General features: G+C 40.2%; 2 protein-coding genes across 6 annotated transcripts; one reads left to right on the forward strand and one right to left on the reverse strand.

The window, feature by feature from the left end:
• Positions 1–11341: 11341 nt before the first annotated feature.
• LOC126419932 (all trans-polyprenyl-diphosphate synthase PDSS2) lies at positions 11342–34641 on the reverse strand. Its single transcript, XM_050087225.1, has 6 exons — positions 34062–34641; positions 33864–33992; positions 33402–33603; positions 20114–20380; positions 14024–14182; positions 11342–11997 (listed from the first exon to the last, which is right to left on the reverse strand). Exons 1-6 carry the CDS (start codon positions 34394–34396, stop codon positions 11842–11844), a joined length of 1248 nt encoding a protein of 415 aa, XP_049943182.1. The 5' UTR covers positions 34397–34641; the 3' UTR covers positions 11342–11841.
• A 151-nt stretch (positions 34642–34792) lies between these two features.
• LOC126419931 (DNA-(apurinic or apyrimidinic site) endonuclease) lies at positions 34793–96609 on the forward strand. Of its 5 annotated transcripts, none has more exons than XM_050087224.1 (7): positions 34793–34901; positions 42228–42758; positions 54669–54795; positions 73318–73461; positions 73919–74062; positions 87292–87472; positions 95798–96609. In XM_050087224.1, exons 2-7 carry the CDS (start codon positions 42243–42245, stop codon positions 95919–95921), a joined length of 1236 nt encoding a protein of 411 aa, XP_049943181.1. In that variant the 5' UTR covers positions 34793–34901; positions 42228–42242; the 3' UTR covers positions 95922–96609. The 5 variants fall into 5 exon arrangements, with proteins under 5 accessions (XP_049943181.1, XP_049943178.1, XP_049943177.1 ...); XM_050087221.1 differs by lacking the exon at positions 34793–34901 and adding an exon at positions 35297–35434; XM_050087220.1 differs by lacking the exon at positions 34793–34901 and adding an exon at positions 35529–35565.
• Positions 96610–144179: the final 47570 nt, after the last annotated feature.

The following is a 144179-nucleotide window of genomic DNA, read 5'->3' on the forward strand; positions in this document are numbered from 1 at the left end:
CGTGGATAAAAGAGGAGTAGCAACTACACACAAAAATGTGAGTTTCATTGAGGTCCTGCAGCGCCATGGCCAGCCCTGGGTTAATACTGCTGTGAGCCATGTTAACTCTGAGTTGAGCAGGTTACTGCTGACTAAAATGAATTCTCATATGAGTGCAGTGCCCATTGCTACAATTGGGAGATGAGGTTATAATAGACATGGCCTGCACCTGAGTAGGAGAGGGAAAGATAGGTTGGCTGCACTTCTTTCAGGAAATGTAAGGGGGGGGGGGGGGCATCACCACACAGTGCAAAATCCCTGTGGTTACAGGTGTCAGAGGGGCAACTTCTTTAGGTTAGAATCAAGTTTCAGGCACCCTGTTTTGATAGAAGTCACTATAATAGAAGAGCCCCACAAGAATGCACAGAAAAGTAAGGTTAGCTCATCCCACCAAAATATTAGAAGATTGAGTAATAAGGTGGAAGAACTTCTTGCCTGCTTGCAAAATTTAAAGGAAAAGATAGACACCCTGTGCCTGTCTCAGCACCACATAACCACAGGCTTACATAAGTTACATATAAAAGATTACAGTCTAGCAGCTTACTCGTGCAGAACTAATATGGGAAGGGAACGAGTTGTTGCATTTATTAAAGACAAAACATAAGTTCAAAAGCATTGACACAAGTAGACATTGTAGTGATCAGCACATAGAAGTGTGTGCTTGTGAATTAATGCTGAAAAACAATTCATTTTTAATTGTAACAGTATATAGATCCCCACTGGGAAATTTTGAATTATTTATGGGGAACTTGGATTCCTTGTTGCGCTGTCTGTCAGACATCAGCAAGCAGTTAATAGCCTGTGGTGACTTCAATGTACGAGGCTGGTTTGAAAAGCTCTTAGAATCAACACGGGAGGCCAGCGCTAGCGCAACGAGTTGTTCATGTGATATTCATTGGACTGTTGCCTGTAAATACATGCCACATCAGTGGTCTTGGAAGAGAGCTGTGGCGGTGATGTGGCATTGTTGTTGTTCCCGAGTAGTGATTTGCGAAGATGGAAAAAATTGAGATTCGAGCATGATTATGTACTTAGTAAAGAAAGGTATGAAAGCAAAGGACATTGATGTTGATTTCCAGAATACACTGGGGGACTCTGCTTCTTCATATTCAACTGTTGCCAAGTGGACAAATGAAGTTAAATTTGGTATGGAGAACTTAGATGATGATCCTGATCAGTGGTCGGTCAAGATATGTCATTACTCCAGAAATCACTGCAAAAGTGCACAAAATGATAATGGAGGATCACCAGTTGAAAGTATGTGAAATTGCTCACCCTTGGCAGATATCATCTGAAAGGGTATGTCACATTTTAATTGAAAAATTATCTGCAAGATGGGTGCTGAGACTCTTGATGCTGGATCAAAAATGCATGAGAATGGACTTCTTCGAACAATGTTTGGCCCGTTTTAGGAGAAACGAACAAGATTTTTTTGCACCGGTTTGTGAGCATGGGTGAAACTTGGGTACCCCAGAGACAAAACAAGTCAAAGCTGTGAAAACATGCTGAAACTAAAGAAAGCAAAGACAATTCCGTCGGTAGGAAAGGTCGTGGTATTAGTGTTGTGGGATGTGAAGGGATTCTGTTTGTAGATTATCTTCCCACTGGTCAAACAATTACTGGAGAATACTATGCTAACCTCCTGAACAAATGGCAATAAAAGATATGCAAAAAAAGGCCAGGTTTAGCAAGGAAGAAAGTCTTCTTCCATCAAGACAGTATGTGCCCACACACGTGCTGTCGCCATAGCAAAATCACACGAACTGAGGTATGAATTGTTGCCACATCCATCTTACTCACCTGATATGGTTCTGTCAGACTACCATCTCTTCCCAAATCCAAACATTTTTCTTTGTGGACAAAGATTCACTTCAAACAAAGAATTGATAGCTGGAGTTGACACTATTTTGCAGGCCTGGAGGAAACTCATTTTCGAGGTGGGATCAAGGAGCGGTAACATCGTTGGACCAACTGCATTAATCTACAAGGAGGCTACATTGAAAAATAAAAAAGTTTCAGTAATGTAAGTACTTTTTTCTATTCCATCCCGAGAACTTTTCACACCACCGTCATAGATTTTCTAAAGGATTCTGATAAAAAAATTATCTGGAACACTTATTTGGGTCCTACAATTTGCTCTCAGGGTCGGTCCCTAGTTGATAAGGTTTTCTTTGATGAGGCACAAAGCAACAAAATAACTGTTTACTCCATAACAAATGCTTTCTCTGATCATGATGCACAGTTAGTCAGGATAAATGACATGGTGCCTTACAGTGGAAGTCAGTCAGAATCATTAATGACTACAGGGCAAATGTTTTGAAAGAGTAGGTTACAAGAAACAGCCTGAGATGAAATTTATAAAGAACCAAATGCCAATACAAAATTTAATCTATTCCATGATAAATTCATATCATTATTTGAAAATAGCTTTCTGCGTAAGCTAATCAGAAGGGATATTAAACAGCCATGTAAAAAACCATGGATCACTAAGGAGATTAAAGTATCTTGTGAAAGGAAAAGGGAAATTTATCTTTTGGCAAGAATAAGTAGAGACCTTGCAGTATTTGCGCACTACAAAAATTACTAAGAAATATTATTAACAAATCAAGAAACATGCACATAATGTAAGAAATCAGTACGTCTGACAACAGAGCTAAGACAATATGGAAAAGAGTGAAGCAAGAGAAAGGACAACAACCAACCACAGAAGAGGATAACATTACTATTGAATTGAATGGAAGAGTTATAAATGACAAATCACAAGTAGCAAATGTATTTAATAATCATTTCTTAAACATAGTAGAAAATATAGGGGCCAACTGTTCAAGAGAAAGATGACAGCAATATGTTGAAGAAGTAACTCTCATAAAATTACATCATATGAATGTACCACCAACTTCTTGCGAAATTAAGATGGTCATACATTTTCTTAAAAATAAAAGTTCTTCTGGTTTTGATGGTGTTTCCAATAGAGCACTAAAGATTGGTTCCCACATAATAACTCCAGTATTGTCCGAAATACGCACTGCATCACTAACTCAAGGCGTTTTTCCAAAGAGACTAAAATATGTCGTCGTTAAACCCCTCTTTAAGAAAGGTGATAAGAGAAATGTCAGTAACTACCGACCTGCTGACATCATTTTCCAAAATTTTTGAGAAGGTGATGTATTCTAGAATAGTATCTCTCCTTGGCAACAATAGTATTCTCAGTAAATCATAGTTTGGGTTTCAGAAGGGTTGCTCTACTGAGAATGCCATTTACATGTTCACACACCAGATAGTACAAGTATTAAATAACAAAATAGCACCGGTAGGTATTTTCTGTGCCCCATCCAAGGCATTTGATTGTGTGACTCATAGTATACTCCTAGATAAATTGAAGTTTTATGGGATTGGTGGTATAGCCATCCAATGGATCATGTCATATCTAACCCAAAGAATGCAGAAAGTTGTACTCAGTAGAAATTCAACCAACAGAATCCAGGGACATAATTCTGACTGGGGAGAAATCACATATGGAGTTCCTCAAGGCTCAGTCTTAGATCCACTACTGTTTCTCATATATGTAAATAATCTACCGTCTCATGTACAACAAGGAGAATTAGTTCATTTTGCAGATGACATCAGTATTGCAATCACTCCCAGTATACACACAGAAATAAAAGAAATGGTGAACAAAGTTCTCAAAAGTATCATTGGTTGGTTTTCTGCAAGTGGTCTCACCCTGAATTTCACAAAGACACAACATACTCAGTTCTGGACTTCAAGGGGTACTGAACCAGTGCTAAGTGTAACACATGGTGATAAAATAATACATAGAGTGGAAAATTCAAAATTCTTCGGTATCCATATTGATGAGAATTTAAATTGGAAAAAAACACATTTTGGAATTTCTAAAACAACTTAGTTCAGCCAAATTTGCAATTAGAATCATATCAAATGTTGGGGAGAGAGAAATCAGAAAGTTGAGATCTACATCTACATGATTACTCTGCAATTCACATTTAAGTGCTTGGCAGAGGGTTCATCGAACAACAATCATACTATCTCTCTACCATTCCACTCCCGAACAGCACGAGGGAAAAACAAACACTTAAACCTTTCTGTTCGAGCTCTGATTTCTCTTACTTTATTTTGATGATCATCCCTACTTATGTAGGTTGGGCTCAACAAAATATTTTCGCATTCGGAAGAGAAAGTTGGTGACTGAAATTTCGTAAATAGATCTTGCCGTGAAGAAAAACATCTTTGCTTTAATGACTTCCATCCCAACTCGTGTATCATATCTGCCACACTCTCTCCCTTATTCCGTGATAATACAAAACGAGCTGCCCTTTTTTGCACCCTTTCGATGTCCTCTGTCAATCCCACCAGGTAAGGACCCACACTGCGCAGCAATATTCTAACAGAAGACGAACGAGTGTAGTATAAGCTGTCTCTTTAGATCTTCTAAGTGTCCTGCCAATGAAATGCAACCTTTGGCTCGCCTTCCCCACAATATTATCTATGTGGTCTTTCCAACTGAAGATGTTTGTTATTTTAACACCCAGGTACTTAGTTGAATTGACAGCCTTGAGAATTGTACTATTTATCGAGTAATCGAATTCCGACGGATTTCTTTTGGAACTCATGTGGATCACCTCACACTTTTTGTTATTTAGTGTCAACTGCCACCTGCCACACCATACAGCAATCTTTTCTAAATCGCTTTGCAACTGATACTGGTCTTCAGATGACCTTACTAGACGGTAAATTACAGCATCATCTGCGAACAACCTAAGAGAACTGCTCAGATTGTCACCCAGGTCATTTATATAGATCAGGAACAGCAGAGGTTCCAGGACGCTTCCCTGGGGAACACCTGATATCACTTCAGTTTTACTCGATGATTTGCTGTCTATTACTACGAACTGCGACCTTCCTGACAGGAAATCACGAATCCAGTCGCACAACTGAGACGATACCCCATAGGCCTGCAGCTTGATTAGAAGTCGCTTGTGAGGAACGGTGTCAAAAGCTTTCCGGAAATCTAGAAATACGGAATCAACTTGAGATCCCCTGTCGATAGCAGCCATTACTTCGTGCGAATAAAGAGCTAGCTGCGTTGCACAAGAATGATGTTTTCTGAAACCATGCTGATTACGTATCAATAGATCGTTCACTTCGAGGTGATTCATAATGTTTGAATACAGTATATGCTCCAAAACCCTACTGCAAACGGACGTCAATGATATAGGTCTGTAGTTCGATGGATTACTCCTACTACCCTTCTTAAACACTGGTGCGACCTGCGCAATTTTCCAATCTGTAGGTACAGATCTATTGGTGAGCAAGCGGTTGTATATGATTGCTAAGTAGGGAGCTATTGCATCAGCATAATCTGAAAGGAACCCAATCGGTATACAATCTGGACCTGAAGACTTGCCCGTATCAAGCGATTTGAGTTGCTTCACAACCCCTAAGGTATCTACTTCTAAGAAACTCATGCTAGCAGCTGTTTGTGTTTCAAATTCTGGAATATTCCATTCGTCTTCCCTGGTGAAGGAATTTCGGGAAACTGCGTTCAATAACTCCGCTTTAGCGGCACAGTCGTCGGTAACAGTACCATTGCCACCGTGCAGCGAAGGCATTAACTGCATATTGCCGCTTGTGTACTTTACATACGACCAGAATTTCTTCGGATTTTCTACCAAATTTCGAGACAGTGATTCGTTGTGAAACCTATTAAAGGCATCTCGCATTGAAGTCCGTGCCAAATTTCGCACGTCTGTAAATTTTAGCCAATCTTCTGAACTTCGCATGCTTTTGCCGTTGCCTCTGCAACAGCGTTTGGACCTGTTTTGTGTACCACAGGGGATCTGTTCCATCTCTTACCAATTTATGAGGTATGAATCTCTCAATTGCTGTTTCTACTATATCTTTGAATTTGAGCCACATCTCGTCTACATTTGCATAGTCAGTTCGGAAGGAATGGAGATTGTCTCTTAGGAAGGCTTCTAGTGACACTTTATCAAAATTATTTTGCGTTTGTTTCTGGTGGATTTGGAAGAAACGGTATTGAGCCTAGCTACAACGACCTTGTGATCACTAATCCCTGTATCAGTCATGATGCTCTCTATTAGCTCTGGATTGTTTGCGGCTAAAAGGTCAAGTGTGTTTTCGCAACCATTTACAATTCGCGTGGGTTCGTGGACTAACTGCTCGAAATAATTTTCGGAGAAAGCATTTAGGACAATCTCGGAAGGTGTTTTCTGCCTACCACCGGTTTTGAACAAGTATTTTTGCCAACATATCGAGGGAAGGTTGAAGTCCCCACCAACTATAACCGTATGAGTGGGGTATTTTTTTTGTTACGAGACTCAAATTTTCTCTGAACTGTTCAGCAACTATATCATCGGAATCTGGGGGTCGGTAGAAAGAGCCAATTATTAATTTAGTTCGGCTGTTAAGTATAACCTCCACCCATACCAATTCGCACAGAGTACCTACTTCGACTTCACTACAAGATAAACCTCTACTGACAGACACAAACACTCCACCACCAATTCTGCCTAATCTATCTTTCCTGAACACCGTCTGAGACTTCGTAAAAATTTCTGCAGAACTTATTTCAGGCTTTAGCCAGCTCTCTGTACCTATAAAGATTTCAGCTTCAGTGCTTTCTATTAGCGCTTGAAGCTCAGGGACTTTCCCAACACAACTACAATTCCGACTGTTCCTTGATCCAAGCACGTCCTGTATTCGCCATGCACCCTTTGAGATTGCAGCCCACTCCGTACTTTCACGAGGCCATCTAACCTAAAAAACTGCCCAGTCCACGCCACACAGCCTCCACTACCCATGTAGCTACCAGCTGAGTGTAGTGAACTCCTGACCTATTCAGCGGAATCCGAAACCCCACCACCCTATGGCACAAGTCAAGGAATCTGCAGCCAACACGGTCGCAAAACCGTCTGAGCCTCTGATTCAGACCCTCCACCTGGCTCTGCACCAAAGGTCCGCAGTGGGTTCTGTCAACGATGCTGCAGATGGTGAGCTCTGCCTTCATCTCGTAAGCAAGACCGCAGCCTTCACCAAATCAGATAGCCGCTGGAATCCAGAGAGAATTTCCTCAGATCCAAAGCGACACACATCATTAGTGCTGACATGTGCCACCTTCTGCAGCTGGCTGCACCCTGTGCTCTTCATGGCATCCGGAATGACCCTTTCCACATCAGGAATGACTCCACCCGGAATGCACATGGAGTGCACACTGGATTAACATTGGAGCATATTTTCATTCAGTACTGTCATATGGAATACTGTTCTGGGGTAACTCATCTTTAAGAAAGAAGGTCTTCGTTGCCCAAACGTGCTGTAAGAAAATATGTGGTGCTCACCCGCGATCATCATATAGACATTTGTTTAAGGAGTTGAGCATTCTGACCACTGCTTTACAGCATATTTATCCCCTCATGAAGTTTTCTTCAAAGCTAAGTTGTACAGAATACTAGTAAATAATCCTTTCTACACAGTAGACAAATTTTTTGAAACTGAAAATACTGTCTTTCAACACTGTATCTAGCGGATGGCCTTATGTAATCCAAACTAAATTGTATTTAGTAATTAATGTTAAAAATGTAAGTTATCTTGATGTTGTCTATTGCTTTATGAGCTGAACGACAATAAAATTTGATTGATTGATTGATTTGTTGTAAATAATCCACTACAGTTTAAATGAACAATGAGGTACATAATTACAGCACTAGAAGAAGAAATGACATTCATTACTCAACATTAAGGTTGCCTTTAGCACAGAAAAGGGTGTACAATGCTGCAACAAAAATTTTTGACCACTTACCCAGTGATATAAAATATCTAACAGACACCAAGGTAAAATTTGAAAATAAATTGAAAAAGTTTTTCCTTGACAACTCCTTGTACTGCATAGAAGAATTTCTATGTTTGTAATGTATAAAAGGTGGTGGGTAGGAATTACTAACTCGATCTTTATATCTTGTTTTCATTTCGGGAAAGGGGGGGGGGGGGCAGTTGAATGTAAAATGACTCGTTCCACATCGTGACGATTTATCATGCAAAATGAACTATGTAACATGAAAGTAACTAGCTATATCAGGTATCACTTCGATTACAGATATCAAGTGTACAATCTGTATTACTGAAGGTTTAGTGGAGGAAAATAAGCAGAAGAAACTTCTTAAAGGAACTTCTCCACATCCAGAAAACAATGAAAGCCAGATATCCATAAATAAATGAAAAAGAAAAAAACAATATAATTCTCAGCACTTAATGCTGCTTAGTCTAGGAGCCCAAAACGTTTAGGAAAGCAGCATGTGGCATATTCGTGTGGTGTGGTATTAAAACAAATTGCTGTCATAATTTTCATTATAAGCATAACATAGAGAATACGTCATTTGGCAGTTGATAATTCTCAGCCACCTAACTGGGATGGCTGATTTGACTGCAAACATAAACTGAGTTGAGTGTGATGAAAAGATACACAATGCAGATCATTGACCACGAGATTGGATGGTTTTCTACATGGAGGAAAGTTTCAATAACTCATTGGTTTTAAAGCTATTTGCATTGCCTGCTTAGGTAGTGCTGTCAACAATGTAATGATTGATTAGACTACCACACTGCTGTACTGGGCGTGTTCATTTCGGAAGTTGTTGAAACTACCCCTTTGTTATGCCTGAAATGTGCCTATGACTGCTTCCTAAGATTGGAAGGATTTATATTTAACAATACATTTGAAATGATAAAAGTCACTATCAAAATGTAGTTCATTAATTCATGGGACAAGCAAATGGCCCCTAATCCAACTCATATGCAGATTCACAGCACTCACTCCATCATCAAAATTATGTTCTGAAGAGTTACACTGACTAACTGACTGATACTTAATATAAAGTCTTCCAATATCTAATAATATCAACGGTCACTTTGTTAAAAATATAAATGTGACATAAAGTCGTGCAGGAGACAGGCGACCATTATTATAATAATCAGTAGTTCTGCATTCAGGCTGACAGGGTCTTAATGGTACAAGTCAAACACCAGCCATAGAATGATTAAATCGCTCATACGATGCGTTTTGGTATTTATCCATCATCAGGTATCCAGGAGCGATTTCTGCATGTAGGTTTCATGGTGTTTCAAGTTGTATGTGAAACAAACGTTCGCTACATTGTTAATGTTTGAACACTCATGTGGCCCTAACAGTGGCAACAGACGCAATATCCCGAGATATTATTCCCGTTATAACTTCCGATTTCTTACAAATATATTGACAAAACTTTTTCCACAATTATAGAAGCACTTCCTCCATATCCCAAATTAGCATAACCATTCTGTTACTGGGGCCACACGCCAACCATCATCATTGGCTGCTCGTATCAGACTGAGCCGCTTCTTCCACTTCTGCCCAATTCCACACCCACCTTATTCACCTGATCTTGCACTTCCAAATTTTCACATTTTCTGCTCTCTATTGAACAACCTTCAAGGAACTCCCTTTCCAGATGAAAATGGACTCCAAACATGGCACAACAAGTTCTTCACCTCAAAACCAAGTGATTTCTACAGTAACGGAATCAAAACGTTGGCAGAGTGTCATAAATAATGGAGGAGGAATGGTGATAAAGGTCTCTTTTATGAGTATCTGTTGTGTTTATTAAACTTACGAAAAAATGCTACAAACTTATGCACAAACCTAATACTTTTAAACTTTTTCACATTGATTACAACTGGCCTCCATGAATTCATATAGGAGCAGTTACTGTATCCACTGGTTACTAACTGCACTAATATTCTTTCAAACTAATCTTAACAAATTGAAAAGAAATATATTGAACTGTTAACTACTATAGTCGAGTTGGCATAAGTTGAGCCCTGACAGCCAACAATGCTGTTGCCAGCTTCCAACTACAAAGTGGCAATAGCAGTCTATAGTGCTCCAACAACACTGAGGCATTGCTATAGAGGCATTTACAAAATTGCATAACATGCCTGGTTGCAGTAGACGTCCGAAGCTGCTGTCCCCAGCCCACTGCAACTGTCAAGGAACTCATTACTGCAACTTTACTATGCTTTAAGATTAACATTTACAGAAGGCAAATTTCTGAGTTGATTTTCGTGCTAATCTAAGATCACTTGATGTGTGCAACCAGTTCTAAGAGGACAATGGGGATGTAGTGAAAAACATTTGAAGGCTTCATTAAGAAGCTGAGTTTAACTTACAGGATCAGTAGAAAACTGAATTAGTAGAATAATTTGTGACTTTTAAGTAATTGTTGAACAAGTGACAATAAACACTTTTCTTATCAAAATAGAGGTGTTTTATAACAACAATAGTGATCCATTAGATTTTGGAGGTGCAGCCAAAAAAATTATATTTCTGTTATTTTGACCTTTCAGCATTTTCATCTGTTCTTTTTAAATACAGGGCCATATCAATGTGTATGTGGTCATAATAGAGGGAAACATTCCACATGGGAAAAATATATCTAAAAACAAAGATGATGTGACTTACCAAACGAAAGCACTGGCAGGTCGATAGACACACAAACAAACACAAACACACACACAAAATTCAAGCTTTCGCAACCAACGGTTGCTTCATCAGGAAAGAGGGAAGGAGAGGGAAAGACGAAAGGATGTGGGTTTTAAGGGAGAGGGTAAGGAGTCATTCCAATCCCGGGAGCAGAAAGACTTACCTTAGGGGGAAAAAAGGACCCCCTAAGGTAAGTCTTTCTGCTCCCGGGATTGGAATGACTCCTTACCCTCTCCCTTAAAACCCACATCCTTTCGTCTTTCCCTCTCCTTCCCTCTTTCCTGATGAAGCAACTGTTGGTTGCGAAAGCTTGAATTTTGTGTGTATGTATGTGTGTCTATCGACCTGCCAGCACTTTCGTTTGGTAAGTCACATCATCTTTGTTTTTAGATGTATGTGGTCATAGATACACAGAGGGCAGAGGATGTTCAGTGGGAAAGAAATGAGTATGCAGAAGCCCTTTTCTTAGTATTCTCTCTCGTGAGAACAGTGAAGCAAGTAATACTTAACTCCAATCGCAAAGTGTTGTCAGTATCGCCAGAAGTGGAAATCTTCACTACACCCATCCAGTTGCAATACTGAAATTTCTGCCTCTCATTCCTATTCTTCTCATTTACTTAACTACTAGTAGACATGAAAGGGCACACTCATGACGACTCTTTCAGAGCAGTTTGAACACACACACACACACGGATAATTTGGTGGTAACTGTACAAACAAAAAGTATATATATTAAAGAAACAACTGTTTTTAAAATATATATATAAAATTTTTTTTTATTGCTGTAAAACAGGTTCCTCATACTGACTCACTTAATTGAGCACTGTATGTGTAAGTCTCTTAGTATTGCAGAATTTAAGTACTTTCATCTTCAAGTTTTCACAATGGAGGTGAGCCACCAACAACTGACTGACATACTTCACATTACAGGAATTATTTTCATAATTTACACTGCCAGTTTTCAGTTACTTCTTCACTTTAAATTGAAATAATAGATGTTAAAATCTGATCTATTATTATTTGTGTCTTACATATTTTATCAGGTTTTTTGTCTTATTTGCATGAAGATAGATAATACACATGTAGGGGTGCCTAACACATTTGAAAAAAATCACAAACTGCAAGGCTCCATGAAGAAGTACTCCTCCAGGAATAACACAAGAACAGACCCAATTTTGCCTCTTAACATTAATGAGTCTCCATCCTGATTTTTCCACTGATTTACTTTTTTTCCACAGTACATACACTTACAGTTCACCCATAGCAACTATAATGTTTGACAGTGCAGTACGAGCATCACTTTCATCAAACACTTTTAGAACTTCCATTGCTTTCTGGGAGTGCTTTTTTTGAAGTTGTTTTGTACGTTTGATTCCAGGTCCTTTTTGGACAATGCTGTGTACCTGCAAGATAAAATAAACACACAAATTTAAATAAAAAAGCTTTGGAAGACCAAGAATTAATACTTGTGGAGCGTTTATAATAAACTGCTTGTTTTGGAGAGTGCAGTATGTTCAGCTGACGGATGACTGGGAGAGAGGTGAAGCTTGGTTTAATGATGGCTATCAATATCTGATTCAGGAATATAAGGAACTTAATTGAGTGATGCATGAAATGTATTTGCAATTTGAGAATATGAGTATACATCAGCTGTACCTTTTTACTAGAAACACATGAAAATTTGTGCCAATTCGGGACTGAAACCTGGATTTCCTATTTATCGCGAGCAGTTGCCATAACCAATTCAGCATATCTGAGCATGCCGCCAGGACTGATCCAGACTCCCTTATGTCCTGTTGTCTCGTTCCATACTGCTTGTATATTATATGATTACCGCATAGGGAGAAACAATGTTTTGCTCATCAGTTTGCATTTGCTTTCCCATCAAATACAGTTATTGCAGTGTCTGTACTACTTTGTGCCTGTGTAGTTTGATTCAAATGTCCTTCAGATATGTTTGAAGGATCAAATACAGCTGCCTATTTGCAGTCATATTAAAAACATAAAATTTGCAAATACAATTATACAACAGGTGTACCATTTACTAGAAACACAATGAAACACTGAACCGGGACTTGAACCCGGGTTTCAATATTGACACCTGGATTATTTTCCTGACTGCAGAATTTCTAACAGTATTTGGGAAAGTCTGAGGTCCTCTGCATATTTTCATGTATCTGGTTACTCCATAATCATCTAATATCAATATGGTTCATTAGACAAAACTTTTTTTTTGATTATCTTTCCCTTTTTTAATGGCTCTTCTCAGAATGTGTACTTTAAAAGATAGCATGCAAATTGTAATTGTGTAACTTTTTCAATGAAAAATATGAATGTTAATTTTTCATTTATGATAAAATTAATTGCAATGAGGAAAAAACATTTCAGAGGGTAATAAACTTACCTTTTTTTCAAATATAATACTCCATCTCTGTATCACGTTGTTGGGAAACCTTGTTTCCCTCAACTGCAAATATGAGTTTACAAAAGGCAGCTAGATATCTATTAGCCATACCCAGCTGGGATCAGGTCATTTTAAGAACACAAAACTTAAGTTCAAACAATGGAAATTATAGGTTAGAGTGTCAACAATGTAAGGAAAAGATAGATTGCTACTTACCATGAAGATATGTTCTGTTGCAGACAGGCACCACTAAAAGACACTTACACATTATCTTTCGACCACAGCCTTCTTCAGAAAAAGAAACCAGATGTTCATTCACACAAGCAAGCATACTTCATACACACATGACTACCATCTTCAGCAGCTCGGACCAGAATGCAACTGTCACATAGAATGGAAGCAGCAATCTGGAAGAGGCAGAGGCAGGGAAGGGGAATGTACAGGTGAATGGAGAGAAAACTGGTCAGGGACTGGATTGCCAACAGGTGCAGCTTTGGGAGGCTGTGGGGCCTGGGAGGTGGAGTGGAGGGGAGGGGGGAGCAGGAAATGAGAAAGTAAAGGAGCAGGAAAGATTGGTGGGCGCACTGACAGAGGATGGCATACAAACAGGGTGGGAGATGAGAATGGAGAGGTGGTGATAGGACAGAGGGTGTGGTAACTGTATGTTACAGTAGGTTGAGGCTGAGAGATGATGGTCATGTGTGCGTGAGGTGCACTTGCTTGTGTGAATGAATGTATGTTTTCTGTTTCTGATGAAGGCTGTGGTCAAAAGCTAATGTTCAAGTGCCTTTTAGTTGTGCCTATCTGCAACATAACATGTCATCTTTACAGTAAGCACAAAACTTAAGTTCAAATCATGAACTTACACAGCATAATCTCAAGAAATTGAAACAAAGGTGAATGGTATGTCACATCATTGTCCATCACTCATTTCCAGTATATGTACTTCTAATGTGTTGAATGTTTGACTGTACATTTGTAATTCAGTCATACTCTAATAATTTTCTCTCTTTCTCCAGACTTACCTTGGTGTAATCAACATTCAGCACCGATTCATGCCCTTTCTCTATTTCCTTGTAAAGTGTCGCATCATGTTCTAAGTGAAACAATATAGGTGCTGATGTCAAGTTAAAGGGCGAATCTGGTGTATAATGTGATGCAAAAGGTTCAAGATCAAGGCATGCCTGCATAAAACAAAAGAATATGAATAAATTACATCAAATTGCTTCTGCAGTATTGGTTTGCAATGTACTGCACACAAGTAGAAGAAACTTTTAGTGACATTCTGCTAAATACATTAATGCTGCACCAGATTCCATAATTTCATGAGGTGATGTAAATTTAAATATCATTTTGTATCAATATGAGACTGGAAATTCCTGGGTGGAATACAAATGAGGAACATTCTAAAAAAACTCAACAAACACCTTTTTTTTTCCAGAATGCGTTTGACGGATTCTGGTTCTTTAATAAGAGCATAGCTTAATGGGCAAAAGAAAATATGACAAAACTGAATATCTGCAATTGTAAAGGGAACCTGATTATAGCAAGTTACCACAAAACTCGACATGTCCATTTTTTAAGATTCCACAAAACTCAACTAATCCTTGTATTGTACTGCGTGGTTCAAACTTAGAAATGAAATTTAAAAGTTAAATTTAATAACCTTTAAACTCATGCTTACTGTCAGGCAATCGCACAATATTCTACAAGATACACCAATTCTTTGCTAAGCACTTGTTGGGCAACAAAGCAATTGATCTTTAAAGACCAGTAATTTTTACCTATTTGGCAGGAGAGTGAATTATGCACAAGTTGCAATGCCTATAACTCAGAAATGGCTACTCCAAATGAAAATTGTCATACAAAAAATTATAGACTATAAATTTTTGTGTAAAAAGAGCATGTACATTTTAAAATTCACTCACTCCTTTGGAAATATGCAAATAAAAATATGAAAGAATTCATAGCACTGAAGGAGAAACACAGATGAAATTGTGGATATATTGAGTTTTGTAAAAATGTGTAATTTCTAAGATTTTTTTTTCCCTCAATAAAGGAGCTCAGTGATGAACTTCAGTTATTTCTTTATCAATTCACAGCTACATGGATGGCCAGAATTATACTTTTGAAATTTTTTGAATCAACGATATTGAGTACAACCAAAAAATACCTATCCAGTAATGTTCTGTAAATGGTATTTGTTGAGCTTTGTTAAAATGGTCCTCAAATAGTTCAAGGGTTAGAGCTAACCATTCACCACACAGCTGAAGTATTGATCATTCAACAGGTGTATAAAGCAGGTTGAAAATGTTGTTGATCTTTTGACAATGTCCTTTGAAGCTAACAGGTGCGAGGATATTGCCCATAAGGGCAATATTGTTTTCAATCTTATTTCTGTTGATCACACATCATCTCACCTACATTGCTGGCTATTAAAATAGCAACGCATGAAAGCGGCATGCAGCAAACATCACATTGGCTTGAAGTGCAAGTATGCTTGGATATTCAGATGATTAGCATTTTAGTGTTAACTGCACAAATTACATAGGGATAATGCCATCTACTTTCTGTATATAAAAGAAGATTGTACAGCTAGTTTCTCATTCAGAAATCACTGCTGAAATTTAGTTGTCTGTCAGATAATGTGTTATTCCTCATGTGCATGGCCTATTGAGGCTGCAGTTTATCATTCTGTGATATTGCTGCTTGCTTTAATCAGGATCCCATGATTCATGAGAATATGGAATCAACGGGATCATACATCCGTGTCATGTGCATTGGATCAGAAAATGGGCTTATTTGTAGAAATACAGGTATCCACATGGATAGTGTGATGATGTTCAGAGCACCACAGACTCTCAGCATAGCAGTCATTGTGGCAGCAGTATAGAGAGGTGGACACAATAGTGGTGTACCCAATTACAAAACTGAACACAAGAATGGCACCATATCATTTTTTCAGACGAATCCCATTTCCGTGTACAGCATCACACCAGACTTATCCACGTGTGGAGGTTCCGAGGAGAATGAATGTTACCAGGTCATTTCTCTGGCAGAACAAATCTCTGTGAATTCGTCAATGGAAAAATTGACAAGTTCAGGAAAACCCTTGCAGATAGAGATTGGTTCTGCCAGAGAAATGATGGTAATCTATATGAATCAAATAATGAGACAGCCAAGATAAATTCTGAATGTTTCTTTAACGCATTTCTGCAAATATTTAATGATAATATTCCCGTTAGGATATATAAAGTAACAGACAGAGGTTGTAAAAAGAAGGTGTCAAAAAAGAAAAATTCTTGGTACACTGAAACGCTGTCTGATATGAAGGATCATGTAATGATGCTGTTAGATATATACAATAATACTGAGTTAGAAAATGCAAAATCTCTGTATGTAAGATGGAGAAATGGTTATAAAAAAGCAGTTCTTGAAGCTAAAAAGTGGCACAATGCCTAGTAAATTGTGACTTCTAACAATAAACACAGAGCTAATTGGAATCTCATAAATAGTGTTGCCAAAGAATCACATAAGGTCAAAATCAATATCTCTCCACAAGAGTTTAATGATTATTTCGTTAAATCTATCAAGGAAGTTAGCAATGGCATCAGAACTCTTAGAAAAATATCATTATGGGATGCCCTAAAGTAATATTCTCACTTTCTCTGAGGTAACGCCTTGTACTGTATTAAGAATAGTAAGGAACACTAAGTCATCAGATAGTGTTGATATTTATGAGATGTCTCGCAATATGCTGAAAAAAGTCATTGATTCCATTGTTTATCCATTGACTCATTGCATAAATAAATGTTTACCAGAGGGATACTTACCAGAGAAGCTGAAATTATCTAGCGTGGATCCTGTGTATGAAAAGGGTGACAAAGACAACCGTGCGAATTTTAGACCAATATCAATAGTTCCAGTTGTGACCAAAATAGTAGAATACATCATTTACCATCAGCTGCCTGCTCGTTTTGAAAAACTTGGAATATTTAATGTAGCACAATATGGAATTAGAAAAAAATAAATAGATGCAATAGACTCTGTAATTAAATATGTCCTTAAAGTGTTTGAGGAGAAGGGATTTGTTCATGCCACATTCTCTGACCTGAGTAAAGCATTTGACTGTGTAGGATGTGACACACAGAAGCTCCAGTTTTATGGCAGCAGAGAGAACAGCCTAAAAATACTACAGTCTCATTTCCAAAACCGTAGGCAAGTTGTTGTACTGGCACAGAAACGTCTACCGAGAAACAAACTAAGGTGGGAGTTCCGCAAAGATCTGTATTGGGACCACTTTTGTTTTTGGTGTTGATCAAAGACCTACCCTGCTTTATAAGTTCCAAAATAGTGCTATTTGCAGATAACACTACCTTCCTAAAGTACAACCATGATCTAAATAAGTTAAAAGATTCTGCTGACAATACACTCGCCCAAGTGTCATACTGGTTCATGTCAGTCCTTTTAGTGATCCCTGTTATATAAAATTCTTGGGGGTACACCTAGATGACAAATTGTCCTGGGAGCAACACATAAAATACATTAGTGTTAAATTATTCAGAGTAATTTACTTATTAAGATGTCTTATGAAATGTTAAAACATATTATTTTGCACTTTTTCAAAGTACTTTGTCATATAGACTTATTCTCTGGGGAAACTCAAGCCATGTTCAAAACATATTACTTCTGCAGAAGAAAGCAATCAAGAGTCATTACATGTTCTCAGGATAGAACATATTGTTAGCTCGTATTCTCTGAATGTAAAATAGCGACTGTTACAGATCCGTATATATACCAAGTGCTAACCTGTAAAAAAAAAGAATCTATATGAAGTAAAATGGAAAAATAATATTCATGGTCACAACACAAGAACTAATAAGTCTGTTCATATGTCATACCATAGATTATCAAAGTCAATCAATAGCTATGAGCTAGTGGGCCACAAGCTATTTCATAAGCTACCACAAAGACCTTCCAGAGTGTGAATTTAGGAAAACGTTAAATAAGTGGCTTCTTGCCAACCCCTTCTATAAATTAAAAGAATTTTTTGACTGCAACATGGAATTGTAAGGTAACAACTGACATGGTCAAACAGTTTTATTTGCTAATGTAATGGTTATGTTATATGTATAAAAAAAATTGTCTATTGCTGTAAATGACTTTAGCATAAAGTTTGAGCAGTGCGGAATGACATATCTGTCATTCAACCTCAGTTAGACTCAATGCCTAGAAAAGAGAGCCACTGTCATTTGCTAGAGAGGTTCCAAGCTTCTCTTTATTTTTGTGTGGCCTTCCTCGTAAACTTTGTCAAGTGTTGTGTCAACTGACATTCAGAAATGAGTGAGGACGGACCTAAAGCTCTTCACTCTTTTAGGGGATTCTCTCTCTTTAATAATATGTTGCTCACTACGACAATGAGTAAAATAGTGTAGATTTTTGGAATAATCAGTATTTCTGTAAACATGTGCCTTGCAATTTAGCTAGCAATTCAAGAAAATAACTGACTGGACTGGAAACCTTTTTAGCTGAAAAGCAAGTCTAGCAGATTGTGACTGGGACATTCAGGATGCACTGTGAATCTTACCAACTAGCCACTTCACACAGATTAGGGAAGACTGACTATGCTATTGGCCCTCATTAGCAAACAAAAGGGAGCTTGTGGAAACTCCACCAGACACATACTCTCACCTTGCTGACATACCATGTTGTAAAGTGCAGCTGTATATTTGTTGTGATTCAACCCCTCCAAGCACTCATCCCTAAAGGCTTGGAAATTACAGGAGTGATCTCCGTGGTAGACCCCTGCTACTGTACAGGAAGAACTGGTCACCCCATACCAGAGGAAAATATGTGGCTATTGCGAGAAATGTTCACCCAAAGCTCAGAACACTAAACACATCAGGCAGCCCATGAAAATGGCCTAATGCACTACACAATATAAATCCGTGGAAGCCACATTACTGCCAGGAACTGTGTGCTGAATCTGTGATCATCGGACAGAGTATGCTGGTTCATACACTTCCCCGACTTGTTTTTAAATATAAGCTGGAATGATTAAGCTGTGTTTCTTATGGGATGATTTGTAAACTGCCACACTTCCATTACTGGATAAGCGATTCTCCACATGTAACTGATGCAGAAATGCAACATCACACCAAGATAATGATGTCATGCTGTATAATATCGAAACAACTAGTTAGCCATTCCTTCTTTGCAATACAATGAACTCTGACCATGCTGAAAATTCACGTTTGGCCATTTTGTCCACAAATGACAAAATCAAGAATCTCTTATTTATGCAAGATGGTGTTCTGCTACATTTTGCAATTAGTCTAAACACCCAGCATTTTCTCTCTAATGCACTGCAAGTGTTCCTGTTGAACTCGGTTAAGAACATTTGTAAACACTTGGAGACACTGGTAGAAAAAACTGGTGCCTATGTAGAATTCACATTATAAAAACAATCTGCAATATTCTGCTGATCTTAATAAATCTTTTTTCAATAAAGTAGAGCAGTTATTTTGGGAAATATTAGTTATATCCAGTAGGCACTTGCTTTCTGCCCACACTGCAGATGTGGCATTAAAGCAGTTGACAGGAATAGAAAGGAGCTTGAAATCATCATTAAGCTTTTCAACAATGTCTTGGGGAAGGATAGAGAGTGAATATGAATGAAGAGTGTAACAATAGACAGAAATGCATGAGTGTAGATTGATGGAGTGAAATGGGAGGCACTGGGTGGAGGTGGAAAGCCTTGTGTAAATTGAGGCCAGAAAGATTGAAGGATGTGTTGTAAGGACAATTACCCATTCTGTAAGTCAGTGAAGCTAGTCTTCTGTGAGGGGTTCCAGATGGCCCAGCTTATGAAGCAGCCATTGCACTGGAGCATTTTGTATTCACTGGGTGATCAGCTTTGCTCTTCAAATCCCCTTAAGGTACGCTATACCTGTGATGAAACTGAAAGATGATGTACTGGATGGGAGTACAGGAAATGTGACCCATTTGGCAAGGGAGCTGCAGAAAATCCTTATGTCACACACATTTTAAACTATTACCTAACAAGTTTTAAATAACCTCCTTCAGATATCTGTGAAGTTTTCTCTATAACATACCTGCCAAGCAAGTGCAAGGTGTTTGCCAAAGAGGTACCCTTGTTGCTGCAGTTGCGGTCCATGTCCCGCAAGTTTGAGTGTTCCTTGACATGATTTGCCAAGCAAGCTACCAGCAGAAAGCACATTACGTATTGTCCAGTCTTCTTCAGCATCACGATAACCTGGAGAACCTGGAGGCCAAGGTAATGGATTGTTCTGCTTGTCTCGCCTTCCCACAAATTCAGCTTCAGCTAAATCTCTCACAGCACTGCTCATCAACTCAACCAGCTGTCAGAATAAAAGGAATCATTTGTATTACTGTACTATAATATGTGCATCTAGAATCCAGTACTTTTAATAATGCAGCATAGCAGACTATTATGTGTGATTCCAGTAAAGTGACAGCTTAAACTAGAGTTGCTTTCCAGCTTAGACAAATGATGATTAACGGGCTATTAGCAAAGTCACTTCAGTGACATGACTGAACAACTACAAAAACAACCCAAGAGTTTGTATTCAGCAAGGCTGATTTATCACTGCATAGCTTATTAATTCTGTAATTGAACACACACACAAAAAAGTTTGTGTTGCTTAACCCTAGATTACTGAACCCACATAAAATTTATGATTGCAGTAGGGTATAAAACAGAATATTTCATGCATAATTCAGTATGTAACATAACACTGGAGATCCAATAATTGTAATTAACTAATGCATAACCTATAAATTATGACTTCCTTTGAATACATCTGAAGTGGTAGAATTTATGATACTTCAATAGCAATGTAATGTTTTCACCACTTTAGTGTTCTACAGTTAAATAAGATTGCAGAACACAAATGTTTGCCTAACAGGAGGGGGAGTACTTTCTGGTAAGTCAGTTACATGACACAAACAGTCTGTAGATTAACACTCATGAAAAATGCAAAGCTAAAAATACTACATGTGACAGAGATGACCTTTATTTCACAAATTAGGTACATGGCAGTCCACATATGCTTAGCATTACATAACAGTACCCGATATCTAGCTCAATGTAATTCAGAGCTGTGTGAGAACACCTTGCACCATATTCAGAGCCTCTACATACCATGGCACAACAGTCACTGCTGATGCTGTGAACTCTCATACAGACTGTACAAAAAGGGGTTGTTCAGAAACATATCAATGCTCTCTTCGATTTAGCACCACTGTTTTGGAATTCCAGTTAAACTACAGTTGCTCCTATAATCAGCTGAGTGAATCAGCTCAAAGGCTGGGGGAAAACATGAGCAGACCATCTACAGTAGGACCATGGTTAGTAAAGCAGTGTGTTGTTTGAAACAGCTTTACTGTAAAAAAATCTAAGAAGATGTGGATTAAAGGAAGGGCAAACATACAAAGAGCAAGCAAGGACCTCTCCTGCCGCCCCCCCCCCCTCCCCAGTCTCCTCCATGCCAGCTCTAAGGGCAAGGAAAAAAATATAGTGTAGTCAGGTGTTGTTCTATCAAGAAAATGACTTAAAAGTCAGTATTACGCAGGTATTTAGCAAGGTCTGAAATGAATCTTTTTAATGGCTGCTTACAAGTCACCATTCATCTTCCAAAATATTAAAAATATTCCATGCTCTCAAGTCTTGCCTTCCACTCCTCCCCCACAAACTGTCGTATGGGAGTCCTTGTCCGGATATGTTCCTCAGCAATCTCCTTACACACCGTCTGTATGAGAGTCCAAAGAGTATCAAGAATGACTGTTGCACCATGACACTTAGAGACACCAAATGCCACATCGTTCCGTAAGATTATACTCAAGTGTGGTTTCAGTTATCTGAGACTGCAGATGTGTGTGCAAGTTGCGGTTCCGTGTGTGTGTGTGTGTGTGTGTGTGTGTGTGTGTGTGTGTGTGTGTGTGTGTGTGTTGCTTACAAAGGACCTAATGGCCGAAAGTTATAATTGTGTGAATCTTTTTGTTGTGCCCATCGCGACTCAGCATCTCCGCTTTTTGCTGAGTAGCAACTTTCCTTCTCTAATATTGTTACATTCCATCTTGGATTTTCCATTGTTTGATTTTTGCCTAATTTAATTCGACTCCATTCCACTGCCCTTGTTTTGATTTTCTTAATGTTCATCTTGTATCCTTCTTTCAAGACACTATCCATTCTGCTCAACTGCACTTTCAAGACCTTTGTTTCTGACAGAAGTACAATGCCGTCAGAAAATACAATTTTTTTTATCTCTTCTCCCTGAACTTTAATTCCTTCTTCAGATCCTTCTTTGGCTTCCTTTGCTGTTTGCTCAAAGTACAGATGAGAGCAGCCCTGTCTCTCACCCTTCTCAACCACTGCTTCCCTTCTATACCCTTTGGCTCTCATAACTGCTGTCTGGTTTCTTTACAAGTTGTATACAGGGTGTCCCAGGAGGAATGGTGGATGTTCAGGTATATGGCAGGAATGATCTTTCAAAACAATAAAGTGCAGTAAATATGGGCTCTAAAATGCTTACCTTAAAAGCTATGAGCATTTGTTCATTGTCATTAATGAGAAATATGTCTCTCCTACTGAACACATGCTCATAGCTCATACGATATGCATTTTAGAGCCCATGTTTACAAGACTTTTGCTTCTAATGATCGTTTGTGTCATAGCCATGAACATTGACAATTCCTCCTCAGATATTCTGTATAACCTTTCAATATCTTCAGAATTTCAAAGAGTGTATTCCAGTCACGATATAAAAATATTTTAGCAAAGTCTACACAAGCTATAAATGTAGGTTTGCCTTTCTTTAAACTATCTTCTAAGTTAGGACATAAAGTCAGTATCATCTCACATGTTCCAACATTTGTCTGGGACCCAAACAGATCTTCCCCGAGGTAGGCTTCTATTAGTTTTTCCACTCTTTTATAAATAATTTGTGTCAATATTTTGCAACCATGATTAGCTAAACTGATGGTTTGGTAGAATTCATATCTCTCAGTCCCTGTCTTCTTTGGGATTGAAATTATTACACTCTTGCTGCATGTCTGCAGGTATTTTGCCTGCCTCATATATCTTGCACACCAGATGGAATAACTGTCATGGCTGACTCTCCCAAGGATATCACTAATTCTGAAAGAATATCATCTATTCCACGGGCCTTGTTACAATTAGGTCTTTCAGTTCTCTGTCAAATTCTTCTTGCAATATCATATGTCCCATCTCAGCTTCATCTACATCCTCTTCTCTTTCTGTAATATTGCCTTAAAGATAATTTTCCTTGTTCAGTTCCTCTAAATAGCCCTTTCACTTTTCAACTTTCCTTTCTTTGCTTAGGACTGGTTTTCCATCTAAGCTCTTGATATTCATACAGTTGGTCCTCTTTTCTCCACAAGCCTCTTTAATTTTGCCATAGGTGATATGTACGTGGGCTGCCCAGAAAGTAAAAAACATTTTGGTCTAACTAAATAAAAATGAAAGATATTAACACACAACTTTATTTACAAAGTTACAGTAACCTAATATGTTTTTCAGTGAAGTCACCATAACTATCAAGGCACTTGTTATAACATGGGAACAATTTTCAATTCCCGTGTTGTACTCCTCTACCCAAAGATTTGAGCCAGGATGTGACTGCTTGTTTGAGGTCTGCATCATTTGGAAACTGTCTTCCACCAAAAAATTTCTTTAGTTTCAGTAGCAAGTGAAAATCACTTGAGCAAAGTCAGGGCTGTAAGGAGGGTGACCAAAAATTTCTTCATTCTTGAGCTATTTGTGCTGATGCATGAGGCTGCATATTGCCATAAATCAGAAACTCATTTGCCGACAGCAATCTGCATCTCATTTAGGATGGTATGCAAAAATGATGAGTGTGTTTCACAATAGGCCTCTGAACTGATCGTTTCTCCTCTTGGCATGAATTTCACATGGATCAAACCCTTCAAACCCCAAAAAACTGTCATCCCTTTTCTGATGTTGAGATTTTATTTTATTTTATTTTTTTCAGGGTTTTGTGGGAGAGTTTCAGTGATGCCACTCCATAGACTGACATTTGTTCTCTTCTGTCGTATTCAAGTAAAAATTCATGGAGTGCCCCCATCCATTTCATCTTTTGGACATCTGTAAAATTCTTAGGTACCCACTGAGTGCGCATTTTTTGTAGCCAAGATACTATATCGCTATTTCATATAGGACTGATCATGAAATTTGAGGAAAAGAGTCGTGGAACATGCATAAAGTGAAAATTGGAGTTTTCCTGAATTTTGTCTTCAACTTTTGCCTTCAAGCCTATAATAACTGATGATCTTTGTCATGCACACTAGTTCTTCCTTGGTTAAACATAGTGCACAAGTTCCTCTCTGAATACTCATTTGTTGCACTGTCACCATAAACATTCTTTATTCACCTATAAATTTCAGACCTTTTGTGCATTCAGAAACTGAATCACATTGTACACTTTGCATTTGGCAGGACTTCTGATGGGTCCCACCATTTCAAAAAGTTACATGACAAAGAGGCATGACCGTTTAGCAACAAACCTCAGCTTACACTGAGACGGGAGGGGAGGGGGCGATGCATGTCACTGGCATGCTTACAATCGTGGTGTTGCGGGATCAGCACCAAGTGTTGTACATAAATTTTCTTTACTTTATGGGCAACCCTCATATCTTCCTCCTAGTAATACAAATTCAATAGACTTACAATTGTTCAACAACCATTCTTGTATTGCCATATTGTCCTTTCTGTCAATCTCAGTTTTTAGACATTCTTATTCTGTTTCACCAATATTTTCTCCTTACATCAATTAAATTCAATCTCTCTTGTGATATCTGAGGATTTCTACCTGGCCTTGTCCTTTTTGCCTATTTGATCCTCTGCTGCTGCTTTCACTATTTTATCTCTCCAAGCTACCCATTCATCTTCTGCCATATTCCTTTGCCCTTTTTCACTCAATTGTTCCCTACTGCTCTTTTTGGAATCTCAACAACCCTTGGTTCTTTCAACCTATCCAGGTCCCATCTGCTTCATTTTCTACTTTTTGGAAATTTTTCAGTTTTAATCAACAGATCATAGTCAATAAATTATGGTCATAGTCCACATCTGCCACTGGCAACGACTTACAGTTTAAACTTGGTTCCGAAATTTATGTCTTAATAATCAATCTGAAACCTACCAGTGTCTCCTGGTGTTTTCCATGTATACGACCTTCTTAGTGGTGATTAAATGACAATGTGTGCAAAACTCTATCAAGTGTCTTCCTCTTTCATTCCTTTCCCCCAGTCCATATCATCCTGTTTCTCCTTCTCTTCCTCTTCTTACTACTGAATTCCAGTCACCCATCACAATTAAATTTTCCTCTGCCTTCATTATCTGAAATAATTTCTTTTATCTTATCACACTTTCTTTCGATCTCTTCATTATCTGTGAATCTAGTTGGCATATAAACTTGTAGTACTATTGTGGGTGTTGATTTTGTGTCTATTTTGGCCCATGATAATGCACATTCACTATGCTACTCATAGTAGCTTCTTATTTTATTGTTCATTATTAGATCTCTGAGTTTGTATTTATAACCCTGTGCCCATCTGGCCCTCCTGTGACCAAACTTCGCTAATTCCCCACTACATCTAACTTCAACCTATCCATTTCCCTTTTTTTAATTTGAATTAATAGCATTATTTATGAAACAAAACCACACCAATATTTACCTCATCTGAATTACTACATGTAAACACTTTTAAATTTCCACATTTAATGATTTAGTTTCCTTATATAAATGTGCATTATATAGAATATAATGTATAAGAATGCTAGGTTCAAAAAGAATGTCATGCAAATAAATAGTTACTAGATAAAATGACTTGCTTGAACAAAGAGATAAGAGAATATTTTTATTATAGTGCAGCCATGATCAATGTCAGGTGCATACATTTCATTTTGTTGTCGTGGCCATAAGTCCGATGCAGCTCTCTCATTTAGTCTATCCTCTGCTCCTCGATAGCTACACAATTGTTATCTTCAGGATTCGTCTGTAACGCTGCATTTCAAAAGCTTTTATTCTTTGTCTTGTCTGAACTCCATATTGTCCACATTTTACCTCATTACAACGCAACAGTTCAGATAAATAACTTACGACTTCCTAACATGTAAACCGATATTATATGTCAACAAATTTATCTTTTTCAGAAATGCTTTTCTCGCCATTGCCAGCCTGCATTTTATACCCTCTCTACTTCGGCCATTATCAGTTATCTTACTGCCCAAATAGCAAAACTTTTCTACCACTTTGTGTCTTGTTTCCTAATCTAATTCCTTCAGCATCATCTAATATAATTTGACTAAATTCCCTCGCCCTTGTTTTGCTTTTATTGATGTTCATCTTACAATTCCTTTTCAAGACACTATCTATTCTGTTAAACTCTTCTTCCTAATCCTTTGCCATCTCTGACACAATTATAATGTCAATGGCAAACCACAGCGTTTTTATTTCTACTGCCTGATTCTCTTTCTGAATTTCTCCTTGGTTTCCTGCACTGTTTGATGGCTTCCCTTTCATGTCCTTTGAATCTTCTAACCACTGTCTGGTTTCAGTATAAGTTAAACGTAACCACTTACTGCCTACATTTTATTGCTGCTACCTTCAGAATTTCAGTTCTATTCCAGACAGCATTGTCAATAACTTTCTCTAAATCTACAAATCCTATAAAGATAGCTTTCTCTTTCTGCAGCCTATCTTCTAGGATAAATGGTAGGGTCAATATTGCCTCATCTGTCCCTATGTTTCTCCAGAACCCAAACTGACTTCTCTAAGGTTGCCTTCTGCCAAATTTTCCATTCTTCTGTAAATAATTTCAATCAACATTTTGCAACCATGATGTTGACGATGTGGCAGTATTCACACATGTCAACACCTTCCTTGGAATTGAAATTATTACATACTTCCTTAAGTCTGATGGTAATTCACCTTTCTCTTATATTTTGCACTCCAGGCATATAATTTTGTCCTGATTGGCTCTCTCAAGGGTCTCTGTAATTCTAAAGAAATATCATATATTCCAGGGTCCTTGTTACAATATAGGTCTTTCAGTGCTCTGTCAAACTCCTCTCGCAGTATCATATCTCCAATCTCATCTTCACCTACTTCCTCCTCTCTTTGTATAACATTGTCCTCAAGTTCGTTTTCCTCATATAGATCCTCTGTACATTCCCCTTTTTTTGCTAAGTACTCGGATGCCTTCTGAGCTCTTGATACTCATAAAGTTGCTTATTTTTTCTACAAAGGTCTCTCAATTTTCCTATAGTCAGCATCTATCTTTGCCCTAGTTGCACTGCTTTTACAGCCTTGAATTTGCCTTTTAACCATTTCCACTTAGCTATTCTGCACTTTGTGACAATCTCATTTTTTGGACATGTGTATTCCCTCTTATCTGCTTCATTTTTATATGTTTTTCTTTTGTCACTTAAGATCAATTTCTCCAATGTTATCCAGGTATTTCTACTAGGTCTTGTCTTCTTACCCATGCGATCCTCCACAGCGGTAGCATTGTATCTCTCAAAGCTACCCATTCATCTTCTATTGTATTCCTTTTGCTCATTTCAGTCCAACATTCCCTAATGCTCCCTCTGCAACTTTGAACAACCTCTGTTCCTTTCGGTTTACCAGGCCCCACCTCCTTAATTTCCTACCTTTTTCCAAATGTACCGAGCGAGGTGGCTATGCCAGTCTTAAAATATTGGATTCGCATTTGGAAGGTCCATAATTTACTTCCTGTCCGCCATCCTGACTTGGGTTTTCTATAGTTTTTCCAAGTTGCTAAAGTGAATGCTGGGTTGGTTCCTTTGATTAGGCCATGGCTGTCTTCCTGCCCTATCCTATCCCACTTTATTAATGTTTTATATGTGTATATATTATTTCTGTAATGAATGTGTCATGCCCAATACTACTGTACTAAATGGTCTGTGGAAAATAAAATAAAATAAATTCTTCAGTTTTAATCTACTGTTCATAACCAATAGGAGATACAAAATTAGGCAACCAAGTTAAACACTAACTGCACAATGTAAGGAGGCCCTTATGTGGAGAATGCTGAGGGAGACCATTATGTGAGGAATGGAGAGGCCCTTATGTGGAGAATGCTGAGGGTAAAATATTGTAATCAGCTTGTAGTTCATTGGCTGCTGGGGTAAGCCCTACCACCTCCTCCCAGGGCAGCAACCAGCTCATAGTACATAAAAGAAACCACGTAACAGGTTTACAGAAGTGGCACAAAGGTTGATGGGAGAGGCAATACAAAGCCCAGGAACAGCTCTTCGCTCATTTCCTGAATAGATTTATTATTTATTTATTTGTCAATAGGCCATTTAGTACAATATTATTAGACGTGTCAGAAGCAACAGAAATAATATATACACATAAAACATTGACAAAATAGTACAGGATAAGGTGAGGATCAGGCAGGAAAGAAATAGTAGTAGTAGTAGTAGTAACAATAATAATAATAATAATAATAATAATAACTACATGCAACACATGCGTATCAGCATCATTTTCATAATTGGTACTTTATTGCAATGGTATATAAAATTGTTATGTAGCTAAAGTTGAAAACAAGCATAACCATTCTGCAGCTGTCTGAAGGTAGTTGAATTTCACTGACAAAAGAATGTGTTATCACTCAAGCAAAAATTATTACTATGAGGACATACAGCTGTAAACACACAGAAGAGAAAGGATCAATATAAATTTGTGGTATCCAAGAATTAAGTGCTAAGAGCATAGTCTTATCAATTCACGCAGGCTAGGATGTTATTGAATTTAGCATATGTTAAAATGAAGAACTAAGTAAGGAACATGTATTTTTTTGTTTTCTCCAAAATATTTTCTGCTCCAAGATACAGTCCTCCAAAGATTACACCGCGCATACCATTTTGAAGATACGAATTTTGGAAAAAATTTTAAAATGCTGTATCTCTGGAACAGTTCTAGATATTTTGCTGGGGTATTCCTTTTATTTGAAAGATAATTGTTTTATGTTTACAAAGATATCCTCTATTTGGATTTATATGTCAAAGTTCTTTTACTATAGCGTTCTGAACTTTTTTTTATAATTCATGGATTTTTTTTTTTTTTTCAAAATTCTCAATCCATAAAATTTTGATTTTTTTCTGTTGTTTAGTACCATATAGTTCTACATTTCCTGAAAAGAAGAGCTTCCATTTTTTGATTGAACATTTTTTATAAACAATTGAAATTTTTGGCATACATAAACCTGTTTTATTATCACATAACAGGCTCATAAAAATCAAAACCTAGCCTTATTTAACATAATTTTAGTTTTGAAAGATGAGTAAGAGACTCATTATTCAAGCATTTTAAATGATTCCGAAATGTATGTGAAAGGTCCAAAGACTTAAAGGTTTCAATTTATACAACTTCTGCGCCCTCTGTTTTGTACTGAAATCAGGTAGTCAATGAACTACAAATGGGTTCCATTGCTTCAGTATCTTCCTTTGGTATAGAGTGATGCCTTCCTGTTGAACCAATAGGAACTGGAGCACTTAACAATCTTCAAAACATTTGAACAGGAATTCAGCAATGATGGCACTGTTGCTGTCCTTCAGCTGGAAACCTATATCCAACACCTGGTCCATGTGGTAGCATAACATTCACTACAGTTTTGTTGAACTCATAACTGGTGTCTATAATCCATCAGTCACAGTCATACTCACACGCCACAAACACCCTCCTTCTCAGGTTGTGAATCTGAATAATATCCTGTCGTTTCTGAGGTGTTGGCCAAATGAATGAAATTTCTTCTTTCTTGCTCTTTACAGTGTGTGCATTATGAGTGCACTCATCACACTGAGTCAAAAAATGAGTCTTCTGAATTCCTTTCCCAGGAATAGTTTGGACCATTCTTCTTTTTTTGCTCACGGAATTCTTCGATTTTCTCTTTGGACAAAAGAATGAGGGCTGTGGATGCATAAGATTTCATGACTTGTGAAATCCTCAGCATTCTGAATTGCACCTGTATTTGGTATGGAGAGATTATGTTTTGTAGCATGGTCCTTCAGCTGGCTTCCTACACCATCACAAGGCCCCTTCCCATGACCAGCAGCATTGTATACCCAGTCAGTTGGCACAAGCCTCAGTTCAAATAGCTGGTAACAATTTTTAAGGTGACTAGGAACGATGATGAGCTTTGCTGCCCCTGTTTGCAGTTGAAGAATATTGTGTGTTGCTAGCAAAGTGTGTGCTGAGTCTGTCCTGTGTCATCACTTACAGCTGCAACACTTTTGTCTTGTTTTTAAAATATGTCACTCCTGTAAAAGTTGAAACCTGGTCAATACTCCAATGATACCCTTGTACTTCTTGTGAGATAATTACAGATCAGTTCTCAGCAAAACCACAGTGAAGTTCTAAACATAGTTCTTCAGACTGTACACACCCTTTCACTTCTGCAATGTGTTGTTGCAATTTATTCAGATGCTGTTGTGTTACCACTTTCACTAACCATTTACCATGTTCATCAATGAAACTGTCAAGGCAACAGTTTTCTTAATTAGTCTATTTCCCGCCCATGTCGCATATGTAATTTCTGCAGAGAGGTGTCTGCTACGTCTTCCAGGCCAAGCATCTGTAAAGACAGTCTTCCCTTTCCAGGGCAGTCACAACATTCTTGAAATAACAAGCCTCTCGCTTTACGCCACAGACTACTAATGACTTCACATGACTTCACCAAGGTGTCATATGTCACATGCTCCAGTAGTTTCTTCAGAGTTACCACACAAAGGTCAAAATTCGCACAGTACATACATAAACAGACGTCTCTAGGTGGGTGTGGAACAATCCACTTAGGTCGTAGTGCATAAAATTTTGGTCTTCCAATATATGAAGTTTTATAGTTGCTCTCATCAATTGCAAAAGTTTCTTTAATACTGTGAGTCATGTACCTCTTCACTTTCACCACTTTTTGACCTCCAGCTGTCACAGTTATAGTGTCTTTTCTGTTGGCAGTCTGGTGAGAACAGTCCCATTTATCTTCCAGATAAAATCACTGCACTATTTGAACTTGAGCTACTTCTACAGGATGACCATAAAAGGGATCTGGTCTTCCAAGGACTCCTTTTACAGACCTCACATTTCTTGATTTGTCTACCACGTACTTTGATACTGATGGAACATGGTTCAAAATTGTTTTCTTTGAATATGTCTTTTCACTGTAGGATGCACAATATTCAACAGCTGAATTAATATTTGTGAAAAATTCCTGGCAAGAGGTGCAAGTGTGCTTTGGTTCATTTTCTTCTGAAGATGGAGTTTCTACGTTGAAGAGTGTGGTCAGTTTTGCTGTAGCGTATTCATCCATAGCTTTAATAATTTCTCTGCACTTTCTTGATGCATAGAGCTTACAACTCAACTTCACTGACCATGGCTTCTCAACAGCACTAACACCACCTGCCTCTGTAAGTTGACTAATCAGGGTATTTAATTCTTCCTCTATTGACGAAAAATCTGCATCGTTCATTGTTGTTATATTCTGTCAAAACATTTAGAACACAAAGAGTCGTCACTGGAAACATGTTCACTTTGAAACAGAGTCTTCAAATGAGAACACTTTTTCCCAACCTGGACAAAGTCTCATATATCACTCTTTTATGGGTATGCAAATAAATAGTCAGCATACTTCACTCTTCTGTGATCCCAGTCAGAAGACGTTTCAAACATTCCTTTTCACAAAACACACTGCAACTGTGTCAATTGGCAAATTCCTCACAAAAACACAGAACCCAGTGGATGGTCTCTGATTTCTTAGAAGCCTCTTCAGTAAACAAATTAGCACTGAACAACTACAATACATAAACCTGCAATGAACAATCACAACAAAGAAACTGACAAGAAACTGCAACAAAGTATAAAAAATATGTGCGACAATGAAAGTGAAAAGAAATAACTGCAACAAAGAAAGTGATAAAAAATAACTGCAATAAAGCTTAACATTTTTACAAATAAATTAGTAAGAAACAACTTCAGTGAGGACATACATTACCCCTGAAAGTTAAAATGTTTTTTTTTTTTTTAAATAAAACCTGTCCAACTAAAAAGTGGAAGTTCTCCTTTACAGACAATATAGTACTACATGGTACTAATCAACATAAAAAAATCTACTTTTTCTGAATAGGCATTTTTGAAAAAAAAATTTTTTTCTGTATATTAAAAAAAAAATTCAAAATGCGACAGTAAAAGAACTTTGAAGTTATGTCCACACAGAGGATACCATTGTAATCATAAAGCAATTATCTTTCAAATAAAAAAAAACCTCTAACAAAATCTCTGTAACTGTTACAGAGATACAGCATTTTAAAATTTTTTCCAAAATTCGCTTCTTTAAAATGGTGTTTGCGGTGTCATCTTTGGAGGCCTGTATCTCGGGGCAGGAATTTGGAAAAAACATGGTGTGTTTCTTATTTACTACTGAATTTAACATATGCTAATTTTAGTAATATCTGAGACTATGAAAGTAACCCCCCCCTGCCTGAAGTGATACTGATTATTCCTAATATTGGTGTTCTGTTGTTGCAGAGAAAAATAGGTTTCCAAGATAGAAGACAAGTTAGTGTATCCTTAAGCATAGGCATCTACAGAATTACCCATGAGGGGGTTGGGGCGGGGAGGGGGTGGGGGAGAGGGAGGGGCACAAGACTCACTGTGAGAACCAAAAACTGAAAGGCATTCATCAACAAAGCCACAGTATTGTCTCACTATGATCAGCCATGTAGTGCTATAATGAGCTAAATATGAGGTTTACCAGAGAATTACAGGAAATACTTCTAGGATTATGTGATAAGTGTGTAATGAATAAAAACTCTGTACTCCAAATTGCAGGAAATAGAGAGAGACAGACAGAGAGAGAGAGAGAGAGAGAGAGAGAGAGAGAGAGAGAGAGAGAGAGTGAGAGTGTGTGTGTGTATTTGTTTTCTGCACTGGAGTGTCAATAAATGAGAAAAGTCCTAGGTTGTGTTTTTGTTTTCTTCATTTTTTGGTTGTATTTTGCTAAACCATGGTTTAAGACTAACATAATATACAGTGGTCTTAAAATGATGTGAATTTCACCTATGGCTGCAGTAGAATCATTCAACAAATTCATGCAGACAAGCATCCTGGCAGAAAAGCAGTCATCTCTCTCTAACAATAAGAAATGACATTTAATTACTGAATCACCTACAAGACAGAATTAGCCAAACATTCAGAAGAAACTTAGGTAAAAAGCACATAATTCATTATTTTCCCTATCCCTTTTGTTGAGCACACCACTGTAGTCATGCAAGGTTCTTTTACATCATGCTACACTTACATCTTGATTGCGCAGAGATGCCAGCTCCATACAAGAATTAGCCAGCAAGTAATCACCACTTAGCAAAGCAATCTTGTTGCCAAAAGTCATATCACCCAGATCAGCAGCTTCAGGGTAAAGGCCAGGATATATATTAACCATGCCTTTATGGACCAGGTGACTTGTGCGGATCATTTCTGTAACTTCTGCTAAGGCTCGCTGACTGTAAGAGTATCATTTATCATTCTCAGGCAGCGTAAAATAAAGCTGTTCTACAAATCCCATCTACGCAGCTGAATACACATAAAGGAATATATATTGCATAACATGTATCCAAGTGTTGTTAGTAAATACAGTGACAGCTAAAGCTATGGGTAGTTACTTTGCCAAACACAAGCGAGCCAGTTTGGTAGTTTATGACATTTGCTTTGCATTGGTGACATTTAGATAAAATCACCTATAGGAAATACAGACTCTCTCTACCTGTGTAGAACCCCTGCTGCTTTATCTTCCTCCATTTCTTCCACATTCAAATGTCCTGCAGCTTTGGAAATTAGCAGTACAATTAGTCCCCAGGCTTGCATGTTATTGCGACCATTGTATAACAAACCCCTGTAAACAATGCAATTTGGTTATCTTCGTACTACAATAGACAATCATACACATTTAAAGATAACTCACTTAGCAGTTTTCAGCAGAGGGTGGTTTGAACCCACTAATTTCCTGAGGTGGAGAGCAACGTTAGCAATTTCGTCGCTTAAAAGCCACCGTAAACTGAGAAATGAGGTAGGGTATCCAACTATTTTTTCTGCTTCGGAGACAGCTTTGTTCCAGTCTGGTTTCTGATTGTGTGTCAGTTTAACTGCACCAAGTCGTCCACTGCTTACATGATATGTTTTATCGAACAGAAGTCTTTGTAGAACAACGGGCGCTAGCTGATCAGCTGTTCCATTCTTGTGCGTCAAGAGTACTCCACATTTCCGAAACAATCCACATTTAATCGACTGCACAAACATTTTAGACACAGCGATTCGTCTCTGTGCTTGCTGTCAACGGTGAAAGCAAGGAGAGAATCACATTACTGTTCGGTATGCCGTGAAGGAAAGGGTCTCGTGAATGTGTGTCATAACCTGTTTGTCGCAGTGAAAGCGCTTCCTACATAACTATCTCCCTCTCTTTCTTCGGAAATTTTTTTCCATTGTGCACATATTTTTTCTGCGCCCTTTAGAATCCTTCAAAATTACTACAAAAGAAATTAAGCTGATAAATTGTTTTCGTGAAATGTTGACGGATAATTACTGGTAGCTTTGACAGTTCAGCCCTTTGCTAGATACTACTTAGCCTTGTATACTGTAAACTATCGTCGGTACTTATCATATGAAATCATTTTTTAATAAAAACGAGGGAGAGAATATGGATCTGCATAGTAGCCACTAAACGGCCGGGACACAACTAAGACTGCTTGGGTTTCGACCCTACCGCAGTTGTGGTAGTACACCGGGTACCTGTCAGAGGCTGCAAGTATGGTTTAAACGTTTTTCTCATGATTTTTTTAGTTTAATTTCTTCTTTGTCTATAAGTTTGTTTTGTTTTCTGTACGTTGTAGGTTTCTAGCCGCGAGAACTTTGCCGCAAGTTTAAAAATGAGATGTATCTCAGTCAAATAGTCAGTGATCATAGCAAGTGGTGTGACTAGTCACCCGTTTAAAGAAACAATACTTCACCGCTAACACGCAATACAATATTTTCTTCAATTATCCAACAATCCTATAAGTTTTTAAAACGAATATTTTGGGGCACTCTTGCAAAAATACAGACACGTGATGGTATATGATTGGATTCGCGCTACTGATTATTACAAACATATTAATTAAATTCCACCAAAAATCTATGCGGATAACTTATATTACAGCATTGCTTGTTGCTTCCCATACATGGCGGTTGTCCGTGCTTTATTGACAAAGTTGAGCAGCAGTTGTTTGTGTTATCCGTGTTTAACCGGCTCTCTAATTCCGTATTTTCGAAGAATATATTCCACACTTGAGGCTGCACATGGTAGATATTCTTTAGTATATTGTACGCTGAATAACTGTAGTGCTTTATATTTTCCCATAAAATTTAATTTTAGTCATTTGAATATTCTTGCGAGGATGCCGCCCAAAGCTAAGAAAACAGTGATCGCCAAGGTAAGTTGTTCACGGTCGTTTCCAGTCAACTGGAGGTACAGTTTAAAATAAGACAGGTGTTCGTTAAACTTAAAATTTAGAGTACTTATTTCTACATACGCAACAAGGTTTTACTTATTTCTTAACACTTTTACTTTTAAACGCGTGATACGAAGGAAATATGGCCGGCATGCGTTATTGGCGCTAAAAATATTGTTTGAATGGAATAACGTAGATTGTGAGAAATTATATAATTTAAGTTTATTCAGATTTAAAGACTGGTGTGCTCTGATAAATCCGTAATTTTGTTGTGTTTTGTAAAAATATTTCGTTATTACCATAAATTTTATTTCACTCGGCGAAAAATTCATTATTTTGTACATAGTGTTTGAACTTAAGCTTGTGCGCCAAATCGTTGTCTACGTTTAATACTAGTAAGTACCGGGTAATCATAGCTTAATATATTTAGAAATTATATGAATTATTGTTATTTGAACAAATTGTTTAGTAAATAGCGTTTCACTTGCACGAGTTCCAAAATTAGATTGAAATCGCCAGAAATTTTAAAATCGTTCTTGACTCTCTTTAGTAAGCTGTCTCATGTTATTCGCGGCGACGTGTAGGTATTGCTTAGAAGTAGGTGCTAGGCGGAACATACATCATTTGGGGAATGCATTTCGACATATTTTATTACATTTGTTCAGCGGAGACAATTCTGGAAACGTTGTTGGATACAAATATGTTCAGGAACACCAATCCGTAGACCCTTGAAATAACAAGTCTCTAGTGTTTTTAGCTGTTTACATAGCTATTAGTATCTAATGAACACGAACATTTTTGTGACTGCAGCGTGTAACTTTTAATTTTCTTCCTGTAAGATAAATCCTTGTTTTTTCAGTCCAAATTGGGGTGAGTGTAGCCACAAAGTGTTTTATAACAAGAAAATTACGTGTTTGACAGTAACAAATTAGAAAATATAATAAAAGGTAAACAGGTATCCCACATTTTAATAAAAGATAAATGTGTGTCCCACATTTGTAGCTCATATTAATTAAACTATTGGCGAGCCACAGGTTGCCCTGATCACCCAAATCCATGCGAGGCTCAATTTAACTGTCCACAATCTCAACGTTACTTTTGGATCCTAGTGTACAGTGCTACAGATTAAGAATTCCAGTAGTAATATGTTGTTTTATCGTTTTCTTATTTAGCAAGTAATTTTATTATTACAGTGTTTGTGAACATGCTAGCAAGGGTCTGTAGGGCACTACTGAACATGAACTCAATTTTACATTAATATCTTTTGTAAGATTTTATTGTCAAGACATAGAAAATGGTGACACCCTAAAGAATTATTATTTTTTTCTTTCTGCAAAAATTCATGTGTTGGATTGCAAGTTTCGTAGTATGTGAGTTAATTATTATAATGGTGGTGTGGTTGAACACACATCACTGACAGATGATGGTTTTTGTTTTTAGAGATAATGACAAGCACACTGGTTTTGTGACTTTCTAGTAACAGGAATGGCAGAATACACTTACATTCAGGTAGGCTACGTAGCTGAACATTAACAGGATTTAGGGTACCTTATTTTTTTCATGGTATTCTTAGTGGCTATTATCGCCAAAACTGGCAGAGTGAAAGAATAGAAAACTTATAATAAAGTCTGTGTACTGTGTTTTCAGTAAAGTTTTTACTTTGCTAGAATATATTTCAAAGCATTGCCTCAACAGGGCTTCAGTTAGTGCTCAAAGCACTTTATTTGTGAAGTCACAAGTGTCTTATAAAACCATATACTTATGTAATAATTCAAAGAAAATTTGGAAGTTACTTCATTGTGATGTCTTGTCGTTGTTGTTGTTGTCTTCAGTCCAGAGACTGGTTTGATGCAGCTCTTCATGCTAACTATCCTGTGCAAGCCTCTGTGTCTCGGAGTAACTAGTGCTACCTACTACCTTCTGAAACTGCTTAGTGTATTCATCTCTGTCTCCCTCTATGACCTTTCCCCTCTGCACTTCCCTCCAATACTAAATTAGTGATCCCTTGATGCCTCAGAATGTGTCCTACCACCCTCTCTCTTCTACTCAAGCTGTGCCACAAATTCTTGTGCGCAATTCTGTTCAGTACCTACCCATCTAATCTTCAGCTTACTTCTGTAGCACCTGTCTATTCTTACCTAAACTGTTTATTGTTCATGATTCATTTCTATACATGACTACACTCCATACAAATATTTTCAAAAAAGACTTCTCAATATTTAAATCAACATTCAATGTTAGCAATTTCCCTTCTTCAGAAAAGCTTTGCTTGCCACTGCCAGTATATGTTTTACATCCTCTTTACTACGGCCACGTGACCGAGTGAGGTGGCGCAGTGGTTAGCACAATAGACGTGCATTCGGGAGGACAATGGTTCAATCCCACGTCCGGCGATCCTGATTTAGGTTTTTCATGATTTCCCTAAATCGCTTCAGGCAAATGATGGGATGGTTCCTTTGAAAGGGCACGGCTGATTTCCTTCTCCATCCTTCCCTAATCCAATGAGACAGATGACCTTACAGTTTGGTCTCCACACCCCCCCCCCCCCCCCCACATCAATCCAATCCAATCCAATCCTTCGGACACCATCAGTTATTTTGCTGCCTCAGCAGCAAAACTTGTGTACTACTTTCAGAGTCTTGTTTCCTGCTCTAATTCCATCAGCATCGCCTATTTAGTTAGACTACATTACATTAAGCTTTTTTGAGTTTTATTGACACTCACCTTATATTCTCATTTCAAGACACTTCATTCCGCTCAACTGCTCCTCGAAGTCCTTTGCTGTCTCTGACAGGATTACAATGTCATCGGCGAACCTCAAAGTTTTTATTTCTTCTCCATGGATTTTAATTCCTACTCCGAATTTTCCTTTTGTTTGCTTTACTGCTAGCCCAATATACGGATTGAATAACATCGGGAATAGGCTACAGCCCTGTCTCCCTTCTCAACCACTGCTTCCCTTTCCTGCACCTCGACTCTTATAAATGCCATCTCGTTTCTGTACAAATTATAAATAGCCTTTAGCTCCCTATATTTTTCCCCTGCCACTTCCAAAATTTGAAACAAGTATTCCAGTTAGTATTCTCTAAAGCTTTCTCTAAGTAGCAAATGCTAGGAACGTAGGTTTACCTTTCCTTAATCTATCTTCTAAGATAACTCGTAGGGTTAGTATTGGCCTGTGTGTTACAGCATTTGTATGGAATCCAAACTGTCTTCCCCCGAGGTCAGCTTCCACCAGTTTTTTCAAATCGTCTATAAAGAAACTGTGTTAGTATTTTGCAAGTGTGACATATGAAACTGATAGTTTGGTAATTTTCACATCTGTCAACACCTGCTTTCTTTGGGATTGGAGTAATTATATTCTTCTCGAAGTCTGAGGGCATTTTGCCTGTCTCATTCATCTTACATAATTGAAGAGTTTTGTCATGGCTGGCTCACCCAAAGCTATCAGTAGTTCTAATGCAATGTTGTCTACTCCTGGGGCTTTGTTTCAAATTAGGTCTTTCAGTGCTCTGTCAGTTTCTTCACGCACTATTAAATCTCCCATTTCATCTTCATCTCTGTCCTCTTCAATTTCCGTAATATTGCGCTCAAGTACAGGTGCCCTTGTATAGACCCTCTATATACTCCTTCCTTCTTTCTGCTTTCCCTTCTTTGCTTAGGACTGGTTTCCCATCTGAGCTCTTGATCTACATAAAGGTGGTTCTCTTTTCTCCGAAGGTCTCTCTAAATTTCCTGTAGGCAGTATCTATCTTACCCCTAGTGATACATGCTTCTACATCCTTACATTTGTCTTCTGGCCATCCCTGCTTAGCCTTTTTGCACTTCGTGTCGATCTCATTTTTGAGACATTTGTATTCCTTTTTGCTTGCTAAATTTTCTGTATTTTTATATTTCCTCCTTTCATCAATTAAATTCAATATCTCTTCTGTTACCCAAGGATTTCTTCTGCCCCTCGTCTTTTTACCTATTTGATCCTCTGCTGCCTTCACTATTTCATCTCTCAAAGCTACCCATTATTCTTCTATTCTATTTCTTTCCCCTGTTCTTGTCAATCGTTCCCTAATGCTCTCTCTGAAACACTCTACAACCTCTGGTTCTTTCAGTTTCTTCAGTTTTAATCTGCAGTTCGTAACAAATAAATTGCAGTTGGAGTCCACATCTGCCTCTGGAAATGTTTTACAATTTAAATCCTGGTTTCTAAATCTCTGCCTTACCATTATATAATCTATCTAAAACATTCCAGTGTCTCCAGGTCTCTTCCAAGTATACATCCTCCTTTCGTGATTCTTAAACCATGTGTTAGCTATTATTAAGTTATGCTCTGTGCAAAATTCTACCAAGCAGCTTCCTCTTTCATTCCTTACCCCACCCCCCCCCCCCCCCCCAGTCCATATTCAGCTACTTCTTTTCCTTCTCCTACTATCGAATTCATCCCCCATGACTATCAAATTTTCATCTTCCTTAACTATCTGAATAATTTCTTTTGTCATATCATACATTTCTTCAATATCTTCATCTTCTGCGGGACTAGATGGCATAGAAACATGTACTACTGTGGTAGGCATGAGCTTCATGTCTGCCTTGGCTACAATAACGTGTTCACTATGCTGTTCGTAGTAGCTTATGTGGAGTTCAAATTTTTTATTCGTTATTAAACCCATTCCCTCATTACCCATATTTGATTTTGCATTTATAACCCTGTATTCACCTGACCAGAAATCTTGTCCCTCGTGCCACTGAACTTCACTAATTCCCATTATATCTAACTTTAACCTATCCATTTCCCTTTTTAAATTTTCTAACCTACCTTTCTGATTAATGGAAGTGACATTCCACGCTTCAATCTATAGAATTCCAGTTTTGTTTCTCCTAATAACGTCCTCCTGAGTAGTCCCAGCTCAGAGATCTGAGTGAGCAACTATTTTACCTCCAGAATATTTTACCCAAGAGGACGCTATCATCATTTAAACATGCAGTAAAGTTGCATGCCCTCAGGAAAAATTATGACTGTAGTTTCCCCTTGTTTTCAGCCATTCGCAGTACCAGCACAGCAAGGCCGTTTTGGCTTATGTTAAAAGGCCATATCAGTCAATCATCCAGACTATTGCCCCTGCAGCTACTGGAAAGGCTGGTGCCCTCTTCAGGAGGCACACGTTTATCTGGCCTCTCAACAGACACCCCTCCCTTGCGGTTGCACCTACGGTGCGGCTATCTGTATCGCCAAGTAATGCAAGCCTTTTGTATTAGACCCCCCCCCCCCCCTTCTCCCGATATTGAAATCTCAGATGTAGTGACTGACTGATCTGTAGTGCAGCCCGAGGCCTAGGTTTGGTTGAAAAGTGACAGTTTGCTTGTGAGTTGCTGAAAGCAACTAATGTTTATATCCACTCCACATTGAAAAATGCAGAGGGGCTCCAATACATAATGTTTACCCAGCAATCAGTAAAATTCACTGATACCTGTTACAACACGTTGATATCTCAGTGAAGATCTCACAATAACCATCTTGTGCCTTGATAATAAAGCAGCAGAGTCCTACATCAAAATATACATTGGCGTAGTAATGATGTTACGGACTTAATAAATAAGTTGTCCATGAGTAACTCTGCATGGTTATTCTTCGTCAGTGTTTCATGTTAATATTGATTTTGCTCCTTTTCCCAACAGTTTTTGTTGTATATATTAACCCCATATTCTAAATATTTCTGGTACTTGATTAATTGCAGTGTTACTGACATATTTTAAAAACTATGTTACTAAGATTTTGGTAAACATTTTTGGAATACAGTGATCAATAGATTATTATATTTTGACTAAAGTTCAGTCTTGATGACACCATTTATGTTTCAATGACATAGGTAACCGGTGTGATCAAGACTGAACTTTAGTCAAAATATGTTACTAAGAGATCTCAAATCAGTATTTAGGTAAAATTAGGGAAAGGCCACCATTTACCTGTAGAGGACTGGTGCGGTGCGCAGAAACCAGTAATAGAAAACAGTTAACACTGGCGTTCGGACTCTCTCTTGCTAGGAATAAAGACTGCACACACACACACACACACACACACACACACACACCTGCAGTAGCAACGAGTTTATTTGACATAATTGTATTTAGGTATCCATCCATATTGTGGACAGGAAATTCACTATTTGTCGTGGTGGTTACAGGGAGGGGTGCTAGTGTTAACAAGCACATGATTATCTTTCAGATGAATATGTGCCTATTACAAGGGTACGTGATATTTCGGCAAAACATAAGCCATTCCATTGAATTAATAGTATTTCTAAAACAAATTGCATCAAAAATGTTAGTCAGTATCATATTTGCTTCTCATTGTTTGTGTTTAACTTTATTGTGGCAATATAGTGTTAACACCATTTCGGCGATTTAACACTCGGGCTTTTGGACAACTTTGCTGTGATTGTTGCTGGTGTAGCTTGTCATCAAAGTAACGTGTTTGTTACAGAATTTGTTATTGTCTTCTGCTACATGTAGCATAAAGCAAATTGGCTTTTTATCTTGTACACTGTAAGGTAAAACTCATTGCATAGAACGAGAAATAAAGTTGGTTAAATGTGTTTTTGTCACATTTGTATACAGAGTGTTTTAAAGTTTTCTCTCTCTTTTTAACGCAGGAAGAGGAAGATAACATGTCGGAAAAGATGGAGGAAGAGGAACAAAGAAACGATCCTGATGGAGACAGTAATAAGGAGGAAGATGAAAAGCCACAGCCACGTTCCGGTGGGCGGCAGAGTATGCGAAACTTGAATAAAACTGTTAAGTACCATGAAGATGATTATGTAAGCTCAGATGAAGAGCGACGCACAAAAGCGAGGTCTAGAAAACGTAAAACTAAGTCACCAGATGATGATGATTTTGAGGAAGCTGAAGGGACCAAAAAAAAGGCAAGGGGTAGAAAGGGAGGTGGAACCAGTAGAAGGCGATCTGCAAAGGACAAAGATAAAGATGATGATGATGAAGATGAGGATGAGGATGTTGAGGAAGCTCCTGAGAAGGCAACAAAAGCAAAGAAGAGCAGGATGAATCGTGTTGATAATGACTATGACTCAATTGACTTTTCGAGCGATAAGACTACGAGTGATGGGAAACCATGGAATCTAAAGATATCTTCCTGGAATGTTGGAGGCTTAAAGGCATGGCTCAAGGTAAATCTTCAGTTATGTACATCATGCCACTCTATAGAGAACTAGTTTTTGAAGACAGATGTTTGATAGAGCGCTCCCCCCCCCCCCCCCCCCTTCCCCCCCCCCCCTCTCTCACACACACACACACACACACACAGGAGTTGAAATTTATCCTTTCTATTGTTACCAACAAAAAATTTAGTCCTTTAAACAGAATTACATTTGAATTTGAATAATCTCTGGCATTTGTAGTTCAGTTATTGTTGATCTCTCTGTAAGATCTTTATAAAGAGAAACTCCTGAGACTTTTTATACCAGCTGACATTTCATTTGTCTACATACTTTTTCTCAAGTTTCACCTCAGTATAATGAAAGTTGTGTACTGAATGGGGGGGGGGGAGGGGAATAGAGATAGAGATAACATGACAGCCTTAAGAGGAATTACGAAGTAGCACACGGTCACAGGAAATAGGCATAACTATTTTCTACCAGCAAATAGTTCTTTACTTTTAGTGTGATGTACTCCTTAAATTTGGCATTCTGAATTCTCAGTTAGAACACAACTACACTACTTAAAACGTCCAAGGGAATTGTCTGATTGGATATGTCAAAATTTCACCTTCCCCTCCTCCTGCCCCCCTCCTCCCTCCTGCTTTACAAATGCACCCAACTAAGTTTTTGTCAGATTTTAATTTATGAAACACCATGTGTGCTTTCAAAATACAGCTGAAATTACTTACATTTGCTATATGCCTTACCAGTTGTAGTGTACGTGTATTAATTATATCTTGCTGTGTAGGTTTACAGCTTATCATTCAAATGAATGTCAAAGAAATTAACCAGTAAGTCATGCATATTTAAGAGGGACACTAAGATAATGATGAGTGTCTTGTGCATGTGGTGCTTGGTAAATTGCAAAAATTGAAAATGGACATGTTTCAGCCACCACCATTATGTGTATGGCAGAAAGTTGTGTATCTTGGAGAGCATAATCTTACGTTCGCTACCAGAGTAGTGAGGATGTTATAAACATCCGTATGAGGAAATCCACAACCTTTTAAGAGATTTGCATGCTGAAGAGATACATGGCTGTAACAATAAGATTGTGATTAATGGGCATTATCTGCCTGTGGGACACCTGTACTCCCCTTGTACTAGGCTTTCTCAGATATCAAGTTTACTGCTTGAATGTAGCTGCTTATGGGAATGGGATAACATTAACTAATACCGGCAGTTCTGTCCTCAGTGACCTGACTGTCTTTTAGAAATTTCTTGTACTCGATTAGTAGAAAGCGTAAGAGAGATGTGCAAAATGAAATATGGGACTTAAAACAATGCATGACAGATTCAAAATTATTGGTTTTAGGAGAAAGAAGTGTAATTTCTGTGAGTTTCACTTTTATATTTTGATTTTTAACATCTGAACATTTGAAGTAAAACCTGGAATTGATAGCCATGAAATTTTTTAGTTAATATATGTGTATATAAAAGGGGTAGGCTATTGGAAAATGGATGTTGTGTATTTGCCACAGTAGACAAGACACTCGGATCCAGTAGATAGAAATTGAAGCTGCATGCGAGATAGTTTGAGCAAGGCTCAGTATCAAGAATTGGTGTAAACATATAATTGGATCCTTCTTCCAGCCACCAGACTCACCCCCAGATGTACCCCAAAATATAAGAAAACCTCAGCTCGCTAGTACATACGTCCCTACATCATACCATTGTCTTTGGAGGAGACTCGAAACAGCATACAGTTGTTTGGGATTATTACAGTTTTATAAGTAGTTGGTGTGACAAGACATCTTACGAAACAATACTAAATGGTTTCACTGAAAACTACCAAATACTATCTATATGATACTAAAGTACAAAGGGGACTAAAATGAGTAGAAAGATTCACGTGTTCATTAAGCTAGATAACGAGGCAGTTGGTCATTTCTCTAAGAGGAACTCAAAACATTTATCTCTGGACATGTAATAATATATGAAAAGGAAAGTTGCTACTCACCATATAGCGGAGACGCTGAGTCGCAGATAGGCACAACAAAAAGACTTACAAATAAACTTTTGTTCTTTGGGGTGTGCAGTGCAAAATGTCTGTTAACAACATGATGATTTATGAATAATAGCCAGCTACACTGCTATGTAAGTTGTTTATATTTTATCTCATTCACAATGAGCTTATTTCGGAAAATTGCCGTCATCAGGTGATCAGGTGCTCTGTAAATACATAGAGAAGCGATGGTCTTAATGTAATGGTTTTCTAACTATGATCTGAAAATTTATAATATGTCATTAGGTATTTTACGTTACACATAACATTGTTGCTGTCATGTCCCGCCTGTTTTGGAATTATTACTTTCTCCCAGGTGTACAGTGGAGATGTATATTGGATGTTACTTGTTTTCCATGTATGCTACATTTCTGACAGTTAGATCCCTCCCGCTTTTTACCTGTTTCCAAAGCTTGAAAAACACCTCTGAGAACTCCACTTCCTCTCTGTCCATCTCCTTCTTTCCCCTCTCATATGTCCATTTCCTCGCTCTCTCCTCTCTTATTGTGCAATAGGTATCCTACTTTTTCCATTGGAATTAATTTTTTTGCAAAAATACAATTATTATTATTATTGTTATTATTATTATTAGACAGTCTGAAACAAAAAGTACTTTATAAATTTGGAATGATACAGAAATTTATTGAGATAACTTACAGAATCGGTAGATATGTCATTTTGTAGCAAACATCAAGTTTGATTCACTTAGTGCATCAGTACCCCATTCCGCCCCCAGAGTGCAGTGAAGTGCACAGTTAAAATCGCTGCTTTCACTGGTACGGAGTGTGCCCACTGTGTGTTGGTTTCATGAAACGAATTGTGCAACCAAATGTTTGGCATAAATTTCACACCGAATACACTAAAGAATCTCCAGGCAGGCCTACTATTTACTCTTGGCGCAAAAACATTCTTGAGATGGGTTGTTCACTGCGACATGACAAATCACCAGATTGTCTGCATGTTGATGATTATGTTGAACAGGTTAGGCAGAACTTTGCCCGCACTCCACAAAAACCAGTGTGATGTGTGTGTCACAAGACTGGCATACCATAAAAGACAGTTTAGCTATTACTACATAGATTCGTACATGGAAACCATACAGATTCACAATGGCACAGCACATTAGTGATGCAGATGAGGTTGCTTGTGGGGAATTCTGTGCAGAAATGTTTCATCAGATGGAGTACGACGAGATACTCCTGAACACAATAATCTTCAGTGATGAATCAGCCTTTAATATCAATGGCATGGTGGACAACCACAACTGCAGAATATGGGACAGCAAAAATCCACATGCAATCCTGGAAAACATTCATGACAGTCCCAGAGTTACTGTGTTTTGTGCTTCTAGCAAATTGAAATTGTACAGCTCTTTCTTCTTCTTGGAGAAAACTATCACTGGTATTTATATCTGGATATGCTTGAAAACTTTTTAATTCCACAGATTGATGATAATCGAGATACCAGGGTTCATTACCAGCAAGATGGTGCACCACCTCATTTCCTCACGAAAGTCTGAGGTTTCATTGATAATTGTTTCTCAAGTCAGTGGATTGGCTGTGAAGGATCTCTACCATGGCCATCTCTCTCCCCAGACTTGACACCACTGGATTTCTTTCCTGTGGGTTTCATTAAAGGCCGTGTGTACGTTCTTCCCCCATCAAATAGTTTGGCCGACTGAAAAATCAAACATATGCTGGTGTTGGAAATGACACTTGATACTTTTGTTTGAAACCTGAGGTTGTTTTCTACAAAATGACACATCTACCAAACCTATAAGTTATCTCAATAAATTTCTATATCATTCAAAAGTTCTAAAGTCCTTTTTGATTCACCTTCACTGTTGATCAGAATCATTCACTGAAAATGAGCTGGTTTATAAACAACCGGACCTGCAACGCTTCGCAGTTGCTAATTTTTTTTTTTTTTTAATTGAATGTACATCCTAAATTTCTCCTCCGCTCCTCCTGCCCCTGTTCATCTCCTCCTCTCCCCCAAGCTCTGTACATCCTCTCCTCATCCTCCTTCCCCTCGTTCTTTGTCCATCTACTCCTCCTCTTGTCTTTGTCCATGCCCTCCTCCTCCCCCCTCCCCTCCCTCTTCTCTCCTATAGCGTCATCGCCCTATCTCTCCACTTTCCCTCTCTCTGTCCATCTCCTCTTTTTTCTGCTCTATGTCCATTTCCTGTCTCTCCCTACTTTCTGGCATTGAGCCTTGCTTATCATTCTTACGAACGAAACCTCGATTGAGAATTGAAATTGCTTGAAATCAATGGGTAAATCAGTTGGAATCATTGGTATATGGGGTATGAGAGATCTCTTGTAGCAGGATCTATGAGGATAGTAACTTCAATGGCAGTATTTTGTTTAGTTTTCATCTGCAAATGGGTAATTTCTACCACAGATTTTTGTGTTGCCGTAACAGAAATCTTGTTTTGCGTACCTGCTTCAATTCTTGTAGAGAATTAGCAACTTTTTAGCTCAACAGATTAAGATGTAATCAGCAGGTTTAATTTAAAGTTCACTGCCTTGTAATACATTGCACTAGGCAATATGCAGATCCACTGTGAATGCTGTTTGTTCTCAAATGCAGGATGAGTTGGTTGACATTTCTGAGCTGCTGGAAATCACCCTGACTATAGTCAAATGATTGGCAGCTGCTGCAAATTGATGTGTTGGAAGAGCTACCAAGAGTCGTGTACCTGTGAAAATGGTACCAAAGGTACCATCGTAGTACTATCCTCTCCTATGGATTCTGTCTTCTCTGCAGAAAGTACAGGATCTGTAATTATCCATCCACTTGACTGTGAGTGGGACATCAGTGTTAGACGTAGGCGTCCTGTACAGGGTTGACAGGGACCATGGAGGTTTAGAAGTCGTACCGATCCTGCTAACGCAACAAGTCTGAGGTACTGTCTTTGAATGACACTGAGCCAGTGGGACTCACTTCACTTGTTTTGGAGAAACCTGTTTTGTCTGGTGTCAGGAGGAAGCAAACACGAAAGGGTAGGCGTCTATTAATTGTCAGCAGTTCAAATGTATGGCAAATGATGGTATCCCGTAGGGAAATGGCAGCAAGGGACAGGGAAGGACACCAGGCACACCCAGTGTGTATGCCCGGGGGCCTCATTCAACGTGTTGAAGAGGCTATTCTGGCAGCTGCAGAGGTAACAGGGTGCAACCAACTGGCACACATTGGAACAGGTGATACCCATTGTCTGCGCTCTGAAGTCATTCTTGGGTCATTCCAGCGAATGGCGGAGAAGGTTGAGATGATTGGCCTTGTGCAGGGAACTTCAACGAAGTTCACAATTTGGAGCATTGTCCCCAGATCTGATCCTGGCCCTTTGGTTCTGAGCCGAGTGGAAGGACTGAACCAGAAACTTCAAAAGTTCTGTGACAAGCTAGGCTACAACTTGTGCCACGGGGTTGAGAACTGTACGGTCCCCCTAAATAGGTCAGATGTGCACTAAACATCAGAATCTCCTACTCAGGTAGCTGACTATGTGTGGGGTGCACACAAGGTTTTTTAGATTGGGCGACTTCCATCTAATCCAGAAAACAAAAGCTGTGGGTAACCCAGCAGTATCAGTGTAAGGTCAAAAGAAATGCCTTCCACAGGTGTGAGTATTAAAATCCTAATGATAAACTGCTGAAGCATACGCAATGAAGTGCGAGAGCTTGAAGCACTCATGAAAAGCAGTCAAGCTCACATAATACTAGGTATAGAAAGCTGGTTGAAACTGAGATTTTTGAGGAAAATTTAAGTGTATATGGAAAGGATAGGCAAATGTATTTGATATGGTAGACAAGAAACTCAAATCCACCAAGATAGAAATTGAAGCTGCATGTGAGATTGTTCGGGCAAGACTTGGTATCAGGGGTTGCCATAAAATAATTGGATCCTTCTATCGCCCACCAGACTCATCTCCTGATGTAACTGAAAACCTTAGAGAAAACCTCAGTTCATTTTGCATGGAAGTCCCACAATTATATTGTAATATTTGGTGAAGACTTTTATCATTCAACAATTTATTTGAAAAATTACAGTTTTGTTAGTGGTAGCCATGATAACGTGAAAGTTTACTAAATGTCTTCTCTGAAAACTAACTAGAACAGATAGTTTGGAACCTCAGGCATGATGGAAAATTATTGGATCTAATGGCAACAAATAGACCTGATGTTTTTGTAGATTTCCACATCAAAATTGATGTGCGGTTGTGGCCTCAGTGATTACCAGAGTACAAAGGACAACTAAAACAAGCAGAAAAATATATATGTTCAGTAAACTAGATTAGAAAAATCAGTAGTGTCTTGTCTCAGTGAGAAACTTGAAACTTTCAGCACAGGGCAGGAGCAGGTAGAGGAACTCGGCTCAAGTTTAAAAGAATAGTTGACCACGCACTAGATAGATGTGTGTCCAGTAGAGCAGCTCGTAATGGGAGGGAACCTCAATGGTATACAGTCACTGTATAGAAACTTCTAAAGTAAAATAAAGCATAAGGCTATGGATAGAGAGATGATGCTAAACGAAAAACATTTGGCTGTCGAGAGAGCAATGTGAGATGCCTTCAGTGAGTGCTGTAGCATGATATTGTCAAGTGATCTTTCGCAGAACCCAAGGAAAATCTCGTTGTATGTAAAGGCTGTTAGTGGTATCAAATTTAGTGTCCAGTCCGTAGCGAATATGACAGGAAGCGAAGCAAAAGCTGAAATGCTTAGTTCTGTTTTCAAATGTTCCTTTTAAATGGAAAACCCAGAAGAATTGCCCCTACACTGAAATCATTATAATTGAAGCTCCAGAGCCCTATAGAATCCCTGTCAGATTTTCTACTGAATTTGCGGCTGAGGTCTGTCTGCAAGAAGGGTAGTTGAAGTATCCGCAAAATTACTGTCCAATATCCTTGACATCGATTTGTTGTAGAGTCTTGGAACATATTCTGAACTCCAATGTAATGAGGTATCTTGAACAGAACAGCCTCCTCAATGCCAACCAGCATGGATATTGAAAACATTGATCAAGTGAAACCCAACTCGCACTTTTCTCATGGGACACTGAAAGCTTTGGATCAAGGCAACCAGGTAGGTGCAGTTTTTCCTGGTTTCCAAAAAGCATTCAACTCAGTACACCATGTAAGCTCATTGTCAAAAGTACGACCATTTGGGGTATCAAGTGAAATTAGCAACTGGATTGAGGACTTTTTGGTAGGGAGGACATAGCGTGTTACCTTGGATGGAGAGTCATCATCAAATGTAGAAGTAACTTCAGGTGTGCCGCAGGGAAGTGTGTTGGGATCCTTGCTGTTCATATTGTATATTAATGATCTTGCAGACAATATTAATGGCTACTACTGGCTTTTCGACAATGCCGTTATCTATAATGGTGGACCATCTTTGGGAAGCTGCATAAATATTCAGTCGGATCTTTATAAGATTTCAATGTGGGTAGACTGGCATCTTGCTATACATGTTAGAAATGTAAAATTTTGCACTTCACAAAACGAAGAAAGTAGTATCCATTGACTAGAATATCAGTGAGTCACTGTTGGAATTGGCCAACTCATATGAAACCCTGATGTTACACTTTGTAGGGTTGAAAAATGGAACGATCACAGAGGTTCAGTTGTGTGTAAAACAGGTGGTAGACTTCGGTTTATTGGTAGGATACTGGGAAAGTGCAATCAGTCTACAAAAGAGATTGCTTACAAATCATTCATGCGTCTGGCTCTAGAATATTGCTCAAGGGTGTGGGACCCATACCATATAGGCCTAACAGAGAATTTTGAATGTATACAGAGAAGGGCAGCACGAATGATCACAGGTTTGTTTGATTCGTGGGAGAGCGTCAGAGAGATACTGAAGGAACTGCACTGGCAAACTGTTGAAGGCAAATGTAAGCTACCCCGAGAAAGTCTATTAACAAAGTTTCAAGAACCAGCTTTAAGTGATTACTCCAGGGATATACTACAACCCCCAACACGTCACTCACTTAGGGATCATGAGGATAAGATTAGAATAATCACTTCACGTACAGAGGCATTCGAACAATCATTCTTCCCATGTTCCGTACATGAATGGAACAGATAGAAAGCCTAATAACTGGTACAATGGGACGTACACTCTGACATGCATCTCACAGGGGTTTGCAGAATGTGGGTGTACATGTAGAATTGTGAGCTGGTCTGAGATTGCAGCACACTCTGAAAATACCGCATTATGCACCAAATCACTGGAGTGTTACATAGAAATATAGCAGTAATATGAGCTGCAACATTGTTTTTCGCAAAGCTTCTTTCATTGGCATGTCAGATTACTATGAAATGTATCAGAACTTTATCATCTTACATACACTACTGTGTTTGGTATGAGAACTATGCTCCACATGCGGGCAGCTGCTTGTTTGCAATCTCTATTTCCTTGTTAGGTATTGTTTTTCCTTTTTAGTGTCCTCAGGGTTGCCACAGATTCTGGAAATCAGGGAATTTCAAATGTGTAAGGGAAATTTGGAGGAAAAAAGAAACACCGGAAAAATCTTGTTTGTATCTCAGTAGATGAAATGGTTTGTTTTCTGAGATGTCACGCAGCATCACTGGTTGGGTGCAGCTAAAAATGTACACTGCTTTCCTATTCCCTCATTACTACTGCTTCTCCCCTATCTAGCACTCCCTCAGCTTGCAGTCAGTACTGCCACCACTTGTCACCACTAGCCTGGCAGCTGCAGACGAGAGGCAGGGATGCATGAGGAATGGTTTGTTTGGATCTGATTCTCAGAGACTGTAGGCGCAGTGAGTGGAGACAGCAGTCATGCGTGCATGAGTCGTGATTGAGTGAATGTGTGCGTATTCTTGTTTTGTGACGAGGGATATGTCCGGAAATTTAGTTTTGAGAGTGTGATTGTCTTTTCTATGTGCGCGTCTGTGACTCAGCGATCACCTTTGCGGTGAGTTGCTACCTACCCTCGTTATTATTGATTCTCAGAATATTTGCACAAGTTATCTAAGGGGAGAGGAGAGGGGAAAGGACTGTGCAGGTGCACTGGTGTGTGTTTGTGGGTGGGGGGATAGAAGGTGCGTGTACATTGTGGCTGGAATGGGAGCAGGGACAAGGATAGGCAGATGGACGAGGACTAACAAAGATTGAGGTCAGGGGGAATTACAGCAACAAAAGATACGTTGCATAGAGGGTTCCCACCTGTGCAATTCACGAAATCTGGTGTTGGAAGAATCCAGATGACACAGGCTGTGAACAGTTATTGAAGTCTAGCAAATCATGTTGGACAGCATGCTCAGTAACTGGGCGGTCCAGCTGCATCTTAGCTGCAGTTTGGTGGTGACTGCTCATGTGAACAGAGAGATTGTTGTCATAGTCATGCCCTTGTAGAATGCCACACAGTGGTTGCAGCTAAGTTGGTAGATCACATAGCTCCTTTCACAAGTGTTCGTTCTTTTCATGGGGTAAGAAATACCTTGCAACAAGAGTAAGTACTCTATGACATTGACCAATTACTTAACTTGCATTTATCATGAATCTCCAAACGACTAGAATAAAGGGAGGTGACTCCTGTATTTAAGGAAGGTAAAAGAGCAGACCCAAAAAATTACAGGCTAATTTCCTTGATGTCAGTTTGGAGAAGAATTTTTGAACATAACTGAGTTTGAATAAAATAAGATTTTCTTGAGACAGAAAAGCTTCTTCCAGTAATCAGCACAAATTCACGAAGCATCACTCATGAAACTCAGCTTACTCTTTGGTCATATGATATCCATGGATGAAGGGCAACAGACAGATTGCTTATTCCTAGATTTCCAGAAAGCGTTTGACACAGTGTCGCACAGGAGACTTAACAAAGTTCCAAGCATGCAGTGCAGCCTCTTGATGCTGTATCCAGCAGCCCAGTATCCTGTCTCAGCCACATCCCTGCCTACTCTCAAAGGCAGCAGTAGCATCTCCCCTCTCTCCTATCCTGCTGTGCCCCCACACCTTTTCTGTATGACCATTTCCCATACCAGCAAAGATCATTGCTCACCTTAGATGCAGCTGCAATCGAGCCGTGTGCTCAGAAAGGATAGTGACCCTGTCTGCAGGTGTGTGTGTGTGTGTGTGTGTGTGTGTGTGTGTGTGTGTGTGTGTGTGGGGGGGGGGGGGGGGGTTGTTGTTGTTGTTGTTGTTGTTGTTGTTGTTTTATATGTACATCTGACAAAGGACGTTAATAGCTAAATAATGGCTTGCAGTTGTTTTTCAATGTGGCTGTCTGTCACCCGATGACTCCTGTGTGTTGTGAACAGTAATCAGTCATTCTCATATTGTTGTTATTCCGCTGCTGATTTCCGCCATTGAATTTTTGTAGTGTTGCAAGTATTTTACCTCTCTACTTGAATGTTTCTTGTCTAAGATCTTGTTAATCTTCCAGTCTTTGATAAACACTGTGGTCCTTGGAGGCATTTCTACTCACGACAGAATACAATAAAAATCTTATATCAGTATGGTAAGAGAAAATACGTATTGAAGTTAAGGACGTCAGACTGTCTCAAACCAGCTCAGCTGGCTCGAAAACTGTGTGTTCAGCAGTATCCATTGTTTCACTACTCTCCTACCCCAAGAACGAGTGGTAAAATGTCAGTGGGACTGTTACCAAACAACCTAACTACCCCAAAAAATTCCACAGTAATATTGGTTTTAAAGTTATTTTTATGTGTCATCTCCTTGTCACCCCAACCCCATCCTTCAAGGGTACTAAAGGTGCTTTATCATCAGACGGTTGTTTCCCATTTATTAAATCATATGTATGAAGTTTGGCCAAAATAGCTCCAGGTCTTCCACAACTCCAATACAAGCTTTTATTTATCTGTGCTCTGGAGCTAATATTTGTGTTCTAATGCACCCTAAATCACCAGGATAATGATTTTGTTTGTGTTCCATGTTTTTCATATTTAATCCTTGAGAGGTACTCACTACATCTGTAGTGATACAACATTCAAGACCTGTGTACATGCAGTGAATATCTCTTTGGTTTAAGTTCACAATTAACATCTTTCCCAAAATAAAATGGTATGTACTCTTTATGTTCTCTGCTGAATCACTTGTAACATCAGATGATGTCATAAAACTAATAACAGAAAAACTAATTTGCAATTTTCAGATTATGTTGATGAATTTCTGAAGAATTCTCTCTGTATTGATGCAGTATTGGCCGAAGCTGGGCTGTAGTTGGGTTGAGCATGTTTGGCTATGCTATTGTGCTGGGTATACATATTGTTCGACAGTCTTTGTATGATATTGCCTATTTTCAGCATTAAAAAGAGCAGATCACTTTATCAACTGACATTTTAGAATTTATTTTAATTGGTGTCTTTTGAACCTTGCAATAATTTATGGGAAAATTAGACCATTGTGTTGTGCGAAAAATTGGCTGGGCTTCCTTTCCAGAGTCCAACAGTGATCTGTATGCACAGAGATCTTTCCTGTTTTAAATTGTTCTAAACATGCATGGACAGAGTGCATATCTTGATATCTTCCTTGTTGTGGTTATTCATATGACAACTCTTGCGTCTGCAAAACTCTTTTAGTGTGGCGTCATTCATGTTCCAGCTGCTAATGAATTAGATCTGGAAAGCCAGCACTGGTAACACAATGTATCCCTTGTTGTGCCCAGTATATATTTTTCTTCTTAATTTTAATGTAGAAAATGTGCTTGGTTGTTTGGTGAACATTATATTTACCATTTTCTTGTCCCTTTATTTGAGATAGTTGACTTAGATGTTAATGTAATTTCCATTACCGTATCACGTATAGTTATACCTTGTTCTTAATGGGAAAAAGGAAAATGAATTTCCTATGTGTAATTCAATCCTCATATGTTTTCATTTTATGTTTCAGAAAAATGGCTTGGAATACATAAAACGTGAAAAGCCAGACATAATATGCTTGCAAGAAGTTAGATGTTCAGAAGCCAACATTCCACCAGAAGCAAAAGTAGAGGGATATCACACATACTGGGTATCAGGTGAGTGTTTCTCCCCCCTTTTCTACTGTGAAAAATTATGAAAGGCTACAAACCAGTCAGCCAACAATCATACTCTTATCAAAAAATCTAATTAAATAATGCTTTTAACCTGCATCAGAGTACTCTTCAATGTCTAGTTCAGGCATTTCATCATGCATAGTTGCAGTGATCAACAAACTGTCATAATATTTATGATTATCCCTTGGAATCATGTGTTGTCACACACTGTCTGCAGAAGTTCTACTGCAATCAGAAGTATGCCTTGTAAGCAGAAAGATGCACCAAAAGTTGTTTCTTTCTTTTCCTGGTTACTTTGTCGAGTTCTGTTTTATAAAATGCCGAGAGATGTTCATGTCTTTCATAGTGAAGTACACAAGCATCATGCATCAGAAGTTTGCGAATATTCTTCCGATCACTTTTAAAGTTGATCTAATGGAATTGCATTTTCCTGGACACACATGCATCTCAACTTTATCTTTGGTAAGAATAGAATTTGAAGTAATGAATTAAAATCTGTGCTGGGAATTGAACCTGAGGCTCCTGCTTACTAGATGAGATATACTGACCACCACACCAGCATACCATTGGGGCTAAGACAGTTACATGGACTACCATAGTCCAATGCTCTCCGTAATACAGACCTCAGTTCACACCCTCAACCAATTTTCCCCTTGTTAAATTGGCAGGATTGCCAATGTTACTGCAGTGTTACGGTGATGTAGTGGTTAGCCCATCTGCATACCAAGCAGGAGACCTGCGTTAAAGTCCATTACTTGAGCTTCTATCCTTACCAGAGATAAAAGTTAAGATGCATATGTCTCCAGGAAAATATAATTCCAGGAGGTCAATAGATCACCTGAACCTGAGGTACGGGTAGGATTTCCTCTTTACATACAAAGTTGGGGTGCTACAACAACATCAGAGAGCCTCGGCAATACTGATGATTTAAGAATGGGAAAATTAGCTGAAGATGTGAACTGGGGTTTGTGTTAGGGAGGGAGTTGTGGTAGCCACAGTAGTACGGTGGTGTATTTGTTCGCACTTGTGCTTAGTAAGCAGGAGACCCAGGTTCAAATCCCAGCCATGGCACAAATTAATTCTTCATGGCACAAATTAATTCTTTACTTCAGCTTCTATCTTTATTGAAGATAAACTTTTAAAGTTGAGAACACTTACGTACAGCAAAGTGCGAATGAGAATTGATTTTGTAACTTTGAATGGTTTCTTTTCATCCATCAGAGTGGTACACTGGCACATGCTCTTCCACTCTGTCTTGGAATGAAGAGTCATATCCACTTCTGTGCTAATTCAAAAGAATGTGTAACCAGTAGACTGTAAGTTCGGATTGCTCTTCACAGTCGTTTAGTGAATAAAGTAAGAGCATATTGACTATCAGACCAATTGTGTGATTGGATTGAAGAGTTCCTAGATAACAGAACACAGCATGTCATTCTCAATGGAGAGAAGTCTTCCGAAGTAGAGTGATTTCAGGTGTGCTGCAGGGGAGTGTCGTAGGACCGTTGCTATTCACAATATACATAAATGACCTTGTGGATGACATCGGAAGTTCACTGAGGCTTTTTGCAGATGATGCTGTGGTGTAACGAGAGGTTGTAACAATGGAAAATTGTACTGGAATGCAGGAGAATCTGCAGCGAATCGACACATGGTGCAGGGAATGGCAATTGAATCTCAGTGTAGACAAGTGTAATGTGCTGCGAATACGTAGAAAGATAGTTCCCTTATCATTTAGCTACAAAATAGCAGGTCAGCAACTGGAAGCAGTTGATTCCATAAATTATCTGGGAGTACGCATTAGGAGTGATTTAAAATGGAATTATCATATAAAGTTGATCGTCGGTAAAGCAGATGCCAGACTGAGATTCATTGGAAGAATCCTTAGGAAATGCAATCTGAAAACAAAGGAAGTAGGTTACAGTATGCTTGTTCACCCACTGCTTGAATACTGCTCAGCAGTGTGGGATCCGTACCAAATAGGGTCGATAGAAGAGATAGAGAAGATCCAACGGAGAGCAGCACGCTTCGTTACAGGATCATTTAGTAATCGCAAAAGCGTTATGGAGATGATAGATAAACTCCAGTGGAAGACTCTGCAGGAGAGATGCTCAGTAGCTCGGTACGGGCTTTTGTTGAAGTTTCGAGAACATACCTTCACCGAGGAGTCAAGCAGTATATTGCTCCCTCCTACGTATATCTCGCAAAGAGACCATGAGGATAAAATCAGAGAGATTAGAGCCCACACAGAAGCATACCGACAATCCTTCTTTCCACGAACAATACGAGACTGGAATAGAAGGGAGAACTGATAGAGGTACTCAAGGTACCCTCCGCCACACACCGTCAGGTGGCTTGCGGAGTATGGAACTAGATGTAGATGTAGATCAATAGGGTGATATACATTCATAGACACAAAAGTAGAGATCTTCCAAACATTCAAACGTCATCATCTTATCAGCATTTCTTCCACTTACACTGTTATTTAAACTTTTCCTTCATTCCACAACTGGTTTTGGCTTTTTAGGCCCCTATCTAGTGATTAACTATACTTCGTACGCCAAGAGAAGAGCTCTGACAGCTGGCAGCGCAGTTGCCAGTGTTAGACATGGATGGGCAGCGAGCCAGCAACAGTTGCCCAGCACTTTGACAACACTGGATTGTAGCCATGGTCACGTAAACAAAAGCTCAAAACGTGATTGGCTGTCGTGGATGTGCAAAGCACGTGCCCCAAGGCCATGTCAACTGTCTGAGCTCTTCTCTTGCCGCACGCACTGTAGGAAGTTTCCATGTATGTAAAAATGTCCACTTATCCTCATTTTGTGTTTCCATTTGATTTTGTTTACAAAAATTTAGTTTCTCTTCTTGTCTTGACAGTCTACATCTTATCTGCTTCTTTGGAGCCAGATCTCTTCTTTTTTCCTTACTTAGCTACTGCAACTGCTACAAAATTAAATGTGAAACAGTTACAACACTCTTATTTCTTTGAGTGAAAATGTGAAACAGTTAAAACACTCATATTTCTTTGAGCTAACAAATCCTAACTTATACTCTTAAAATATTTGTGTATAGTTTGGAAGAGATACTTGCAATTGTCATCTTTACATTTGGCTCTTGTAGTCATTGTCAATTAATGAAATATGCGCATTTTAATCAAGATGTCTTCTTGATTATTTCTATCTACACCAGTGAAATTTGACAAAGGGATAACTCTAAATGTTCTGCCTTATAGAGCCATCATCACTTTCTGACAGCGTGTAGTGTGGCCGCTGTCTGCAAATTTGTGTTACTTAACAAAACACATCATTTAGAAAGAGCACTTCTGACCATATCTACTGTCACATTTAAGCTGGGGGGGGGAGAGAGAAACTTATGGCAAACATTTCTCTGCTTTCAAGTGAATAGACGTAAGTGAAGTGCCTGAGACTGTCTTTTGTATTCATTGTTTTTATTCCCTTTTGTCATCTTCTGGATATGATTTCCAATAAACTGGACTAGTTGATCTAAACTTCCCCAAGTGTTCATGAAACCACTTATATCTCAATACAGAAGTCTGCGTCAACTGAAATAAAACATTTCTATTGACTGTTATTTAGGTATACAGCAACCAGCAAGAGCTACCCCAGTCACTGTGCTCCTCTGGATCCAGTGAGGGTTATGCTTTGAGCCTCTTTTGTTTCTTCAAATTTTCTGTCCTTGTGTTTCTGTCTAATGGTCTGAACACTAAATGAACAGCTGAAGTGTTCTCAGTAGCGTTGTTGCATGTGAAGAGACATAAATAATAAGAAAATAAATTATGGTAATTGCTCGTACGGAAACTCGGCAGGGCATTTTAGCTTTACACGTCACAAGTCAACAGCATGCCAAAATTGTAAATATATTACATTTGTCATTGTTGAGCAAAGTATGCTTCTTTTAAATTCTCTGGTCCTGCATTTTCACATATGCTAACACATCCAAAGTTTTGCAATAATAAAGATAACAAAAATGAAACGAGCTTATTCACTTAGAGCAAGATCAAAAATTTTACACATCTGCTGTTTCTGCATGAGAAGGGTGATAACACTACTGCCATGCTCTTGCATTGTCCATCGTGGGATTTGTGAAGATCCTTACTAGAGGCAGAAGCAGGTATCATTGCTAAGGTCTCTACTGATGTGATGGACATTAAGTGAGGCACTATAGGGAATGCTAGTGACAGAAACATGAGCCCTCTATCCCCAGGATATCTGCTATGAATTATTCCTGCAGTTTTCAATTAAAATTGACCTCTAGGGGAGGTTTTCAAATCAACAAATGAATGGATAGTTGCGTGCATTCGTTTTCCCACCCCTCCCCTGCCCCCCTTCTACACTGTTACCAGTTTTTACTGACTACCAAAACTCCAGAAATTGCAGTTTCTTGCCGAAGGCATAACTTTGAAATATTAGTGATTGGTTTATATTTAAAGACGGTGGTTTATGAACACACCATGCTCAACTCCTGGCCCACTTCCAGCTGGAGCAAGGAATCTTGCCAGCACCGGGTTTCACTCTCTCCCTTGTCTTAAAATCATCATCATCATCATCCAACACACACACACACACACACACACACACACACACACACACACACACACGTAGCAACACTGTGATACACACACTGTTCACTGGCGCATTAAAAATCTCAATTACAAAGAAAATGCTTGGAATTTGAGTGCTTGAGATGTGAAGAGAGAAATGGAAGAACCAACAAATATGAAAATAATCTCACATGGAAAAATAGTAGCATAATTAGCAGCAACAGGATAGCACGAAGAAATTTCGCCAGTTAAAATATGCTAAAGCAAAAATAAACCACTGGGAGAAAAATTGGGATGATTTTCTCATACTGAAAAAAAAACTTCTTACTTGAAATGAAAATACTAATCCATTCATTATAGTGACAATGCTGTGTTTTAAACTACCATTATTTCTCAACAATATAAAAATCATAGAAAACCAAAAACTTTACTTTCCTTACAAAAGTCTTAAAGGGCAATGCTTTTACAATTAGGCAAATTGAAATGAATACACTGAGATGACCTAAACTGAGTTGAGAGTTGGTCTCTTCTGTTGCAAGAATCGCTAACATTATCAGTATGTGCCAGTAAAAATTATTACCTTAAAAATATACTCGTGTGCAAATCCATTCTCTCTGTTCCGTATATGCTGTGTCTGTAAGTCCTCCCATCAGTTTAACAATTCCTAACAATTATCTGTAGCAAAATCCTCCTCCAGTATGCACTATGCTAAAAGTTCTGCCATGTTCAACATTTGACTACTACAAAGACACACAAGTTCAGAGATATTACTGTCAATGCTGTAAGTCGCTATTCCACAGATGACACACACGACTGCTTTGCTCTCGTAATGTGAAATTACCACTCATTCTGAAACTGTCTGCAAATAAATGTCCAGTCCACCTGTATATGCCCACCTTTCGGTATTACAAATACTGTAATGGAGCATGTTGCAAGTAAATAAGCAAAAACAAAAGAGAAAAAAAAGGACGGTGTGGGTGTATACTGGAGGGTGCCCAATTGAACATTTTTTGGACCAGTTCAGTCTTGAAGTGTGTCATTGCACAAACCCTGCTCGCAAGTGAGATTTCGTCTGAAAGGCCATTGTAGGCGTGTGTGACAGGCTCTAACAGTAACGTCCATCTTATAGGCAGCATGTCAAGGGTGAGCCAAGCATTTTATGATGTATTAATGGAAGAACACAGTATTTAATGTTGCCCGACAACTCATTTAGATTTCACAGTACAAAAGTGTGTACTTTCAGGCAGACTTTCCTTTTGGGTTACTCTTTTGTTTCATATTTCACAGTTAAGATGTGGTTTTTTTAAGGCCTATTGTTGCATTTCCAGCTCCGCTTAACCTTATGTCACCCACACATTCAGAGACATGCAGGTGGTTTAAAAATTTTGTGGGATTTATCCACACACTTTGATTTTTATATATGTATAATATTGTTCTTCTATCTTCCCAATTTACGTGGGTATCTTTCAGTACATGATGCGTGTCATAAGATTTTACACAAAGATTTAGAGAAATGGAAACAAAATGCAAAGCTCATCCCACACACGCTAACAGACGAACAGAAAGAGGAAAGACAAAGAATTTCTGCTGAACCACAGGGTAGTGCAAGGCGTGATCCTACATTTCTGTCAAAGATTATTGCTTGGGATGAAAGTTGGTACTTCCAGTATAACCCTCACGCTAAGCTTCAAAGTGCTGTGTGGTGGAGTCCTGAACCACTAGTCTTAAAAAAAGTCAGACAACAACCGTCAAGGACAAAGATAATATTGATCATATTCTTTGATAGTAAAGGATTAGTTCACCATGAGTACATTCCTTCAGTTCAAACAGTGAACCAAACCCTTCTTTCATTTAAGTCTTCAAACGTTTGCGACAAGCGATTCAACATTGCCGCCCTGATTTGGGATATTCTCACGACTGGTTCTTATTGCATAACAGTCAAGATGTCATACTGCTTTATCTGTTACCAAGTACCTGGTCAAACATAGTGTTATTGCCATCCCACTTCACCATAGTCGCCCATACTCTCACCTTATGTTATTTTTACTTGTTTCTGTGATTGAAAAGATGACTGAAAGGAAAGCTTCATCTGGATACTGCAGACATCCAACGGGCTGTGACAAATAAGGTTACAAGCATCACAATTGAAAATTTCCCTGCTTGCTTCCAAGACCTTAGTAAATGTTGGCAACTGTGTATAGGTAGCCAAGGGGTCTACTTTGATAGGATCATTACTTGGCAAGTGCAATTTTCTGTTTTTTAAAAAACTTTTCCTGGAGCTGGTCTGATGAAGGAAGTATTATTGTTATTATGGATTTGAGCATTTTTACCTCTTGCAAAATTAAGAGTTAGCCTTCTGTAATTGGAGCAGTCTATTGCATCCTCTTTTTATGAATGACTGTTGTGCACTTCCTACAACATTTGGAAGAGAATGGTAGTTATAAGAACATTTATAGTTTTCCAGACTTCATCTTTTCTCCACAATTCTCCCAGAACTAAATTGGTAGGTCATCTGGACCTGGAGCTGTCTGTGATCTCAGTTCTGTCAACACTATTTTAAAGTCAGTTTTCATATTTGGAAAACGTATTTCATCTACTAGCACTACTTCTTCTTCTTCAGTGCATTCCTCTGTCATGATATAGTCTTCTTTTCCACCATAGAGCTCTTTGTAATATGCTTTCCATCTTTCGGCTACTTCATCTGTATTCAGTAATGTTTCTTTGTTCATCCTTACCAAAACAGTATGACATTATAATGCGATGTTGTTGGCAATTTTTCAAATGCGCCAAGCTACAGAGCAGTCCAGGTTTTTTTAGTATCAGGTTTGTTTGTTTCACCAACTCTCAACCAAACTGTTATCTTCCAACCTAACTAATACCTGGGTCTAAGTTGCAGATCAGTCTGTTGCCACAGCCAGCTTCCCCCCTCCCCCATGTGCGACATTCAATGGCTTCTTTGCCAGCTGAAAACAAAACTGAGTATATGCACCTATAGGTGACATGACAGCAGTCGTTAACATTGCATCAATGGTCAAAACATATGACTCGTGTCTAACATTCCTCTTGATTCTAATGCCTTAATTACCCATTGTGCTTTATCTTTCATTCCATTTTTGTCTGTTTCTGTATTCCTGCGTATAGAATTCAACTATTCCTTTATGCCTGGTAATGTTTGTTAATGTTGAAAATCCTAAGTTGCACCACAGTCTGGAATCCGTGTTAAACTGTAGCACACCCCCCCCCCCCCCCCCCCCTGTCTTAAAAAAAGGGGGCTGCATAATTTATTTCAAAGGTTGTTGGAGGAGTGCAGTGGCATACCACCTTAAACAGGACCAAGAATTTCTTTCCTGAATAAAATTTATTATCTTTACTGTCATCAGTTGGTTTCCATCTGTGGGTGTGTACCCCCACCCCCACCCCCACCAACATCTCAGTGGTGTTTTTGTTACCACGGTATTAATTAGACTAGTTAACAAATTTAAATGTTTTTTCTGCATCTGGTTTGTAAATGGGTGGATTTACCAAATTTTGGGGTGCTGAATACACTGGGAAAGTCAGTTCTTCTCTATGACGTCACATTTCCTAGATACACAGCAGAATAAAAAATGGTAATAGTGAAAATTGACTAATTATGTCAAAACAAAAGTACTCATTCAGAACGTTTGAAATCAATACTATTTTATATGTATATATGGGCATCGTGCCAATAATAGGTCCAAATTTGTTCAAAAGATATTTTCACCTCTAATTGTCTTTGGTTTTTGAAAAATGCGGCGATGGAGCTCGTCTTTTGTTTGCTGTTTCATCACTCTCCCTAACAAGACCCCCAGCAGTAATCACCCACCATTGAAGGGTTCCAATGGACTTGGTAACGGTGTTCCATGGTAAGAATGTCCTTGTGAAAGCGTTCACCATGCTCATTGCTTACGGCTCCCAAATTTTCTGGGAAGAAATCAAGGTGAGAAAGTAAAAAGTGTTTATTGAGGGACATTCTACACCCCATGTTCTTGTAGTTGTCCAACAGATCATTCACAATGGTAACATAGGTTTTGTGTTTTCACTTTTCTATTACTCAAAAAGCCCTTCACAATTGCTTTAAAAGAAGACCAATCAGCTAATTGGATATCTATGAGTTTGGCATCAAAGGTTGGATCTTACAGCAATTCTCTTATTTATGGTCCAACAAATATACCCTCTTTCAGCTTTGCCTCACTTAACTTGGGAAACTTTTCTTTTAAGTGATTGAAGGCCTCACCTTCATTATCCAGGGCTTTTACAGGGTTCTTGATAAGGCCCAACTTGATATGAAGGGGAGACAAAATGATTTTATTGGTCTCAACAAATGGTGTATTGTTCACATTTACATTTCCAGGAACATATGACTTCCTTATAGGCCATTCCTTGACTGTATAGTGGTTCTTGGTGTCACGGCTGTCCCAAAGACACAAAAAGCAGCAGTATTTCATGAATTCAGCCTGTAAACCTGTAAGGAATGCAACAACTTTTAAATCACTGCAAAGCTGCCATTCATGATCCTTATATTTGATTACCTCTAGCAGCAAAGCCATGGTTTCATAAGCCAAAGGTACCAATGGAAATGCTTTGCCATTATGCAGTAGTACTGCTTTCAAGCTGGTTTTGCTGGAGTCAATAAGCAGTCGCCCGCCACTCCTGTGGATTATGTTGTACACCTAGCTACACCATCAGACCATTGACATCTGTAGGTACACACATTGAATTCTGCGAGTTGATATAGTGAGCAAAGGAAGCACCTCTTGATCTGAAACAAAATTTTTTTTCCCTGGAGTTAGAAGGTTCTGTTGTTGCAGTTTCGACCCCAAGAGCTCAGCTTGCTGTTTCAAAAGTTTTAGATTGCGAACCAAATCGTTCTATTCCATTTGATGAAAGAGCTGAGACGAAGTGTCATGGTATTGAGGGCAGTACTCTTCTATATGTTCAATACTTTCTGATTCACGTGACATGGTGTCTGGTTCCGTGGCTTTCAAGTTACAGACAGGAATGGGCAACCCCTCATCATGGGACACAGGCAAATGCACTGAAGATACATTTGGATACTTTATTTTATGTCTAGTTTTGCTTGAATGTCCCGAAATATTTTTAAGACAGAAGTAACAGTGGTCATTAGGCTCACACCACACCATCGAAACAGCAAATGGCATGGCTCGGCATTTTCCTTTCAGTTATGCAGCCAATGTGAGGTGCAAAATTTTTATCTTTATCACCAACAGGAGAATCAAAATACATTTTATATGCCTTTTTAACCAAATCAGTGATTGGTTTCTTTGGGCTTTTGGAGTGAATTTACCACATACATAACAAAAGTTGTTGGGGTGGTTTAGACAGCAACGAGATTTACTAGTTGCCATTTTTCTTAGTTGAGTTTGCACTATCTTTCACAGGAAACACTCACTGGGCATCTCTTTCACACCACTGGATTACCACACCAACCATTTACTGACAATTTGTAGATCTTTTAGCTCTTCTCTGCAAATCAAAAACAAACAATTAAACATCAGAACAGAAAAACAGTAAAAAGCAAAATACTGAATATGAAAAATGAAAAACCTTTTAAAAATAGTACGTGCTAGAACATTTTGAAAGGTATATTCTGATTCTACATACCAATATACATACTAGTTGATGTATCACATCCCAGATGCAAAATGGCTGTTGACTAGTGTTATTACTCTTATTGGTAACGTTGGATGTCCTTATAGCATATTCCCTTCTTATTGTCAGTTCTTTGAATTTTTCAGTATTCCACAATTTTGCTTTACTCTTCTGATTTCTCTTAAACATTAAAATATAGGTCACTAAAACTGACACATTATTGCTGTCTGTGTCTAATGAATCCAACAGTGTCATTAAAAAAATAGATTGCTCTTCACCATGTAGATGAGATGCTGAGCTGCAGATAGGCACAATAAAAAATGCTATATATCTTACCTTTCAGGCAAAAGGCCTTCTTCTCATGTCTATGCTCGCAGCAGCCACAGACAATGGTCGTGTGTGTGTGTGTGTGTGTGTGTGTGTGTGTGTGTGTTTTGTGATTATGTGAATGTGTGCATTTGTTTTCTATGTCAAATTGGCAGAAAGCTAAAGTTTATAGCAGTGTTCCGTTATGCTTGTCCGCAACTCAGTATCTCCTCTATATGGTGAGTAGTAATCTATCCTTTTCATAATATTGTTGTTATTCCGTCCTGAACATTCCACAGTTTACTCTACTGTAGCTAAAACTAGACTACTTGATATCTGTTGTTATTGATGGGTACGAAGGATCTTGGGTAACATGTTCAATATTTCAGGGTAGGATGAAAGATAATCAAGCCCTGGCAAAGGCACTTGTTTCAGTCCAGGATGATATTGGGTGATGAGCAGGGTGGGCCTTCATAGCAGATTGTTGGGGATGTGTGTGGGTATGGCATGGGAAATCTGTTTGTGGTCTAGGTTCGGGGAGCGTTGCCAGTCTTGGAGACCTTCAGGATACTGGGCAAGGGAGCACTCGTCACTGCAGGTATCTCTTCCACACTTGTTGTATGGGAGGGATTTTTTGGTGGGGGAGGGAAGGCAGTGGTCAAAATATGGGTACTGTTTGTGGTTAATGGGATGAGGTGTGGATGGAGCCATCGGAGAGGTGGAGTCAACGCCCAGGAATCTGGCACGTTGGGTAGAGGAGGACCAGGTGAAGCAGTTGGGAGAAAAGTTGTTGAAGTTGTAAAGGAATGTGGATAGGGTGCCATAGCCCTGAGTCCAGATCATGAAGAGATCATCGGTGAAATCGAACTAGACTAGAGGTTGGGGTTTTGAGTGGCTAGGAAGATTTCCTCTAGCTGACCCATAAACTGTATTACGGACACAACACCGTGATTGCAATACAACATTAATTTATTTCTCTCCAAGGAACGTACATCATGGAATATAAAACATTAATTCAAGGATAATCAATATTTCCAGAGTGTCTATAATTACAAATATCAACCCGCAACACCCTCCCCACCCTGGTCAATTTCTAGAGGATTGACCAGTTGAACGGGGCGTGAGATTATGGATCCTTCTGAAGTTTGTAAGGTTACAGTTCGTATTTTCCCATCTCTTCCTTCATGAAGATCTTCTATGCACGCCTTCCTGCACGTGTCGTGGACGAACATCCTCTTGTAGAAGAACGGCATCATCCAGCTGGAGTCTTCCTGAACCTGGCGTTGGTTGATGAGTTTCATGGAAGTTTTTGAGCAGGATCAGATATTCTTTCTTCCACCTGTTCCAGAAGTGTTCTACCATCTTCTGCAGCCGTTGAAATTCCTTGGACAAGTCCTTTCTAACTGGTGATTCTGGACCAGTAGGTAGTGTTGTGAGTCGATCACCTACAAGGAAATGTGCGGGCGTCAGTGGCTCAGATTCCTCTCTCCCTTGCGTAATTGGTCTAGAGTTTAGTGCTGCTTCTATGCTGACCAGGATTGTGTTGAGACATTCTTCGTCCGACTGTGCCTGTCCTAAAACTTTTCCCAGGCAGCGTTAGACAGATCCCACCATCCGTTCCCAGAATCCGCCCCACCAAGGCGCGTGTGGGGCGATGAATTTCCAAGTGATGGCTTGCTGGGCGAGGTACTTGTGTGTCTCGCTTGCCATGAGAGCCTGCCAGACCTCCTTCAGCTCTAAGTGCGTGGCATGGAAGGTAGTAGCATTATCAGTGTAAATTGTGCTGGGCACTCCTCGTCTTCCGGCAAACCTTTGTAGGGCTTGAAGAAATCTGTCAGTTGATATATCTGAGCTTAGTTCCAGGTGTATGGCTCGTGTTGTTGCGCATGTGAATAGAGAAATATACGCTTTCTTCGTAATATGTCCTTGTCTGACATATAATGGACCAGCAAAGTCAATACCTGTTACTGTAAATGGTTTCAGTGGTGAAACTCGTTCAGCTGGTAATGGAGCCTCAGTTTGTTGAACAACGTGAGCTTTTCACCATCTTACAAGGTAGGCAACGGTGTAGAATATGTTTAATTGCCTGTTGAGCTCTAAGGATCCAGAATTCTGTTCTCAGTTCAGATAACACTATGTTTACTCCAAGGTGATGCAAACGAATGTGAGTCTGCTGGATCAGTAAACGTGTGAAATGATGATGTCCTTCAAGAAGAATCGGGTGGCGTTGATCTGAGTAATTCTGCAAACTGCAGCCGTCCACTGAGACGAATAAGACCATTATCCAAGAATGGGTTGTAGCGAGCTATGTGAGAATTACGTGGTAGAGGCATGTTGTTGTATAGTGCATGCAGTTCGAGCGCAAAATGTTGCTGTTGAAAACTTGAATCCAGTAAGTGCGTGCTTGGCCCAAATCTGATGCTGTTAGTTCTCCAGATGTTCTGTTTTCTTTCAGTAAGTGCCGTTTAAAGCGAAGTACCCATCCTGTAACTCTTAACAGCTTGAAATAGCTACTGTACCATGTAGCTGTTAAAATAGGAATCGTTGTTTGTACCATGAAGACTTTGTCTGTTAATTTCTTCTTTTCTGGCAAAGAGTGCTCTTCTGTCTGTAAAATTCGAGGCCACTGTGTTCTGTTCTTTGTTAACCAAGCAGGTCCATGGAACCATACAGAAGCATGGTCAAGTTTATCTGCTGTGGTACCTCTGGAGGTTAGATCAGCTGGATTTTCGTCACCAGGGCAGTGCCTCCACTGTGACTGATTCATTAGTCGTATTTCCGTAACACGGTTTGACACAAAGGTTTTCCATCGATTAGGGTCATGTTGTATCCATCCTAAGGCTACAGTTGGGTCAGTCCACAATGTTGCACGACTTGCATTATAGTTCGTGGCCTTAACAGAAATAATGAAGTAGTCTTGATCCAAGAAGTGTCGCTAGAAGTTCCAGCCGTGGAAGAGTTATTTTTTTGATGGGAGCTAGTCGGTTTTTACTGCAAACTAAATGGACTGATACCATATTTGTTGTGGTGCACCGTACATAAAGGACTGCTCCGTAGGCCTTTTCTGATGCATCGCAAAAGACATGGATTTCTGGCTCAGTGCTTTCAGATACACCAACCCATTGGGGAATTTTTGTGTGTGAACATGATGGCAGTGTTGATACCCACATTCGCCAGCATTTGCTAAGATCGAGGGGTAAAAGCTCATCCCATTCAATTCATCTTGACCAAATTTCTTGAAAAATTATTTTTGCAGTGAGGGACACAGGTGACAACAAACCCAGTGGGTCATAGAATCTAACAGTGTTTCGTAGTACTTCTCGCTTAGTGGCAGGACGATTTATAACATTGTCGGTAACATTGTTGTGAACAGCACTGAGCGTATCAGTCTGTGTGTTCCAGTGGACTCCCAGTACATCCGTATCTGCAGTGTTTATGACACCTTCTGATTGCCATATTCCAATCAGTTAGCTTGAATTTGTGGCCCACTTTGCCATTGGTAGACTGATCTGTCCCATGAGTGATGTAAGCTCATAATATAAGTTAATTACGACATTGTCATCTTTAGCACCTGCTACAAAATCATCCATGTACGATAATTGTTATCTTCAACAAGTAAAGCAGCTCGCGGAAAATTTGTTTTGTGCATTACAGCAAGTTCTTCCAGCGTGGCTGCAAGAAGAAACAGACTGCAGGTAAGTCTGAAAGGTAGCCGGGTGAAGTGGTATGTAATCCTTTCGTCAGTTGTAATATAGTTTCCTTGTTGATCTACGATTACTTTGTATCAAAAAAACGTCGTGAGATCTCTGTCTTTCCTGTGAAGAACTAACTGTAGATATGCTTGTTTGATATCGGCAATTAAGGCTACTCGATGTAGACGATATCTCAGTAGTATTGAAAGAATGTCAGGAAGTAAATTAGGACCTAAGTCTAAAGAGTCATTCAATGAACGTGCATTCTGGTCGTACGACGAACCATCAAATACAATCCTCCATTTGATGACACCTAACTTTTCTTTCTTTACTGAATGATGTGGCAGATAAAATGTGTCCCGCAATTTCTGTCCAGAAGGGGTGACTTCCACATGTTTCTTCTTGATGTGTTCTATCATTTGCGCCTTGTAAATTTGTTTCAGTTTCTTGTCCTCCGTAAGTTTTTTCTCCAGTGAAGCAAATCTCTTCTCTCCTTGCTGAAGATTATTAGATAACATAACGTTGGGTTTTCTGGGGAAAGACACGACTCTTCTTTTGTCTTCGATGCAGTAGGATTTTGAGAAATCTTGCAATATCGCCAATTCCTTCTGATTCAGAGTTGTTGTTTCATCTTCTGTGATTCACATTGTTTCTAAATTCCAGAAACGTCGTAAAATATCGTCTGTTGTCGCTGTCTCTAAACTGATGTAGTTTGCCGTCACAAGGTTAGCCGTGGTGCTTGATTTGCTTCCACTAAGAATCCAACCTAGAATGGAAGGTACCAGAACAACTGATGACGTTAGTCGAATCGGAGGGGAATCTTTAACAATTTTCCAATAGTAATCTGCTCCGATAAGAATCTCGATGGGAAGATCTTCTGTACCATCTCTTAGGTCCGCAAACTGAAGTCCCCGTGTGCGTACAAGTTTTCTTAAATCGGAAGGCACAGTTGGGTGCACGGAAAATGAATATGTGCTGTCAAAAGCAGTCATAGATATCTTGGAATTAGTCCATGTACCCAGTAGTGTGAATTCTACGACTCTACGATGCGTTGAAGTTGCGGATGGCATTTCAAAGGCGTTGACAGATAGATCACGATGTTCTATAGTTCTTAAACCTGGCTCATCAATCAGGAACTTGGAAATGAAGCTTGACTGACTACCGCTATCCAGAACGCAGCAAGTAAGTTTGCTTAATCCTGCGGGTCCACCGACCCAAACTCGAGCTGTCTGAAGATAAGTTAAACTTGCTGAACTTACGTCGATTCTCTCTACAGATGTAGAGCTAATTTGCTGAGAAGATGAAGAAGAGGCAGCGGTGTCAGTACAGATAGCTTTGTGATGACTTTTCGTGCACTTAGAACACGAGACCTTGCCCTTCTTACTGCAGTTTCTAGCATTATGACCTCGGATTAGACATATAAAACAGCGATTATCTTGCTTCAGTTTATCGATACGTTGTTGGCTGTCAGTTACTATGTTGCAGTCTTGAGCCCAATGAGAGCAAGCTTCGCAAAATACGCAATATGGTTGTACCGGTACTTCTCGTTTAGGCTTACGCGGATTTTTCGCTTGCTTTGAATTTCTGTGCAGCGCTGCTGCAGTGGGCGTGAAGCTAGGAGATGACTGATATTCTGTACGAATCTTTTGTGCAGTGAGAGCACCATGAACGTCTTCTTCCAAAAAGTTAAGTAGTTTCAGTACATCTCCTTCTGCTACTTCAGTTCTTCTAGCATGAATGACCCATTTCTGGCACATTTCAGTGGGAAATGCAAGCAGAATTTTCGGAGTGAGAATTTTACCGTATGCCACGACGTCTTCTACTAAGGCACGCAGTGCATGAATACGACGGTTACATTCAAGGAATGTACTGTTCAGCGTTTCAGGTGTCGCTGAGTGTACAGGCTTTAGCGCATCCAAATAATCGAGGTGCGCCTGTATAATGCGATTGCTATCTCCGTATCCATTCAATAAAATTTTCTTTCTTACTTCATACGTGTTAGCCGTTATAGGTATTCCATCTACTAGCAGCTTCGGTTCGCCTGACAGATACCCTCGTAGGAAAACATGTTTGTTTACTATAGAAAGGGATGGGTCTTTTTCAATGGTCGATTCAAATTGTTCCCAGAAGCGGGACCACATTTCAACATCTCCACAAAATGACTCAAGCTTAATTGCTGGTAGCTTGACAGAGTGGAATACAGTGGGTTGTGTGAGCACTGGTGGTGACGTGATATTCATCTGCGACGTTGTGGCTGAAAGCTTGTAATCAATTGCTTTTGTAGCCTTCTGTATAGCGCGTTTGACTTTGTCTATATATTCCTCACAGCTCAGCACGTCTGCATTGTATTCATTGTCGGAGAGAAAATTATGAATAGCGTCATCTAATGAAATGAGCTTCTCTAGAGTTTCTTGAAGACGTTCCCTGTAATATTCAAAATCATCACACGGGCTTTCTATGGTAAGAGCATCAACAGCCGCACAAAACCGCATAGCATTAGTCCTCTCCCTAGTTCACTTTCTTCGAAGTTTTCTAACTGTATCTCTGATTCGTCCTGCATTATGTCTTACTAAAGCTGGCTGTTGTAAGATTGTTTACGAGTGCGCATGTGAATAGCTTAAACGTTTAACAAGCAGCATATGCGCAAACGTAAGTGAACGAAAACCTTTTAATAAAACTAGCTACTCCGAGTGCAAGTTTCAGGTTGCAATACAAAACCGCAAAAATTGTTTTGAAGCAACCAGTTCATGCGATCATATTATATTGGAATGGACTTAGCTTGTGATGCGGTCCGACGTGTTTCCTACAGCGTGAAGTAAGCCGTTAATTGTTGAAATGACGCAGGAAATCGCAATTTCTTCACGGGTTTCGGCACCAAAATATTACGGATACACAACACCGTGATTGCAATACAACATTAATTTATTTCTCTCCAAGGAACGTACATCATGGAATATAAAACATTAATTCAAGGATAATAAATATTTCCAGAGTGTCTATAATTACAAATATCAACCCGCAACAAACTGGTTGGCGTGGGAGTGTGCCGTGCGGATGCTCGTGTGTGTCATGGGTTTGTAAACCTTCCCTTCAGAGGAAAAGTAGTTTGGAGTCATGATAAAGTTGATAAGGTGTGTAAGAAATGGGGTTGTGGGCTTGGAGTTCGATGGATGTTGGGAGAGGTAGTGTTTGATAGCGAAGGCAACATCTACCAAATCAGATTCCAACAACTTGTTGTTGTGATCGGACTTCAATACATGTTGATTACGCACCAGATGAGAGAGTTATCATGTTAGACCGTCATCCAATTCAGACTTCCCACGCATCAATTGAAACAAAATGCTACTGCAAAAAGGTTAAGTATCTGTTGACAAAACTGCTGTATATTATGTTGGAGTTGTTGATATTCCTCGGAGCCACATATGGTGTACCAATCTCTTTGCCGCACTTCTGATTACGTCAAGTGAAGCTTTACAGTTCGTCACTGCACAAAGCCAGCAGGGAATTCTTTATGCGAATAAATAGAATAACCACAATGGAATGTGCTCCGTAATAAAGCTTTGTGCTTAATAAAGGTAGCTATAATCCCCGAAATCACCTACGACCTTTCTACTCAACCCCCCTGTAGGAAAAAATAGTGTACCAGAAGTACCTTTCATAAGATGGATTTTGGAGATACGTATAGATGTACAATCATTACACACTGAAACTGTAGAGATTTCATAGGAAAAGCATAATGGAAATGGTTGTCATTGTCGTCCTCAGTCAGCGCTTTGATACTGCCCTCCACACTACTACTTTCTGTGGAAGTCTCTTCATCTCATAATAACTAATGCAACCTACATCCATTTGAACTTGCTTATTGTATTCATCTCTTGGTCTCACTCTACAGTTTACACACACACACACACCTTCAACACTATTTCTACGATTCCTCAAACTCTCCGATTATGCCCTATCAAGATGGTGAAAAGTTGGGTGCATAATTATGGTCCATACAACTGAATGATATTTATTCTACGTGTTTTGATAAATGTAAATACACTATACAAAACTAATTGGACTTATTTACTACCCAGTTCAATTGATTATTTTGAGATTTTTAACAAAGAAATTGTTTTGGTTGTTTCTCGTTTTTTAAAATACAACTAAAATCTTATTTTCTACATACTGTAACATATTGATCTAGTAGTTTTTGTAATGATGTGCTATAGACATAAAAGTAGTTTACCTTGAGGGAAATGTGCCTTCATTTTATGTTCATCCCTTGTAATAGTTACCTTGTTTGTTAACTATTTTTGTATGTACTTCCAACAGGAGAGAAAGAAGGATATGCTGGAGTTGCTTTGTTAACAAAAGTGAAACCACTTGATGTGAAGTACGGCATTGGTAAAGACGAACATGACTCAGAAGGTCGACTAATCACAGCAGAGTATGAGAAGTTTTTTGTTGTTGGTGCATGTAAGTTCTGTTGATTGTTTCAAACTTTCTGTGTTCGCTAGCATTTGTTACTCCTTATTCATAAATTGAATTTGGAGTTACTGGTACAAATAATGCTAGTATCACACTTTTCTTATTTATATTTTCCAAAGCATTACATTGTTACTTTATTAAGTGCTCGCATTCGCTTGTTTTGGAATGGGTTTGTAATTTTGAATAAAAGTTATATCTATTTTTCACCCCTTTATGCTCTCTTCTGTCCTCCTCGTTTCTCTCTACTCTTTCCATCACATTATTTGGTATATCATATGCTGAAATTGTTTCATAATAGGAACTGGTCTGCAATGTGTACAACATATAGTCATTCATAAAATTAGTTAGTTTTCCTACAGTGGTCGCATTCCTAGCTTTTGAGTGCTACTGTACTCTGAATTTCATTGTGAAAGTATAAGGATGAATTCCTTTGTTAATTTTTCAGATGTGCCCAATGCTGGTCGTGGTCTTGTGACTTTGCCAAAACGTATGAAATGGGATCCAGATCTTCGTGCATACTTGAAAGAGCTTGATGCTAAGAAACCAGTTATTTTATGTGGTGACATGAATGTATCTCACGAAGCAATTGGTATGTATGCAGCATTCCAGCTAATCTTAAAATTGAATGTGCATATACTTCAAAGTTCTCATTGACATTTCATATGTTTGAAAGGTATACGGTAAAAAAGGCACTAAAGAAAAATTCAAGCACTCACTGTTAGATAAATGAGTGGGGAATGCGAGATTGCAGAGGAGAGTGTTGACTGTGAAAAAGTGTGAAGTGTGTGTAAGTCCTCTTCTATTCTAAAAGTAAATCCTGACATTGTGAATGAAGCTACTACAGAACAAGCAATAAAACGTTGAAAGGCTGAAATATAGTCTCAAAAGAGTATAACTATAAGTGGAAAGTATATCTCTTTATTAATCCGTCATTTTTGAAAGGAGCTTACTCCAAAATCTTGAAGTTTTCTGGAGCTAAGGGAAACATTTCATGAGTGAGTACATGGAATGTAACAGGATGGGCTTCCAGTGTTTAAAGGACAAAATGAAATGGCTATTTTCCAGTTACTGTAGTTGCATATTTTGCGATCTCTTTGAAAAAAATAAGTCCAAAATTTTGGAGTAAGGTCCTTTTCTTGAGGAAGTAAGTAACTTGCGTAGTCAATTTATGTTTTTAGTGATGTTTTAAGCTGTTTCTTATTTTTGCTCACACATTTTCCAGAGTTGTTTTCATCGTGCTTATCAAGTCTGTCTTAATCAGTTTCAAATTTGAGAAGCTTCTCTCGGGTGATGATGCCCTGTCCGGAACTGTGAGCATGATTCTGATTGTAATGCAAACATTTGGATATGCTTCTTCCAAATTAGTTTCCAAAATGCACTGAATAAGTTCTTTTGCATCTCAGAGGCCAGCGGATGGGATTTTAAAAGTTTGAGATCCTCGTGAAGTTCGAAAGGCCATATGTCGCTATTTTTGCCTTCTCGAAGTATTGTACTTTGTTTGTTTGTTTTTTTGTTTTTTACAACTAAGACTCAATTTCACACCTACTTTTTCCTGCAAACAGTTGAACTTCTGCAACGTTTGTTTCAAATCTTGTGTTATGGAATTCTTGAATCCAGTCACAAAATGAATGGAAAATATCAATAGTAATAGTTCACTTAACATTGTTCGCATGTAGTAAACTCTCTTATCACACGTGCACTGCCCACCCTAAGTTGGCTCGCCACTCTCTGGCTTGTTCATGCTTAGCTACCACAGGCCCCCAGCCTTTGCAGCATCTTTTCCTTTCCGTGCTGCATATCTATCCTCTTGCTGTTTTTTCTCCCCTCCCTTGGGAAATACGTCGGGGCCGATTTTGAAAACGTATTCTGCATTTTCAGTAGTCAATATCAAAATACTTTCCACTGTTCCTTCTTTCTTTCTTTGTTCACCTTCCCCTGCCCTTCCTCTGCTCCAGTGTTTGAGATTCCTCCTTTTCTGATTCCTTCTTGTGCACTCCTGAAGGCTGCCCCAAGTGATTGATGCATAACAGGTGAGTTGGGAACACGTAATTCTCAGCCCCGGGTCGACATCTAGGGTTTGCACGTTCCCCTGGTACAGGCCAGGCCCAGGGAGAGGTGACTGCCTGAGCTGCTACCTTCACAAATTGCCAATTGGTCCTTCTGTCATGTGTTCAGGAGGTGTGAACAATCACCTAAGGCGGGTGCACCACCCCCCTGAAGCCCCCCCCCCCCCTTGCCCCCACGGATGGAAGGAGATCGCCATCAGAGATGCTGGCGGGCATGGGGGATTTTCTCGCAATGAACCAATCTTCTTCACAGTCAACAGCTACAAAATGTAAACGGAATGAGACTAACGATTCAAAGACCCTTTGAGCTGTGCCAAAGTTTCTCGTGGTTTCACGTACTGAAGACATTCAGTCCTTCTGTAAGATAAATCCATTTATTATTTAGAAAGGTGTTGATGCAATTGCTGGCCGTGTGAAATCCTGCTCTCATTTATGCAATGGCATTTTGCTTTTGGAGATTACTTCTGATTCTCAAGCACAACTACTGCTTGCAGCTTCGCTTGTCCATGGCTATACTGTTCATGTCGAGGCCCATCAAATGCTGAATTCTTCCCATGGTGTTATTTACACTAGGCTTCTCGATGGTCTGACCGAGGTAGAAATCAAAATGTACCTCTCTGATCAGGATGTCATTGCCAGTCATCGGGTGATGAAAAATGTAGATGGTTCCTTAGTGCCCATACGCACAACCTTTCTCACCTTTGATAGAGTAGTTCTTCTGGCAAAGATCAAAGCAGGTTATGAAGTTACCACAGTCAGACCGTATATTCCAATCTGATTTGCTGCTACCAGTGTTATTGTTACAACCACACTGTGTATTCAGAACCCAATGTGCTGCTACCAATGTAATTGTCACAACTATACTCGAGTGAGTCCTGTCGACAGACAGCCAAATGCGTAACCTGTGATAGTGTGCTCATGAGGGCGGCTGTCCGACTCCTTCTCCCCGCTGCATCAACTGCGGTGGTGATCGTGCTGCCTCCTCACAGGATTGTCCCGTTATCTCGATGAGCAGGCTGTCCAATCGATGTGGGTGAAGGAAAAGTGCCATGCCCGGTTACTCGCAAGTTGTTGCCTACTCAGAAACCATGCATTCTACCATCTGGCACCTACAGTACTCTTCTTGCTACATCTTGCCACACAAATAACATCGCCACGCAGACATGCAACCTCAAATATAGCATCACGGTTGTCATTGCGTCCCCGCCTCCTCCCCCAGCTGTGCAGCACGTCACCAAATACTCGCCTCATGGGGCGAAGTCACCAGCTACACAACCGGCAGGCTGGAAAGGACAGAAGGAATGCTCCTGTGAAGACTTCCTATGTCCCTCCAGCTAACCAACACCCGAGTCTTCCTCTGTTAACCGAAGGGCTTGAAGACGTCAAACAAAGGCAAACAGTCTTCTCCTTTGCCAACTCGATGATCCTCTTTGACGGTGTCACCATGTGATACCCTCACCTGGCCACCCTCCATGTTGCCGGTGTGCACCACTAACCGGTTTTCCGACCCGGACTCTGCAGGTCGACAGCAGAAGAATGCCGACACTCCTTCTGCCTCTGTCCTATAGCAGCGAGTATTCTAAGGCTGGCACTCAGCAGCTGCCGAAGTGACACCCCTTCATTTTTCCTCGTCATGACTCTTCTTCAATGGAACATTTGTGGTATTCAATCCAACAAAAAGGATTTACGGCTGCTCTTAGAATCACAGTGTCTACTTGTTCTGTGCCTTCAGTAAACAAAATTGCATCCTCACAACCGCTTTTGGCTCTCACATTTCTTCCCGGTCCATTATGAATTTCCCCTCGAGGTTGGCATTCCATCTTATGGGGGAGTCATGGTTCTCATACGGGATGACGTTCATATTTCCCCCCTTCTCCCTAATTACCCGCCTTCAAGCTGTTGCAGTTTGCCTTTTCTTTCCTCTCTTAACCTTTTCCCTTTGTACCGTTTACATCCCTCCGTCGTATGTCGCAAGGGCAGATTTCCTCCAGCTTCTTGGGCAGCTACCTCACCCCTTTCTACTGCTCAGTGACTTTAATGTGCACCATCCCCTTTGGGGTTCTTCCAGAACCTGTCCAAGAAGTGCCCTCCTGGTTGACCTCCACAGTCATCTTAACGTTTTCTGTCTTAACACAGGAGCACCCACATTGCTTTCAGACTCCTTGTGCACCTGTTCCCATTTGGACCTATCCTTCTGCATTGTCCAGCTTGCCCATCGTCTCGAGTGGTCCATTCTCTCTGACACATCCTCGAGTGACAATTTCCCATGTGCTATCCGTTTGCTGACTCCTGCTCCACCTCTGTGCACATCAAAAAGGCAGCTTACTAAGGCAGACCGGAGGCTTTACTCATCCTTGGCAATCTTCAACGAGCAACATTTCCCCGGGTGTGATGCCTAGCTAGAATATCATAAAAACATTGTCCTCAGTGTCGCAGAATGTTCCATTCCCTGCACTTCCTCTTTACCATGCCATGTCCCGGTCCCTTGGTGGACTGATGTGTTCCACAACACAATTTGTGTGCGGAGACGTGCTCTCCAAGCTTTTAACCATAATACTATGATGGCAAACTGCATTCATTATAAACAGATGCATGTGCAGTGTTGCTGCGTTCTTCGTGATAGCAAACAATCTAGCTGATTTTTATTTACTAGTTCTTTTAACAGTTCCACTCTCTCATCCGTCATGTGGGCCAACCTCCGATGGCTCCCTGGGACCAAGGTCCGTTCCCCAGTTTCCGGTCATACAGAAGTAGACGATGTCACTGTGAACCGTACTGCTATCTCCAACACCTTGGACCACCATTTTGCAGAGATTTTAAGGTCCTCCCACTATCGCCATGCCTTCCTCCAGTGGAAACAAGTGGAGGAGGTTCGGACGATACCTATCTCTTCTCCAAATAGTGAGTGCTACTACACCGCCTTTATTGTGATGGAGCTAGTTTGTGCCCTCACTTCATCCCGATCCTCCACCCCAGGGCCAGATGCTGTTCACATTCAGACGTTGCAGCATCCTTCTCTTATGGGAAAGAACTCGCTGCTTCATACGTACAACCACATCTGAGCAGAGGGTACATTTCTCAGATGCTGACATGAAGCCGCTGTCATACCATGCGAAAGCCCGGTGAAGACGAACACCTTCCTTCTCTCACTCGACTTTTCTCACCAACTGTGTTTGCACGGCGATAGAATGCATGGTTCATTGCCGGTTGGTATGGTGGCTTGAGTCTCGCAATTCACTAACCACTGAACAGTGTGGATTTCGAGTGCAGCATTCTACAGTTGACCACCTCATCACTTTGTGCACCCATTTCATGAATGTTTTTCTGCGGAAATCCCAGATTGTGGCCACGTTTTTCGATTTGGACAAAGTCTACGATACCTGCTGAAGGACTGGTATCCTCCGTACTCTGTACACGTGGGGCTTCCTTCAGGAATTTTTAAAAGATGAAGTTTTCAAGGGACATGTGGGTTGTGCCTTGTCGGACACCTTTATCCAGGAAAATGGTGTACCTCAGGGTTTCATCCTTAGCATAATCCTTTTTGCTATCGACATTAACCCTATAATGGCCTGTCTCCTGCCGGGCGTCTCTGACTCCCTTTTAGTTGCCGATTTTGCCATCTATTGCAGTTCTCCACGGGCTTTTCTCATAAAGCTGCATCTTTAGCGATGTCTCGATCGTCTTTACTCATCGTACATCAACAATGGCTTTCGTTTTTCCACTTACAAAATCGTTTGTTTGAACTTCTGGGGGCGTAATTGATTTCTTCCACAAGCTTTAGATCTTGGGCCTGTTGCTCTTCCAATCGTTAAAACCATGAAATTCTTGGGGCTCAAGCTCAATAAGAAACTTTCTTGTTCCTCCCACATGTGTTACCTAGCAGCCCGCTGTATACGGTCCCTCAGTATCTTACATGTTCTCAATGGTACTTCCTGTGGTGCAGATCGAACCACCCTCCTCTGTTTGTACCAGTCCCTTGTCTGTTCAAAATTAGGCTATGGGTGTTTCATTTAAGCATCAGCATGTCTGTCCCTCATACATCGTCTCAGTGCTATTCACCATTGGGCCATGCATTTGGCCACTGACGCCTTTTACACTAGCCCGGTTGATAGTCTGTATGCAGAAGCTGCCGAACTACCACTGTCCTACCTCTGTGACTTTTTCCTCAACAGATATGCATTCCGTTTGTCTGCCATGTGTGGCCCTCCATCCTATACCTCCTCCTTCAGCGATTTCTTTGATTGCCAGTATGGGGTGTGTCCCTCTTATCTGTTACCTCCTGGAGTTTGCTTTGGGCTCTTACTCCAACAGCAGCTTAACTTCGTGCTACCTGCAACTTTCCGAGTGGGTGTGAACACTTCACCACCTTGGCTTTGTGCGGCAGCCCTTCTTCGTCTTGGCTTTTATTCATTTCCTAAGGATACTACTTCTGCCCAGCTCTATTGCATTCAGTTTTATGACCTTTGCACAGAACTTCACAATAGTGCCTTTTTTTACACTGATGGCTCTCGGACTGATGGTGATGTCGTGTGTGCCTTTGTGATTGGCACCAATGTTTTTCGGTATTGGCTTCTGGAACATTGCTCGGTATTTATAGCAGAGCTCTTCATCCTGTGTCAGGCCACACAGTACATCCAACAACACAGGCTTTTCAGGTGCGTCATCTGCTTCTTCAAAGTCTCTTTGTGCAGCGCACCATCCATCCCTTAGTGCAACGGGATCAGGAATGCTGTCACTTTCTCACTCTCATTGGAACTACTGTGATGTTATTGAGAGTTCCTGGCCATGTCGATCTGACAGGAAACGAGGCCGCTGATGCTGCTGCCATGGCTGTAGTCCTGGTACTTCAGCCCGCTAGTACTTATATTCCCTCTGTTGATCTCTGTTTTGCTGTCCACCAGCAGGTGGTGTCACTTTGGCACCACTACTGGTCCTCCCTTCATGGGAACAAGCTCCGGGTTATTAAGCCTGTCCAAGTGGTTTGGATGGCCCCCTCTTGGTCCTCTCGCCACAAGGTGATCGTTTTGACTAGGTTGCGTACTGTTTTAGCGAACGACATGTGAGCTGTCAACTTTGTTTTACTTTTTATCCGTCGTAGCAACATGGCAAAGACCAATTAATTTTTAGTTCTGGACCTCCATTTCATTATGTCATATTTTATATACCTTTCTCATGTCCCTGTTTTCACCTTTCTTCTCTTCCGTCAATTTTGATTGACATGTAGTAGTTTTTAACTCCTCTCTTTGTCTTCGTGTTCTACGGTTTTGACCTGGACACACATGACCCTAGTTGTATTAGCACCTTAAAACAAAACAAAACAAACAAATGTGCATTGCAATGATACCCTCAAAATTAACATTTCGTTCAAGATTGCTTCACACTCGTTAAGAGTTAGGAGTCATCAGTTTTATTTTTTCTGGTAATTCACCCTTTCGATTACATCATCAAACTGAAAAATCACTTTTACTTCTCAGATTTCATTTTCCCACATGTTTCAGACACAGATTTTAATGTCAATTTTAATTTAGTTTTTATAAGATCACATAAACTTTATTGATGAACCTGAAAAATGTTTTAACTGTTGTAGGAGTGTTAGCTGTATCTATTGAAAGCAAATTCCAAAGTGGCATCTGCACAGTGAGAAGAGTGCTCAGGGATTAATATTGAATATTGTCGTTCTGAATTCTTTATTAATTCCAACCATATTTGCGCCATTATCATATCCCTGTCGTCGAGAGTTTTTGGATATCAGGGCCATTAATTTGTAGTTCCTTGAAAACAGCGTTTTTTAAAAACTGTCACGTTGTTACTGCGACAGCAATAAAACCAAAGGTAGTTTCACAGCTTGATAGACCACAAGTGTCCCGTATCAAACTGTTAGTCTCAACTTGCTACCTCAAATTGGCCTACAAAAACTACATAAGCTCCAGCGCATGCATGTTGAGTGAGTTTTTCAACATTCTCATGCTCTCTTCGCACAAACCATTAGTTCTAGAGAAAAAAATGAATAGGACCTTTCTTGTAGGAAATTTAATATAGTTTAATTTTGTACTGTGCCATGTTTTCACTGAAAGGTGTGATTTTCAAGTTATTCAAGAAAAACTTGCAAAAGTGGTATTAAATGTGTTCTATTTCTGAAACCATTCGGAATAGGGCATACATCCGTATGAAATTTTTTTGTTCAGAATCACTGATACTATCACTCCTGAAAGCATGTACCTTTCCTCCTGACTTACCCTGTATATTGACTCTTTATATATATATATATATATATATAAAAACAAAGATGAGGTGACTTACCGAACAAAAGCGCTGGCAGGTCGATAGACACACAAACAAACACAAACACACACACAAAATTCAAGCTTTCGCAACAAACTGTTGCCTCATCAGGAAAGAGGGAAGGAGAGGGGAAGACGAAAGGAAGTGGGTTTTAAGGGAGAGGGTAAGGAGTCATTCCAATCCCGGGAGCGGAAAGACTTACCTTAGGGGGAAAAAAGGACAGGTATACACTCGCACACACGCACATATCCATCCATACATACAGACACAAGCAGACACATGTCTGTATGTATGGATGGATATGTGCGTGTGTGCGAGTGTATACCTGTCCTTTTTTCCCCCTAAGGTAAGTCTTTCCGCTCCCGGGATTGGAATGACTCCTTACCCTCTCCCTTAAAACCCACTTCCTTTCGTCTTCCCCTCTCCTTCCCTCTTTCCTGATGAGGCAACAGTTTGTTGCGAAAGCTTGAATTTTGTGTGTGTGTTTGTGTTTGTTTGTGTGTCTATCGACCTGCCAGCGCTTTTGTTCGGTAAGTCACCTCATCTTTGTTTTTATATATAATTTTTCCCACGTGGAATGTTTCCTTCCATTATATATATATATATATATATATATATATATATATATATATATATATATATATATATATATATATATATATATATATATAAAAAAAACAAAGATGATGTGACTTACCAAATGAAAGTGCTGGCAGGTCGACAGACACACAAACATACACACAAAATTCAAGCTTTCGCAACAAACTGTTGCCTCATCAGGAAAGAGGGAAGGAGAGGGAAAGACGAAAGGATGTGGGTTTTAAGGGAGAGGGTAAGGAGTCATTCCAATCCCGGGAGCGGAAAGACTTACCTTAGGGGGAAAAAAGGACGGGTATACACTCGCGCGCGCGCACACACACACACACATATCCATCCACACATATACAGACACAAGCAGACATATTTAAAGACAAAGAGTTTGGGCAGAGATGTCAGTCGAGGCAGAAGTGCAGAGGCAAAGATGTTGTTGAATGACAGGTGAGGTATGAGTGGCGGCAACTTGAAATTAGCGGAGATTGAGGCCTGGTGGATAACGGGAAGAGAGGATATATTGAAGAGCAAGTTCCCATCTCCGGAGTTCGGATAGGTTGGTGTTAGTGGGAAGCATCCAGATAACCCGGACGGTGTAACACTGTGCCAAGATGTGCTGGCCGTGCACCAAGGCATGTTTAGCCACAGGGTGATCCTCATTACCAACAAACACTGTCTGCCTGTGTCCATTCATGCGAATGGACAGTTTGTTGCTGGTCATTCCCACATAGAATGCGTCACAGTGGGTTGGCAGGCCTGGGTAACCAAGAAGGCTTCCTCTAAGCGACCCATGAATAGGTTGGCGTACACCCAACCCAAAGTTATAAGTTAAGATATACAAATGTGCACTTTAAGCTTAATTGTGCATCTTAGCGTGGCTTACGAAATCGCAATGCTCTTGGAGTATTCTGATGTCCTGTTTCTTTTACGAAATAATGTAATACCTCTTAATGCTATATACATATGAACATACGTAAATGTTCACTTGAGACTGACAAAGTGGGTAAATTTGGGCAGTAGTATTGAATAAAATGTTTTATTTCAAATATATTGACAGTTTTAGTAGAGTTTTACAAACCTGCAAAAAAAAATTACCCACAAGGCCTTATATCTACTCCTCGAGTAGAATATAAACCGCCAGTTACACAGTTTCTTGGCTTCACAGGTAACCTTGTTAATTTTTTATACTTTTTGAAAAAGTTATTGTCCATAGTTCTGGCATTGCAAGAAATTTGTATTCCTTTTTACTAGGTTTTTGCTATCCTGTGTGAATGTAAACCTGATATTAAATACTGCATAATTGTATTGTAGAGTATGAATAAACAAAATTGACATTGAAATCACCGCTCAGCAAAATATTAGTGTTCTTTGAGTCACAGAATCTAGATTTGAAATTAATATTATGCTAAGGGCAGCTATCTTATTTTGCATTCCTCATTTGGATAGTACATCTACATCCATACTCCGCAAGCCACCTGACGGTGTGTGGCAGAGGGTACCTTGAGTACCTCTATCGGTTCTCCCTTCTATTCCAGTCTCATATTGTTCGTGGAAAGGAGGGTTGTCTGTATGCTTCTGTGTGGGCTCTAATCTCTCTGATTTTATCCTCATGGTCTCTTCGCGAGATATACATAGGAGGGAGCAATATACTGCTTGACTTTTCAGTGAAGGTATGTTCTCGAAACTTCAACAAAAGCCCGTACCGAGCTGCTGAGGGTCTCTCCTGCAGAGTCTTCCACTGGAGTTTATCTATCATCTCCATAACGCTTTCGCGATTACTAAATGATCCTGTAACGAAGCGCGCTGCTCTCCGTTGGATCTTCTCTATCTCTTCTATCAACCCTATATGGTACGGATCCCACACTGCTGAGCAGTATTTAAGCAGTGGGCGAACAAGCGTATTGTAACCTACTTCCTTTGTTTTCGGATTGCATTTCCTTAGGATTCTTCCAATGAATCTCACTCTGTCATCTGCTTTACCAACGATCAACTTTATATGATCATTCCATTTTAAATCACTCCTAATACGTACTCCCAGATAATTTATGGAATTAACTGCTTCCAGTTGCTGACCTGCTATTTTGTAGCTAAATGATAAGGGAACTATCTTTCTATGTATTCGCAGCACATTACACTTGTCTACACTGAGATTCAATTGCCATTCCCTGCACCATGTGTCAATTCGCTGCAGATCCTCCTGCATTTCAGTACAATTTTCCATTGTTACAACCTCTCGATACACCACAGCATCATCCGCAAAAAGCCTCAGTGAACTTCCGTTGTCATCCACAAGGTCATTTATGTGTATTGTGAATAGCAACGGTCCTACAACACTCCCCTGCGGCACACCTGAAATCACTCTTACTTCGGAAGACTTCTCTCCATTGAGAGTGACAAGCTGCGTTCTGTTTTCTAGAAACTCTTCAATCCAGTCACGCAATTGGTCTGATAGTCCATATGTTCTTACTTTGTTCATTAAACGACTGTGGGGAACTGTATCGAACACCTTGCAGAAGTCAAGAAACACAGCATCTACTTGTGAACCCATGTCTATGGCCCTCTGAGTCTCATGGACGAATAGCGCGATCTGGGTTTCACACGACCGTCTTTTTCAAAACGCATGCTGATTCCTACAGAGTAGATTTCTAGTCTTCAGAAAAGTCAATATACTCTAACATAATACGTGTTACAAAATTCTACAATTGATTGACGTTAGAGATATAGGTCTACAGTTTTGCAGATCTGTTTGACATCCCTTCTTGAAAATGGGTATGACCTGTGCCCTTTTCCAATCCTTTGGAACGCTACGCTCTTCTAGAGACCTACGGTACACCGCTGCAAGAAGGGGGGCAAGTTCCTTCGCATACTGTTGCATAAAATCGAACTGGTATCCCACCAGGTCCAGCGGCCTTTCCTCTTTTGAGCGATTTTAATTGTTTCTCTATCCCTCTGTCGTCTATTTCGATATCTACCATTTTGTCATCTGTGCGACAATCTAGAGAAGGAATTACAGTGCAGTCTTCCTCTGTGAAACAGCTTTGGAAAAAGACATTTAGTATTTCAGCCTTTAGTCTCTCATCCTGTTTCAGCACCATTTTGGTCACAGTGTGTCTGGACATTTTGTTTTGATCCACCTACCGCTTTGACATAAGACCAAAATTTCTTAGGATTTTGTGCCAAGTCAGTACATAGAACTTTACTTTCGAATTCATTGAACGCCTCTCGCATAGCCCTCCTCACACTACATTCCGCTTCGCGTAATTTTTGTTTGTCTGCAAGGCATTGGCTATGTTTATGTTTGTTGTGAAGTTCCCTTTGCTTCCGCAGCAGTTTTCTAACTCGGTTGTTGTACCACGGTGGCTCTTTTCCATCTCTTACGATCTTGCTTGGCACATACTCATCTAACGCATATTGTACGATGGTTTTGAACTTTGTCCACTGATCCTCAACACTGTCTGTACTTGAGACAAAACTTTTGTGTTGAGCCGTCAGGTACTCTGAAATCTGCTTTTTGTTACTTTTGCTAAACAGAAAAATTTTCAGGCCCAGAAGACCAGCCATTTATGTTAATATTTAAAATTTTGCATTTATACTTAATATATCTGAAAGGGTAGCATATGCAAAAAAGAACCAATATTATAAGTGAAAGCTTATCTTTGCTTGTAGCTGTACTATATGTATATTAATTTGAACCTCAAACTTTTCCTATTTGTATGTTAGTGTTACTTAACAGTAACGATAGTATTGGCTGTTGACATCACATGTCCTATGCTGTTGACATCACATGTCCTATGCTCTGAATATCTGCTGTCATTGGCTGGTGAGATCATGTGACATGGGCTATAAATGGCTGACAAAAGCGCATCACAGTCTCGATTTCAGTGCTTTGGAAGCTAATTTGCTGTATTTGGTGGAATTTGTTGTTGCTGCGTATCAAAGATCTTACCAAAACACATTGTTTTTTGGCTGTTTCATTTCATAAGGTGCAGGGAAAATCTACACCGATGTATAAAACCTGTATTATTTAAAGGATTGGTAAGTTTTACAGCTGCGAGGGAAAGTATACTGTCACTTAACATGGGAAAAAATGTGTTTTTAACTGGGAAATCTGGGAATTTGTTTTTCTTGCCCACGTATACGCCCTGATTAAATTCGTTGCCAAATGAATGTCAGTTGCCTGTTTCACTGTCAGCTCTCAGAAATATGATGTGAACAGTAAAATTTTGTTAGTTTCGTACAACGGAGAGTGACCAGTATCGATGGTGTTGTGCCCCAGCCAATTTATTTCGCTCTAAGATGTAGGTGTACCTACAGTGTCTTGTACATCTTTCAGGGACTGTAAGAGCCATCCTGTCCAATGTATGAGGGGCCACATTCTCAACAGATCTTGCACATTGCACTTCGTCACCTACCAACGTCTCTGGTGCCTGTGTATCTGTGCTACGTGCACAGTGGCGCGGTCTAAGAGTTCAAAAAGACAGAGAAAGTGCTGGAGCATCAGTCTTTTAGTTCACTCTGAAGACATCTGAAGTATATAAAACTCAGATTATCTCTCTATACATACCAGCAAAATTTTTAAATTTAGTCATAAAATCTATGAAAATTGGGTAGGGAGTATGCACAATATGACCCTAGAAAAATGCAACAATTGATAAAACTCTGGAATTTTTTTATTTGAGAATCGCTGGATACCCTGTTCAGTTTCTAATTCGTAGTTCATATTTCAGCCACATGTGAAGTGGTACATGCATTTTGTGCATAATTTACTTTGTGTACTTCCTAGTGGTTTTGGATGTTAGAGTATAAATTAGAATGGAATATGTTCCACTGTAATCCTAACAGCTTCAACTCAGACTTAACATCTGACTACTTTATGTAGATTTGGCCAATCCCAAGACCAACACAAAGAACGCTGGCTTTACTCAAGAGGAGCGTGATGGCATGACTGCCCTTCTCAAGGAAGGATTCATTGATTCATTCAGACAGTTGTATCCTGATAAAACTGGAGCATATACTTTTTGGACATACATGGGAAATGCTCGGTCTAGGAATGTTGGCTGGTGAGTAACTTTCCACTGAATGTTCACACATTTAATTTCATATTTTGTGACTATAATTTTTCGTTTTTAATGTTGTGCTTTGATATGTGAATACTTGATAATTAGTATATTGTCTGAAACCAATCCATTGGAAACATCTTGGTGAAAGATTCATAAGTTCTTGTGTCTAAAAGCTGTGACATCTCAATCTGTAAATTAGTAGAATAAATGTGTCAACACAAAAAAGATGCCTTCTCTCATTGAACAGTTATGAAATAAATTATTAATTATTAGTGATGCATAGTAAGGGTATATTGAGGCTTTTATGTTAGTTAGCATTTTTCCGGCCACTGATTATACTGTGCCCCATAAACTGGATGTACCGTATTTACTCGAATCTAAGCCGCACTCGAATCTAAGCCGCACCTAAAAAATGAGACTCGAAATAAAGGAAAAAAAAAATTCCCGAATCTAAGCCGCACCTGAAATTTGCGACTCGAAATTCAAGGGGAGAGAAAAGTTTTAGGCCGCACCTCCAAATCGAAACAAAGTTGGCCCATTGTAATATGAGACACAATTTACATCAAATGAATGACGATACAGCGACAGTAGTTTGGCTCGAGTGGTAAGCTTAGCAGTTAAGCTTTACCAGGTAGCCATTGCTATGCGTCAGGCGCTCCGTCCGTATTTATACAAGTACCCTTCCTTTTTCACGTGCTCTGTCTGGTTTGAATCTGATAAGTGCCGTTTTCTTTGTTATAGGTGTTCACGTCATCCTAAGCTGAAAATGCATTACTGTACTGTGTCTTGCATTGTTTGTCGCATTCTGATAGTGCGTGTTTACGCCCTGTCGCCGCTCGCGGCACGGCTTGCTTTTGTGCGCGCTACCGCCGCTTAAAAAGAGAGGAATCGTCTCATTAGCAAAACAATAGCAAGAGACTGCTATTTGTTGTTACTCACACTGCTGCTTTCTTTGATAATGATCAACAAGAACCAAATAATAGACTGCATATGATAGAACATGTTCTGCACGAGTGTTCGGCGAAAATTTTTCTCCGTTTGAAAATCTTTGCGGCCGCTTCTTTAGTACATCAAATTCTGCACAGAAATTAGTCATCTTAGATTTAAAAATCTAGTCAGTTGCCGTGCTTCATTTCTGACTGTATCACATTAGGCATAAGAATAATACGAATATAAACATGAAACGATACGTATATTCTTCCGCGTTTGCTGTTGTCTCAATCTAGTTTCGTAGTTTATTAGGCAGACAGGACTTAAATGAGATAGCAGCAAACGTGAAAGAATACATGGCAAAATGTTTATATTCGATTATTCTTATGGTGAAGAGAATACTGCATGTGATTCACATTTCATCAGGTTCCTATTAGCAGCCATCTCTTCTCACTGGTAGGAAAAAATTCAGAACGTAGACTTGGCCATATGGACAAACATCCTAAACAGTCTTGCCAGTCGGATTTTCGTAGTAAATTGAAATTCTGCTACATTCGAAGATGAAAAATACGGAATTTGTATTTACTTCGTTGGATAATGTATGAAAATGCAGTGGTCGAAACTCGGGGCGGAGAAAAAAAAAAAAGCTCGTCTTCCACCTTTCTTTTTTTTTTAAATTTATTTACTGACGCAGAGGTTTTGGCGAAAGTATTTATCTTTGTGCCTACACAGCATACCTGTGTAGCGCTACATATATTCGACAGAAGTTATAGTTGTAGTGGCACCTACCAACATTTTTCTGAACTCCGCTTGCTTTGCACTCGATTCTAAGCCGCAGGCGGTTTTTTGGATTACAAAAATCGGAAAAAAAGTGCGGCTTAGATTCGAGTAAATATGGTAGATACGGATAGTGAGAAATAGTGCAACAGATGGAGTATAGGGATAAAGGTGAAACCTCAAGGAGTAGGGCCTATAGTGAAAGACGAAAACAAACTTAAATAGACATCAAAACACAATGAAATCAAAGAGAAAAATAAATAAAAGGATGGTATTAGTGGAATGCTGGTCAGCAGGTGGACACATGTGAAGAGAGGAGGCAGGAGATGTAACTAAATTTACGTCTGGTATAGGATGGTGCAGAAAAACAAATGAAAATACATAATGTTGAAAGAGGAAGTGAGATCTGTTTGAAGGGCCAGGAATAATTACATTGGCAGGCAGAACATTAACTGATAAAGTATAGGAGATAAGGTGGAACCTGAAAGAGCAGGGAATATAGTGAAACTCTGTTTTCATTGCACCTATGAAGACTCAGCACCTCCTCTATGAGGTCATTAGCAATCTGTCCTTCCCATGTTGTTGTTGTTATTCTACCCAGGACTTTCCATTGGGATAGTGGTCTCAGGCTAGCATTTAAGAGTATCTGTGTTCAAATCCTAGTATGGGTATCCAGATTAAGGTTTTTGTGGTCATTCTAATTTGATTAAGGCAGATATTAGGATGTTTCCTGTGAAAGGGCATAGCGATGAGCAGATAGAGAACCAACTTCAGAGGATAACATCGTAGACCTTCCGGCAACAAATAGACCTGAACTTATCAAATCAGTTAACACAGAGGAAGGTATTAGTGATCATAAAGCTGTGACAGCATATATGACAACGGGTCCTCCAAGGAATGTCAAAAAAGGCAGGAAGATGTATTTGCTCAGCAAGGGTGACAGGATACAAATTTCAGGATACCTCAGCAGTCAGCATCAAATATTCGGTGATGAGGATGAAGATGTAGAGAACAAACGGAAAAAACTCAAAGGCATCATTCAATATGCCGTAGACAAGTATGTTCCCAGTGAGGTTTTAAGGGATGGGAAAGATCCACCCTGGTTTAATAGCCATGTTAGAAGAGTGCTAGGTAAACAAAGAGCATTTCATCTCAGATTCATTAGAAGTAAAAACCTAGCTGACAAACAAAAGCTGAACGAAGCGAAAATGAGTGTAAAGAGAGCAATGAGAGAAGCATTCAATGATTTTGAAAGTAAGACGTTGTCAGCCGACCTGAGCAAAACCCCAAGAGATTTGCGTCGTATGTAAAGTCAGTGAATCAAATGAGTCAAAATCATCTACTCATTCTCTCAGTGACCACACTGGCACAGAAATGGAAGATAACAGAGAGAAGGCCGAAATGATGGATTTGGTCTGCCGAAGTTGTTTCACCGTGGAAGATCGTAACACTGTCCCTCCTTTCAATCACTGTGCGAACATCAAAATGGCAGATATTGAGATAACCGATCGCGGAATTGAAAAGCAGCTACAATCGCTTAGTAGTGGGAAGGCATTAGGACCAGGCGAGATACCTATAAGATTCTATAAAGCTTATGCGAAAGAACTTGCTCCCCTTCTAGCAGTAATTTATCGTAGATCGCTTGAGCAACGAAAGATACCTCATGACTGGAAAAAGATACAGGTCATTCCTGTTTTTAGGAAAGGCCATAAGACAGATCCACAATTATAGACCTATATTGTTGCCATCAATCTGTTGTAAAATTGTGGAACATGTTTTATGCTCAAGAATTTTGATGTTTTTGGAAAATGAACATCTCTATAAAAATCAACATGGATTCCACAAATAGAGATCCTGCAAAACTCAGCTTGCTCTGTTCGTCTGTGAGATCCACAGCACAGTGGACAACGGCGGTCAGGTTGATGTGTTCCTTGATTTCAGTAAGGCATTTGACACTGTCCTGCATTGCTGTTTAATGAAAGAAAATACTAGCTTATGGAGTATCGGAGCAGACTTGCATTTGGATTCAATACTTTGTGCATGTGTGTGAATTCCTAAGGGAGTTAAAGACTTTCTTGCAGGTAGAACTCAACGTGTTGCTCTTAACAGAACAAAATCAACAGATGTAAAGGCAATATCCAGAGTGTCATAGGACCATTGCTGTTTATAATGTATATATAAATAATCTAATAGAAAGCATCAGATGCTCTTTAAGGCTATGTGCAGGTGATGCAGTTGTGTATGCCAAAGAAGCAACACCAGAAGATAGTAAAAATTTGCAGAATGACCTGCAGAGAATTGGTGAATGGTGCAGGCTCTTGCAGTTGACCCTGAACATAAATAAATGTTACATATTGTGCTTACATAGGAAAAGAAATCCACGAGTGTACAGGTACACTATGGGTGACAAACAGCTGGAGACAGCATCTGCGATAAAATATCTAGGCGTAACTATCCAGAGCGACCTTACGTTGAATGACTTTATAAAACAGATAGTCGGAAAAGCAGACAACACACTGAAATTCATCAGCGAATCGTAAGGAAATGTAACTCCACCATGAAAGAGGTGGCTTAAAAGATGCTTGTTCGCCAGATTCTTGAGTATTGTTCATCCATCTGGGAACCCTATGAGGTAGGACTGTTAGAGGAGATAGAGAAGATCCAAAGACCGGCGCATTTCGCAATGGGATTGTTTAGCTGGCAAGAGAGTGTTATGGAGATACTAAACAAACTCCACTGGCAGACGTTACAAGAGAGGGGTTGTGCATCATGGAGAGAATTACTATTGAAATTTCGGGATAGCACTTTTCAGGAGGAGTTGGGGAACGTATTACTTCCCCCCACATACATCTTGCATATTGACCATGAGAAGAAAATTCGAGAAATTAGAGCTAATACAGAGGCTTACCGACAATCGTTCTTCCCACGCACTGTTTGCAAGTAGAACAGGTTGGAGGGATCAGATAGTGGTACCGAAAGTACCCTCCGCCACACACCATTAGGTGGCTTGCGGAGTATTGTGTATATGCAGATGAAATTTCCTACCCTATTTTTGTCCCATCTGAGTGTGTGCAAAGTTTTTAGTGTAGTGCTATGATGTAAAATCCAGTGTGTGATCATAAATGAGGATAGAGCTAGAGCAGGCAGATGAAAAGGATGAAAAATTGCTTAGCTGTTGAGCAAAATTCCTTCCCACAACATGCATGTGTAATATTGACTGGGTTTGGTCATTGAGGAAGGAAAAGGGAGAAACTGGACTGGTAGGTTTTTGGAAATTTGTGCTGAGTAAGGAATGTGCAGAAGGAACATAGTGTGAAAGTGGTGTGAGTACAGGGGTAGGTAAAAAAACTGTTCATGACAGGAGATACAGGTGGGTAAAGTTTACAGTAGATAAGGTCCTGCTCTGAATCTTCCACCATTCCCCTGCAATCCACCCCCCCCCCCCCCCCTCCCCCACCCCATTCCTCTTCTAACTGTGTTCTGGATACACTTGTGTGTTCCACCCCAGGGCCATATTTTCAACACCCCTCCAACCTGTTCATACCTCATCTTTTCGGCTTGGATAGTGAAGCATGTTACCACACGACTACTGGGACACAGGCAGTTGAGCTGGCCAGTCTGGCTGTGGTTTCTAGGCAGTTTCCCACATCCCACTAAGTAAATAATGGGTGAGTACCCACATCCCACTTCACATACATGCTCACAAACATTAGGAAATGTTGAAACTTCCTGGCGGATTAAAACTGTGTGCCCGACTGAGACTCGAACTCGGGGCCTTTGCCTTTCGTGGGCAAGTGCTGTACCATCTGAGCTACCGAAGCACGACTCACGCCCGGTACTCACAGCTTTACTTCTGCCAGTATCTCGTCTCCTGCAAAACTTGCAGAACTAGCACTCCTGAAAGAAAGGATATTGCGGAGACATGGCTTAGCCACAGCCTGGGGGACGTTTCCAGAATGAGAAGTTTCATATCAGCGCACACTCCGCTGCAGAATGAAAATCTCATTCTGGATTAGGAAATGTTATCACAATTGCACATTAGATTACTCTAAACAGATGGGGTCTGCAGATTTCATTGGGGGGAGGGGGGGGGGTTGTGAATAAGAGACTGATGGTCATAGCTATTTAGTCTCTTTAAACTCACAATTATCATCAAAATCATCCCTCACCTCGGTCACACACATTCCATTTGTTCACTACCCTGACTCAAGTGAGCGCATGAACTGATATCTGTGCTTGTGGGTGGAGGGGGGAGGGGGGAACATTATTGATCGAATGTATGTACAAATGTTTAAGGAAACTACTTCTGCTTAGAATGCCTTTTGGCATCATTGAATTTTATTGTGAGAAAGTCTGAAAGTAATTTACGAGGGTTTACTGAAAAGTAATGCCTTCACCTTCGTAACTTTTCAACAGTTGGCAGCATTGGTATGCGGCAGGTACTGACGTGTTCCGCAGCCTCTTCTCTACAGTTCCAGTTAGCAGGAAGCCATAGCATTGAACGGTCATCTTGTTACGGTGTAAGGTATGGAACCATGCACAGATGGTCGTTGGTCAGTCAGTGTGATTTAAGCAATGTGCAGTCATTGAATTCCTGATAGCAGAAGGTGTCACCCCAAAGGAGATTCATCAGAGAATGAAAGTAGTTTATGGTGATTGTGTTGATGTGAGTACTGTGCGTCTTTGAGCGAGTAAGTTTAAAGATATTGAGGCACGAACATCTGACCTGCGTGACAGAGTTAGACGTCCTGTGACAGCAACCACCAAGTTTCACAAGCAAAATGTTGACAGATTGATTCAGGATGACCGCCGTATCACTCAGAGAAATTGTAAGCACAATCGGCATTTCACAAGAACATTGCTTGTCTATTGGAAGACCTTTGCATGATGGGTACCCCAGATGCTGACTCCCGAAATGAAAGTGCACAGACTTCATCGATCTGTGGTAACAAAAATTGTTGGACCATATCCAGGTACACTACCCCACTAATGTCTCTCTCAAGGAAAAAAAAAGGGGCCGTACACTTGGTTCTTGCCCAATGCACAAAAAACGTTCAGTTTAGGACTATCGCAAACATGTTGCAATGTTTGATGTGGATTCTCACTGCCACAAATCGTACAGTTGTGTGTGTTAACCTTGCCACTTAAGTGAAAAGTCAACTCGTCAGCAAAGAAGATTTTGCACAAGAAATGTTCATCCTCATTAAATGAGTTTAACATATTCACACAGAAGTTCTTTGCGAGCAATTTTCTCAGTCTTATTGCTTGTACGATTGTCAGTCTGTACGGTTTCAAATGCAATGGATTTCTCAACACACTCCAAATAGTTGTATGTGGGATTTAATGTTCGTGAGGAGCATGCCAGGTCGATTTCATAGGGCTGTTGACAAAATGTTGTCTCCGTCGTTCAACAAATTCGTCAGATGTGCTTGGACGACCTGATGATTTCCCATGCCTTAGTGAGCACCCTATTTTGACAAAACATTTATGCCGCTCAAAAATTGTAGGCCTGCTAGGAGGATCTTTAGCGTACTTGGTATGGAAATTACATTGAACTATTGTTGCCAACTGCGATTCTTCAAACCAAAACACACAGCTAGCACACTTGGGTGCAATGAAAGCAGCAATCTTTTATGCAACTGCCACTAGTACTCCTTACAGTGTGGTTATGCGCTGACGAACTACACGAAATGGAACTTGATGTATTTCCCTACAGACTGACACTAACAATGACAGCTTTAGGTACTATGAATTACTGTATATGAATTTTCAAATTTGTGAAGTCCTTTTTGAAACACTGTGTGTGTGTGTGTGTGTGTGTGTGTGTGTGTGTGTGTTCAGGCTTGTTTTAGGTAACCATTTTTGCCACAATTGCGTCGTGGTCACTGATGCCCGTTTCTATGTGGACATCCTCAAAAGAGATCAGGTCTGTTTGGTGCCATTAGATCCAATATGTTTCCATCATGGGTGAGGTGCCTAACTATTTGTTCTAGGTAGCTTTCAGAGAAGGCATATAGTACTGTTTCGAGGGTATCTTATTGAGCCCATCAGTAACAAAACTGTAACTTTCTTGATCTATAATTATTTCCAATGTGACATGGTAAGTGTAGTGTAGTGTAGTGTGTTGTTGTTTAGCGATGGATTGTTGTTGCGATGAGAGAGGATGGAAAGACTGAAATATGATGCCAGCACATGGTCTACTCTCAAACAGTGCACAGGGAGCTTCTAAGCCTAAAATCCCCATCCGACATGCTGATCAGTCTCACAAGCCATTACTCCAGAAGACATTGTGGAGAGTATTGAAATGTAACTCTGTGTATTGTCTCATAGTTTGCTGACTAGAAATTTTATTACAACACTGTAATAGAAATTCCTTTTCCCATCAGAATTTGAACAACATAACTTCAAATGAGGAGCCACCCACAAAAGTCCATAACTAATCGAGTCAGGTTAACTCACTGTGAAATTCATTTAGATCCTTTGCCCCCCCCTTTTTTTGGGGGGGGGGGGGGTAAATAATTCATCCCATTGGAATGACACAATTGACAAAGTATTTATTGTTTATCATCTACATATGTACCTTTTTATCATAAACTAATGATTTTTGTTTATTTACAGGAGATTAGACTACTTCATCCTGTCAGAGCAGCTCAAATCAAATGTTTGTGACAGTATAATACGCAGTGAGGTGTATGGCAGTGATCATTGCCCCATAACATTGCTGCTTCACATGGAGCAGTAGAACTCGTACATAAGACTGAAGCAGGCATGCCATCCAAGCCACGTCATCAGTTTCACATTATCATAAAGGATAGTTGTTTTACATTTGTAATGAGAAAAACTATGCTACAATGCAAAGGTGATACGGTACAATTGCCCTACATGTTTTTCCCCCTTGTGTAATGTGTAATTTTAAGATGGGTTTGAACCTGGCAAATAATAATAATTTGACAGTAGTAGTGCAGTGTTACACATTGACAAATGTGCTGATAATTGGGAGTCTCACCAAGTGGTTTATCAGCCAAGCTATTTTGTGTTATTACTGAACCTGAGTATATGTGACTGACTATTAAAATCATACAATAATATTGCAATATGTAATTGTACTGCCGTTACTCTAGTTGCACTGATTTTGAGGCTACAGATCTTGGCATTTGTTTAAAGTGTTATTAATGCAAGCCATATATTTTATATACTTGATCCCAGAGATGTTTGATCAAACTAAAATTTGGGCATTAATGTTTTCAAATTGTCATTGTTTCGAACTTTCCAGCAGATGGTTGCATTTTGTGCTGCCTGTTTATACAGGTACAAGAAAGAACACCGCTGCCAGTTTTAGTCTCCAGCAATTTATGTAATGTTTGATGATACTTTAATTTAGAATTTGTCATAAGGCTTAGAAGAATTACAAATAAAATTTTTATATAAAACTTATTGTTTGCATGTACTGGAAATAAATGTGTCCAGTTTAGTCATTATCGTAACTTAAATCTTCTCAAAAACAAGTTGAAGAAAACAGAGGATACTGATTTGGCTCCAACGCTTATAAATTTATTACTGATGACTCAAAGTTAACATGATTCGTGTAAAACTTGTATTTCTTCAAACTGGAGGCTGTTACTTCTTATCATAACCATTGGATTCCAGCATATGTAAGAAGAGATGATGCAATAAGTGTTTCATTGATCTATTTGTTTAACTGCTTAAACACCTGTAAGATTAGTATAAGATTCTAAAGTAAAAGGGAAGTCAGAGGATTTGGGGAGGGGTGTTACATCATTGTTGTGAGGATAGTTTTAACAGGACAGCAAGTGGTATTATCTTTACGAAAGCTCATCGCACACACATTGATATTGGTTACTGTAAGGGGGGGGGGGGGGGCAGCAGACTGGCACATTTAAAAGTAGACTAAGCTATTAGACTGTATCGTCCTTCTAAAACATAACACACACAACTCTGATGGCCCAGGGAAAGAAATGGCTAAGGACTTTGTTCAGTAGCTTAGTAATATCCAAAACAGTCAACTTCTAAATGTATTCTGTTGTTTAATACCTCTACGTGGTGAGCAGCAGTATATCCTAATAAATATTGTTATTCTTTTCCTGGGTTAAACTAATTAATGTGGTGCGCACACACACACACACACACACACACACACACACACACACACACACACAAAGGCTGACCGATCCATCGTCATTCTTCCGGCGGACAAGGGTTCAACGACCGTGGTACTTGATCGTCGGGAGCATGTGGCTGAGGGCTGCGTCAGCTTTCAGACAACACTACATACAAAGTTTGCCAAGGTAATCCCATTCCTGATGTCCAGGCTGAGCTTCAAGGAATCCTCAGAACCTTAGGCCCCCTGCAAAACCTTTCACCTGACTCCATCAACCTCCTAACCCCACCGGCACCCCGCACCCCTACCTTCTACCTAAAATTCACAAACCCAATCATCCCGGCCGCCCCATTGTAGCTGGTTACCAACCCCCACAGAAAGTATCTCTGCCTACGTAGATCAACACCTTCAACCCATTACATGCAGTCTCCCATCCTTCATCAAAGACGCCAACCACTTTCTCGTACGCCTGGAATCCTTACCCAATCTGTTACCCCCGGAAACCATCCTTGTAACAATTGATGCCACTTCCTAATACACAAATATTCTGCACGTCTAGGGCCTCGCTGCGATGGAGCACTTCCTTTCACGCCGATCACCTGCCACCCTACCTAAAACATCTTTCCTCATTACCTTAGCCAGCTTCATCCTGACCCACAACTTCTTCACTTTCGAAGGCCAGACATACCAACAATTAAAGGGAACAGCCATGGGTACCAGGATGGCCCCCTTGTACGCCAACCTATTTATGGGTCACTTAAAGGAAGCCTTCTTGGTTACCCAGGCTTGCCAACCCAAAGTTTGGTACAGATTTATTGATGACATTTTCATGATCTGGACTCACAGTGAAGAACAACTCCAGAATTTCCTCTCCAACCTCAACTCCTTTGGTTCCATCAGACTCACCTGGTCCTACTACAAATCCCATGCCACTCCGTCTGTCCAATGGCCAGCTTCACACGTCCGTCCACATCAAACCCACCAACAAGCAACAGTACCTCCATTATGACAGCTGCCACCCATTCCACATCAAACGGTCCCTTCCCTGCAGCCTAGGTCTTCGTGGCAAACGAATCTGCTCCAGTCCGGAATCCCAGAACCATTCCACCAACAACCTGAAAACAGCTTTCGCATCCCGCAACTACCCTCCCGACCTGGTACAGAAGCAAATAACCAGAGCTACTTCCTCATCCCCTCAAACCCAGAACCTCCCACAGAACCACCCCAAAAGTGCCCCACTTGTGACAGGATACTTTCCGGGACTGGATCAGACTCTGAATGTGGCTCTCCAGCAGGGATACGACTTCCTCAAATCCTGCCCTGAAATGAGATCCATCCTTCATGAAATCCTCCCCACTCCACCAAGAGTGTCTTTCCGCCGTCCACCTAACCTTCGTAACCTCTTAGTTCATCCCTTTGAAATCCCCAAACCACCTTCCCTACCCTCTGGCTCCTACCCTTGTAACCACCCCCGGTGTAAAACCTGTCCCATGCACCCTCCCACCACCACCTACTCCAGTCTTGTAACCCGGAAGGTGTACACGATCAAAGGCAGAGCAACGTGTGAAAGCACCCACGTGATTTACCAACTGACCTGCCTACACTGTGAAGCTTTCTATGTGGGAATGACCAGCAACAAGCTGTCCATTCGCATGAATGGACACAGGCAGACAGTGTTTGTTGGTAATGAGGATCACCCTGTGGCTAAACATGCTTTGGTGCACGGTCAGCACATCTTGGTACAGTGTTACACCGTCCGGGTTATCTGGATACTTCCCACTAACACCAACCTATCAGAACTCCGTAGATGGGAACTTGCCCTTCAATATATCCTCTCTTCCCGTTACCCACCAGGCCTCAACCTCCGCTAATTTCAAGTTGACTCCACTCATACCTCACCTGTCATTCAACAACATATTTGCCTCTGAACTTCCACCTCGACTGACATCTCTGCCCAAACTCTTTGCCTTTACATATGTCTGCTTGTGTCTGTATATGTGCTGAAAGATGTGTGTGTGTGTGTGTGTGTGTATGTGTGTGTGTGTGTGTGTGTGTGTGTATACCTGTCCTTTTTTCCCCCTAAGTCTTTCTGCTCCTGGGATTGGAATGACTCCTTAGCCTCTCTCTTAAAACCCACATCCTTTCGTCTTTCCCTCTTTCCTGCTGAAGCAACCGTTGGTTGCGAAAGCTTGAATTTTGTGTGTTTACCACATGGTTGATTGAACAACCACGGAAATTGTTAACAAGTCTTGCCTGTAGCAAGTCTGTGTTAAAAGTTACTAAAGATCTTTTTCCAACTCAACTGTTATTCACACCCCCCCCCCCCCCCACCCCTTCCAGTCACTACAATAGTCAAAGTTATAAAACAGCACGGAATAACGCAGAAGTTCCTTGGGGCTGCCATGTTCTTTCATTACAACTTCCTTGGCGCGACTGACAAGTACTTGTCAGTGCCGTTCGACCGCTGTGTCTACAGTTTTCTCACTTCACACTTTGGACCTGCACTCACAGACAGGTAACACGCAGTAGAGAGGCTCTCTCACACTTATATTCAAAATATCATGCATTCAAGACTGTAGAAGGCCGAGTGGTTCTAGAATTTGTGTGGAAATTCTCGAAACGCTACTTACACCCCTCCTCAGATCGAACACGTGATATTTTATGCATAATCACTATGTACAATAATCAATACTGTCAAACAATAACAATTCTCATTTTAACAGTATACATTTATTATGTAGGTTTTTATATACCTTTTTCACATCAGCGACAATCTCTTTCTCTCTCTCTTTCTTTTTTTTACTTTTATTTATTCCCCCCCCCCCCCCCCCCCCTCCCCCAAGCCCCACCCCCTCCATGGCACACGAGTGATCTTATTTTCTGTTCCCACTTCTTGTATTACCTTTTCCAAGTATGTACTCATTCATTATCTGTTGTAGTTTGGAGGAACTCTGGGGAACATGAAAGTGTTACTTTTGATGCCCGTAAACTTACATAAAACGTAAAAATGCTTGTTGTGCATAGAATTCAAACTTACCAGAATAATCCCTATAAAATGTGTGACTCCTGTCACAATACTGTCCCCTTCTCCTAGGATCAGTACCTATACCTTACATATAGGTTGACCTTTGAGAGCACGTCCTGTTTCCATTCTGATAGGTACACTCCTATATACAGCATCCCTATTTCTCAGGCGACAGGTCGTCCTATTTCCATGTAGGTATGCTTGCCCTTTGTTGTTGTTGTTGTTGTTGTTGTTGTTGTGGTCTTCAGTTCTGAGACTGGTTTGATGCAGTTCTCCATGCTACTGTATCCTGTGCAAGCTTTTTCATCTCCCAGTACCTACTGCAGCCTACATCCTTCTGAATCTGCTTAGTGTATTCATCTCTTGGTCTCCCTCTATGATTTTTACCCTCCACGCTGCCCTCCAATACTAAATTGGTGATCCCTTGATGCCTCAGAACATGTCCTACCAACCGATCCCTTCTTCTAGTCAAGTTGTGCCACAAGCTTCTCTTCTCCCCAATCCTATTCAATACCTCCTCATTAGTTATGTGATCTACCCATCTAATCTTCACCATTCTTCTGTAGCACCACATTTCAAAAGCTTCTATTCTCTTCTTGTCCAAACTATTTATCGTCCATATTTCACTTCCATACATGGCTACACTCCATACAAATACTTTCAGAAACGACTTCCTGAGACTTACATCTATACTCGACGTTAACAAATTTCTCTTCTTCAGAAATGCTTTCCTTGCCATTGCCAGTCTACATTTTATATCCTCTCTACTTCGACCATCATCAGTTATTTTGCTCCGCAAATAATTAAACTCCTTTACTACTTTAAGTGTCTCATTTCCTAATCTAATTCCCTCAGCATCACCTGACTTAATTCGACTACATTCCATTATCCTCGTTTTGCTTTTGTTGATGTTCACCTTATACCCTCCTTTCAAGACACTGTCCATTCCATTCAACTGCTCTTCCAAGTCCTTTGCTGTCTCTGACAGAATTATAATGTCATTGGCGAACCTTAAAGTTTTTATTTCTTCTCCATGGATTTTAATACCTACTCCGAATTTTTCTTTTGTTTCCTTTACTGCTTGCTCAATATACAGATTGAATAACATCGGGGAGAGGCTACAACCATGTCTCACTCCCTTCCCAACCACTGCTTCCCTTTCATGTCCCTCGACTCTTATAACTGCCATCTGGTTTCTGTACAAATTGTAAATAGCCTTTCGCTCCCTGTATTTTACCCTCGCCACCTTCAGAATTTGAAAGAGAGTATTCCAGTCAACATTGTCAAAAGTTTCCTCCAAGTCGACAAATGATAGAAATGTAGGTTTGCCTTTTCTTAATCTAGCTTCTAAGATAAGTCGTAGGGTCAGTATTGCATCACGTGTTCCCAAATTTTTACAGAATCCAAACTGATCTTCCCAGAGGTCGGCTTCCACCAGTTTTTCCATTCGTCTGTAAAGAAATCGTGTTATTATTTTGCAGCCGTGACTTATTAAACTGATAGTTCGGTAATTTTCACATCTGTCAACGCCTTCTTTCTTTGGGATTGGAATTATTATATTCTTCTTGAAGTCTGAGGATATTTCACCTGTTTCATACATCTTGCTCACCAGATGGTAGAGTTTTGTCAGGACTGGCTGTCCCAAGGCCGTCAGTAGTTCTAATGGAATGTTGTCTACTGCCGGGGCCTTGTTTCGACTTAAGCCTTTCAATGCTCTATCAAACTCTTCACGCAGTATCATATCTCCCATTTCATCCTCATCTACATCCTCTTCCCTTTCTACAATATTGCCCTCAAGTACAGTGCCCTTTTATAGACCCTCTATATACTCTTTCCACCTTTCTGCTTTCCCTTCTTTGCTTAGAACTGGGTTTCCATCTGATCACTTGAAATTCATACAAGTGGTTCTCTTTTCTCCAAAGATTTCTTTAATTTTCCTGTAGGCAGTATCTATCTTACCCCTAGTGAGACAAGCCTCTACATCCTTACATTTGTCCTCTAGCGATGCCTGCTTAGCCATTTTGCACTTCCTGTCGAATAAGTTTGTATTCCTTTTTGCCTGCTTCATTTACTGCATTTTTATATTTTCTCCTTTCATCAATTAAATTCAGTATTTCTTCTGTCACCCAAGGATTTCTACTAGCCCTCGTCTTTTTACGCACATTATCCTCTGCTGCCTTCGCTACTTCGTCCTTCAAAGCTACCCATTCTTCTTCTACTGTATTTCTTTCCCCCGTTCTTGTCAATTGTTCCCTAATGCTCTCCCTGTAGCTCTCTACAACCTCTGGTTCTTTCAGTTTATCCAGGTCCCATCTCCTTAAATTCCTACCTTTTTGCAGTTTCTTCAGTTATAATCTACAGTTCATAACCGCCTTCCCTACCCTCTGGCTCCTATCCTTGTAACCGCCACGTACGAAAGCACCCACGTAATTTACCAACTGACCTGCCTACACTGTGACACTTTCTATGTGGGAATGACCAGCAACAAACTGTCCATTCGCATGAATGGACACAGGCAGACAGTGTTTGTTGGTAATGAGGATCACCCTGTGGCTAAACATGCCTTGGTGCACGGCCAGCACATCTTGGCACAGTGTTACACCGTCAGGTTATCTGGATACTTCCCACTAACACCAACCTGTCAGAACTCCGGAGATGGGAACTTGCCCTTCAGTATATCCTCTCTTCTCGTTATCCGCCAGACCTCAGTCTCCACTAATTTCAATTTGCCACCGCCCATACCTCACCTGTCTTTCAACAACATCTTTGCCTCTGTACTTCCGCCTCGACAGACATCTCTGCCCAAACTCTTTTCCTTTACAAATGTCTGCTTGTGTCTCTGTATGTGTGGATGGATATGTGTGTGTGTGCGCGAGTGTATACCTGTCCTTTTTTCCCCCTAAGGTAAGTCTTTCCGCTCCCGGGATTGGAATGACTTTGAAGCAACCGTACTCCGAAGCAACCATTTGTTGCAAAAGCTTGAATTTTGTGTGTATGTTTTTGTTTCTATCAACCTCCCAGCACTTTCGTTTGGTAAGTCACATCATCTTTGTTTTTAGATATATTTTTCCCCGCGTGGAATGTTTCCCTCTATTTTATTTATATATATATATTAAACAAAGATGATGTAACTTACCAAACGAAAGCGTTAGTATGTTGATAGACACACAAATTCAAGCTTTCACAACTCACGGTTGCTTCATCAGGAAAGAGGGAAGTAGAGGGAAAGACGAAAGTATGTGGGTTTTAAGGGAGAGGGTAAGGAGTCATTCCAATCCCGGGAGCGGAAAGACTTACCTTAGGGGGGGGGGGGGGGGGGGGGGTGGTGAGAAGGACAGGTACACACACACATCCATCTGCACATATACAGACACAAGCAGACATATATGTCTGCTTGTGTCTGTATTTCCCCAAAGGAAATCTTAGCAACCCAGTGGAAACGGCAAGTGATGAAGAATCAGGTACACTTGTTTGTGAGGGTCATTTGAAAGGTGTGGTGTGTGTGTTTTGTGTTAGTTATGATTTATGTGTTCTCGTAAGTCATGCTGTTATCAACAATACCTACCCCTTTCAAAACTGATATAAAACCCTCCCATCTACATCACATCTCATAAAAGGTATAAAATATTTTGTACAAAGTAGAAAATCTAAATTGTATGTTATCACAGTTGTTTAATTAGTCATCCATCATTATATGTTTTGCTAACTTAATATTTCCTTCAGTTCACTAAGAGAAATATGCATCAAGAAATATAAATTTGAACTCTGGCACGATTATATGACATTCAGTATGAGAATAGTATTCTCATGACTTCAGAAATTATTTTGAAAGTTATGCACCAGAACACGGTTCTCCATATTTACCTAGAAATATGTGACCAATGAAAAGATGACCAATGAGAAGATTACCCGGCATCTTTCAAGAAAACCAGTGTTGGAGTCGTCATAATGACACCTTATATCAATGATACATACAAAATTGATGACGTTGTTTTTACCAAGACCTCTACACGCAGGTTTGCAAAGAAAGTGGTGAAGAGATTATATACGAAGATCATTCGAAACAAAAATGTCATTTACTCGAATCTAAGCTGCACTTTTTTCCGGTTTTTGCAATCCAAAAAACCGCCTGCGTCTTAGAATCGAGTGCAAAGTAAGCGGAAGTTCAGAAAAATGTTGGCAGGTGCTGCCACAACTAACTTCTGCCGTCGAATATATGTAGCGCTACACAGGCTTGCTTTGCAGGCACAAAGATAAATACTGGCGCCAAAACCTCTGCGTCAGTAAATAAATTTTAAAAAAAGGTAGAAGACGAGCTTTTTTCTCCGCCCCGAGCTTCGACCACTGCATTTTCATTACTTATCCAACGAAGTAAATACAAATTCCGTATTGTTCATCTTCGAATGTAGCAGCATTTCAATGTACTACGAAAATCCGACTGGCAAGACTGTTTGGGGTTTTTGTCAATATGGTCAACTCTACATTCTGAATTTTTTCCTACCTGTTAGAAGAGATGGTTGCTAATAGGAACTTTTATGAATTGTGAATTACATGCAGTATTCTCTTCACCATAAGAATAATGCGAATATAAACAAGATTTTAAACATGGCTGCAGCAGCAACTGTTAAAATTCTTCACAATAAAGGATGGCAGCCAAAAACAGTTGCAGTTTGAATTAACACAACCTTTAATAATTTTTGATGCGCTTATGTGTGTATTTATGGATTGTAATATGCGCGAGTCTGGCACATGCAAGTGCCCTCTCTCGGCGAAACAATCTGCCTTAGTGCCTTCACACTCGTGTCTCAACAGTTCATAGGCGGAGTAACATTGTTAAACTGTTCGCTTTGATCCTGTGCCCATTACACATGTTGTACAAATAGAGATGATATTTTAATTACTGACGACGCCTTTTGGCATAATTGTTTCATTATTCTCCAGTGTATGATGTAATTTTAGTAAGTACTAAAGATTGTGTGCCTGTATTACTTTAGCAATTTCACCGTTATTTAAGCTTCTGTTTCTCACTTTCGTTGATATGGCTTTTCTAATGAATGTGTCTTTCTATTCAGGAAGTTTACTTCTGATGAAGGTATATTTATATGTACCGAAACCTTGGTCAAGAATTTTAATAAAAAAATTCTATCCTGCAACTGTTTTTGGCTGCCATCCTTTATTGTGACGAATATAAACATTTTGCCATGTCAGGGTGTATACGATCCGGGAAAAACCCGGGAATTTTTCATTGTTTTAGTTACCAGTTAAATTTTTGTGATTTTGACTGGTAAGAACCAATACTCTAACGAAGGATATTACTGTATCCCGCTTCTGCAGAATAATACTGCAGCAACAAAACATGAACAAGAGAAAAAAAAACTAAAATAAAACTTAAGTCGCAAAGGAAATGCGTCATATACAACAACAAAACAGTGCTCGTACAAGCGTCTGCCAATCAAATTGTGTCAAAGGCTTTAGGAAGAATATGCTGTGCTTCCTAAAAAGAAATTGCCTCTGATGAGTGTGACGTGACAGCTGTTTACATTAGATTCATTTGAGCAGTTGCGGGCGGGCTCTTGCGCATGCGCAGTTGAATCGCGTATGAGTAGTACATTCTCCCGCTTCTGGTTACAGATGTATGGCTGGGCGCCTCTATCTAAATTGCTCCGGTTCGGAAATATCGTAGATTCGGACCTGATGCATAGAGCAGTCTGAGTTGTAGTGGGGATGTGGGTAGTCTCCAGTGATTTTCCTATTTCCTCTTCGTTTTTTGCTCTCACATTAAATGAAAACAAAGCGGATTTCTGTGGCCGGGAGCTGCCAAATGAATTAAAATACGTTCGCATAATTGCGGAAGGCTAAAATATGTTGTAAGTTTCAGGTTTTTTCCCACCTTTCTGACAGTCAAGCATGAATCGCCTTGCAGAACAATGAAGTTATTTTTGACGGTTTGCTAAAGAGATTTGGCTTTTATTAATCTTTTGCGCCGAGGCAGTCAACTTATTTGAAACAAAGTGTTTAATTTCACAGTGTTGGCTGCACACTGTTCGCTGCATTTCAAGTGCACGTTTTCCATCTTCTAGTTCGTATGGCATTATGCCATGATAAAGAACCGAACATGAAATACAGTACTGGTACTCAAGAAAATTTACATCCGAATCTGGATACAGGATTGTGCACTTTAAGCCGCATTATGCATTTTAGTATGGTTCCCGAAATTCCGATGCTCTTGAAGTGTCCTTTGATGTTTTGTTTCTTTTATGACATAATACAAGATCTTTTTATGTTTTACACGTACGAACATGCGGGCTTCCTGCGTCATCGTAGCTGCGCTGGCGCAGTGAAGCCTGTTATCTGGCGCTCTCTGGCAACTGCTGAAACGAACCAATTTCTGACAGGTCACGGGAAAATATTGTGAATGGTGGTTTGAAAATTGTTACTTTCAAAGTAAATTTCCTTTTACGCAAGATGAAGTACCATATGTGCGAGAATGTACGATGAATTTCTTAAACCACAGAGCGTTTGACTCTCATTTAAAAATCAACTCTTTGAGGACGACCATCTAGAAGAATTTCGAGCCTAGAAGATCAGACATTTAGGTCGTTATTAAAAATTTTACTGGCACATTTGTGTGATGTACCTTAAAGTGTAACACGAGCAAAAAGATCAGCATTATACACTCCTGGAAATGGAAAAAAGAACACATTGACACCGGTGTGTCAGACCCACCATACTTGCTCCGGACACTGCGAGAGGGCTGTACAAGCAATGATCACGCGCACGGCACAGCGGACACACCAGGAACCGCGGTGTTGGCCGTCGAATGGCGCTAGCTGCGCAGCATTTGTGCACCGCCACCGTCAGTGTCAGCCAGTTTGCCGTGGCATACGGAGCTCCATCGCAGTCTTTAACACTGGTAGCAGCATGCCGCGACAGCGTGGACGTGAACCGTATGTGCAGTTGACGGACTTTGAGCGAGGGCGTATAGTGGGCATGCGGGAGGCCGGGTGGACGTACCGCCGAATTGCTCAACACGTGGGGCGTGAGGTCTCCACAGTACATCGATGTTATCGCCAGTGGTCGGCGGAAGGTGCACGTGCCCGTCGACCTGGGACCGGACCGCAGCGACGCACGGATGCACGCCAAGACCGTAGGATCCTACGCAGTGCCGTAGGGGACCGCACCGCCACTTCCCAGCAAATTAGGGACACTGTTGCTCCTGGGGTATCGGCGAGGACCATTCGCAACCGTCTCCATGAAGCTGGGCTACGGTCCCGCACACCGTTAGGCCGTCTTCCGCTCACGCCCCAACATCGTGCAGCCCGCCTCCAGTGGTGTCGCGACAGGCGTGAATGAAGGGACGAATGGAGACGTGTCGTCTTCAGCGATGAGAGTCGCTTCTGCCTTTGTGCCAATGATGGTCGTATGCGTGTTTTGCGCCGTGCAGGTGAGCGCCACAATCAGGACTGCATACGACCGAGGCACACAGGGCCAACACCCGGCATCATGGTGTGGGGAGCGATCTCCTACACTGGCCGTACACCACTGGTGATCGTCGAGGGGACACTGAATAGTGCACGGTACATCCAAACCGTCATCGAACCCATCGTTCTACCATTCCTAGACCGGCAAGGGAACTTGCTGTTCCAACAGGACAATGCACGTCCGCATGTATCCCGTGCCACCCAACGTGCTCTAGAAGGTGTAAGTCAACTACCCTGGCCAGCAAGATCTCCGGATCTGTCCCCCATTGAGCATGTTTGGGACTGGATGAAGCGTCGTCTCACGCGGTCTGCACGTCCAGCACGAACGCTGGTCCAACTGAGGCGCCAGGTGGAAATGGCATGGCAAGCCGTTCCACAGGACTACATCCAGCATCTCTACGATCGTCTCCATGGGAGAATAGCAGCCTGCATTGCTGCGAAAGGTGGATATACACTGTACTAGTGCCGACATTGTGCGTGCTCTGTTGCCTGTGTCTATGTGCCTGTGGTTCTGTCAGTGTGATCATGTGATGTATCTGACCCCAGGAATGTGTCAATAAAGTTTCCCCTTCCTGGGACAATGAATTCACGGTGTTCTTATTTCAATTTCCAGGAGTGTATGTGGAAGCTTCTCTTGAAGCTTATTAATCTTCGAGACCAATATTATTTGTGAAAGCTTTGTCTTTCTTGTAGCAACACTATGTATATTAATTTAAACAATTAACTGTTCTTTTTTGTGCGCTCGCGCTACTTACGTGTAATCTTGCAATTGGTTGACTACATCACGTGTCCTATGCTGACATCAGCTGGCGAGATCACGTGACATGAGCTTACAAAAGCGCGTCGCAATCTCGATTTCATTGCTTCGGAAAGTAACATGCAGTGTTTGGTGGAAATCGAATTTATACCCCCCCCCCCCCCCCCCCTCCCGGGTTTCGTTTTCTAAAGTTCCGTGTAGAAAACCATAAGCATTCTAAGGATTGATAAGAAGTTTTACAGCGCCGAGGAAAAGTATATTGACACTTAAGACGGAAAAAGTGTATTTTCACCCGTTAGAAAGTGTATTTTCAACCGGGAAATCCGGGAATTTTTTTTCCTTGCCCACGTATACACCCTGCATGTATTCTTTCGTGTTTGCTGCTATCTCATTTAAATCTTGTCTGCCTAATAAACTACGAAACTAGAGTGAGACAACAGCAAACGCGGAAGAATATACATATCATGTCATGTTTATATTCGTATTATTCTTATGCCTTATAGTGATACAGTCAGAAATGAAGCACGGCAATTGACTAGATTTTAAATCTAAGATGACTCTAATTTCTGTGCAGAATGTAATACACCGAAGAGGCGTCTGCAAAGATTTTCAAATGGAGAAAAATTTTCGCTAAACTTCCGTTCAGAACATCTTTTATCATACGCAGTCTATTATTTGGTTCTTGTTGATTATTATCAAAGAAAACAGCCGTGTAAGTAACAACAAATAGCAGTCTCTTGCCACTGTTTCGCAAATGAGACAATTCATCTTTTTTTTTTTTTTCTCCTCTAATTGTAAGCGACGGTAGCACGCACAAAAGCAAGCCATGCCGTGAGCGGCGACAGACCGTAAACACTCATTATCAGAATGTGACAAACAATGCATGACACAGTACAGTAATGCATTTCAGCAGTGACGTAAACACCTATAACAAAGAGAACGGCACTTATGAGATCAAAGGAAAATAAGCAATCAATTCAAACCAGACGAAGCACGTGAAAAAGGAAGGGTACCCGTATAAATACGGACGGAGCGTCTGACGCATAGCAATGGCTACCTGGTAAAACTTAACTCCTAAGCTTACGTCTCGAACCAAACTACTGTAGCTGTATCATCATTCATTCGACCTAAATTGTCTCATATTAAAATGGACCAACTTTGTTTCGATTTGGAGGTGCGGCCTAAAACTTTTCTCTCCCCTTGAATTTCGAGTCTCAAATTTCAGGTGCGTCTTAGATTCAGGAAAATTTTTTTCCCTTGATTTCGTTTTCCATTTTTCAGGTGCGACTTAGGTTCGAGTGCGGCTTAGATTCGAGTAAATACGGTATGACAAAGATATACATGGAGACCACGTCGGTCGAAACTGAGGTCCAAACTAACTGTGACCTAATTATACGTGGAGACCGCACCAGTCGAAACCGAGGGAGATAAGAGCTGACCAGGTGCAATCAATATATCTTGTCCCAAGGCTGTGCCAAATGACGGAGATCGGTGACAACGTCTGCAAATTTCCACCTCATGTTGCAGCTGAGAAAAGTCGGGACATTTCCAGACTGGGGACAGGTAGATGCGAATGCACTGTGCAAATCCCTACCTCATGCGTGCTCTTGCAGGGTGCATAAGAGTAGTACCAGAAACACTTATGCAGAAGCTTCTTTAGTCCCCCGAGAGATTTTATGGGGGTTGTTATGGAACAAGGAAATCCTCCACCAGGAATCATTGGGGAGGATGTAATCACAAATGCTATTTAGTACGATTCCCCCCTCCCCCAAATAATAATTCCAATCCCAAAGAAAGCAGGTGTTGACAGATGTGAAAATTATCAGTTTAATAAGTCACAGCTGCAAAATACTAACGCGAATTCTTTACAGACAAATGGAAAAACTGGTAGAAGCCGACCTCAGCGAAGATCAGTTTGGATTCCGCAGGAATGTTGGAACACGTGAGGCAATACTGACCCTACGACTTATCTTAGAAAATAGATTAAGGAAAGGCAAACCTACATTTCTAGCGTTTTTAGACTTAGAGAAAGCTTTTGACAATGTTGACTGGAATACTCTCTTTCAAATTCTGAAGGTGGCAGGAGTAAAATACAGGGAGCAAAAGGCTATTTACAATTTGTACAGAAACCAGATGGCAGTTATGAGAGTTGAGGGACATGAAAGGGAAGCAGTGGTTGGGAAGGGAGTAAGACAGGGTTGTAGCATCTCCCTGTTGTTATTCAATCTGTACATTGAGCAAGCAGTAAAGGAAACAAAAAAAAAAATTCGTAGTAGGTATTAAAATCCATGGAGAAGAAATAAAAACTTTAAGGTTCGCCAATGACATTGTAATTCTGTCAGAGACAGCAAAGGACTTGGAAGAGCAGTTGAACGGAATGGACAGTGTCTTGAAAGGAGGATATAAGATGAACATCAACAGAAGCAAAACGAGGATAATGGAATGTAGTCGAATTAAGTCGGGTGATGCTAAGAGAATTAGATTAGGAAATGAGACACTTAAAGTAGTATAGGAATTTTGCTATTTGGGGAGCAAAATAACTGATAATGGTCGAAGTAGAGAGGACATAAAATGTAGACTAGCAAAGGCAAGGAAAATGTTTCTGAAGAAGAGAAATTTGTTAATATCGAGTATAGATGTGTCGGGAAGTCGTTTCTGAAAGTATTTGTATGGAGTGTAGCCATGGATGGAAGTGAAACATGGACAGTGAATAGTTTGGACAAGAAGAGAATAGAAGTTTTCGAAATGTGGTGATACAGAAGAGTGCTGAAGATTAGATGGGTAGATCACATAACTAATGAGGAGGTATTGAATAGAATTGGGGAGAAGAGGAGTTTGTGGCACAACTTGACTAGAAGAAGGGACCGTTTGGTAGGACATGTTCTGAGGCATCAAGGGATCACAAATTTAGCATTGGAGGGCAGCGTGGAGGGTAAAAATCGTAGAGGGAGACCAAGAGATGAATACACTAAGCAGATTCAGAAGGATGTAGGTTGCAGTAAGTACTGGGAGATGAAAAAGCTTGCACAGGATAGAGTAGCATGGAGAGCTGCATCAAACCAGTCTCAGGACTGAAGACAACAACAACAGTATCTTTGAATGTGGGATGGTAGAGTAGCTTAAGATTTTGAAGGAATTCAATGCATAAAAACTATTACGGAAGAAACATCGAAAACAACTCGGGACCCAATGGGCATCACTCCACCCGTTAACTCAGAACGTTAATGTCCCTGGAGATTTGTATAACTTTACGTCCTTTACATTATACTTTCCCTTTCTGATCCAGTTGTAGGATGTACTAAAAATAATGTCTTGGGATGGATCAGTTTGTACTCGGTATGGTCCTTCATATTTTTGGAAAAACTTATGACTCTCTTTCTTCGGGGCAGAGCTTTGAAGATGATGATTTACAAGAACTAGGTCATCGACCTCTTACTGAGGTTCAACAGCTTACTTACTTTTTGTTGTGCCCTTTCACCTCAATTCTTAGAAACTATTTCCTTGTTCATTTTGTAATTAGCACTCGGTTGTTCAGGCCAACTAAAATGTATAATGAGAGTTTCTCCTATAAAGGGTTGGCCTATTAGTTGTAAAGGTGTTAATCCAGTTGATAAATGTGGTAAGTCATTTAGAATAAGTTCAGAGTCTTTAATTTTTGTTGCCCATAAAGTATGTTTTTCATGGCAGTAGGTACGGCATAGTTTTCCAATTTTGCTCATTACTTGTTCACGTGGGTTCGAGGAAGGGTTATAGTTGGATATTAACACTTGATGAATACCTTCCCACAATAGAAATCCTTTAAATTCGTTACTCACGAATTGTGGGCCATTATCCATAAGAAATTGTTTTGGTTTACGTACTTCTAGAAGGTATTGATTTAAACAGAGTATAACTGTCGGCATATTTGCTTTTTTGATGGGATATAGCTTAACATATTTTGACCAGCACTCTATGATGACCAAAATGTATGACACTCCTCCCTTTCCTTTCGGCACTGGCCCAAAAAAATCTGCTGCTGTGAGATCGTGTAACGACTTAGAAATAATCGGATACATTTTGTATTTCACGTGAGTGTGATTCTCTTTGACCTTCTGACAGATTTCACAAGTTCTAATCAAAGATGCTACTTTATGCCCTAGCTTCTTAAAATAATAAAACTTATTCATGTGGGTTATACACTTCTTGATTCCGAAGTGTCCATATCCTGTACGAACGTACTACACAAGTGCGTCCTCCATTACTTTCGGAATGTATAAAATACCAACGTTGCGATGTTACGCTGTCTCTCCAAAACAAATGATGAACCATAATTTTCCATTTTCCCACTTGATTAGAAGGTAAGGAATTCCGGATACACATAGAAAACATTTCTGTAAAATAGGGATCATGATGGATACTTTCTGTTATTCTTTGAGCCACCTCCTGTACCCTTATGTTCGGATATTGTACTGACAAAATTGAATGCGAAAATAACCCCGGGACCTTTTGTATGTTTCAACTCTTCTATTCATATGGGTAACCTAGACAAAGCATCCGGTACAATATTCTCAGAACCTTTTACATATTGTATCCTAATATATTCCTGTAGGAAAAACATCCATTGCATTAATCTACTGTGTAACAATCAACTGCTCATTAGAAAGGATAGAGCTTGATGATATGTATAAACATGAATTTATGACCCCCATACTAGTGTTTGAAATTTTTGGATACTCCATACAATAGCCAATAGTTCCTTTTCAGTAGCTGTGTAATTCAGTTCATGCTTATTTAGACTATGGCTAGCAAAAACTATTGTTCGGTGTTCTACACCACTTAGATCACACTGTCCTTGGAAAAGTTCTGCAGCAATACCGTAATCAGATGCGTCTGTTGAAATTTTGAACAGTTCGCCCATAACCGGATGATGTAATATGGGTGATTCAACAAGCATTTTGACCTTTTCAAACACATCATTTGCTTCGTGATCCCAAATCTACAGTACTCCTTTCCTTAATAAATGTAAAATTTTCGGGTCACTTAGTTCATGACCTCATATGTACCGTCGATAGTATCTAGCCATTCTTATAAATCCCTTCAACTGTCTTACATTTCTTGGGCGTGGACACACTTTAATAGCTTTAATGCGTTCAGGGTCCAACTTAATTCCCTGCACCCCTACAATATGTCCTAAAAACTTAAGCTCTTGGTGCACAAAGTACGGTTTGGACAGTTTCACCGTAATACCTTTCTCTTTAAATCTTTTCAGAGTTCTGCATAAGGTGAGACAATGCTCTTCCCAAGTAGCTGATATTATTAGGATATCATCTAAATATATTATTAAATCCTTCAATAAATCTCTCCCTAATGCTTCATCCATCACACGTATAAATATGGATACAGAAATATTAAGTCCGAATGGCAATACATTGAAATGATATGATTTACTATTAAATAAGAAAGCTGTATACTCTTTTGATTCAGGATGTAACCTAATTTGCCAATGTCCCACAGTCAAGTCCATCGTGCTAAAAAACCTTGCTTTCCAGAATTTGGATAACAATTCGTCGATTTTAATCAGTCTGTCTCTTTCTCTCTCTCTATATGCTTATTCAATGTCCGCACATCTAACACGAATTGTGACCCACCTGTAGCTTTTTTCACCACGACCAAAGGGTTATTCATGACACTGGAGCTACATTCTATTATATTGTTGTCAATCGTTTTCTTGTTTTCCTCCCTCACTGCTTCTTTCAAACTTACTGGTATTGGATACAGCTTACACAAGAATGGAGTGCCATCTTTGATTTTGAATTTACAAATATAGTTGCAGATGTTACTGGGACAATCGGAGAACACTACTTCATACTCCAGTAAAATTTTATAAAAATCTCGCTTTTGTTGTTCGATTAATATTAGTGACTAGTTAACTTTGTCTTGTATGTCAGTTCGTTGTGTTCCTGGACCTACATTAGCTGTCTATGGTGATAATTGTGATGTAGCTGTTAATCACAGATACTGACATCCCGTTGTTTGTTTAGCAATGTAGCTGTCTGTCACAAACGGTATCCAGCATCTACTGTTCCTTTTACCAAAACAAACAAGATTTTCCTTAAAATTTAAGATGACTTTAAATTCTAACAACCAATCTAAACTAAATAATACATTTCTATTAATATTTTCTACTATTAAAAGTGTTTGAAGAAATAAGATATTTCTAACACTACAGTTCACTTGGGTTTCGTGTTTCACAACTTTACTTTTAGTTCCTGTTATACCGACTATGTAAACTTCAGTTACTGGCAATAGCGGTAGGTGCTCTTTAGTCTGTAATAAATTAAATAATGTGCTATATATGAGTGATACTTCACTCTCTGAGTCTACAAATATGTTAACTTCAGAAGTTTCCACAGTCCCTGATATAACAGGTTGTGGATTGTTGATAACTATGTTAGGTTCTTCTAGCAGTAACCAATCTTTTGTAGATATTCTGTGCGTGAATTTAACATACTTATCATTAACCAGGCCTCCTAGTGTATCTCTACGACCTGGGCCTTAGCCCTGGATCCAGATCGCACTACATTTTCCTCATTAGTAATCACAGGTTGGTTACCGAATCGAGGTACTATGTTACCATTTTGTGCTCTATTATTACTTGGTACAAATTCCTGCGAAGTTACTGGACCTAAATTCGAAGGTGGATGCTTGTTCTGATAATTGTTACCATTTTTTCTATTGTGCTGGTGTAGTCTAGCTAGGTTGACTTTATGATTTTTGAAATTATTCCCACTATTCCTTTTGAAATTCGAGTTTTCCCCTTGATGTAAAGTTTCATTACATTCTTTATTTAGGACATCTAGTCCATCAGTGAGGGATAACAATTCTTCAACTGTTTTCCAGCCACTACATGAGATGTCTTTCCTTGCTTAGATGGGTAATCGTCTAATCAAAATTCAAACCAACCCCTCTTCCTCCCTCGGCTTATCTAAATACATTGCCCATATTAGATGCTAGTCGAAATATTTCCTCATGGTACCCCAAGCATTATTGTAGTATTTCGGGTCTCTGAAATCTGGTATTAGTTTCTCCTGCGCACTAGCAGACCAATATTTCTCTCTAAATTTCTTCTGGAAATCTCCCCACGAAGAAAAGTTCTAATATTTACAGTACCCCATTCTGAGACTTCCCCTAAAAGGTACCCTACAGCAAATTCAATCTTTTTAGAATCTTCCTAGTTCTTTGGCAAGGCTTCGTTGAATCTTTTCAAAAAATGAGTCGGATGCACCTCCCCGTCGGGCTTGAATTTAGGGAACTGTCTTGATAACCCCGAATTCGCCCCCCATCGCAAATCAGTAACTACTGCACTAGTCAACACAACATTGGGTGAAGTTTCTCGTTTTTCTACTTGTTCCTGGATAAGTTAGACTTCTCTCCAGAGTTCGTCTGTGTGCTTCCTGGTATCAGTAAATTCAGAAGAAACCGTAGGCGATGCATTCCCAGATGTTATTCTCTCAGTGACTTTCCAGTCTATAATTTCCTCTACCTGCTCCTCCAGACTACGTACATTTATGATATCAGAGCTTGCTATCTTCTCTTTGAAGCTTCTTTCTACACTGTCTACTCTTGTACGTACACCTGCAATTTGCGATCGAATGATAGGCATTAATTCGCTATGCTTATTAATGCTCTCTTTCAAAGTATGCCATCCCTGCTTTACAGCATTAAACTGGGCATTACATACTTCCTCCAATGATCCTAACTTTTCATTTATCTCTAATTCTACGCTACTATATTTCTCCTCAATATTCAATTCTAACTTTTTAGTCAAACTCTGAAAATTATTAGCCTGTTTTTGGTTGGATTCAGCAAACATTTGATTTACATGAATGCTTAAAGAATTACTTAGTTCCTTCTTTAAATATAATTACATATTGTCAGCTTTTACCATTCAGAGTGTCAAATTCAGTCTTTAAAGCATCCATGCCGTCGCATATATTACTAAATTCTCTACTCTGTGCGTCAACCTTGGCACTTAATAAACCTAGATTGGTTGCTTGACTATTCAAGGTTTCACTCTGGGCATCTAATTTATCATTTAATTTAGCATTTACTGAGTCTGAACTTAAGACTCTGGGTATCTATTTTTTCACTTAAAGTTACACTCAGTTCCTTTCTTAAAGTAGTATTTTGAGCTTTGATTAGGTTTACTAACTCAGACCAGTCTGGCACTTCTGTACTAATTTTCATAGCCATGGGTGGTTCTGAAGTTCCTCCAACTTGCTATTCCTGATCCATAATTTTACAAGCTTTAGACCTTGTGAGAATCTAAAAATTAACTTCAACCCTTAAATGCATGATTTTTTTTATTTTATTGAAAAAATTCCTACTCTTGTGTTTAGGGGGTGCAGAAAAATAGTTAAAAATTTATTTCAGAATTTGAGGCTCTTAGATACAAATTAATGGTTTGTAGCTGATCAGCTACAAAATGCATTTAGCAGTTAACTGACATACCACAGTGACAACTTTACATCAACTAGTACTTGGGAATTCAGCTTCATTGCAAAAGTGAACATTGTCCATATACACTCACAGAGACTTATTCTCCAACATTCGGCAAGGAAAAATAATAATAAAACACATAAGCTTCAGTAGGTTGCAAAAGCAACATGAAAATTCTTTTAAATGAAGCACAGAATTAATTTAAAAATTTTCAACTCAGTGTGGAATGTGCAACAGTCTGTTTGCATATGATATTCCTTAAAGCAATTTTTATTTTTATGAAAGCACAATGGTGCTACACACTTTTCACAATAAACCCATGTAAATTCTTTACATCCAGGAAATTTACATCTCTGCCTTATTTACAAGTGGGATGGAAAATGACCCACGTGGTCCAGTGTTACATCCTTTGTTGGCACATGAGCAGTTGGTCCTCTTCTCTTCTTTGCTGGATTTGTTGTTCCAATTCATAGCTTGGTCTCCCACGTTTTGGTGTTGTGGTTCCAGCATGGCATTCAGCAACCTCAATGCGGAATTTGCTTAGCTTTATGATCTTTTGATTGCCTGTACACTCTGCTACTCTTTTGTACAAAATCCATGCATTTACTATGCCCGTATCTAACACATGATAGAATATTCTAAGATACCAACCAATTCCAAGATCTTGTAAGAATTTTGTGTCTGCCCATAATACTGTCTAATAAATCTACACCTCCATGCATTTACTATGCCCGTATCTAACACATGATAGAATATTCTAAGATACCAACCAATTCCAAGATCTTGTAAGAATTTTGTGTCTGCCCATAATACTGTCTAATAAATCTACACCTCCCATATGTTTGTTGTACAACTTCATCAACTGAGGACATGGCACTGTTATTCTTGTTTTTGTTTTCCTATTATACCTGCTAACTTCCCCCACAGGTTCCTTTCCAGTAAGACTAGAAAGAAGCATAACAGTTTTGTTGTATTTCCAAACAACATTGGAGACTTCAACTCCTTCAACAGTTGCCGCACATTCAATGCACGTACCTTTTCCCAATTTTTTCAAATCATCTTCTTTTGGAAGCTTGCAATCTGTCACTCGGTTTCTACTCACAGTTCCTAAACAATAAACGCCCTGTTTATGTAAGTTTTGGAAGCTTGCAATCTGTCACTCTGTTTCTACTCACAGTTCCTAAACAATAAATGCCCTGTTTATGTAAGTAAACTAGAAGTGGTAATGAGGCGCAGTAATTGTCACAATAAAGTTTATGTTTTATATATTTTTTTTGCAGTACTCGGCTAAGGTGAACAACAGTATTTGTACTGGATCCTAAATCATCCTGCCCAGGAAAACTTTTCTCATGACAGTTTTCATCATTAGTGAAAATTTCGGTATCGTTATGCAAACGCTGAGATTCCACTAATGATGAATAGCTTGTACCCATATTTATGTGGCCTATTTGGCATATACTGTTTGAGATAACTCCTCGCTTTTGTGGAACACATTTGCTCATCGACAGACACGTTTTCTTCTATAGAAACTGTTTGGAATCGAGATCTCAGCAGGTCAACTTGAAAAGTCTGTCTTGGCCATTTTCTCCCCTAGGATTAATGTTACCATTGTCATTGAAATGAAGATTTTGTCTGATGAGCTCAAACCTACCTACTGACATTGTAGTGTTAATCAATTTATTACCAATGACAGTATCCCAATAATCTCTTGTTTTGGGCACATGTGCAACAGAAATTACAATTTAGATACCAATAAAATTTCTCACGTCGTCACAGGATGTAGCTAGTGGTTTATTGGGATATTTCTGAACACTGTACCTGTGCGATTCCTCAACAATTATTTCAAAAAATTCTGGTGGGAATATGTGGGTAAAAAAAACTGATAAAGAGTGTCGAAGTTAATTATTTCAGCTGGTAACTCTGTGGTTCTGTGAAATTTTGACTGACTTTCAGAAATAACTAAATGTTTCTCTTTCCAAACAATGTTTCTGCATTTTTTTGGTGCACTCAAATGTGTAAAATCTGATTCATTGTTAGTATTTGCAGATTCCCAATTATTTCTTTTACTATATGGTGATATTATCGATGCACAATTTCCGGAAGAAGTAGGTAGCACTGTCCCAGGAGTAGAATGTAAGCTTTGTGGAGTCTGGTGGTTCCCACACTTCGTTTTTCATTATTACTGCTGTTGCCAGAATCTTCATATTCTTGCGTAAGTTGGGTCTTGTGAGGAGTAATCAGATGATGAGTCCAAACTGTCTTCACTGCATAAAGGGATCTCCAGCCACTCCAATATATCATTCTCCTGTCTCTTCTTGTCATGTTAGGTTATGTTCTGAAATATGGTAAATGCACATTGTAGCCGAATAGCTACAAACAGTATTTCTCACGATTTTCTACACTATATACATTAGAATACAAACATATTATGATTTAAATACACTACTGGCCATTAAAATTGCTACACCACGAAGATGACATGCTACAGACGCGAAATTTAACTGACAGGAAGAAGATGCTGTGATATGCAAATGATTAGCTTTTCAGAGCATTCACACAGGGTTGGCTCCGATGGCGACACCTACAACGTGCTGACGTGAGGAAAGTTTCCAACCGATTTCTCATACACAAACAGCAGTTGACCGGTGTTGCCTGGTGAAATGTTGTTGTGATGCCTCGTGTAAGGAGGAGAAATGCGTACCATCACGTTGCTGGTCAGATTGTAGCCTATCACGATTGCCGTTTATCGCATCGTGACATTGCTGCACGCGTTGGTCGAGATCCAATGACTGTTACCAGAATATGGAATCGGTGGGTTCAGGAGGGTAATACGGAACGCCGTGCCGTATCCCAACGGTTTCGTATCACTAGCAGTCAAGATGACAGGCATCTTATCCGCATAGCGGAAACGGATCGTGCAGCCACGTCTCGATCCCTGACTGAACAGATGGAGACGTTTGCAAGGCAACAACCATTTGCACGAACAGTTCGACAATGTTTGCAGCAGCATGGACTATCAGCTCGGAGACCATGGCTGCGGTTACCCTTGACGCTGCATCACAGACAGGAGCACCTGCGATGGTGTACTCAACGACGAACCTGGGTGCACAAATGGCAAAAGTCATTTTTTTGGATGAATCCAGGTTCTGTTTACAGCATCATGATGGTCGCATCCGTGTTTGGTGACATCGCGGTGAACGCACATTGGAAGCGTGTATTCGTCATCGCCATACTAGCGTATCACCCGGCGTGATGGTATAGTGTGCCATTGGTTACACGTCTCGGTCACCTCTTGTTCGCACTGACGGCGCTTTGAACAGTGGACGTTACATTTCAGATGTGTTACGACCCGTGGCTCTACCCTTCATTCGATCCCTGCCAAACCCTACATTTCAGCAGGATAATGCACAACCGCATGTTGCAGATCCTGTACGGGCCTTTCCGGCTACATAAAATCTTCGACTGCTGCCCTGGCCAGCACATTCTCCAGATCTCTCACCAATTGAAAATGTCTGGTCAATGGTGGCCGAGCAACTGGCTCGTCACAATACACCAGTCACTACTCTTAATGAACTGTGGTATCGTGTTGAAGCTACATGGGCAGCTGTACCTGTACACGCCATCCAAGCTCTGTTTGACTCAATGCCCAGGCGTATCAAGGCCGTTATTACGGCCAGAGGTGGTTGTTCTGGGTACTGATTTCTGATGATCTATGCACCCAAACTGCGTGAAAATGTAATCTCATGTCAGTTCTAGTATAATATATTTGTCCAATGAATACCTGTTTATCATCTGCATTTCTTCTTGGTGTAGCAATTTTAATGGCCAGTAGTGTAATTTCCACATACCTTACTCATGTCCCAAAAAGTTTTTAAACACATTAATCGACATACAAACACACTTTCTGCACTTCCATTTTCACAAACAAAACGTGCAGGTCAGCAGCAACACAACTTTATGAAATATCGATTGTAGCAGCCTTGTGGTGCGATTGGTTGCAGTTTTCTTATACTATGTGTCAAATTGAGAATGTACACAAATGAAAATGGTACATGTTACAAGTAACAAAGAAACTCGTGCTGTGAATCGAAGAGGAATGGTTTCTAGCGGATCAGCTACACTGTGCATTTAAGGGTTAAGTATAATAATTACACTAATAATGTTCATTCAATGGCTTATTCCACGTTGTATTAATACAATAAAATTCTGTTTTACGCTCACCCGGCATAGAATTTGGGCTGTGTCAATGAGTGCATGTGTAATCAATACCAGTGAACAGCAGCTGGTGCCGGTGGCATCAGTTGTTGGTTTCCACGTAGGCGTTGGTGAGCGGCTGTGGAAATAGGTCAGCACCGGTGAACAACAACTGGTGCTGCTGGCGTCAGATGCTGGCTTCTGCATACCCACGATGTGTGAGAACTGTATACTCTCGACAGCAGATTTTCTTCATTGTATTATTCTAGGTGTATCTCTTCTTAGTCTAATATGTCGAGATCTTCTCTCCGGTTATTCTCGTTGTGGCTTTTTCACTTCTTCTCCCTTATTTACATTTACAAATTTTCTCCATCAGATATTTAGGCAGAATCCAATTTCGTGAAATGGTTTTTTTGTCTTGTTATGTTCGGTTGCTATGGCAACACTTGATAGCTTTTTCTCTCGCTTTTGTCTCAGAATTCCTTTTTTCCTTCGGTCCTGTCACGGTTGCCACATTCTAATGTTTTTGATGACAAGAATGTGTGAAGTTGGATTGCAACTTTCTCACTTCTTTTACACGTGTAGACTTACTTGGTATGTGCAGCTGATCTTCTTCTCTGGATAGCCGGCTATGTCAGTCTCCAAAAACTACTTCTCCGATGAATGATGCTAGTTAAAGGAATATATATGACTCTCTCTCTCTCTCTCTCTCTCTCTCTCTCTCTCTCTCTCTCTCTCTCGCCCCCCCCCCCCCTCCCCCTACTTGTGAAATAAGTAGGTACTTGAAGAATATTTGTTTTAAGTTCACTGTCAATGTATTTCAACTTCCATAAAGAACAAAATTATCATTTCTCACATAAACATTAGACTTCTTGTAAGTCACATGTGTCATCTCACATTAGACACAAATTATGATACATTTACCATGTAGTTGATTCAACAACCACGGGAATCACGAACAAGTCTTGCCTTTAGCACGTCTGTGTTAAAAGTTACTAAAATTTTTTTCCCAGCTCAATGTCCCCCCCCGCCCCTGCCCCTCCCCCCTCTCGTCACTACAATAGTCAAAGTTATAAAACAGCACGGAATAACATAGAAGTTCCTTGGGGCTGCCGTGTTCTTTCATTACACCTTCCTTGGCGCGACTGACAAGTTCTTGTCAGTGCCGTTCGGCTGCCGTGTCTACAGCCTTCTCACCACACACTTCGAACCTGCACACACAGACAGGTGACGCACAGTAGATAGGCTCTCTCACACTTATATTTAAAATATCATGTGTTCGAGACTGTAGAAGGCCAAGTGGTTCTAGAATTTACGCAGAAATTCTTGAAACACTACACACTGTGTCTTGCTGATGATCACTATCTCGTGTCTCTTTGGGTCTCTCTTACGTTGTCTTCGTCCACCTCTCATTCTCTTTCACTGCCACTTCCTCTCTCCCACTAGCATTTTCTCCTGTCTTATTCCATTGTCACTACGTCACTGCTACTCTATTTCAGCACAAAAATGTGCAAGTTTGCTTGCCAAGATTTTTGGTGAGGAAGGCAGAATTAGTATTGAGACAGCAGGCTCTCCACTCTTCTGTCAGTCTTTTAAAGAGGAACATATTCATCTCTTTTTTGCTCCGATAGGAGCATTTTTCAGCTTGTTCCCTTCTTTGCCCTGTTGCAGCAGGTGTGCTGCTTGTATGAAATTAATTCTGTAGGTCAGTAAAGTTTTGACAGTTTATTGATACACTTTGTAAATATAATGTAACAGGATAGATAAAAAGTATACTCACCAAATGGCGGCAAGAGAATACACACATACAAAGGTAGAGGAAATTTGCAAGCTTTAGGAGCCAGTGGCTCCTTCGTGTGGCAGAGGGGTTCAAGGTGAAAAAGGACTGGCGAGGTGTAGGAAATTGGCAGAGTATGAAAAACTCGTCCAGAAACCCGAGGGGTGACTTACTGGATGGGATGAGAAGGAAGGACCAACAATCACTACATTAGCTAATTAGACAATTACATTTACACCTCAGACCAGATATTAACTGCATAATTACAGTAATTTTGAACCTCTGGATCTCAGTAACGAATAAGGATGTCTAAAAATATTTCAGGTTTCCCTGAGAACATCTTAAAAAAATATGGTAAAAATATTGACCATTTGTCATGAATAGAAATTATATATGTGGTACTTCTGGTACTCAAGAATCGTGATTTTTCTGAGTCATCTCAAGAGCCATCAATAAACAAATGGTTTTTTAATAAGCCATCCAAAGCCCACCCTAGACCACTTGCTAATGCAAAAGAACCAAGCAATCTGCTTGGGCTGGAGGAAGTGTTGATTTTAATCCTTTACTATAGGATAGCTACAGCCTGCTCGTTCTTCAGATTGTATACAAGTGGTTGTAGGCAAGTGGTATCCAAAACACTTGCCCCTTATATTGGTGATTGTGAGCAATGGAACCCAAGATAAAGACATAATGTTGTGCACAGAGCTATTAGTCATGACAGGTTAGAAATTCAAGAAACTTGACAGAGGTTCTCAACAAAACTTGTAGACTTAGGCTACAAGCTCAGTGACATTACTGGCCATGAATGACGTCAGTTTCTATTAATAAATATACAAGTATTTGAACAATATTGCTTTCAACTAGCAATTATAATATTTCTGTTATATATATATTTATAGTTTTAAGGTATCATTTTTTGCAACTACAGTCCAATTTAAACTAGTTATCACTTGACAGGCAGAAGGCAGAAATATACCAGTGGGAGTTGATGCTGTTGGCAACTACAGTCCAATTTAAACTAGTTGTCACTTGACAGGCAGAAGGCAGAAATATACCAGTGGGAGTTGATGCTGTTGGCTCCCACTCCAGTCGTCGCTCCGGCAGTGAGCAGTGATGTCGTGGGCATGCCCGGAGTTTCGAGGATCGCTCAGCAGAGCAATGGGTGTGGCGGATCGCTGTTCGGCCGAGCCCGCTCGGTCGACGGCCCCATCCGGCCCCCCAACTACGACGGCTGGAGATGTTGGTGTGGCAGACCGTCGTCCGGAGGAGCGTGCTCCCCCCGGTGGCCCCGTCTTACCCGCCGCCTAGAACAAACCGGCCACCGTCCACGGACTACGACATGGACGACGTATCTGGAGAAGACGACATCATAGTGCACGACGCACTCCCGGCCGACGAGAGGGCGCGAAGAATGAAGGCCAGCGCGCAGCAACGCCCAGCGAGCGAGCGGCGCAAGAGGTCTCACACAACCGCAGCAACCGGCGCCAAAAAGACGCCGAAGAAGAGGAGGCAGCTCGCTGTCTCCACAAACGGGGGCAGACGACGCGCCCTACCTGATGACAGCGGTGCGGGAGCGACCTGGACGACCGTCACGTCGAAACGTGCGGCCAGACCCTGGACGACGCCTTCACTGCCGCCCACATCGACTGCAAACCGTTTTGAGGCACTTGTGGTCGAAGAGAAGACTGAGCAGCCTGCATCCGAGCAGTCGGCCCCCACGGCCGCTGCCTAAGCAGGCCGCTCGCATGATGAAGACGATGAAGAAGCCGTCCCCACCACCGGACGGTCACACCGGAGGCCGCCGCACATAGTTTTCGAGGTGGCAGAAGACTACAAGGGTTTCCTGCAGCTCGTGAGGCAGTGGACGACTGCCGACTTCACCTTACGAGCTGCGACAGGGAACCTGGTGCAGCTACAAGTCGCAAATACAGAAGACTACATCCGGGTGACGAGCAAGGCGTCAAAACAAGGCCTCCACTGGTACACACACACCGCCGTCCCCGAGCGACTTCTGAAGATAGTCTTCAAAGGACTACCCATGGCAGCTCAACCAGAGCTGCTACAAGAAGGACTGACAGAGCTCGACTTCTGCGTGCGCAATGTGACATGCGTGAAGTCGCACGTCAGTCACAAGGAGTCTCCGTCACTTCTGGTGATCGCCACCGATACACCGGAAAACAGGCGGCTCTACCAGGTGACGAGGGTGGCCAATACAAAGGTCACCGTCGAAAACGTGAAGCAGAAGAGGGGCCTGGTACAATGCTTTCGCTGCCAGGGGATGGGGCACGTGGCTCGCCACTGCTCCTTCCCCGAGAAGTGCGTGAAGTGTGCCGGGGACCATGCCAGCAGACTGTGTCCGCTACCGCGGTCGCACGCGCCCAAGTGTGCGAACTGCAGCGGCCCACACGTGGCAAGCTACCGCGGCTGCGAAGTCTTCAAAGCCGCAATAGCTCGCCAAAACGGGCAGCAGGCCACAACGACTGCCGACCGCTCCCTCCGCCGTCCGCGCCCAGGCGCAAAACTGGCGAGGCGGCCGGCACACGCAAGACAGGCGCCGGCACCAATGCTGCTAACTCCGTCCCTACTGAAGGGGGCAACAGAAGCCGGCACATCCGCGTTGGAAAACGTGCGCGCGAGCGCACACCCGAAGACCAGCTCGCCTACCACGTCCAAGGGAAGGCGCGCAAAGAAGACCACGCATCGACGGGAGGCGAAAGGCGTGGTAACGCGCCAGCCGCCTCACGTCACCCAGCAGCATCCAGCCAAGGCGCCACAACAGCAGTGCTTGTAGGAGGGCTGGCTGCAGCAATTTCAGCACTCTCTGCAGCAATCGACAAAGTAACGCACCTTGCCGACACGCTGCAAAGAGTGGCTGAAACAGTGATGACCGCCTCACCGGCGGTGTTCAACAGCCATCGAAATAAGGCGCTCCCAACGCCGTCTGCGCCAGGAGCAGCGAAGTCGGCCTGTCATGGGCCCACCCAGTGTCTGCAGTGCAGAAACAAAGAAGTTTAACCAACCTGAGAAGGGCCACAAGAAGACACAAATGAAAGAGAAGAATTAACCATTCCAAATGTAAGAAGACTTGGAGGCAAAGTAGGGCAAGCCTACTAGGACTCCGCCAACCAGGGGTCGGGGGGACCCTGCAGAAGCCCGGTTCGTTCGTTCGTTCGGCTCCCACGCTTTTGTCATCTTCACTGTGGCAGCCAGGTGTTGTAACAGATATGGGTAGCTATTAGCTTTCAGTGTCTTACTATGCATGATGAAAGTAGTTGAAAGGGAGGCAGACTGAGGCCGCGCACTCCTAGGAAGCTTTCAAAAAGTGGTTGACACAGCATGATAATACATAGTCAGTTCTCCCTTGAGAGAATATTTAGCGAGAGAGGAATGCAGGAGTTTCTCTCATTGCTTTGCCTAAGGTGGTGGAGCAAACTGCAGCTGTTCTACAGAGCAGCGAATGGACAGTAATAAGAATCTGCAAAGACCAAATTCGTGAAAGAAGAATGAAGCAAGTCATCTAACTTGGTGACACCAGGAAACAAGAGGTGACTTGAAAGGAGGGTCACAAATCTAGACTCTTTTCAGGAAAATGCAAATTGTGAAATACATGCGTATTATACAAGAAAGAAGCATCTGACACTTACAAAGCTGCATGCCACCTTGTAGCAGCTGATCTGTTTCAGTATAGAAAATAGGCCTCACTGTTGTTGTTGTTGTTGTTGTTGTTGCTGAGATCTTCAGTCCAGAGGCTGATTTGATGCAGCTCTCCATGTTACTAAATCCTGTGCAAGCTCCTTCATCTCCAAGTAACTACTGCACTGTACATCCTTCTGAATCTGCGTAGTGTATTCCTCTCTTGTTCTTCCATTACGATTTTTATCGTCCGCGCTGCCCTCCAGTACTAAATTGGTGATACCATGATGCCTCAGAACATGTCCTACCAACCGATCCCTTCCTCTAGTCAAGTTGTGCCACGAATTTCTCTTCTCCCCGGTTCTATTCAGTGCCTCCTCATTAATTAGGTGATCTACCCGTCTGATCTTCAGCATTCTTCTGTAGCACCACATTTTGAAAGCTTCTATTCCCTTCTTGTCTGAACTATTTATTGTCCATGTTTCACATCCATAAATGGCTACACTCCATACAAATACTTTTTTAAGACTTCCTGCCACTTAACTCTATACTTCATGTCAACAAATTTCTCTTATTCAGAAACCCTTTCCAACCACTGCTTCCCTTTCGTGCCTTTTGACTCTTATAACTGCCATCTGGTTTCTGTACAAATTCTAAATAGCCTTGCACTCCCTGTATTTGATCTCTGCCGGCCACTGTGGCCGAGCAGTTCTAGGCGCTTCAGTTCGGAACCGCGCTGCCGCTACGGTCGCAGGTTCGAATCCTGCCTCAGGCATGGATGTGTGTGATGTCCTTAGTTTCGTTAGGTTTAAATAGTTCTAAGTCTAGGGGACTGATGACCTCAGATGTTAAGTCCCATAGTTCCTAGAGCCATTTGAACCATTTGACCTCTGCCACCTTCAGAAGTTGAAAGAGAGTATTCCAGTCAACACTGTCAAAAGCTTTCTCTAAGTCTACAAATGCTAGAAATGTAGGTTTGCCTTTCCTCTTTATCTATCTTCTAAGATAAGTCGTAGTGTCAGTATTGCCTCACATGTTCCTACATTTCTAAGGAATCTGAACTGATCTTCCCCAAGGTCGGCTTCTATCAGTTTTTCCATTCGTCTGTGAAGAATTCATGTCAGTATTTTGCTACCTTGACTTATTAAGCTGATAGTTCGCTAATTTTTACTCCTGTCAACAACTGCTTTCTTTGGGATTGGAATTATTATATTCTTCTTGAAATCGGAGGGTATTTCACTTGTCTTGTGTATCTTGCTCACCAGATGGTAGAGTTTTGTTAGGTCTGGTTCTCCCAAGGCTACCAGTAGTTGTAATGCTCTGTCAAATTCTTCGCACAGTATCATATCTCCCATTTAATCTTCATCTACGCCCTCTTCCATTTCAATAATATTGCTCTCAAGTACATTGTCAATATATAGACCCTATATATATTCCCTCCATCTTTCTGCTTTCCCTTCTTTGCTTAGAACTGGTTTATAATCTGAGCTCTTGATATTCATACAACAGGTTCTCTTTTCTCCAAAGGTCTCTTTAATTTTCGAGTAGGCAGTATCTACCTTACCCCTAGTGATATATGCCTCTACATCCTTACATTTGTCCTCTAGCCATCCCTGCTTAGCCAATTTGCACTTCCTGTCGATCTCATTTCGGAGACGTTTGTAGTCCTTTTTGCCTGCTTCATTTACTGCATTTTTGTATTTTCTTCTTTCCTCAATTAAATTCAGTATCTCTTCTGTTACTCAAGGATTTCTTCTAGGCCTCATATTTTTACTTACTGATCCTCTGCTGCCTCCATGATTTCATCTCTCAAAGCTACCCATTCTTCTTCTACTGCATTTCTTTCCCCTGTTCCTGCCAATCGTTCCCTAATGCTCTCTCTGAAACTCTCTACAACCTCTGGTTCTTTCAGTTTATCCAGGTCCCATCTTCTTAAATTCCCACATTTTTACAGTTTCTTCAGTTTTAATCTGCAGTTCATAACCAATAGATTGTGGTCAGAGTTCACATCTGCCCCTGGAAAAGTCTTAAAATTTAAAACCTGGTTCCTAAGTCTCTGTCCTACCATTATATAATCTATCTGAAACCTTCCAGTGTCTCCAGGCCTCTTCCACATAGACAACCTTCTTTCATGATTCTTAAACTTATGGTCTGTGCAAAGTTCTATCAGATGGCTTCCTCTTTCATTCCTTATCCCCATTCCTCGCTACAAATGGTGAAAAAGTTATGATTCTGCTAGAAGTCTATTTGTAGGCTCAAAATTTATAATCGAATGTCAAAATATTGCAGCCAGACACTGTCATTTTCTAAGAGAATTAGTAGGGACAAATTTTGATGGTATCATTTGGCTTGATAAAACGTAGGTGAATGTGACATAGCTTAAAAGAAGGCTGGACAACAATACCATACGGTGTAATATGGCAGCTCTGGTCAGCAACGGGAAGAGAATAACTGTAGTATGTGTTGGAACATCAAAAGGCTTGATTCTAAATTGTCTGCTGTTATTCATTCCAATTAAGACCTCCTGAAAGCTCGAAGAAACTCAAGGTAAGTTTGTGAAGTGGTTTGAAGGTTGTAATTGTTGTGGATAATGCCCGTATCATTCAGGTGTGCAGGATAAGGTGCCCACAAAGACAATGAAGAAAAAGAGACATTGTTTTCTGTCTAGAGAAATGTTGTATACCATTTGACAGTAACCGGAAAAGGACATAAATATTAGAACTTGGGTTGTAGCACAATCAGTAGCATGCAGTTTATCTTGAGAATGACATGACAATAAAATATTGAATACAATGCTGAGAATGCCTCCCTACCATTGACATTTCAGTGCAATAGAACTCGTACATCAGTGTGTCGAAGACATGATTGTATCTGTCACTGCGAGCAGCAATAGTCCCATCAACTCTGAGCTTCTCCATTGTCCAACTAGAGTACCGAGTACTTTAATGAACCTCTTACTTCTACTGAAACTTGTGCTTGTCACTTTATTCCATTCAACTACTCTTTTCTCTTGTGAGACTAAGAAATATTTTTCAGCCAGCTGAAATTTTCTTCTGGTGGTACGTTAGACTGCATTTTAAACAATTTCATTTTGTGTAGGCACCAAGATGTTATTTCAATTTGTGTAATAATTTTTAAGCTACACAATGACAAGAAGAAAACTTTTCCTGGTGCGAAAATTTATCATACTTCAATAACCAATGTAACACTGGCCCTAATTAAAATGAAGAGAATGTATTTCTGTTGGAGATAGAGACTTCAAACTTCATACTCATGAAGAGTTAAATATTGACACAGTTACATAAAAATACAATTTTCAGAAGCTTGCATATAGGAAACACTATGCAATATGAAACTTTGAAAAGATTAGTTGTCAAGCATAATATTTTTGTAACAGAGGTGAATAAAAATTGCCATGAGTTCAGTTTGCACATCAAAGGACGAGAAGTTAGCTCAAGTGCAACATGGGCCCACAACAGTCGGCACTACAGTCCTGTTGTGCAGTGTTAAGTCTTGCCACAATATACTATTCGCAGTTCCCTTATTGTTTGATCATGGTGTATAGTATACTAAGTCAAACAGAAAGGACTTACACACTATTCTCAGCTGATCATCCTCTTGAAAAACTGTGAATTGGTCTTTTTTCTCTACCCTAGTGTATCTCTTGTTTTACTCTCTATACCTGCACTGCAGCTCATTTGCCCATTTTAGGACTTAACGCAGATATGTATTTCCTTGCATGTGACATTACAGTCTAATTTAAACCAGTTGGCGTATGACATTTTAAGGTCCAAAGTTGCGGTATTATGGTGTCAAGTACTTTCTGCTGTTAACCACCACGGCGTCTCACTCTCCACAGTGAGATAAAATCACTTTAAGCTTCAAACTTATCACTTCATATCTAAAAACTTACATGCCATTGTAAGATGATAGTAAAGTGAACTATAGATTAATTTTCTGGTACAATACTTTATTGCAAAAACTGGTAAAGCAAATTTTAGTGTCATAAACTGAAACAGTTTTGGACATTTGTATTTTTGAGAGATTGCACAGTGATGGTTTTTAACTCGCCAACCCCGAGTAAACAGTGGTAAGTCAAACCTAACACATGTTAAGTGCACCTGGTTTGCAAGTAAACAATGTTAAGTAACCATTGATCCATTTTTAAGAACAAAATTTTGGCTAGAATTTGCAATTTCAAAATTATGTCCGTACTCCAGAAATTTTTGAAAACGGAGACTCTGAAGTAAAAAAATCACCTTGGATATACTTGTAAAAAAAAAAAAAATAAATAAATAAAAAAAATTTACACACACAGTCCCTTACCAAAATCTTCCAATCACACTGTTAGGAGCGGATCAGTAGTGTAGCCACTGTTTTAAATATTTATTGCTGAGAAGTTACAGTCACACTGGCTGCTTTCTGATCTTAACTGTTTACCATATCTACATGTAAAGTTCTTGTTAGGTCATGAAAATCTTCTCCAGTAGCTTAATTAGAACTTTATTAAGTCCTAACAGCCAGTTTCGGCCTTTATGTTAGACCATTAACCAAGTGTATCTGAAACTGCTAACTGTTAATACATAATATGATGGGTATACAGATATTTTTCATGTATGATAGTAGATGAGAGACAGTGCATACACAGGCTTGTTATAATTAAACTTCTGCTCATTGAGAGGGCTCTCATGAAAAATGAGTGGTGATAGGACAGTGAAACTTTGTGGAAAGAATTGTAAGCACATGCAGAAGAGAAATAACAAATAAACCATTGAAAGAAACACATTGTAATCCTCACTTGAGAGGGTAATATTTGTTAATTGTGTATCATGTGTACAATCCAGGTTATAAATGTTGCTCAGTGTGATGATCATCTGCATCTGTGACAGACTGAAACTGCACTGTAGACTGCTCTTTTGCTGTCCAAAACCTCTCAGCTGGAATGTTGGCTACCTCCGTCGCTATGCTCTTCAACCTCGAACACGTGTTAGTGTCCCATTGATAAGTCCTGTCCCTCAGGTAACCCCACTGCCAGAAATCACATGGGTTCAAATCTGGTGATTGCAGTGGCCACACAGTTTAAAATGAGTGGCCAATGATTCAGTTTTCACCAAATGTGTTACGGAGTAACCGAGTGACCTCATCAGCAATGGTCAATACTTGCTAAGAGCAGCAGCACTATTGCTGTTATTTTGATAAAACAGCTTCACGAGTAAACCTCTGATCACCTTGTCCAGACCCATGTTAACTGTCTGCAGCTATAATCCAGTTTGATCCTTGTGTCGCTACTAGAGGTGTACATGTCCCGCTTTTAACCCGCCCATGCTTGCCCGGTGGCCAGGCGGGCAGGCCGCCGCTCGTTGTCAACAGAACGGGCAGGCTGCTTCACTCCCAGCCAAGCCAAGCAGAACCCAACCCGGGCAGGCTGCGGGAAACTTGCTTGCCTGCCCATATTACTGCTGAGCTGCGCTACGCAGCCGTTTAGTCTGCGCCCGACATTGTCGTATTATGAACGTTAATCAAAAGTTTTTATTTTACCTGAGCACCAAAAGACAAACCCCAACATTATATATATATGTATTAATTTCAGGTAAAAAAAATATTGGTTTTATTTGTATATTCTTCCTTTACGCGTATATATCGGGCTTCTTATCTATATAAATAAAAATTAATTGCCAAATGTGTTGATAAGCGTAAAACTCGAGAACGCCTGGACCAGTTCGGCTAAATTTTTTTTGCTGTGTTCGTAATTTTCAGGACAAGGTTTTTATGAAATAAAATTTTTCGAAAATCGACCGAAAAATTGGAAAATTTGACAAAAACTGAAAGTGCGTTTTCATTGTGTCCGTGTGTTTGTATTGCATACAATCTTGATGAAATTTTGCACACTATACCTTGAAACCAAGAGGAAGGTCACAGTCTACATAAAATTTCATATGGTGCATGGCAGAGGTTCCTTTACATAACGGAACTCGACAAATTGTACGTATTTATTCCGATCTTGATGAAATTTGGCACACTTGATATTCAAAGCAGGATGAAGGGCGCTGCCTGCTTAAAATTCTGAATGGTGCATGGCGGAGGGTACTTTACGTACACACTTCTACACAAACCTACAATTTTATTCCGATCTTGAAGAAATTTTGCACACTTGACCATCAAGAGGAACATCACTGTCTACATAATATTTCGGACAGTACATTGAAGAGAGTACCTTACAAAAGATTTTGACATCGTTTGCGGGTTACCATGAAAGTTCACTATGTACGCATGTTTCCATGGAGAAGGTTTTTGAATATTTACATGTGCATGTGTGTGTATATATATATATATATATATATATATATATATATATATATATATATATGTATATGTTTGTGGCATCAATCTTGAAAATCATGTTTTTCACATGGCTATTTGTATGTCGCATATTGCCCTGTCGGGACACCTTCAATATATATATATATATATATATACATATATATATATAATGGAAGGAAACATTCCACACGGGAAAAATTATATATAAAAACAATGATGAGGTGACTTACCGAACAAAAGCGCTGGCAGTGGACTCACAGTGAAGAAGAACTCCAGAATTTCCTCTCCAACCTCAACTCCTTTGGTTCCATCAGTTTCACCTGGTCCTACTCCAAATCCCATGCCACTTTCCTTGACGTTGACCTCCACCTGTCCAAAGGCCAACTTCACACGTCCGTCCACATCAAACCCACCAACAAGCAACAGTACCTCCATTATGACAGCTGCCACCCATTCCACATCAAACGGTCCCTTCCCTACAGCCTAGGTCTTCGTGGCAAACGAATCTGCTCCAGTCCGGAATCCCTGAATCATTACACCAACAACCTGAAAACAGCTTTCGCATCCCGCAACTACCCTCCCGATCTGGTACAGAAGCAAATAACCAGAGCCACTTCCTCGTCCCCTCAAACCCAGAATCCCCCACAGAAGAACCACAAAAGTGCCCCACTTGTGACAGGATACTTTCCGGGACTGGACCAGACTCTGAATGTGGCTCTCCAGCAGGGATACGACTTCCTCAAATCCTGCCCTGAAATGAGATCCATCCTTCATGAAATCCTCCCCACTCCGCCAAGAGTGTCTTTCCGCCGTCCACCTAACCTTCGTAACCTGTTAGTTCATCCCTATGAAATCCCCAAACCACCTTCCCTACCCTCTGGCTCCTATCCTTGTAACCGCCCCCGATGCAAAACCCGTCCCATGCACCCTCCCACCACCACCTACTCCAGTCCTGTAACCCGGAAGGTGTACACGATCAAAGGCAGAGCCACGTGTGAAAGCACCCACGTGATTTACCAACTGACCTGCCTACACTGTGACGCATTCTATGTGGGAATGACCAGCAACAAACTGTCCATTCGCATGAATGGACACAGGCAGACAGTGTTTGTTGGTAATGAGGATCACCCTGTGGCTAAACATGCCTTGGTGCACGGCCAGCACATCTTGGCACAGTGTTACACCGTCCGGGTTATCTGGATACTTCCCACTAACACCAACCTATCCGAACTCCGGAGATGGGAACTTGCCCTTCAGTATATCCTCTCTTCTCGTCATCTGCCAGGCCTCAATCTCCGCTAATTTCAAGTTGCCGCCACTCATACCTCACCTGTCTTTCAACAACTTCTTTGCCTCTACACTTCTGCCTCGACTGACATCTCTGCCCAAACTCTTTGTCTTTAAATATGTCTGCTTGTGTCTGTATGTGTGGATGGATATGTGCATGTGTGTGAGTTGGAATGACTCCTTACCCTCTCCTTTAAAACCCACTTCCTTTCGTCTTCCCCTCTCCTTCCCTCTTTCCTGATGAGGCAACAGTTTGTTGCGAAAGCTTGAATTTTGTGTGTATGTTTGTGTTTGTTTGTGTGTCTATCGACCTGCCAGCGCTTTTGTTCGGTAAGTCACCTCATCTTTGTTTTTATATATATATATATATATATATATATATATATATATATATATATATATATATACATGGACATGTAAATATTCAAAAACATTCTCCATGGAAACATGCGTACATAGTGAACTTTCATGGTAACCCGCAAACGATGTCAAAATCTTTTGTAAGGTACTCTCTTCAAGATCATAGACATTTCGTTTAAAAGAAATGTATATATATATATATATATATATATATATATATATATATATATATATATATATATATATATATATATATATATATATATATATATATATATATATATATATATTTCTTTTAAACGAAATGTCTATGATCTTTTTGAAATTTGAGAGCTGTCTGACACATTCACAGTCATCGTGTTGGACAATTCGCGCACAGCAAATGTCGTTTAACAGTTGCAAACCATTTTTGGTTGAGTGAACGTGTTATATTGGCTGCAAAAAACCTTGATGTTAACGAAATGAATTTTCAGATTCAAAATATGACACCTGGCGAATTGCTGACATACAAGTCGGTTTATTCCGTTACTAACTAAGATGATGTAGTCAACTGTCCTACGGAATTTTTAAATTCGCTGGATTTCCCCGGATTACCGCCTCCCAATCTGTAATTAAGTCGGATCGGCAATCATGTTGCGAAAGGTAAACCAGCCACGTCTTTGTAATGGCACCCGGCTTGCGGGGAAGAAGTTAAAGAACAACGTAATAGAAGCCACAATTTTAAAAGGAAAGTACAAAGGTGAGGACAGTTTGATTCCAATATCACTAAGATTCCGACCGACATGCCATTCGAATTTAAACGGTTATAATTTCCAGTGCAGCTTACATTTGCCATGTCGATAGATAAATCGCAGGGGCAGTTGTTATATGTTTGTGGCATCAATCTTGAAAATCATGTTTTTCACATGGCTATTTGTATGTCGCATATTGCCCTGTCGGGACACCTTCAACTTTATTTGTTTACGCACCAGAAAACAAAACTATCAATGCTGCGTATCAAAAAGTATTACAATAAATGCTACCTAGCAATAAACTTTGACACTGATTCACTGATCACCACAAAAGTTGACAGATATATATGAGTTTTCATAGATAGGTGAAGAGGAGATGAACTGAGGTGGCGGAATCCAACAGAGAGAGGACGAGGAGAAGGATAGAAGGTGGGGGGGAGATGGGCCAAGGGATGGGTTCAAAAATGGTTCAAATGGCCCTGAGCAATATGGGACTTATCTTCTGAGGTCATCAGTCCCCTAGAACTTAGAACTACTTAAACCTAACTAACCTAAGGACATCACACACATCCATGTCCGAGGCAGGATTCGAACCTGCAACCGTAGCGGTCGCGCGGTTCCAGACTGTAGCGCCTAGAACTGCTTGGCGACTTCGGCCGGCCAAGGGTTGGGGAGTGGGGGGGGGGGGGGGGGGGGGTGGAGGTGATCAAGGAGATAGTGGGAGAGGACTAAATGGATAGAGAGAAAATACGGGAGGGAAGATGGACTACGAGAGTATGGAATAAATAAATGCCCAGGCAACGCAATGCAGTCTGTGCTGCACTTTTCAACACCGAAACGGATGGATATTTGTTCTAAAGAAGTGAACCTCCACCCCCCAAAAAGAAGATTGGTCACCTCCCCAGAAGAATAAATTATCTACGCCCCTATTAACCACTGTACTGCAATGAGAACCAAATTAAGATTTTGGAAGTCTAGATTCTTTAACTTTAGTATGTTTCAGCCAAGTATGACATCAATTATATAAATATTTAACTACGTTTCCAGGATGTATTTTACTGGTTCTGTGAATTCATTCGAAGTTGGAAAAATCATTCTAAATTGCCAAAATGCATTTTAACAAAATCGAAGGACTTGTTTCGTATCCAGTTCGTCTAAAAACTATAGTACTGGGAATACAATGGCGACCCTGAGCCATTTTTCGCGGCTCCTACGTTTGCGTCATGAGAGTCCACACTTGTAGTCTAGGTCTGCATCATGAGGGACCATATTTCGGACCATCATGATGCAAACTAAGACGACGAGTGTTTACATGCATGATGCAAATCTAAACGACAACTCTAGACCCTCATAACACAGACCTAAACGACGAGTCTGAATCCTCATGACGCAGATATAGACGCTGTGGAGAGTGGCTCAGAGTTTCCATTATATTCCTACTACAATACATTCATGGAAAAAGACGCTCTTCATTTTAGGAGTATTTGTAGTGTCTAGGTCTTCAGCATCTTGACTCTGCATGTGGGATTCCCCTTAATATAGAAATACAAGAATAAAATTACATTTTGCAATGTGTGTGGAACTCAAAAAAATAAATTGTAATTTAAACTCATAATGTGTATTGCCTTACTCCACAAATGAATATTTTATTCTGCAGAACACTTTTCAACATAAAATCTTTACAAATTTTCCTTCAGTTCCCCTGAAAGTATTATTTAGGCCAAACCAGATACTCCTAAAAATATTTGGCTACTTTTGCAAACCCAAGTAACAGAAAATGGTTTACAAACAATAATTAATGTCACTTGGAAGGATTGAAATCAAAAAGTTTAGTCTAAAATAAAAATGAACTGTATGCATTACAAAATTTCTATCTCAGAAATTGACGCCCAGAAAGCACAAGAAAGAAATCTGCACTCTTAATTAGTAAATTTGCGCTCAAACTCATAGTTTCCCGTTCAATGTTCTACTGTATTTTCAATGTGTCTGCTGATTAGTGTTTGAATTAATTATGACGAGATCGTTAAGTCTGTCTGCATTAAGACGTGATCGTTTTTCGCTAATTAGGTTTCCAGCGCAACTAAAAATTCTCTCACTAGACGCACTAGTGGCTGGTATATTTAATATTTTTCTTGCCACACACGCAGGTCGAGGAAGTCGTTGGGAGTTATTTTTCCACCACTGTAGAATATCTCCCTCGTTCACACAGTGTTCTTGCAAGTATCTGCTGACTTCATCATGTAGGAGAGAAGGCTCTTCTGCCCAGTCCTCAAATTTCGCCATTTTGTACGGCCCTGGATTTGTTTCTTGGTTGCTGTGATTGGGCACTTGTACTGAAACTGTACAGGTTCCAATTAATATTTGCAGAATAATGTGAAGATCGTACTACACATAGTTGAAATTATAATAGGTTTTAGATGATGCTATCATTTATCGCCCTGTAAAGTCACCAGAAGATCAAAACTAACTGCAGGACGATTTAAATAAGGTATATATTTTTGGTGTGAAAATTAGCAGTTTGCAATAAATAATGACAAGAGCGAGGTTATTCCTGTGTGTACTAAACTAAGTCCGTTAAACTTCGTTTACAAGATCAACCAGTCAAATCTAAAGGCTGTAGATTCTACTTAATACCTCTGATTACAATTGCGACCTACTTAAATAGGAATGGACACACAGAAAACGCTGTAGGCGTTTTAATGACAAAACACTCTTTTGGAGCGTTGCTACGAAGTTGGAGAGCCTTACTATTGACGGAAGAGGTCGAAAGAGTCTAAATAAGGGCAGCTGGTTTGGTATGATCGTAAAACAGGGGGAAGAGTGTCGCGGAAATTACACAAGAGTTGGGGTGGTAATCATTTCAACAATGGCGTTTTTTGACGTGGCGCGATCTATATATGAAATTTCGATCACCAACTTACACCTCCGAATTCGAAGAGATATTGTTGAGTCCCATATACATTGGAAGAAATGATCATCAGAATAAAATACAAAAAAGCAGCGCTCAGACGGAGAGCTGTAGGTGTTCTATCCCGCGCGAAATTCGAGAAAAGGAGACAAATAAGTTGAAAGTGGTTCGATGAACCCTCAACTAAGCACTTGCGTGTGTCTTGCAGAGTAACCATGTACATGTAGATGAAGAATATATGCATTATCTTAGGAGCTTACCTTCAGCACACATCTGTCGTGCTGCTTGGTAAACTTCAATTTTTTCATCCTCGGTTAACTTTCTTAATGTGCGGTAGTTAGCCACCATAAACGTTGCAATTTTATGCAACATACTAACGCACATTTTCTGTTCTAGGAAGGCATCAGCGGCTTGTTTCAAAGGTTTCATGTCCTGAAAATATATTTTCTCAACATACATATTTCACAAGTGGTTCTATAATATTCAGATGGAATAAAATTACAAACCTCTTCATCGTTGTCCCGTACGGTACAGTGAGTTTTTAAGGCATAAAACCACGGTAGAAGTAAATGTAGGGTTGGATCCTTGTCACTCTCTAGATCAACTGTGGCTTCTTTAAACGGCTTAAGAAATTCTATAAGCTGGCCAGTTATATGGTGGTCATAACCCAGCATCTTATCAGAGGCACCTTCATTATGTAAAACAGCCTTCACTGAATCAATCTGAGAATGGACTGATACAAGCATGTCAAAATAACTATTCCAACGAGTTGAAACCCACTGCTTTAAAGATGAGTTCAGTCTCACACAGAGACCTCTTCTCTTGAAGTACGAAACCGTAGCCCGCACTGTATTAAGAATCGCTAATATATTTGGAACATTTTCTTTCAAAAACTGTTCGCTCAGAACATGTTTCAAGACTGTGTTTATACTATGAGCCATGCATGGAAGACGCTGATATACTTCGAGAGCTTTGACAATGTTAGTGCCCTGGTCTGTGACAAACGTAATTTTGGCAATGTCTTCACGAGAAACACCCATAGTTTCTAAGCCATCTTCCAACTCGTTTCGAATATTCGAGCCAGTTTTTGGGCAGTCAGGAAACGCAGAGCACATTAGTACATATTTATTCAAACGCCAGTCTGAATTTATGTAATGCATTGTCACGGACATGTAATGCACCCCTTTGTAATTGTCTGTCCATAGATCAATTGTACTGGCACATATACCAGAACGAATCGCATGCACTATATCTGGGAGCATTTTGCTGCGCACTTTATCAGCTAAGGTTTGAACTTTCCTAGCTACTGTCACTCGGGAAGGCATAACATTTTTAATATCAACTGAGCCATATTTTTTACCTATGTCGATCTGTGTCTGCCCTAAATTAAGAAATCCTTCTCCCTCTATACTGCTAAATGGTCTCAGGTCCTTAGCACACATTTCGACGCACTTTTCGGCCACTAAATCTTTGTCCTCTTTCAAGATATTTACGGAGTGAGGGAACTGCTTGTCAAATTTGCACGCATGTCGTAACATACTCGAGGTTCCCGAATAAGTACTTAAGAGCTTTTTACATAGTTTGCATTGAGACACACCTACCGATTTATTTGAAGCGGCCTCATAAACACACGAAAACGTTTCCCATGCGGCACTTGTGCTCTGTTTCGTTACCAGCATGTATTCGCCAGTTGTCAATTTTTTTTCAATCACACTAAAGTTCGACCAATTCATTGTGCTGCCTCCACCGTTGCGATAAATGAACTGCAGGCTAACTACCTGGCTACTCTAGTCACGGTAGCTTGACAGCGCAACCTGTTGTCAGGCGCAGCAAGCTGAGCGGGTCCCGTGAAGCTTGGCAGGCTTGCGGGAACCCAGGTAGCCCGGGCTTGCGGGAGCCCGTATCGCCCGCATTGGCCACTATGCCTCAGTACACGCGCACTCTTGTGTTTACATCGCGGCAGGCTGACCTGCATGAATGGTTGCAGAGGTGCTAGGGGCAAGCAGGCTGCAAGGGGAATTTGTACACCTCTGGTCGCTACCCTATATTGCATACCAGAACCGGCTCCTAATGGCAAGTCGTGACTCTACACTACTAACAATGGCAAATCCTCTAGTGCACAGCCTGAAAATCTTTCCTACAAGTGTCAAGTAGCTTACATGAAGTGTACAAACAAAAATAATCACGTACACGAATAAGGTTCAAAATGGCTCTGAGCACTATGCGACTCAACTGCTGAGGTCATCAGTCGCCTAGAACTTAGAACTAATTAAACCTAACTAACCTAAGGACAGCACACAACACCCAGCCATCACGAGGCAGAGAAAATCCCTGACCCCGCCGGGAATCGAACCCGGGAACCCGGGCGTGGGAAGCGGGAACGCTACCGCACGACCACGAGATGCGGGCACGAATAAGGGCAAACATGAAAATAGGATACTGGGAATCTCACAGATACAAACACAGAAAAAGAATCAAATGCTGAAACAGATACAGGTAGTGAGATTAATGTGCAGACCTAGACGTAAGACAGATCAAAATTAAAGAGCAAAGAAATGGATCAGTGTCATTAAATATTTTAATATGTGTAACACTTGTGATTTAAATGATATGATTGTTTATTAAGCTTAAATAAAGTAAAGAAAATTATACAATTGGCTATTAAGCTTAAAATTTTACCTTACAGACAACACAAGCACCATGCAGACAACACGTAGAAACAAGGAAGTGAAAGATACACAAATAATGTTACTGATTATGCCCTGTGTAAACCTCATATGTCTTGTAACAAATGTAATAAAAGTAACACAAAAACACATATGAACTCACAAATTTATCAAATGAATATTAGACGTATATTTTGTACAATACCTCGAATGTGACAGGCTCGATGACCTGCTGAGTCCTCACATCCGAGACTGCTGTGGTGGGATCTCTGTTACAAATCTGTGTACTTTCCTATTAACTTTTATTTCACCTTCTTAAATGCAATAATCTTATTTTGGAAAAATTTTCGAATTTGTAATGTTTCATAACCTCTTTGATGTCGTCCTAAACTCCTATCTTCCATAAAAAAAATCATTTACAGTTTCGTATTGTCAAAATATGACCCATTGTAGTAACAAGATGGCAGGTCATCTACACATGGCAGCAAATAAAATAAAAATAAGTACCCATGCGGTAAAGAGTTTCCAGCTACACCGGTTCAAGTAGCAAAAGTAAAATTATAACCACGATGTATATTTAAAGTAAAAGTGCAGAGAGAATATGCAACTTACATTATGTTGTAGAGAAGCAACATCAAATGATTATTAGGTTGATATTCGGGCAAACTATTGCTACTAATGGATGTCCAAGTTCTTCATTAAATTGAATATTTATTGTTTTTCAGAAAAATTATATAGACTGGTATACACGCACAAGCTCTAAGTTTGTAAATGAGCACTGTATGTGCCAAAATATTGGATAAAGCCCATAGTTTGACTTGTAAACAACCTTTGAATAATTCTAAGTTCTGGTTGTAACCATCAGCCACCCATATTTATTCTAGGTGTACTCTGCAGCACAAGTACAAGCTGCAAATGTAAAATTGGCAGAGTGCCAAATCCACAAAAGAATTTCTAATTCACTAGTCTTATGTGACAACTGACTGGTCAAATCACAATGTGAAGTTGACACAGGTCCCACGTTGGAGGAGTACCAAAGTTCAACTGTCTTGAGTGGTGCTTTATCAATGCTGATCAGTTTTTTTGTAATAATTTGTCTTGGATCTTTGTATTTGCACCAGTCCAACTTCTGCAGTGTGTGTTAATCAGATTTAATTACATTGGTAGAAGTGTGCTGGCATGGTCTGTAGCACAAATACATTGTTCGTAGTGTACTGTGCTGATCTGTTTAATTTGGATTATCGATAATTTCTGTACCTTAACACTGAGTCAATAATAACTTTTATTTTAAGTGACAATTTTATAAAGTGTTTACCTGAATTACATTCTTAATTTTAGTTGTACAGATCTATTCAGTATTTCACTATGTTTCACTTTTTCTGCTGATATATCTGATTTCTCCATACCCCCATTGAAAACTGATACCAATAGATATTCAGAAGCTCATGTAATTGGCTGTATGTCATATGTTCAAACCACACCAAAGTTACTTCCAGTAACAGATACATTTGACAGGATCTTGCGGTCACTCTGCATCTACCTGCCCCATTGAAAGCATTGGCTTGGTGAGCCACTGCCAGCTCACAATGGTGGTATGCCTCTCCTGGCAGGCATCTCGTTCATCAACTCTCGTACTGCAGGACAGTTGGTTAACATAAAAAACGACAAACAGAGAATGTGCAGACTAGGAGTGGCTATTGTCAGTTTTTGTCTCAATCAGTATAATAAATACAGGTTGATGCAGATGTTGCTCAATGTAGGACAACTCCATTATTTTTGCAGATACTGTAAAAATGGTACAAGACAAAATAGTTGGAAATACATTGTTGTAAAGCACGAGCTTAATTGTTGCAACATAAGATTCACTATTCAGGTTAGTAATTGGTAGCTTTATTAGTCTGCATGAAATCACAACTTAACAAAATTACTGTCAAAATGGCAAACTGGAACAAACAAACATAAAGAAATTGGTGTCATCTCCATACACCATTTATGACTTAACAACAAAATTGACAATTGCAGTAGCAAACTGAAACATGACTTGAACTGCCATATCACGCAGCTGCACTGCTTGGGCATTACTGGAGGAATTGTTCAAACTGATTACCATCCTATTGACGGCAGATCAAAGAACATGGTTCACGTAACTCTTGCACGTTTTATGTAACACCTAGGGTGTTATTGCTGCACAGGATTCTCTGATGTTTTCCTGCAATTTACTCCTCTTAATGTTTTCCTGCAGTGTTTTTATACACTACAGATTTGAGATGGCCCCAAAGGAAAACATCAGGTGGTGTCAAATCTAGTGACTTTGGCAGCCATTCCACTGGATCGCTTTGAGCTATCCAGACCTGAGTTAAAATTTCATTCAGCAATTCATGAGTTGTTCGTCTGAAATGTGGTAGTGGTCCATTGCTTTGCTACAGGGAGATTCTGAATAGGGCTAGAGTGTCGTCTCGAGATACATGCAGTTCAGCATTGAGCTGCTTGTTAAGAAATACAGGATTGATGAGAACATCCTGGGATATACAGTGCCATTCATTTAACCTTGAATTAGTCTGGTGATGAGCATGTAAAGCAGTGTATGGGTTCTCAATTGCCCAGTAAACAGTGTTATGTCTATTCACTGTTCTGTTCAGATTTTAACAGGTCTCATAACTGAAAATAGTATCAGCTTCAAGGTTGGTGCGTTCACTTTCTGTAAACTGTTCACAGAACTGCACCCGTCTACCTGTGTCACCTCCCGGAAGTTCCTGGACAAAATGCACACAATATGGATGGAAGTGACCTCTGGATAATATTCTTGGCAGGGATGCTTGACTAATGCCACATTCTTGAGCCACTTTTCTCGTTGACCGTGTTGGACTGACTGTTAGCTTAGATAGTACGCTAGTGGAGGTTGCATGATCTGTTGCTGTACATGACAGCCCAGACTGTCATTTGGCCTATTGCCTTGAACCGCTCCATTAAATATCCAGTGATGTGTGATATGGGCATCGTTTATCTGAATGTTGTCCGTGATATTCACCCACAGCTTTTCATAGACTCCTACCCGCAGCATGAATGAGAACCATTTTATTGATTAGTGGAAAAAGAAGAAAAATACAACAGCATCAAGGTCACAATTTGAAATGTATGTGCAACAGTTTCGCTCTGTATCTTTTTTTTAAATCTTCACAAATAATGGATTTGTCTTATGTTGCTGCGACTTTTGAATCATCCTGTACGCAGTACATGCGTATCCTTATGTTAATTGCATAACT

Source organism: Schistocerca serialis, chromosome 9 (assembly GCF_023864345.2).
Source record: "Schistocerca serialis cubense isolate TAMUIC-IGC-003099 chromosome 9, iqSchSeri2.2, whole genome shotgun sequence".
NCBI lineage: Eukaryota > Metazoa > Arthropoda > Insecta > Orthoptera > Acrididae > Schistocerca > Schistocerca serialis.

Excerpts from the sequence above, each read along its gene's own strand:
- LOC126419931 (XM_050087220.1), top strand. The coding sequence starts at position 35,530 with ATGCCGCCCAAAGCTAAGAAAACAGTGATCGCCAAG. Across the intron at positions 35,566-42,227 it reads AGAAAACAGTGATCGCCAAG|GAAGAGGAAGATAACATGTC; the intron begins GTAAGTTGTTCA and ends TTTTTAACGCAG. Across the intron at positions 87,473-95,797 it reads CGGTCTAGGAATGTTGGCTG|GAGATTAGACTACTTCATCC; the intron begins GTGAGTAACTTT and ends GTTTATTTACAG.
- LOC126419932 (XM_050087225.1), bottom strand. The coding sequence starts at position 34,396 with ATGTTTGTGCAGTCGATTAAATGTGGATTGTTTCGGAAATGTGGAGTA. Across the intron at positions 33,993-34,061 it reads CCTCTGCTGAAAACTGCTAA|GGGTTTGTTATACAATGGTC; the intron begins GTGAGTTATCTT and ends CATTGTTTACAG. Across the intron at positions 11,998-14,023 it reads TGAATGTTGATTACACCAAG|GTACACAGCATTGTCCAAAA; the intron begins GTAAGTCTGGAG and ends TTTATCTTGCAG.